This window comes from Sturnira hondurensis, unplaced genomic scaffold (assembly GCF_014824575.4).
Source record: "Sturnira hondurensis isolate 20B ecotype Veracruz unplaced genomic scaffold, ASM1482457v3 Scaffold0022566, whole genome shotgun sequence".
In the NCBI taxonomy this organism is placed as follows: Eukaryota; Metazoa; Chordata; class Mammalia; order Chiroptera; family Phyllostomidae; genus Sturnira; species Sturnira hondurensis.
Genome location: NW_028095197.1, coordinates 6253973 through 6358401, shown reverse-complemented (window position 1 = coordinate 6358401; position 104429 = coordinate 6253973). Strand labels below are relative to the sequence as shown.

The window sequence follows — 104429 nt, the reverse complement described above, 5'->3', positions numbered from 1 at the left end:
ATACTAGAAAGGAGGGGCTAGAAAGGAGTATTTGAAGTCTTGAAGAGCAAGGACCTACATCCAAGATTACTCTAGCCAGAAAAATATCATTTAGAATGGAAAGGCAGATAAAGTGCTTGCCAAATAAGTTCAAGTTAAAGGAGTTCATTATCACCAAACCCTTATTATATGAAATGCATTATATAAAGGGACTTACCTAAGAAACAGAAAAAGATCAAAAACTATGAACAGTAAAATGACAACAAACTCACAACTATCAACAACTGAGCCTAAAAAGCAAAACCAACTAGAACAGGAACGGAATCACAGAAATGGAGATCGCATGGAGGGTTATCAGTAGAGGGGGTGAGAATGAGGGAGAAAGGTACAGGGAATAAGAAGCATAATTGGTAGGTATAAAATAGACAGGGGGAGGTTAAGAATCGTATAGGAAAAGGAGAAGCCAAAGAACTTATATGTACAACCCATGGACATGAACTAAGGCAGAGGGCATGCTGGAGTGTGAGGAGCTGCAGGGTGGAGGGGGGATAAGAGGGAGAAAAAATTGGGACAACTCTGACAAGTGTAATCAATAAAATATACTTTAAAAAACATTACTGCTGTCATTTGCTTGGTCATTTATTCAGCAAATATTTACTGGTTTTCTACCCTGTGCCAGGCACCTAGGCTCCACGTGATGCAAAGGGATGCCCCTGTATGCATAAGTCAGGCATGGCCTCTGCTGTCCTGGAGCTCACATTTGGGGGGCAAAGTAAGACTACAACCATGGACCCACAATCACCTCACTTACCTGCTCAGTGGCCATGGTGAAAGAGAGACAAACTTGGGGGCGAGGGGTGACCAGCTTCGGCTGAACCGTGGCCTCAGGAGGAGTGGGTGCTACCCTGTAACTATCACCAATCAGCAGAAACAGGTTTGGGAAAATAGGGCTAACAAACTGTGAATGAAAAGGAAGCCAGGTAATAAACCTGGTAAGTTCATGTTTGGGGGCGGGGGTAGATGGCACATGGCAGTGACTGAAAGTAACTACACAGGATGGTCTGATCAGTAGTTCCTAACTGGACGGTTCATGGAGGGCAGTCATGTTCCAGACCTAAAAATAGCTAAAGGTCAATCAATCTTCACCTTATGTGAGCTCTGTCCATTGTCCTTATGTATCTAGGATAACAAACCTTCAAAATGTCAGGGTGATTTTCTTTTCTAAACCCCTCGAAAGCACAACCACAGGCGCTGGAGCACAAGACCAACAAACCCTTTATTGCTATCTTGTTCCCAGAATGCCATCTCTATGTCCTGCAAATGTTAATTATTAACTATTCTGTGCTCACCAATGTAAAAGAAGTATGTGTTTCTCCATTTTGCTTTTTATCCAGTCCTAGAGATTTCCCCACTCGCTTTCTCCTGTCTCCTTAGGCTACCACCAACGGAGTTAATTTAGCTCCCTTACATTTCCTCCCTGGATTCTAAACACACAAAAGGAACCGCAAAACTGCCATTCTCTGGAGCATGTCTCAATCCACTGAGCTCTTGCTTCCAGGCATGTCCTCAAAGTTTGGCTCAAATAAACTCTTATAAAACTTTTCTAAAGGTTTGGACAGTCTTGTTGACATAACCATATTTCTCTTTCTCTCTCTGTCTCTCACATGCACACACCGAAAGCACAAGGAGTGGGTGGAGTGAGAGGGCTGTAAGAACTCTGAAAACGTGGGAAAGACAGGACCCTCAATAGCTCTAGCCACCATCTTGTGGAATCAGGGATGTTTGCACACCCCCTTCCCCTCGCCAACATTTCCTTGGATCAAACCAATTGGCTAACATTAAAATAAAGTTCAAATTAATCCCTCCCCTGGCTCTTTAAAAGACATCTAAATATCGTGTCTGAACATCTTCCCCATTTACAGTGGGAAACAGAGGCCTCAAGTTCACCCAAAGGAAATAGAGGACAAGTGGCTGAGCTAGGATTTGAACTCAGATTTCCAGTCTCTTCCCATTGCTTTGAAATGCCTTTGAGACTTCAATGACATTCAAGAAAAACGTTGAACTAGAAGCTGGGAAGTAGCAGGGAGGCCCCTTCCCCCAAGCCAGACCAGGCCAAGCCAGGCGTTTTGCAGCACAGATGCAAAAACCAGCCCTGGCCAGGTAGCCCAGTTAGAGCATCATCCCAGTGCATCAAAGTTGCAGGTTCTTTTTTTTTTTTTAAAGATTTTATTTATTTATCTTAGAGAGGAAGGGAAGAAGAGGGAGAGAGAGAGAAATATCAATGTATGGTTGCCTCTCGTGCGTCCCCCACCAGGAACTGGGAACTGGCCTGCAACCCAGGCATGTGCCCTGACTGGGAATCGAACCGCGATCGTGTGGTTCGCAGGCCCGCGCTCAATCCACTGAACTACACCAGCCAGGGCCAAAGTTGCAGGTTCTATCCCCAGTCAGGGCACAAGAATCAGCCAATGAATGCATAAATGAGTGGAACAACAAACTGATCTCTCTCTCTCTCTCTCTCTCTCTCTGTCTCTCCCCTTCCCTCCCTGTCTCTAACCAGTTTTTTTTTTAAACTGGGTCATTGGTCATTTACCTAATCTCTGCCCTAGAGCTCTGTGACTGGAATCTGAAAAGGCCACCAGATAGGGGGCAGGGAGCTGGGAACTGAGAAATAGGGGCAGGGGTTCCCAGTTCGCTGGTGGCTCATGGTGAGGGGAGAAGAGAGGACAGAAGGTCTCTTTCCTACTCTCTCAGCTGTCTTTGTTGTTACAGTGGCTGGGTTTGGGAGGCAGCCCCATTTTCTCAAGAATACCAGTGCTTCAGTGTCATTCCCAGGATCAAGCCAACTAAATCCTGACCCCTCTACAAACATCTCTTCCAGACTGTCACCAAAACTCTCCTTCTCCTGTGTCTCCCCAAGATCACTTCCTGGGGGAAGAAGAGAATGGCTGAGACAGGGCCTACCCAGTCCTTTCCCTCAAAGATCCTAGAGGTGTGATTTCTTCTCTGATATCTAGGGAAGGTGTCTGTGACCCTGATACCTTAATCCCTGTCCTTAGACCCTCTTAAGGCTGTGGGGAGGAAGAAATTTTCCTCTGCCCTTTTAGGTTCTTCATGTTGATCTAATAAGCAAGTCAACAAGAGACAAATTAACAAGAGAAAATAACTGAATTTAATTACATGAGGACATATGACATGAGAGAGTCGGACAACCCCATACACAGAAGAGGTTCAGAAACCATTACAATGAAGTATATATGGCATTTTGAACTAAGGGTAAGGTAAGTTACCTTGGGACTTCAGAGGGGAGGAAGGCCATTTGCAGGATCAGGACAGATGTGCAGGAATTAGAAGCTTGCCCTGCCATATAGCTAGGTCATGAGAAGTTATTTCTGGTAATAAGTCTTATTATGGGCAAGGCCCTGAATTTAAATTCTTTCAGGAAGAGGTCAAAGTTTTTCGTGAGCCCGCACGGTCTCGATTACCTTCCGTTCAAAATAATTCATGGGCCAGAGTGGCATATCTTGGGAAGTCCTGTTCTGGACCCTTTCAAGGCCAAAGGACAATTTGGGTTTTGTTTGTTTTCAAATACTGTGTGCTGAAGAAACTTTTTAAAAGACCAAATAGGGGAGCTACAGGCCTATGTGGTCCCAGAGGGCTCTGCCTGGACCAGAGAGGCAGAGGCCAGATTTGGGGGCTATTTCCTGCTTTTCAGGGTTCTTAGAGAATGGTCAGCTCAGGGGTGTCACGAGAGCCAGAGACAAAAAAAAAAAGTCCCTCAATTCTGAATTCTCCTCTAGGTAATCCTTTCTTTGTTTCCCTGCATGGCCAAATTTTTCAAAAAATGGTCCAACTTCCCAGCCTCTACACTTACCTGCACAGTACACAGGAATATGACTTTTGCCCTGTGTTAGGGTAAATAATCTTAGTTGCTGTAACAACTCCCAAACTCAGTGGTTTAGCACCACAGACCACTGCGGGAGAGAGGGGGAGCTCTATCCCATGCAGCATTCAGAATTCTCCACTAACTACTTGTGACAATAGATCAGGGAAGAGAAAGTAGAAAATGTCACAGAAGATCTTAGGAGCCAAACGTGGAAGTGGTGTATATCATTTCTGCCTATACTTAGTTAGCCAGAACGTAATCACATGGCCTTATCCAACTACAGAGTAGACTGGAATGCAATCTGACTGCATGCCCCTACTGGGGAAGCTTAGTGACCAGTTCCCATCATTTTATTGGATGGACCACTCGATTATATTTGACTGTGTTGACCCTTTATTTCATTACTCTCACGTGTGAAGCCATGCTCTTCCAATTCTTTCTCCTTTGTGTTTTGTTTATGTAACTAACACGTATGACACCACAGGTCAGGTACTAATTGCTTTATAAACACTAACTCATTTAATCTTCAAGACAATGGAGATATGTACTATGAGGCAAGTACTTTTTATTCATCCCATTTTATGGATGGGAATACTGAGTCACAGAGATTTTTAAATAACTTGCCCAAGATCACACAACTGATAAGTGGCAGGAGCCAGACTTTTAATCCAGTCGGTCCAGCTCCACTGCAGTATGCCGCTTCTTTTCTCTCTTTTGTTTCTCTTCCTTTATCGGTCCCCTGCCACAACCCTCGTTTGGTTTACAGGGGCTTACTATCATATTTTGTGCTTCAGAAGGAAGAACGAATTGTAGGCCTACGCTGTCTCTCTCCTCGGTGGCTTTGCTCTTCGAGTAGGTCTCAAGGGTTGGAACGCCCTTCCCATCTCCCTAAAAGACACTGCTCAGATGTCACCGCCTCCAGAAAGCCTTCCCTAACACTCCCACTCTGAAGAACCCCCGCTTCCATCTTCTGTGCTGGCAAAGGCGGGCCTTAAGCATCACAAGTCCGGGAAGGCTCTGCTTCCGGGCTCGCCTGTTTCACTAGTCACAGAGCCCAGGGGAGCGTTCTTTCTGGGTCCCACCGCCACCATCCCCTAGCCCCAGGTGGGCTGGGGCTCGGAGAGACCCCACCTGGGGGTCCTAATCTGAGTAGCTGGGAAGGCTTGGACCCACCCCGTTTACCTCGTGCACACTGCGCCGCCTTACTCCCTTCCAGCTCCCTGCTTCCAGGAAGGAAATGGTACAACCCGGGGGGGCGGTGCCCGGACGCCCTGACACTTCCAATTGGCCTGGGAGAGCTGTACCACCGCGGTGGCGGGGTAACGGGTCCTGAACGGCGCCCTGCAGGCTAGGAGGCAGGGAGAAGCGTATCCTCGGGCCCCATCTCCTTTCAGAAGTGCGCGTTGTGCTAAGCTGCCCGCGGGGATGCAGTGGGCCGTGGGTCGGCGGTGGGTGTGGGCCACGCTGCTTCTGGCTGCTGCAGCTATACTGGCCCAGATGGTCTGGCTCTGGCTGGGCACGCAGAGCTTCGTCTTCCAGCACGAAGAGATCGCGCAGCTGGCGCGGCAGTACGCGGGTGAGCGAACGAACGGATGGAGGGCTGGGGAGACCCGGGCCGAGCTGGGGGATTCTGGGGCGCCACTCCCTCGTCCTGGACCGGTGCTGGCCCTAATACTCCTCTGCCCCTGCCAGGGCTGGACCACGAGCTTGCCTTCTCTCGGCTCATCGTGGAGCTACGGCGGCTGCACCCAGGCCACGTGCTGCCCGACGAGGAACTGCAGTGGGTGTTCGTGAACGCGGGCGGCTGGATGGGCGCCATGTGCCTTCTGCACGCCTCACTGTCTGAGTACGTGCTGCTCTTCGGCACCGCCCTCGGCTCTAGCGGCCACTCTGGTCAGTGCTGGCGGCGGGCCGGACTGGGAGGCTGGGGCTGTACAAGGGCTCATGCCGTCGTTTCTGTTTGGCCAGGCCATGTGATGACGCCGATACCCTGATATTCGGTGTCCATCTGATTGTCCCACAGGACGCTATTGGGCTGAGATCTCCGACACCATAATCTCTGGCACCTTCCACCAGTGGAGAGAGGGCACTACCAAAAGTGAGGTCTTCTACCCAGGTGGGTAGGGAGGTTCTGTCAGAGAAGTGAGTTCCTTCGTTTTGGGATGCCCATAGTTGGGGGAGAGAGCCGTGGCATGTGAACCAGGTGCGTGAGGGGCCCTCCCCCTGGTTCCCCTATTCCCGAGGTGAGCTACAGGTGGTTTTTTATTCATCCATATTCCAGCAATTTTGGGGGAGACAGTTGGGTAATCAGAAATGCTCTCATATTCTTAAAGGCAAGGCAGACCATTGTCTTCCTTTTAAAAATAGTGAAATATTTTACATAAAAAGTAGAGATTTGGACTTCAAACTAAGTTTGAGGTTGAGTGTCACAAGCAGGCAAGCATTATAACTGAATGGAAATCACTCAGAAAGCCTCAGAAGTCTTATCACTGCCCCTCTGTATCTAAGGGGATATGAGGCTTGACTCATAATTTAGCCAAATTTCGCCAAGTTTCTGCTTGACTGAGGCTTGGGAATGTAAATTTCCATGACTTCCGTACAGTTGCCCATGTTCAGGTGAGATGCTCCTCCTTGGCTTTCCCCCAGTAGAGGACATGAGCCAGGCGATCCCACAGAGGAAAATTTAGGAGTCGCCATCTTGGCCTCTTACCCCTCCAGACTGGCAACCTGGCCAGTGAGATCAGGCCTTTTCCTTTCCTTTACTCTCCACTCCCCACCACTAGGCAGCCCATGGGCCAGGGAGGTTGCAGCAGTGGAAGGGCAGGGCTAGGCTCCTCACATGGGTGCTTCCTGTCCCCCAGGAGAAACAGTGGTGCATGGGCCTGGTGAGGCAACAGCTGTGGAGTGGGGGCCAAACACATGGATGGTGGAGTACGGCCGAGGTGTCATCCCATCTACACTGGCCTTCACACTGGCTGACACAGTCTTCAGCACCCAGGACTTCCTCACCCTCTTCTACACTCTTCGCACCTATGCTAGGGCCCTTCGGCTTGAGCTCACTACCTACCTCTTCGGCCAGGACCCCTGACCCACCAGGCCTGGAGGAGGACCTATAGGTGGACAGGAGCGGGCAGGCCCGCATATATCCATTTTCTGGAGCCTATGTGAAAAGATGGACATACAACATGCAGATACTGAGTTCCTGCTATACAAGCAGGGATATACATGCTTATACCACCAAACACAGAGATGTATGGGAACATAGGGGGCACACATTCAGATACTGGATCCCATGTGTGTGACAACATCTTGCACTCACACCCGTCCAAAGAGGGAACCCCATGTGTATCAAGAGGTCCAGTCATGTTCAAACATATAACATAAGCTTGACTCATTAACTCAGGCCTTTCCAGAGCTTCCCTTCCCCCAGTTAGGGCTCTGGAGTTAGGGATGGGGGTGGGTATTACACTTTGCCTGGGCCTGACCCCCACCCCCCGACCCAGCAGCAATTGGGGAAGGGGTGAGGAAGAAGAGTTGCCTTTGGAGGCCCCCTTCACCTGCAGCTATGATGCCCTTTCTTTGTCCTCACCTTATGCCTTACCCCTGTTCTGTTCACTGCTATGCAAGTGCCCTCATGGCCTATACCCCACCCTCTCAGCGAGCCAGTCAACTGGGGAACCAGAAGAATGTGGAGAATGCTGAGTTCAGGGTCCCTCCTATCCTGAAACCCCCCCATTTTTCTCTCACGGATATGGAGGGGAGGCTGGCCTCAGCCTAGGATCCACCTCTGAGGAGGGGGCCTGCAGAGGTGGGCTTAGATTCAAGGGGCCATTCCTGGCCTAGAGAGAAGGCCATTGTGGTGCACACCCACCCATTATAGCTTTCAGACACTGCCTGCATTTTCTGTCCCTCTGTTTCTCTGTTAATAAAGACCTGTTGAACAGTTCCATTTATTTGCGTATCTGAGCAGTAGGAAAATGTGCTGACTCATGAGAGGCCCCAGGAAGCCTCTCTCCCTTGCTGTGTGATTTTTATAAGACTGGCTATACACTTTAGTGTGCCCAAGAATCACCTAGGAGATTCACTGACCATACAGATTACTGTGCCTAGTCCCCAGAGTTCAATTCTGGGTTGAGACCTTGAGATCAGTGTGTTTAATAAGGTCTTCACAAGTTTTTAATGTGTCCGTTTAAGAAATTCAGGGCTGGATGAGGTGCACATCTCTATCTTGCCTCTAGTGCTACTGTGCATCTGGAAATAGCCCTGGGAGTCCTACCATGGATGGCCACAAGATGGCAGTGCGCACTCACATTTGAACCGAAAGAGGACTAGTCAGTCTTCATCTGCATTTTTCTGGGTTTTAGGGTATGTTGCCCCCCTAGACCCAGACAGGAGTTTTTCTCCAGTCTGCCTTCTCCAGGACCCCATCCTTCTTTGGAGGCTCCCGGGGTGGGGAGCAGGCACACTATCTGGTGATGTCTGAGGTCGATGGGGCATGGGAGGTGGCTAAGGTGCACTCCAGGGACCCTGCACTTGCCCTCGGCAGTTTTGTGCTCTAGTCACATCACTATTCTCATCCTCCTCCTCCTAGCCCTGCTCTGATATTGAGGAAGGCCCAGGCCACCCTAAGGATTTTTGGTGTATTAAAGATGAACATCGTTATAAAAATTATATATTCTAAAAAGTTGACATTCTAATGAACAAAGATGCAGGAGACAACAGGTATAACCATTTGTAAGCAACATCAGAGGTTTGAATTTGTGCCTCGAGTGAATATGATGCCCAGGCAAGATGGCTGTCCTGACACCACCACCGCCATGTTGGCCATGACAGGTCCTGGCTGGCGCCTCCCCTCCTTGGATCTCAGGTTGCAAAATCAAGCCTCCAAGGATTTCTCACACCCTGTCATCCCTCCCTTCCACATAGGACTCAGTTCCCTGGGTCCTCCCCATCTCTGTTGCTAAGCCCAGAATTATTTCTTCTCCACTTTCATTTGATACAATCACTCTTTTTTAAAAAAAAAGACTTTATTTTTAGAGAAAGGGAGAAAAACATCAATGTGTGGTTGCCTCTCATACACCCCTAGAGGGGGACCCAGCCCCACAACCCAGGCATGTGCCTTGACTGGGAATTGAACCAGTGACCGTTTGGTTCAGAGGCCCACTGAGCCACATCAGCCAGGGTTGATAGTCACTCTTAAAACACTTGGTTTCCAGTGGACTACTTTGCCTCCCTTGCTAGATCTGACTTGTTAAACCTCGACTTGCCAGGACCTAATCCTCAAACTTTAGTCTACACCCCTCCCAGGTGATCTCAATCATTTCAAGACTTTAAATAACATCTAGTGTATATGTCTCCCCCTGCACCCAGTTTTATTCAGATATAATTGATAGATAACATCTTAGTTTAAGGTGTACAACAGTGATACGTGTGTATAATGAAGTGATAACCACAATAAAGTTAACATCTAGCACCTCACATAATTAAAAAATTTTATGGGAACTTTCAAGATCTACACTCCTACCAACTTTCAAATATGTAGTGTAGTATTGTTAGCTATAGTTACATTACATCCCCAGAACTTATTAGAACTTATTTTTCTTATACCTGGAAGTCTGTACTTTTTGACCACCTTTACCCATATCACCCACCTTGGGTCTCTGGCATCTACCAGTCTTCTGTTTCTAAGAGTGGATTTTTGATGCTCCACGTACAAGTGAGAACATAGAGTATTTGCTTTTCTGACTTGTTTTTTTAAGATCTTTTATTTATTTTTATTTTTAGAGAGGGGGGAAGGGAAGAATGGAGAGAAACATCAATGTGTGGTTGCCTTTTGTGCTCCCCCTACTGGGGGCCTGGCCTGCAACCCAGGCATGTGCCCTGACTGGAAATCGAACTGGTGACCCTTTAGTTCACAGGCCGGTGCTCAATCCACTGAGCTACACCAGCCAGGGTGCCTTTCTGACTTATTTCACTTAGCATAATGCCTTCAAGGCTGAATAAATATGACAGAATTTTATTCAGCCATAGAAAAGAAAAGCCTGCCATTTGCAACAATGTGGATGGATGTTAAGGGCCATCTACACATGCTGACTCCTAATTTCTTGTCGCAGCCGGGTACGAAGCTCTAGATATCAGCTTCATATATTTAACTGCCAACAGCTCCATCTGGTTGTCTAATTGGCATCTCAAACTTGAAATGTCCAACATAAACTGACTTCTCCCAATCCTGTATCCTGCAGTATTTTGCTGTCTCAGTTAAGGATACCTGCACTCACCCATGTGCCCAGACCAAGAGCTGTGGAGTCTCCTTGGATAGCTCTTATTCTCTCACATCCCATATGCAAAGCATCAGCAGAACCTATCAGTTTTATCTTTGAAACATATTCAGACTCTAATTACTTCTTGTCATTTCCACTGCTACCACACTGGTTCAAGTCATCATCATCTCTTGCCCAGATTACTTCAATGGCCTCTTAATTGGTCCTCATCCTTGCCCACAGTATGGAGGATTCAGCACACAACAGCCAGACTCAGCTTTTCACTCTCTGGGCATTTCTGTCAGCTTCCTATATCATTCGGTCTTTGCCTCCAGGAACCCACTCCAGGGCCCATGTTATCTCTGACCAAATATCCAGCCATTCACCTCAGCAACCCTGTTCTAGCCCAGTGGTTGCCCTGCTTTTCTTCTGACATGTCAAGCAAACTTCCACCTCAAGATATTTGTATCTGCTATCCTGCCCTTAATTTTCTCTAGGTATCTCCATGGCTCTCCCCCCGCTCCCCACCCACTTCAATTCCTGCTCAGAGTCCTTCCCTTAACATGTGTCTATTAGGAGCCCTTCTGCGGTGGTTTTAAAATATCTCCAAAAAGTTTTTGATATTTTAAGAAATGAAGCCTAATTCTTTTACCCCTGAATATGAGCTGGAGAATATATATACATATTGCTCACCCAAGGGCATGTCAATTGATTTTAGAGAGACAGAAACATCAATGTGAGAGAAACATTGACTGGTCACCTTCCGTAGGCACCCCACCTGGGGACGGAATCCAAAACCTAGGTATGTGCCCTGACTGGGAATCAAACCTGCAACCTTTTAGTGTAAGACACGACACTCCAACCAACTGAGCCACCTAGCCAGGGTTTAGTGATATATTTTTAACAAATAAATTATGGCAGAAGTGGCAGTGTGACTTCCAAGCCTAAACCATAAAAAGCATTGCTGCCTCTTTAGTGCAGTCACTCCCAGGCAAACCAGCTGCCGTGGTGGGAGGGCACTTGGGCATGAGGTCCACCCGAGGAGCACAGCCTCGTGCCAACAGCCATGTGAGTGAGCCGTCCTGGAGATGATCCTCCCATCCCAGTTGAGATGACTACGACCTTAGCTGAAGTTTTTACTACAACCTCATGAGAGACAGTGAGCCAGAACCATCTTGCTCAGCCACTCTCAGATTCCTGATCAACAGAATTGTGAGAAACTAAATATTGTTTTAAGCTGCTACTTTTTCATGTGATTTGTTACAAGTAACATCACTAATACGCACTTCCCTCTCTATTCTCCCAACCCAGATTTATGTCTGTTCGTTTCACTTACGGCCATCTGACAAAATTCGCCATTGAAATTATACCCTTATAACAGGGACTTTGTTTACTCCTGTGTCCAGCAGGGCCTAGCAGAAAGGACATCCTAGTTAATACGGAGGTGTGAGTCTGTCTGTCTCTCTGTCGTTGTCTCTGTGAGGTATGGGATCAGATGTGGGTTATGTGTGGGTGTGAGAGACAGCCTTGTCTCATTGCAGATGAACAGAGACAAACCAGATCCCAGTTAGGCTTATTCCTTCCCCTCAGCCCTTTCCAGTTGTACCACTTGTAGCTCAGGCCCCAAAAGGGTTTGCTGTTTGATGGGTTCTTTTTCCTTTGGAAGTAGCTGCCCAGTCCCTTGCCCCTCTCCTCCCCCTCAACCTCCTGCAAAGTGATCTTCAAACTCTCAGAACTGGAATTCCCCAAGCCAGTTTCCACCTTTCCAAGAGGAATCTTACCATCAGTCTCTCTGGATACCTGCTCTTCAAACAGCCAGGGGAAGCTGTGTGGGGAAAGAGAAGGAAGCTGGGTACAGGAGTTCCACAAATCTCCACCCCCTGCCCTGTAGTCCCCCAGGAGAACCCCCAGGGCATGTGTGTCTGCCTCTGCACATTTAACGATTCTCCCCTGTGTGGTCCCAGCCCTCTCTAAGGCTTACCACACAAAGCTATATATATGCTGTGCGGTAGGGGGCATCAGTACTGAAGGTGGTTGGATCAACAAGTGGGAAAGGAGTCTGGCGCCTAGGTCTGAAATGTGAGTGGGAGGGCACTGGAGTGAGCCAGAGGTGCGAGCAAGACTGAGCCTCAGTGTGGCCAAGGATGGGCCAGCGAGAACAAAGACTTAGTGCCCCAGTGGGAGCTGGGCTGGGGACAACGGTGGAGGCTAGAGACAAGGAGAGCAGGTAGGGGGATGTCATCCGGTGAGAAGAGCCTGGCTCAGGCCAGGGCAAGATGGGTCTGAGAGAAGGAGACTGTTGGGGTGGGGGTGGGGCGAGAGAAAGGAAGCAAAAGTCGCACCTGAATTTCTACCTCCTGGGGAAATGTTGTACCTGGGAGGAATCTTGCCTCACTGGGTGTAAGGTCAGGGGATGATTTCGGGCGCTGGATTGGGTTTGACACAGCAGTTCCACACCCATGCCAGGTGTTACCCCTACAGACACGTGTTCTCACCTTCAGGCAGTCCTCCTGCTTTGGCAGGTTGATTTCTCCGAATTCAGGAAGAAACTGGGGGATGTATGAGGGTGCCAGAGAGGAGGCGGGTCCAGGATATTCAGAACTGTGACCTGCCTTCAGGATCCCCAAATAAGGAACAGCATCCGGAGTATAACTGGGGGTAGGGTGGTTCCGAATCAGTTGACTGAAGCGGTGGAGATACAGACTGGGGAGTCATGCACACATGTGTGGAGGATGTGTGTGAAGACGGACAAAATGCTGATCACTGTTGAAATGCGTGGTGAGTACCAGAGATTCATTATATCTTCACTCTTTTTGTGCATATGTTTGAATATGTCCATAACAGAACGTCAAAAGAGCCTTTAAAAAAAAAAACGTGCAGGCCCTGGCTGGTGTGGCTCAGTGAATCCAATGCTAACCTGTGGACCAAAGGTCGCTGGTTGGATTCCCAGTCTAGGGCACAGAACTGGGTTGAGGGCCTGGTCCCCAGTAGGGGGCGCGCGAGAGGAAACCACACATTGACTTTTTTTCTCCCTCTCTCCCTTCCTTCTCTCTAAAAATAAACAAATAAAATCTTTTTTTAAACTGTGCCGTTGTGTATCTCCGTGTAGCACGTGTACCCTGCTGCAAGTGTGGAATCAGTGGAGAGACCTCTGTGTGTTCACAGGTGTGAGTCCACCACCACGTGCACTTAGTGTGCAAACTGCAGCGTGCATGCACTTGGGGACAACACCTGGATAGGGCATGGGGAGAAGTTTCAGTCTGTCCACACTCACCCCAGCACGTTACAGAGTGATTCACTTCATGATCGCAGGACATTGGTGCTGTCGTGGCCGTAAAACTCATCTGTGAAACAGGGCAGCTGTGTGCCTGAACTTGTGACAGGGTATGTTGGTGTGTGAACACAGCTGTTTGTATGTGAATGCGGGCACTCACGGAGTGTGGGTTTGGGACGCGCGACTTGTGAGGTTGGGCGGGGCCCTGGTGTGAGTCCAGTAGCCGGAGGTAGACTCCTCACGCCCTTTGCACGACTCCCCGCAGCTCTCCAGCGCCCCCTCCCCACGAATCTGGCTGTGTGGAAGGTGGGAAACACCTGTTGGGGGGCTGGGAGTGACCGAGCCCACCGGGGCCTTTCTCCCTGTGTCCCCGCCCGCCCTGCCCCTCTCGGGTCCCGCCCCCGCGGCCGCGGCTAGCAAAGGGGCGTGAGCGCACCGCTGCCAGAGGAGCGCACGGCGACAGGAGCGCACAGCGCGGAATCCCGCGCAGGGAACCAAGAGGAGGCTGGGGCCGCCCGAGAGGCGGGTGTTGCATAGGGAGAGCCGTGGAGATGCCGGGGGCAGAGGGCCGCGCCAGGCTGGTGAGTGAGGCCGCGGGGTGCCCGCAGCCAGAGAGTGGGCGTCGAGACCTCGCCGCCCCTGCCCACCTGGTTCGGCGCCCATCCTGGGCTCTGCTCCCGCTGCCTTCTATTCCTGCATATCCTTGGTTCTAGTTCTCTGCGTCCCTGTCGCGTCTCTCCGACTGTTTTCCCAGTGTCTCTGCCTCTCCCCACCATCTACTGTCTCACCCTGTCTCTTTCTAATCTCTCTCTTTCGTCTCCCGCCGCGTCGGTCTTTCTCCTTCTCTCACAGTCCCTGTCTCTCTGTGTCTCTCTTTGGACTGCCTGCCTGCCCCTCACGTTTTTGATGTTTATCTCTTGCTCCCCCCTCTCTCTTACCTTCCCTGCCTCTCTCCCCAGTATCTCTATCAGTCTCACCCTTCCCACCCCTGTCTCTCCATTCTCATCTCTGCCTGATGTCTCTGCCTCTCTCCACCTCCGTCCCTCTCAGTGTCTGTCTCTCCCCACCTCTATGTCTCCTTGTCTCTCTGTCCCATCAACATTTCTGTCTCCACAGTTCCTTGTCATACCCCCCTCCACGCGCCCCCCCCCAAGTCACATCGAGCTCTCACACTCTCCCCCTTCTCTGCTTCTTGGTCCTTGTCACCCTCTTTGATCTGCTTGGTCTCTACCTGTCCTCCGTCAATGCCCATTTCTGTCTCTTTGGCTCTCTCTTTACTACCTCTCTACCAATCTCTGGAAAAGCTATCTTTCTTTCTCCTTATGATCCCCGGCACTTCCCAGAATCCCTGACCACCTCCCCTTGCGTTGGGGGTTGTGAGAGCCGAGGGGCCCAACACCCATAATGCCCTCCCCCACAGACGGCCCTTTCCTCGGGGCCCCGCCTGGTGCCAGCCACCCCACCAGCGGGCGGACTGCGCCTGGAAGCTGTCATGGAAGCCCTGCAAAGGCAGCAGGCAGCCCGACTGGCCCAGGGGGTGGGCCCATTGGCCCCTCGCCCATCGCCACCACGGCCTCCCTTGCCTGGCCTCCGGATTCTGCAGGCCCCAGAGAGGGCCTTGGGGGAGGTTGGGGCTGAGGAAGAGGAGGATACTGAAGAGGATGAGGAGGGGGAGGAAGCCCGGGCGGAGGAAGAGGCAGCTGAGGAGAGTCATCCAGGAACTCAGGGCCCCAGCTCACCTTCCAGCCAGCCCCCCGGACCTCAGCCCCATGAGTGGACCTACGAGGAACAGTTCAAACAGGTAGGACCCCCTCAATGTCAGGCCCTCTGGTTTTCCTCATCTCTGGGCAAAAACAGAGCCTGGTGATTAGTAGCCAGCCCTCTACAAAATGGAAAGACAGACGCAGAGACCTAGAGAGAGAATGAAGGATAGATAGTCACGAGACACAAAAAGACATACGTAGGCAAACATTAAGAGGTGCTGGAGACACCCAGAAACATGGAGGCTGACAGATTGTGAGGCTGGAAGGGAAAGTGGGGAGGGTGTAGGAGCCTTTACGAATTCTTCTGAGGGAGGGGGATCTGACGACTACAATGGATGAGGATTACAATGCCAGCACCATTCTACCCCTACCTTCTCACACATCAAGTCACAAGGTCATATTTCAGCGACCAGTGGGGGTGTCTTGGGCTGCCTTCTTCTGTCTTTGGAAGCTGAATGGAGGTTGCCACCCCTTTGGCAAGCCAATATCCCCCTTGTTTCTTCCTGTCATGTTTCCGTCATTCACATCCTCTCCCTGGCCTGAGTTCTGTGGGTGACGGTTCCCAGCCTGTGATGGCCACTGCAGCCGCAGTGACTAACTAGCCCTGTGCAGCTGGAAAGGACGAGATCTTACCCATAGGGCCATATTTGAGTTCTTCCTCCCTGCAGAACCCATCTGGGCGTTATTCTAAAGCACTGCTCCAAGCCATCACTGTGAAAGTATTCTGCTGTGACTGTAGGGGTCACAGGGGTACCTGTGGGGTGTTGGTCTTGGGTGTTTTCCAGAACTGCTCACCTGCAGTTAGTACTCTATGGCGTTAGCATAAAAAGGAGTGTTACTCAGGACTGTAATACTCTGGAGAAATGGCTGTAGTGACTCTTTCTCCTAGGTATAAGTCTGGGAATTATTACTTGCAGAGTGTGTGTGTTATTCGTAGGCATCCATCTAAGACACAGGGCTCAGTTCTTGTGAGAGCATAGCTGTAGAGGTGAATCTCTGGGGTGTGTTATGAGGGTTGTTTGTTTGTTACTGAGAGTTCTTGTTGGGGGATGGAGTGTTACCTGTAGGTGTTACTCAGGGACTCTCACTCTTGAGTAAATGACTGTTACTCTAGGGATTGTCCCTCCTGGCGGGTATTTGGGAGATGATACTGGAGGCGGGGCTCCAGGTGACTGGGAATGTGTGGGATTACCCCCTGGGTCCTCCAAGTCCTGACCCCACAGGTCCTGGGTGATACAGGGCCATTGCCTCTGTGGCAGCTTCTATAGTGGGCAGGTCACTGTCCCTGGAAGGAGATCAGACCAGAAGGTGTGCTGAGGGGCCCCAGGTTTCAATCCAGAAGATTCTGGGCATATATCCTGTCTGAGGGATGGGTTAGAGTCATCATCCCCAGCCCTGACATGCAGAGATGCAAACGAACAGCCAGAAGCCTTTGCAGGAATGAACGAGAGTGAACTAGTGCCTCAGATAAGCCTGTCAGCCTCCTCAGTGTGGAAACAGCTCCAGCCTGGCTTCCTCCCTGCACTCCGTGTGCCTCCAAGGCTTCCTCTCTCCCCCACACCCGAGATGACTGTCCTACACAGGATACCACTAGCCAGTAGAGGGTCTCTGTGTGTACTAGAAAAAGTGCCCTTACCTACACCCGGGGGGAGAGAGTTTAATGTCTGGGAGTCCACATTTTAGACCCAAGCTACCCCTTCAGCTGGAGACCCTTATTCAGCGTACAACCTGAGTTGGGGTCCCCGGGGGTCAGGGGTGAGTGGAGCTAGAAAATGACCTCAGTCCTTCCCCAGCTGTACGAGCTCGATGCAGACCCCAAGAGGAAGGAATTTCTGGATGACCTGTTTAGCTTCATGCAGAAGAGGGGTGAGTGGGGTGATGAAGGGAAGGGCCCCCCACTTGCCAGGCTGGGTCTTCTCCGCAGAGGCCTGAGCTTGGCAGTACCTATCCTCTGGGCCCTCAATAATATCTTTAACCTCTGACCCTGCCCTTCTCCTCTACCCAGCAATTAATTAGTGGCCAGCCCACTGGCAGGTTAATGAGTGTGGGATCAATTGGGAGGGTAGGATGGGGAACTGGTAGGAGGCTGGCCTGGTGGGTGGGGGGGAGCTTCCCAAGAATAGAGGACTGGGAAGGCCTTGGTCCTTTTTCGCTGACCCTTCCTCCAGCCTTGTCATCCTCAGTTTCCCCTTGCACCAGGCAGGGGGCATCCAATGTGCTGTACAACAAGAAAGGTTAGACTGAAGGAAGGACTTCTCAAGGGGTAGGCTGGGGACCATGTGCGTTGGGGCTATGGAGGAAGAGAAAATCCTTCCCAGAAATCTTGGAACTAAAAGAGAATGCAAGAAGGGTCCAGCAGGGGATCAGGATGGGTGGCAGTCCATCACTTAGGCTTCTCCCCAGATTCATGTGTCCAAAGACTGACTCATTATCTCTCTCTACAAAGCTAATTAACTCACTCAGAGCTAGGCCTGATAAGCTGCTAATTAACTGGCTGCATTCTCCCCCCACCCTACCCCCTTCAGTGCAGAAGCTGGCCAAAGTCCCTCAGGCCCTTACCCCAGACCCAGCACCCCTTACAGGGCCATTCCTAAGCAGGGATCCTCAGTGGGGCCCCAGATCCCTTTGCTCCTTAGGGAGACCTAGTCATTCTGGTCCCACTGTACCTTCCCTGCCCTTTCCTTGAGGTCTCCCTTCCACTGGAGGTTGGCTAGGGAGGTCTGAGCAGGTCCTAGCACTTCCCCCACCAGGCCCAGAGCTCTGCCTCCCCTGAGTCTGCCTCCCTCAGCTCCCTCCGCAGGGGGAGGGGGTCTCGCGGGGCCGATAATTTTCCCCCATTAATCAGGCCGCAGCTAATTGTTCGGGTCCAAAGGCGGCAGCGGAAGGGGACGGGATCGGTAAGGAATTAACTGGGGCCCATCGCTCAGCGCAGACAGGCCCCTTTGTCAGGCTTGGCCGGCGGGGGCGGTGCGGGCTGTGGAGTTAGCGAGCCGAGGCAGGGGCTGCTACTTCTCCCATCCACCATCCTTGGGCTTCATGCAGCCACAGGGGTCGCTGCTTAGGGGAGTTGGGCTCTTCAGCACTGTCAGGAAGTCCTTCCTACTGTCTACCCCAGGGGTGGGCAAACCGAAGCTTGCAGACCAAATCTAGCCACCTGCGAGTTAAGAATGGTTATGTTTATTTTTAAATAATGTTTTTAAATAATGTAAAAAACTAAAAGACAAATAACATTCCAAACGTGTGAAATTCGAATTTCAGCGTCTGTAAATAAAGTTTTATTGGAACACAGCCGCACAGCTGTTTTCAGGCTACAGTAGCAGAGTGGAGTTCAGAAGGGACCCTTTGGGCTGTAAAGCCTAAAACATCTAACTTCTGGAGCTTTACAGAAGTTTGCCTACACCTAGTCTAGCCTCCTGTCCTTCCTCGGGCGCTGTGGGCTCTGCGGGCTCTGCCTGGCATACCACCACCTCCCCACCCCTCCCTCTTCCCCTCCTTTCCCCCGTCCCTCCCTATCTCCAGGTCTCGTCCAGGCAGCTGACTTCTTCAGTCGTCTGGGTCTTAGTCTTCCAGTCCTGACTTTCTGCCCAACCCCCACCAGGGACGCCAGTGAACCGCGTGCCCATTATGGCGAAGCAGGTGCTGGACCTGTACGCGCTGTTTCGCCTGGTGACAGCCAAAGGCGGCCTGGTGGAAGTCATCAACCGCAAGGTGTGGCGGGAGGTCACACGCGGCCTCAGTCTGCCCACCACCATCACGTCGGCCGCCTTCACTCTACGCACTCAGTGAGGCCAGGCGCGCGGCTAGGCGGTGGGAGCGCGGAGGAGAGGGAGGGATGGGCAGGGGCAAGGCTCGAGTGGTGGGGCCACGGGGCGAGGCGGGCCCCTAGGCGGGCGTTCGGGTGTGGGCCTTGATCAGCGGGGCCCAGCTTCCCCCTTGCACAGATCTCGTCCGCCTCTAGGTACATGAAGTACCTGTACCCATACGAGTGCGAGACGCGGGCGCTCAGCTCCCCCGGGGAGCTCCAGGCCGCTATCGACAGCAACCGGCGCGAGGGCCGTCGTCAGGCTTACACCGCCGCCCCGCTCTTCGGCTTGGGCCGCCCGCCCCCTCGGAGCACCCCCGGCCCCACCTCGGGTCCTGGCTCTGGCCTGCTCGCGCCCACTCCCGGTGCCCGCCCAGCCCAGGGCTCCGCCTCCGGTCTGCCGGCGCACGCCTGCGCGCAGCTGAGCCCGAGGCCTATTAAGAAAGGTGTGAAGGGGGAGGAGCTGAGGTTTGGGGGTCGCTGAGACTTAAGGGTACGCTGAGACACAGGGAACATTAAAATATGGGGACTGTGAAATGCGGGAGGCCTTGAGGTATGGGGCAGTAGGGACTGATGAAGCGCTGAGGTTTAATGCACCCTAAAGTTTAGGGCTCCCGAAGTTTGGGGTGAATGAAGCCTTGGAAGCTCCGGCGGTGTAAGCCACAGTAAGGGTTACTGTGGTCCGGGACTGAAGGTCCTTTATCCAAAAGCCATTCCATTCCACACCTGTCCACCCATGGTTCTTATCTGCTTGTGTGGTCTGTGCCTCCTGTGATCTGGTTTACTTAACAACGGAGAACAAGGAAATCCTCTAAATTGATTGGGACCACCCTAGACATATATATTGGTCTTTTGGGTTCTCCAGTTCAGAGGCTATAGGCTGAGACTTTGGATGGGAGTGGAGATTGAACTTGGTGCTTGAGCTTGGGTGACAGATCTCCTTTGGTCCCAGGCCTGGAGGGAAAACCAAATGCAAAGACTGAGTTGGTTGGGCCAGGGGAGCTGAATGACCTGTTCTTCCAGAGGAGAGTGGAATTCCAACCCCTCGACTGGCACTGCCTGTGAGCCTGGCCTTGGGACCTGCGCGGGAGAAATTGGCACCAGAGGAGCCTCCAGAGAAGAGGGCTGTGCTGATGGGGCCCATGGACCCAGCTCGACCTGGTGCCCACCACAGTTTCCTGCCCCATGGCAAGGTTCCCCTAAGGGGTGAGGAGAGGCTTGTTGCTGATAGGTCTTTGGGCCTGTGTACTGTGGGAGGACAGATCCATCACCTAATAAGTGGGGCAGTGGGGCAGTGGGGCAGTGGGGCAAATAGACCCCTCAACAGACAACCATGGGATTACCTATGTGGGGTGGAAGTAGAATGAGGTGGAGGATGTCTATAGAGATGGAGGGGGAGCTCGTGAGTCTGCAGTCCGATTTTCAAAAATGTGACGCCCCTGCCCCCTCCTGGACAGAAGATCGGCTGGATGGGCCTCTTAATCTGGCAGGCAGTGGTATCAGCAGCATCAACATGGCACTAGAGATCAACGGGGTGGTCTACACTGGTATGGGTACCACAGACTGTCTACATTGGCATGAGGACAGGGGTATTTACATTGGCATGGGGACTTTAGACTTTTTCTACTAGCATGAGATTCAGAGATATCCAAACTTGCATGGGTAATATGAGGTTCAGGGGATCACTCCACTGGGTTGGAGGGGCTGTCTTACATGGCATGGGGTCCAAGGCATGACCTCTCAAGCATGGGTACCTTGGGATGTCAACTTTGTCAATGGTCTGTGTATCAGTGTAAATACTTATTGTTTACCTGCCTGAGGGTATCTATATTGGCATAGGAGTCTAACTGACCAAAGGGTTTGGTCCTCATTGGTTTGTGGCAGAGGTATGTGTATGGTGTTATACCAATCAGGTCACTAACTTCTGTTTCCTTCTGTTTCCCTGCCCTATCCCCTCCTGCTTGTATTCACCCTTTATCATCTCCTCACCACTTTGCCAGGCATCCTCTTTGCCCGCCGTCAGCCTGTGCCAGCTTCCCAGTGCCCAACTAACCCTGCACCCCCAACCCCTACAGAACCCCCTTCCAGCACCTCACCCTGAGAGCTCTCACTTGGAATTAAGAGTCCCAGCCCATTGCTGGGGGGAGGGGCGGGAGACACCCCCTCCACCCCCTTCTTCCAGGGGGCCCACCCTAGGACCCAACCCTGGGAGTTGACCACTACACCCCTCACGTGGACTTGAAGCCAAAGAGTTTTCTTTTGATGTTACATCTACCTCATTGTAAAGGGAGGGCACTTCCTCTCTGACCAACTCCAGCATCTACCAAGGAGCCCTGCCTCCAGTGACCCCCTGTGTCAATGTCATCTCTAGGACCCTACCTCTGAAGTCAGACCTGCTTCTTCTCTTTTAGGAGCCAGATGAAGGGTTGGGTTGGGGTCTTGTGAAGGAGGTGTCCCTCAGGTCACATCTGGATAATAAAGCTGCATTTCCTCCCTCTCCAGTGCCTCTTTTACTTGTTTGGATCTGGGGGTTGGAAAGGAATGGTGGCATACACAGGCTGCATGTAGCCAGGAGTTCTCATAGGGAAGACGGAATAGAAAAGGTCCACGAGAGTAGAAGAGTTTGGTTTCATGAATCAGACTGCCCAAGTTCAAATTCTGATTCTGCCACTATAGTAGTGAGATTTCCTCGACAAGACACTCTCTTGAACTTATTAGACTCTGAAAAATTATGGTATTTCACAGGGCCTCCTATTGATCTGTGGGAATGGACCGATCTTGGATTAATGGGTGTATTTATATGCACAACTTCGGAGAATGAAGTGGGGAAACCTCTTTGGTATCCTAAAATTAGAAGAAGAAATGCAAAGGTTGTCTTGACAAATAGGAGCTGGGATAGGGTAGAGCCTGACAGGTAGCCGTTGCCTAGGTAACCAGACAGCTTCGGACTCCTCTCACAGGCCCAGCCGGTCGCTTCCGGCACTATTGGCCTTAGTCGTGGCGTCACTTCCTGTATTGAGGGCAGCTTGTGCACTTGGATTGGCCAGACTTCTTTATTTGGACGGACGTCCCGCCCCTGGCTATTCCCCAACTGAGGCGGGGCGGTAGCCATGGCGGCTGTGACCGATGTGCAGCGGCTACAGGCCCGGGTGGAGGAGCTGGAACGCTGGGTGTACGGACCGGGCGGGTCGCGCGGCTCGCGGAAGGTGAGCGAACCTGGGGTCCAGTGGTCTCTTTCTGGGGCAGAGCAAGGGCGGTCTACCGGCGTGAGCCTCGGGGTGGATGACTTTCCAGTCCCATCGTCCGCAGTCCGGCCTTTGAAATAACAATGGTCCGAGACCTTCGGAGCACATTGGACTCGGGATCCATACTCATGTAGAGTACTGCGGGTTATTAAGCCCGCTTGAAATGGGCTCAGTGTGAACTGTGACTAAGACTCCGTCCCTATCCTTTCCGGCCAGTTGGGGAGACTTCCCCAGAGGAGATCCTGGGGAAACTGATTAACGAGAGTTCCAATAAAAGCTGAAGTTCACAATGGAGGTCTGCCACGGAGCCCTATGTAATTAGTTGCTAAATGAATTGTGCAGAAAGAGGTCCAGTGGGACTTAGAGGAGGCAGAGCAGGGGTGCTTAAAGAAGTCCCTGGGTAATGAGAGGTAAGGTCTGAGAGGCCCAAGATTAGGATTCTGGGTGTTCCAATATGGACCAGCACTCCTTCACACCAGTTACTGAATTTTGACAACCCTGGTGATGATGTTACCGTTTTTGCTATGGGAGAACCTTTCACCGAAGGCGGAGTGTCAGGAATGCCTTGGAATTAAGTGCATCGGAGGTAATGATGTCTGTTTGTACACATACACGTTTGTGGAATTGGTTGTCACTAGCAGTTTGTGCCCCATTTGAAACTGACTTCTTAAGGCATTCTCTCCCTTTGACATATGTGACACTAACCCTCTGGTTTTCCTCCTACCTCTCTGGCGGCTGCTTCTCAGTCTTATTTGCCTTGCCAGATTTTTGACCCTTGAATTTTGGTATTTCTCACCCTCTATCCTAAAATCTGGGTGAGATCATTCACTTCTGTTGCTTCTCCATCTATTCAGCCCTTTGATGTTGGAATTCTTCATCCTCTCTCCTTAAAGCCTAGGTAGGTTCAGTCAGAAAGGTAGGAACCAGGAAATGTAGAGTATGTGGTAGAGCCCCATAAACTCTAAAATAGTTCATTACCTTCCCCAGACTTGAGACTCCCCAAGGAGAACATGATTATCTCCCTCTTCCCACTGAGGATTCGCAGAAGGTGGGGTTACATCTCCTTTAATACAAGAGAAAGCGACCAACCTAGATTTCTGGGGCAAAAGGGTTTGGGAACCGGAGGAATGAGGATTCTTTACCTCCTCAAATCCCTGAAGCAAGTGGTGAATCTTGGAAATAATGTTTACTCCCCTTGCAGGTGGCTGATGGCCTGCTCAAGGTGCAGTTAGCTTTGGGGAACATTGCCAGCAAGAGAGAGAGGGTAAAGATTCTCTACAAAAAGAGTAAGTGTTTGTATATGGTGCCTGTCTGTCTTCTTTTCAATGGCTGTGCTTCCTGAGACCTTCACCCACCAGGTCACTGGAGTTGCCTTTTGGGGATGTAGAATATGAAGATATTTCCCTACTGAAATGGTGAATTGGGGTGTGCGTTCTATTCTGTGGTTAGACTTCAAGCCCATGACAGTGAGCTTGTTATGGGATAAGAGCTCTGTCTGAAAGATCCCTTTGGTGAAGGAGGGAGAAGGGGTATGGGATTTCCACAGGCAAGATTCAGAGGCAGGAATTTAATTAGGCATTGAGAGCCCTGGCCTTGGCTCAGCCAGGCCTTTTTGATTGTATCAGAGCTAGCAACCTGCTTAGTAACTAGAAATCAGATAAAGCTCTGGATTTTCTTGGTGGCATTGAGGGGCACGGGGCCTTCCACCCTTGGTGAACATAGATCAGTGGGAATACTGAGGGCCCCAGGGTGGTGGGGGCAATTATGCTTCCAGCTCTAACGTTTGAGGTCAGCCAGCAGGTGAACAGAGGGGAGAGACAGGGAAGTGGGGAAAGGGGTCCTGGTAAAGGCCTGCTAATAGACACTGTGGCTCAAGGCTCTCCCCAAGGTGGACCATTCCCCCAATATTTTTCATAAAACAGATCCCTGTTATTCAACCCTATTCCATTTTCCATCTTCCTACTTTTCTAGTTGAAGACCTGATCAAATACCTGGATCCTGAGTACATTGACCGCATTGCTATACCTGATGCCTCTAAGCTGCAGTTCATCTTAGCAGGTATGCACATGCATCTGGGGATATGGATTATGGGGGAATTTGGGCAAAGAGATGGCCTTCCTGCCATTCCTAATGGATAAAGACCTAGAAACTGCTGTCTGGAATTCCGGCCTTCATCTGGGCTGAGGCCAGAGGTCATCCCATGGTTCTCTAGTAGGTATTGGTTGTGGTATACTTCTGAGCCAGCTGTAGTCCATGGTGCTAGCCACAGTGGGAGATGTTCCAATGTTCTATCAATGGCCTGCCTCTAGGATTTTCCTTTAGAACCTTCCTCACTTCTGCTGACTAGACCGAGGAGCTTCTAGGAAAGGGTGGGAGCAGACAGTGTTGCATTTAGGAGAGCAAAACATTGGCATGAGTTTCAACATCTTTTTTCCATGTGAGAAAGCTCTGGGATTTCAAAGGTCTAGGCGATGTCTGCTCATTAGTCAACTATTCCATGAGGTAGGGTTTGCCAAGCACCTGTGTTTGTTCATACATTGAAAAGATGTTTAATGATCCTTTACTGTAACCTGACTATCCTAGGTGTGAGGTATACCATGGTGAACCAGACTGTCCCTGAGCCATTGCTGTGGCTCAATCATCAAGTTCAGGTCTTCTCCAGGAATGACTCAAGTCCAGCCTCTCCATCCCTCCCTGTAGCTACTGCCTCAGTGTCCATCCCCTCGCACATGAACTGTTGCAGTCTCCTAAGCCCTCTTCTTGACCCTGGTCTTACTCATCTTGCATGTGGTCCAGTATCATCTCTCCAAAACACATTTTCAACATGCCACTTTGTCTACTTTGGCACTTCAGTGTATGCGTCTCTCTCTCCTTGCTAGGATAAAGTTCTAAATCCTTAGCCTGCCATTCAAAGCCTTCTGCAGTCTGCTGGATCTACCCTCCCACACAGCTCAGTTTTCTGTGCTCTCCCTGCTCCAGTTTGGCAAATTGAATTCTTTTTCCTCTACTAATTAACAAGTATTCTTGCCTCCAAATGCCTGGCATAACTGCCCTCCCTTCTTTAGTTCTCTTCCCTTTCTTTGCAACCATTGAAATCTCCTGTGCTGGGCCCGCTCTCCTTATTGGACTCTTCTCTTACTGTCCCAGTTCTCCAGAGCTGCTGAGTAGAACCTTCCTGGCAGTCTGCCTTGTCTCTTCTTTCAGACCTTCTTCCGTTCCCAGGAGCCCTTGGTTGTGGGCACCTAAGCCTGAATTTATTTGTCTCCTGTGGCCTAGGAGAGGCTCATTGAATTTGTTGCTAGGAGGCTAGAGGAAGAGGCCTTAGAGTTAAAATTTGGAGGAAGGTGGGATTTGGAGAAACTTAGAGGCTCCTTGGGCTCAAGATGGGTCTGACCAGAGGCATTCAGGAGAGGTAGGGGGCAGAAAAGGGGGAATGTGCCCTTAGAGAAGTGCCAGTGGGCAGAATAGCTGCCCCAAGCTCCAGGACGCAGCCATCTCCCCTACCAGGTTCTCAGCCTCTTGCATTGGAGTAGCAGTGTCTAGGCTCCCCTCCCTGAAACCACCCTGTCTGTTTCTACCTCAGAGGAGCAGTTTATCCTCTCCCAGATTGCACTCCTGGAGCAGGTGGAGGCTTTGGTGCCCTTGCTGGACAGCGCTCATATCAAAGGTACCTCTCCACTACTCTGCCTGAGAGGTGGGTGGATGGGCAGGACTTCCCTGTACCTCAGGTTCCCTGGGCTCATGCTGGTTCTGCTCCTTGTCTTTACCTCTACGCTGGGGGTACCTGCCCCCTGCCTTGGGACTAAAATTGCCAGGGCAGAGAGCTCAGTTTCAGAACCCCAGATAATTTGGGCCTAAGGACAGTAGTATAATCCCAGCAGCCCCACCTCTGGAGATTCCCTCTGCCTTTTACCCCATCTCTCAGCATCTGTCCTCAGGGTGCTGCAGAGCCCAGATCTTACTGTAAGAGTCTTTGTCAGGTATGTGAATATGTGTGAATTCTACCTGCCACACTGCTAAGAGCAGTCTCTGTGCTTGGGTTTTGACAAGCAGACAGTGACTTTAATTGAATTCAGATATCCATCTTGTCTGTCTTTGGAGGTATTTTTCCCAGCTCCCCCTCCCTACTCCTAATCAGCTACCTGCTAAGCATCTGACAGCCTTAAGCCTTGGGCCTAGCATGGTGACCAAGGCTTTAGGTGTTGGATTGCAGGTGGCCATCTTAGGGTCCTGGCATTTATCCTCAGCCTACCTGCAGGTAAATAAATAACAGCTCCCTGTTCCCTAGGACAGACTGACCTGGTCCTACTGGGCCAAGTGCAAAGGGACAGATCCTGTGATAGGCAAAGCTCTTTTTACCTTTTCCTACTTACAATATTGGAGTAGGGGTATGGGTCAACTCTGGGGACCCCAAGGTTTTGTCTTCTAGGGGCCTGTATCTTCCCCTCCTTTTTGGGTCCTAGAGGAAGACTGGGGTGAGCAGGGAGCCCCACCACCACCTCTAGCTGCAGCGGTCGATGAAGCCTGGCGTTTGTTTAGTTTCTCCACTCAATACTCTAATCCTGCCGAAGACCTAATAGACTATTGAGCAGTCCCGGGGGAGGGCACAAGCATCATTGGGCAGTGTGTGTTGTGTTTTACAGCCGTTCCTGAGCATGCTGCCTGCCTACAGCGCTTGGCCCAGGTCCACATCCAGCAGCAGGTATGGGAGGGGAGAGGACTGGAAGTGGAGGTAGTGAGGCTCCGGGCCCCCACCCCTGCTGCTTGGGGAAATAGCCTCAGGCTCCTCTGATAACAGCTCCAGGGGAAACTTGGGGGTTTATGCTTTACTGTCCATCTGCCTTAGAGAGGGAAGGGACTTACCTAGAGCCACATTCAGATCTCTTGCCTCCCAGAGTAGGGCTACTCTGAGACACCAAAGGGTGATGTTAGGAGGTATCCAAGAATTCCTGGTACTAGTGTGTCCTTGACTGTGGATGGAGGAGCTGTTTTGATTTTTTTTTTTTTTTACTATTCCCAGGGTCTACTGTAAATTCAAAAAGGGTTCAGAAATAGGGGACAGGAGAGGAGACATATAATAGCAGTAATGTTTCCTTAAACGTGTGGTCCACTACTCCTTCCATCAGCATTAAGACTGTTATTAGTGTGCCCATCTTGGAGCCTCAAAGTACCCTTTCAGAAATTTGTTCCTTTTGGCGCTGGGGTTAACAACACCTTAACTAGGCTTTGTGGGGAGTGAGGGCCCTGATGAGGCAGGAAGGTTAGTGGCAAGTGGGGGCTTTGTCTGACTTCTTTTACACCCCACAGGACCAGTGTGTGGAGATCACTGAGGAGTCCAAGGCCCTCCTGGAGGAATACAACAAAACTGTATCCTTTCTGCTCAGCCAGGCCCCTGAGAAGTGCTGTCTGAAACCCTGTGTTTTTGTTTTATCTGTAGTTCTGCAGTCTCATCCCATCCCAACCAGCCCGTTTCCCTGTTCCTCCGCCCTTTTGGCAGATGTAAAATATCTGCACTACCTTACTCAGACTCCTGTTTTCACCTTGACCTGCAACTAGACATTGCTTCTCTCCAAGCAATTTGTACAGTGGGATGAGCTACTTTGTCAGCTGGAAGCCGCCAAGCAAGTGAAACCAGCAGAGGAGTGATGGCTGCTCCTCATCCCAGGGTGAGCCAGAGCATCCAGGCTCTGGGGCCCTGTGCCAACCTGCCCTTGTAGCAGGGCAGAGGCAGATCTGTATTTATTGGATGCACAGCCTACCTGTCCGTACTCAGGTGGAGCCTTGAGGTCACAGGTCTGGCTATATGAGATTTCCTCTTTGCACTCATCAGTGTCCTACTCCAGTGACAATAAACTATAGAGATCACTGAAGGAGTGTGCCTGCTTCTTGGTCTAGGATGGGGAGGGACGTGAGGATAGAGGTGGTGGAGGGTAGAGTTGTCAGTCTTCCTAGTAATTGAACCAAGAGCTACACTCATCCTGGTCTGGCTGTCCAGGAGGTGTAGGGCTCTCAGGACAAATATTCTCATTTGGTCCATGTGAGTGGAACATTCACTTACGTTTCCCTCTTCATTCCATGGATTCCATGCCAGGTGGGGAGGACACAGGATCCACCTGATCCCTGCCCTGTACAGATTGCTGTGAGAGAATCAAAGAAACAGGCAGTCCCGCAGGTGGGCACAGGGACCTTTGGGACACAGAAGAAACGGGGTGAAGGAGGCAGCACTAGAGGGTAATACACAGGATTTTGAGAGCCCAAGGAGCAGCATTTGCAAAGGCAGAGAGGATCCTGGAAGTTTCTCAGTTGGTAGCCTTGTTAGTGCTATTAGCCGAGAAGGGAAGCCCAGAGAGGTTCAGATACAGGGGTTTGGCCAGGGTGGAGACGGTGGAAGCGATGCGGGGGCACCCGTTGGGGAATGAGAAGGAGGAAGCCTGACGAAAAGAGCGGACTTTAGATTGCCACCTCACGCCACCAAATGTTTGCTGCCCCCTTGTGGTCTCAGGGAGTGCTGGGTCTCCAGACCCCTTTTCAACTTCTGGCCCCATCACCCAACCCCCACGGTCTCACAGGCATCTAAAATTCCGTGAATTAAGCCTGAAATTGGGTGTCATCCTAGACTCTTCTCTCCTCTGTCCAAACAATCACCAGCTCCTCACCTCACCTACCTACTAATATCTCCTAAGTTAATCTATATTTCTCCATTCCCACTGCCATTTCTCTGGTTCATTCTTTCAACAAATCATTCAGTAAATATTTGGGTGCCTATTATACGCTGGGCACCTGATGGGTCTCCATGGCTACACCTCTGGGAACCAGCGGCTAGGAGTCACCAAAGATTGGGACCCGATTTCCCCATCCCACCCCCTCCGCTGCAGCCAGAGTGAGCGGTGCATATAAACTATTTTGACCCCTGATGAACCCGGTCCCTTGGCCCACCAGTGCCTACTGAATGAGGTCAAAGTTCAGAACTCGGTGACCAAGGTCCTCGCCCGTGCAGCAGCAGCCAACTCCAAATGCAACCTCTTGTCCATGTCCAAAGTGAAACCCGCAGCTTCACCTTTGCTATTGCAGTGTGCTCAACTAGTAATGCCGTTACTGCCATCTTCTAAGAGCCAAATCCTTCCCATCCTTCGGACGTGGGACTCCTCAGAAGGCCGCTTCTCCTCCTCCGCAGGATTCTCTCCACCCCAATAAGAGTGCCCCTCCCGGACGGAGGCACAGCACAGACCGAGCGTGCGTTTTCTCTTCATAGTCTCAGTTCTTCCGCGGAAGCCCTGTGGATCCGGCCCGCAGATCCCGCCCGCAGATCCCGCCCGCAGATCCCGCCCCAGGTCCCGCCCTCAGGCCCCGCCCCCGTGCCCGCCCCTCCCACCCGGCGTGCGCGCCGGAACCCGGGCGCGCTCCAGCTCTGCGCGCCATTTTGGCTCCGGCTGGAGCTTGAGGCGAGTGCACGCGCGGCGGTGAGAGTCGGAACCTTAGTGGAGTTGTGGGGCGTCTGGTGTGTGTTGGGGGGACGGGAGTAGGAGGGCGGAGGCCAGGAAAGGACAACTCCTTGGCCGTGCAGGGAGGGGCACTGGGGGTGGCCTGCGGCTGTGGAGGTGGCTGAGGCCGGCGGGCCCGACGTCAGGAGTAGCCCGAGCAACCCTCCTCATCAAGCCTGTGCTCTGAGTTTCTCAAGTGACCTGGGTTGTGGGGGATGACCCCGGGAATCTCTCAGAGTGAGGGGTGCTCGACCCTGTCCTGGGGATTTCGGAGCGAGGGAGGAGGGGTCAGCTCTGTTTGAGGAGCATTTCGATGAGGGCTCTTGTCTCATGCACTGGGGAGCTTAGGGCATAGAGGCTTAGCCCTGTCCTCTGGAAACACGGGGTGAGGGAGCCTTGTCCCTGTCATTGGTAAGCCCGGGGTGAGCACCCCTCAGTTTTGTTCTCAGGGAGTCGGGTGAGGGCCCAGGCCCTGTCCCAAGGAGCCCAAGATGAGGGTGGCTTGGTGCCAATCCTAGGGAGTTTAGGATTCCTCCCTGCGAGGGGGCTTGGGCCTATCTTAAAGGGCCCAGGGTTTGCGGAATTTGGTTCTGTCTCCGTCCTGGGTGGAGGGAAGGTTATAGCCCTGTCCAGGATAATGGGGGTTTATGGGTATAGACCTTCCCAAAGTGAGGCAGGCATAACTCCTGTTCTGAGAAGCTGGGAGTGATGGGTTATGGTCTTGTTCTTGGAAAATCTGGCCTGAGGAGCAGGGCTTTGTCCTGGAGAGCCAGAGTGGCAGGATGGCCTAGGGCACATTGCTGAGCATTCTTCTGACATTTCCTGCAGTGGGCAGCAAGATTCCTGGAACCAACAACTAGCAGGATGGAACACTACCGGAAAGCTGGCTCTGTGGAACTCCCAGCACCTTCCCCAATGCCCCAGCTACCTCCTGATACCCTGGAGATGCGGGTCCGAGATGGCAGCAAAATCCGCAACTTGCTGGGGCTGGCATTGGGTCGCCTGGAGGGCGGCAGTGCAAGACATGTGGTGTTCTCAGGTTCTGGCCGGGCTGCAGGGAAGGCTGTCAGCTGTGCTGAGATTGTCAAACGGCGGGTACCAGGCCTGCACCAGCTTACCAAGCTGCGCTTCCTACAGACTGAGGACAGCTGGGTACCAACCTCACCGGACACAGGCCTAGATCCCCTCACAGTGCGCAGACATGTGCCTGCAGTGTGGGTGCTGCTTAGCCGGGACCCCCTGGACCCCAATGAGTGTGGCTACCAGCCTCCAGGGGCACCCCCTGGCCTGGGACCCACACCTAGCTCAAGCTGTGGCCCCCGACCCCGAAGAAGGGCACGAGATACCCGGTCCTGAGGATCTGAGCAAGCTGTTAGCCACGACTGAATGTCTGAATGGCTGTGCCTTCTCTGAGAAGCCTCTATTACTGCGCAACATCCCCAACAAGACTTGAATCCACAGAAGTAGGCCTTCTTGTTCTGATTCCCCTTCCCTCTGGCATATTGAAAGAGGTCTCAGCCTGGTTCTGGATTGCTTAAGAAGGGCTTACTCTGCCTTCTATCTACAGTGCCTCTGATCTGCCTTCTGACAGAGGTCCAGGGAGTGGGTTAGGAAATAAAGGTTCTGCTGGTTTATCTGATGAGTCTCTCTCTGCTTGGCCTTCTGTGTGGAGGGGGCACTAAGAAGGTAGGAGTCTCTGTCCTTGTCCCCCAGGAACCCACAGGCTGGAGACAGGAATAGTAGGCTCAGGCTTGTGCTGGGAGGATCTAGAATCATGAATAAGCCTCAAGCCATAACCTGACTACATCTAGACCTTTGGGTGGTCTACCATGTGCTTTGGGCTGGTTTAGGGACTCTGCCAGGTCAGACATTTTCCTGTCTTTGGCAGATATTATAGTGTTTATGATTATAGTCTCAGACACCAGACTGTCTGGATTTGAATCAGTTCTGCCTCTAGCTTATTAGCAAGTCACTGCTTTGTGCGTTAGTGATCTCATCCATAAAACAGGATATAGTGCTTACCTCGTAGAGTTTTTAATGAGGATTGAAGGTAGAAATGCAGACACAACTCTTAGATACCACCTGGGCATATAGTTCTGTGTACATATTAATTGCCTAATTATTAATGACTTCAGCTTACAAACATGTTTTTCTTATCTTAAAAACATACCTCAGCCCTGGCTGGTCTGGCTCACTGGGTCGGCCTGGAAACCTAAAGGTTGCTGGCTCTATTCCTGGTTGGGGCACATATCTGGGGTGTTGGCCTGGTTCCTGGTTGGGGCACATCGATGCTTAAGATAACACATCAGTGTTTCCCTTCCAATCTTTAAAAAAAAACAAACCACCTCAATCCCGTATCTCATCCAGGTCTCAACCTTGCTTTTTTACCTTTTGGTGCTCTTTTCTGTCTCGCTATGGCCTTTGTCTCTTAAATTTGTCACAGCTGGGTCAGGCTCATAAGGAGAGAGGTAAAGATCTCAATGATAGCCAGGGAGCTGCAGGTACCAGAGCAGGACTGTAGGCAGTGGTAGACTGAAGACTTGAGCCAATTGAGGCTCCCACTTGGTTTTTCTTCAATTACAGTTAATGTTCAATACATTGTTTTAGGTGTACAGCACCGTGGGTGGACATTTATATATAACTTACGAAGTGATTCCCCTGATAAGTCTTCCCACTGAATTTTGAGGTCTTCTTCAATGTGTCTAGTAGCCTGGGTGTCTAGTCACCAGGAAAGCACAAAATTAGGGCTCTTCTAAGCTCACATTGTAGCAGGATGGGCTAAGCAATTTGAGTGTTGAGGTGATGTTTGGCTGAGAGGGCAGGAGGGGTTGAGATGTTGGGGACGATGGAGTTGGGACACTTCAGGCCTCAATAAGGTATTGAGTTAGAGCAGGGACAGGGATGAGGGGACCAGGACCAGCAGGCAGTGATCAAAACTCTGAACATTGCATCATCCTTGGCTGTCAAAGGTAGGTTGCCCAGAGTGATGTGGAAGACCCTGAGGGAGAGGCAGGTAATGGAGATTCAGGGGCTATTAGGAAAGACAAGAAACTGCAGCCATGTCTTTGAAATGCAGAGAGGGTCATGGAGCATCTAATATACCACAGAGGCTGTGATGATGACTCAGGTGTCTTGCTACCAGCAACTGCCTGACTTCTCCCCATTCTCTTTGTGGCTAATTTAGGGTTTTTCCTCCCTCCCAGTTCCTGCATATTGCCTTTTCTCTGAGCATCTCCACTGGTGTGTCTTCTACCATCAACAGTTCTTTGAGTGTCATTGGTCCCCAGAGCTTTGGGACCAGGCTACATGCAGACAATTGCTCTTTGGCTCAGCATCCCATCCTCATCCAGCCTACTGTGGCTAGGGTGGGATGATCGTGTGTAATAAGCATGGTGCCCCATGCTGAAGGAATGATTCAGTAAGGTGGCATCACAAGCTCTGAGAGTCCTAGGAGGGGCTCCCAAATGGGCAGCTTGTCATTAGGGCATCATCTGGGATCTCCAAGATGACAGGGGTTAGTGTGGAGGAAAACAGCTGGAGTCAAAATCCCTTGGGAAGAACAGTCTGCAAATCAGAAAATCAGGACATGAACCACAGGCTGAGGGCAGGGTAACATGGGATTCCTGGGCCTTTTCCCTCCTTGGCCTCTGTAGGGCCAAAATAGGGCCTACAGGAGAAAATGCAGGGAGGAAGCAGAGATAGGTGAGGTCTAGTGGTTGGAAAGCCTGACCAAACTAAGGGTGGGAGGGAGAGCATAAGAATTGTGTATCATTTCTGATTCAGTTTTTTCCTACTCTATTCTTAAGCCACTCCAGTATGGCTTTTGCCTCCATGTATTTGTTTGAAGAGATTATGTCATTTCTAAACAGCTCTTTCAAGAAGTTGGATTGTGAATTGGTGGAGAGGTGATAAAGAGCCAGACAGGAATGTAGACTACAGGTAGATTTATTTATTTATAAAGAGTTGGCAGAGACTTGAACATATTTGTGGGCTGTTAGAGGAAGCCAATAGGAAAAGAGATAAAAGATGCAGGGGATTGTGGGTAACCCAGAATGAAACTCCTGAATGGGTGAAAGGGAATGAGACTCAAAAGTCTGGAGGTAGGGACCTTCCAAAGGAAAGAGGAGAGATGATTTCTTATAACAGGAGGGAAGGAGTTAAGGGTGGATATGAATGCAGATAGTGTGGAGGTGGAGGTAGGGCATGAGTGATTTAATAATTCAGAAGGCTTCTATCTCTAGAAGCAGGAGTCCAACTCTGCTGCTGAGAGTGCTCTGTGCTGGTGGGAAGGAAGGGAGACAGTGTTGGAATTGGAAGCGATAACTAGGGCGTTACAGGAGGATGGCCGCACAGGGCTAAAAACCCTGTTTTGGCTGGTGACCATGAAAATGTAGCATCACCCAGACCAATTTGGCTCAGTTGGTTGGGCCTTGTTCTGTAAAGCCAAAGGTCTCTTGTTCAATTCCTGGTCAGGGTAAATGCCTGGGTTGCAGTTGCAGTCCTCCAGTCAAGGTGTGTATGAGAGGCAACCAATTGATGTTTCTCTCCCTCTCTTCCTCCCTCTCTCTCTAAAACATAAGTAAACAAAACCTTAAAAAAGAAAAAGAAAATGCAGTGTCATCAGTCTGGGTGTAGGAGCTCCAGGAACATTGCAGGATAGGCGAGGACTCAGAAAGCATCATTGCATTCTTCCAGACAGGCAGGAGTGATGGAAGAAGAGCGAGAAGACTAGCAAGAGAGTGTATGTAGTAAAGGACCAAGGAACCCAAATTCGGTCTGAAAAGAAGTGATGATAGAAAGGGACAGGAGTCAGTGGCCTGGAGGCCCCCATGCAAATGTCTGAAGTGAGATGGAACAGTTGAAAGAAGTAGAAGAGAGCATTGTAGCTGTATCAGTTTCTAGGCTGCCATAAACAAAGTACCACAAACTGTGTGGCTTAGAACAACAGAAATTCACTGTCTCGCAGTTTTGGAGACTAAAAATCTTGAAATCAAGGTGTCAGCAGGGCCATTTTTCTCCTGAAATCTTTGGGGGAATCCTTCCTTGATTCATCCTAGCTTTTGGTTTGCCAGCAGTCCTTGGCCTTCTTGACTTTTAGAAGTCATTACTCTAGCCCTGACAGGTGTGCCTCAGTAGGTTGGGTGTTGTCCCATAAACTAAAGGGTCACTGGTTTGATTCCTGGTCAGGCTACATGCCTGGGCTGTGGGCCAGGTCCCCAGTTGGGGGGTCTGGCAAGAGGCAGCCAGTGTTTTTCTCCCTCCCTTCCCCTCTCTCTAAAAGTAAATAAATAAAATCTTTAAAAAAAGAATCATTACTTCAGTCATCCGTCTTCACATCATGTCCCATTTATGTATATCTGATTCAATGTCCAAATTTCTCCTTTTTATAAGGATACAAATCATATTGGATTAGGGCCCACCCTAATGACTTCATTTTAACTTGATTACCTCTATAAAGATCCTGTTTACAAATAAAGTCACATTTGGGGGGGTAAATATTTTATTTATTTTAAGAGAGAGGAAGAGAAACCTCGAATGGTTGCCTCTCACATGCCCCCAGCTGGGGACCTAGCCTGCAATCCAGGTATGTGCCCTGACTGGGAATTGAACCAGCAACCTTTAGGTTTGCAAGCCAGTGCTCAATCCATTGAGCCACATCAGCCAGAATTAAAGTCACATTTTGAAGTACTAGAGGTTAGGTCTATGGCCCATAGACCCTGAATGCACCCAATCTCATCTGAAGTACTAGAGGTTAGGACTTGGATGGATCTTTTGGGGAGGAATACAATTCAACCCATAACAGTAGCTAAAGGGTGAGATGGAAGTACCAGTGGCTTTAGGAGTTCTAGGAGCTGACAGGACTTGGTTGTGAGAGTGGATAGCTGGGTGGCCTGGAGGAAAAGTCACTGAAGATGAGGCTGAGGAAATAGGGGGCCAAGGAAGGTGGTAGTGTGTGGGTTAGGGACATGGGGGAGCATCCAGGTGGGTGATGGAGTCATCCAGAATGGAACGTGCTGATCGTTTTTATTACCTGCCTTAGAGGTGGCATGTATAATGAGGACTTAAGAACACAATATAACTGGAGGAGTTACATACTTCCCGTACCTAAGCAAGCATTGAGTTCTGCTAGTTTTGCTTCCTTAGGTCTCTCTCCATTCCCACAACCTCTGTTGATTTGTGCCCTTCATCTTGCAACAGTCTCACTATGCATGTACTGGCCACCTCTGCTCTCCTCCAAACCAAGCTCAGCAGCTGTTCCTTTGTTGAGAATGCTCTTCTGCCAGATGCCATGGCTGTCTCCCTCCCTCCTTCAAGTCCTTGCTCAAATGTCACCTCAACGAGGACTATTCTGACCATTTTGTTTAAAATTGCAGTCAAGCATTTTTATCTTCCTTATTCTGTCTCTCCCTCTTTTTTGTTTGCCTTTTATGTACAGTTTACTACTTTAGTGTTTTTGTTTATTGTTGGTCTTCTTCTGATGAAAATGTAAGCACCAAATGGACAGGAATCTTTGTTTGGTTCACTGATGTAACCTAAGTTTCTTGAACATAATAGGTGCTTGCTGCATATTTTATGAATGAATGCATGCATGCATACTGAACCTCCAAGTGTGTGGACACACCCAGACCTATCATTCTGCTCCCTTAATCTCCCCATGCCCAGATTAGAGGACAAGATCCAAATTCATTCACTGCATGGCCTTAAAGGACCCCCTCTTGGTCACTTTCATGGCTCAGCCCATCTTTGATCTGGTCCCCATGGACCCTGGGCTCTGGCCACACTAATGCTTCACTCTTCCCATGGACCATGAGATTCCTCTGCCTCTGAGCCTTTGCTTTTGCCATTTTGTCTGCATGGAACTCATCAGGAATGTTCAAAGGATACCAGTGCTGGGATTTGAGTACTCCTCAGTACTACCTCGCCACTCCCCTCTGTTTGTCTGGACCACCAACCAACCTGAAGCTCCGGGATCAAGACTGGTTCCCAGGGCATCTCCAGCTCCCACTTTGGTGCTTGCATTGGAAAGGTGATTCTGGCTGCGCTTCTGAGTATGACCACTAGGTGGCAGCATTTGCAAAGGGATAATCCATCCCTTCCCTTTGCTACGTCCCCAGAGGTCCCCAGGAGACTCAAAACAGGAGCCTCAAGTCTAGGCTTGAAATTTGGCCTTCGGTGAGTTCAGTGACCTCTTGGTTATTAAAACAAAAAACAGTTGTGACAAGTATTGTCACTGGGCTTGGAATTTCCAGACCCATGAATACTATAACCACATGTATAGATAATTTCTCTATTGGTGTGATGAGCTCAGAGATTAGGGAAGTTCACTAGACTTCAAGAGTTCAGAACCCCTCATCCAGTCTTCAGAGACAGGCGAAGCTTCAAAGAAGAGGAGGTGATGCTTGTGTAGACTCTTGAAAAAGAAGTGGAAAGGTCATTCTGGATAAAGTATAGGCATGAACTAAGACATAGAGGTGAGAGGAACATAGAAATGACCACTGGAGCTTAAAGTTCAAGACAGGAGAATGAGGAATGAGGCTCAGAGGTGAGAGTGGGCCTGACTGGAAGGGCCTACGAGCCTGACCAGGGAGTTTGTATTTTTTCTTTAGGGTAATAGAAAGTCACTGAAGGCTTTAAGAAGGCAGTGATATGGAATATAAGATTGGTATTAGGTAGCTCTGGCTGCTACAGTGTTGGAAGGTGGATTGAGGGCACTGGGCAGAAGAGCAGTGAGGAGGTTGCCATAGGGATCCAGAGGGGATGGTGAAGCCAGAATTATGGCTGGATTGGGCCCTGGAGAAGCCCCTCCCAGCCCATGAGAGATTTCAAGGTCTGGCGCTTTGAAAGGGTTCTTGGCCCTAGCACCCGCTCCCCCGCCATTGAGCCACCTCAGTCCTTCTGTTCCCGAGGCTCTTTTTGTCTCTATTCTGGCTAGAAGCAAAGTCTGTCAGTTTCCATATGGAGGCCAGAGCGTCCTAGGTTCCTCTCTCTAGATCTGTCAGCCTTGAACTCAGCCTATACCTGTGATCCTTTCATGCACTCCCTTCTTTGACAGAAACACCAGATGGAAGTGTGACATAGGAGCTTCCTCTACCAGGGAGCCAAGGTGAGCACTGGTCATTCCTTGCATCAGAGTTCATGTGTACACATGTGTATATGTGTGTATGCATGCATGTGTATCATTGTCAGGACTGGTGGTGAAGGAAGGGCATCCCTGGCAGGCAGAAGGGCATCACCTGAGGAAAGAAAAGTCTGGAGGTGAGAAAGTACAAAGCATTGTCTGGGGAACAGGTGGCAATGTTGGCAGCAGGGTCTGACAGGGACAGGGCCTGTGAGGTGGGACCTGGAGCCACGACCTTGTACTGCCAGCAGGGGGCACCATAATCAGGTTTTGAGCAGGGATTGGGAGATCACCTTCACTCCCTGAATGGTCTGTCAATACTCCTCATGAATATTCACAGACCTGTTGAATTATGCAGAAAGGATGTAAATGTATATGCAAATTTTGTGCTGCCCTCCCTGTTGCTATGGAAATCAGAGAATAGCAAGGGGGCCAAACCCTAGTGAGACCAGGCTGGAGAGAAGGGAGAAAAGGAGATCCTCCTCTGTCATCCGCTTTCCCCATTCCTGCTGTTTTGGTCTCTTTCTTCGCCTCTCTGTCTTTGTCTCCCCTTGCCTTGCTCTCTCTCCATCTCTGCCTCTCTCCCTCTCTCTCTCTCTGTCTTCTTCATCTCTATATCTCTCTCCCGTTTTTTTGTCTCTCACTCTCTGAGTTTCTCTGTCTGTGTCTGTATATCATTGACTCCATGTCACCGTTGTCCTGTGACTCTGAGACACTGTTTCTCTCTGACTTCATGTGTCTCCCTATCTCTGGCTGTGTCTTTAATTCCACGGCTCCCCTCACGTCTCTGACTCATATCTTTCTTTCTCTGTATCTCTATTTTTGTGCCTGACTCTGTCTCTGACTGTGTCTATTTCTTGATCTCCCTCCTGGGTTCTCTTGCCTCTTTTTTGCTCTGATTCTCTCTCTCAACCTTTTATCCTAATGCTTGTCTCTGATGGGAAGGACAGGAAGCTGCCTATCTGTGCCTGCCTGATGGACTGCTCCACCCCTGGCCCAGCTGTCCACATGGTCAAGGATTCCTAGGTACTCTCCACACACAAAATTCTGCTTTGCATCTGGCCCCTGTCACAGTGTTGTCACAGGACTCCTGTGACAGGCCTAGGATGGATACCAGGACACTAGGGCTCCTGTCCCAGCTCTGCCTGCTGTGACTCTGCCTAGTGTTTCTCTCTTTCTGGATCTGTACCCCCAGCTCTCTCTCCTTAAAGCTGGAGAGCACCTTGAGGCAATGATGTGTTGGGAACAGGGAACTGAGAGGTGAGTCTTAATGGTTCACACATCTGGCCCTTTGCCCAAGGGCTGACGTGAGGGGTCTGGCTGGGGCCCAGGTATGGGGGTGTCTGGGGCTAGTCAAGACCAATCCTGGCCCCCAGAGAAGACTCCTTGCTGAGCCACAGAGTCATATAGAAGCTTTTCCACAGTTTATCTGTGCTCCTGCCTGCTACAGTCAGCCATCCAATCCTCTGTTCGGGTCCTTTGTTTGCCCCGCCTTCATCTGCTTTACAGTCCAGAGCGGCTATTCTACACCATTGTCTGCACTCACAGATCCGCAGTGACATGGGAATGGCATCTGGACCTTTTGTGTGTTCCCCCTCCTCCACAAAAAGGGGCTCTTTGGTCCAGGTGAAGAACACAAGATCCTTTAACCCCATAGTTTCCTAGTCCTGACAGCCTCAGTTTAGGGCTGTAAAGCATATTTGGCTGCCAATGTCATGGATCAAAGTTAAGAGAGATAGAGACAGAGAAGCGGGATCTGTGGAGGCAGCATGGCTCCACACGGGGTTCAGGATGGGGTAGGGGAAGCTCAGAGCAGGACTTGGGTAAGGGTGGGCTGGAGTATTTTGAGGCAGGTAAGCAGCCTTATGTAGAGGTGGAGGGCTTCCCTTTTGGTCCTGGACTCTGGGCAGGTTGCCTTACCTCCAGGCAGGCATTAGACATGGGGGGTCTGGCTTGGGCCCAAGTGTGGGGGCGGTTAGTGCAGTCAGGGCAGGTCCCCTTTCTCCAGGAGGCTGCCAGGCTGAACCTCCAGCTTTCCTTTCCCACCACAAAGGACACAGATACCATCTCTCTTCCCATCAACTGTGATTCGCTCATATTCAGGCCCAGGCGTGATCTTGCTTTTAGGAATCCCATGTTTGGATTAAAAACCTCCCCAGACATCCCACCCCACCCCACTCAGGCCAATCGTGCCAACAGGGGTTGGAGCATGGTCAGACTGGGCTTTTGGGGTGTGGGGGTTCAGGCAGACCCGCACTTAGGGAGAAAAAGAACCAGGAAAAATAGAGACAAAGATAGAGAGGATAATGGAGGTAGAGAAGATGGGGAGAAAGACGGATGGAGAGAACAAATAGAGAGACTTCAGTGGGGAGAAAGCCTGCAGGTGAAAAGGCCTTTAGTGCCCATCAGGCTGGTGCTAGATACTAGACTGGATTATCTCATTTAACTTAATCTTTGCAAGGGTCTTAGGAAATAGCCACTGTTAGGATCCCATTTTACTCCTGAGGCACAGAGACGTTAAGTCGCTTGCCTGAGGCCACAAAGTCAGTAATTGGAGTTAGCTATTTGAATCCTTTGATCTCACTGAAGAGCCAGGGAGAGAGACAGACAGAGAGGGAGAAGTTGGGAGGGAGTCTCACACCAGCATTCATGGGGAATCCGGGAGTCCTGGGGTCATCCTCAAGCAGCTGTGCAGGGGGAGGGCCTTCCCGTCAGGCAACAAACGTGAAGCTTCCGGTCCTTTCTGTGAGCACGGGGGGGGGGGGGGGGGGGCGGGGAGAGAGAGAGAGAGAGAAGGGGAACTCTAGGCCACAGAATCCCTTCCTCCTTCTTGCCACCCTGGTGTGCAACCTGTCCCGCCTGTGCTTCAGATGCGGCCCAGCCAGCACCTTGTTCTGGTGGGTCCCAGGCTTTGAGACCAATTCTTTCTTCCCACATTTATTGAGCACCTGCTAGTTTAGAGGTACACCTGCTCTACATCTACCTCTCTCTTTTCTCATTCATTAGTGAGTAATCCTTCTCATTGTCTAACTTCAACCACCCCTCCTAGGTTCTGCAGTAAAAAAAATAAGATTAGAATTTGGGGACAACTTCAGTGTGGGAGTGGTTAGCCTAATATACACGGAAGTAGTCTGAGCACAGAGAAAAGGTCCCTGAGGGCTGGCTTGGGGTGCCTTCTGGTTTAGAGGCCCCTTCTATTTGGTTTGGAGAGAAGGGTCTTTGGCCCAGCTGGTGGGGGCCTGGAGAGCTGAGCTGTCAGCAGCAGGGAGGACTGGGGTGAGAAGAAAGCCAGGAGCTTTCCTGGGGGAGCTGGGGAGTCCACGTTATGGTTTCTAATGTCTTAGTCCTGGTTTCAATTACCCCCAAAGCTCCCAGGGTTTCTTGACCACTGCAGGCTTCCAGGCTAGAGGAAAGCTTGGGACCCTCCTGGGAAGGCAGGAAACCAAGGGCTCAGGGGTGGAGGTTTGGGGGCAGGGCAGCTTTTTCATCCTCTTCTTCCCATGCCTGGCTGAGAGAGGACCCCAGACGAAGCAGGGCTCTGGGCACAGCAGGGAGGCTGGGGAAGGGGGGCCTACACTATGCTCATAGGCACCTGGTGGAGAGTATACATCAGCCAGCTTCCTAGCACCAGCTTGGCTCCATGGGCCCCACCCTACTCCTGGCTGCTAAAGCCCAGGGCTCTTTCTGGCCTTACTGAAACTGGAAAAGTCCATGTTAAAACTGGAAAAGTCCTGGCTGCCTGTCACTGCCAGAACCAACAAGGATTGAATCTTTGTGGGCCTTTTATTCAGATGCCAGCAGTCTGAAAAGACAGCAGGTTATGTAGCCTCAAAAACCACCTTAACATCTCATCTTATAGGGAGAAGAGAGGGTAGGTGAGGGGTTTGGAAAAAAAGGTTAATCAATAAGAGTTGCAGTCCATCAACTGCAAACCTCTCAAGCACGAAGGTTGGGCTGCGTGCTGACCTTCTGGAGTCACGTAGGTCATGTTCCTGGGATAACAGCTTTCACACAAATTAGTTACTTAAGCCTATCAACTATAACTACAGCTAAAATCTTTAAATCTTGAGTTCCCATGGCATTGCCAGGCTTCTTTTTGGTCTTGTGACAGTCTCAACTCCTGGCTCTCCTTGCACCTCTCTCTCTTTTCATCACGATTTTCAGGATTTCAGGTACAATCCTTTCCTCCCCTTCCTCCCCCTGCTCCCTGATCTCATCATCCCCCAGCAACCTCACAGTGCGCAGGTCAGTCTATGGCTCTGATGAATGCCCATGCACCCGCCACCAGTGCAGAGCGTACTAAGGGCACCGGGAGCTGTGGGACAGGGACAGCACACCTCCAGCCAACCAGCCAGACCCGTCTCAGCACCGCTATTCTCCCCATCCTTGTCCCTACTGGCCATCATCACACAGAGCCTTCACCTGGGTATGTCAAGCCCCGATTCTCTCTCCACCTCAGTGAGTGGCGCCATCATCTCCCAGCCACTCATGCCAAAAACTCTGGAGTCATCTATGGTTTTGTACACAATGTTCCCTCTCTGCCTGGCACACAGTAGGTGCTAATAAATGTCTATGAAATGAAATTTAATTCTCTTTTGTCTCTTGATCTACTCTTTTGTTTCTTTTTCCCTGGGCCTGGGTATCTGTGACATGGTCTTCAAATCTCTAATTGTTCTCTGTCTTCTAAAAGGCAGCAGTTGAATTTTGGGGGTGGGGGCACAGACTGAGGGTCTCTTTTCTTCCCTCCCTCCTGCCCCACTAGAGTGCAGGCTGGCTGGGAGTGGAGCTGTGGGAGATGGAGGGAGGGAGCCAATCTTGGGGCCACATGGCCATCTGTCCATCTGCCCTGTTTGGAAATCAGGCCTTGTTATCAGGAAGACAGCTCTACAGCAACATGGGTCAAGGTCAGACTCTGGGCTGGCACTGGAAGGGGACAATCCTTTGGAGACGTGGGCTTCCTCCACGAAGAATGGGAGGTGAGGGAGATCAGGGCCATTGGGCTGAGAAGGGAGGAAAAGAAGGAGGGAGGGACAGAGGGACAGAGGGAGGGACTTTGTGCTTCTGAGCAGGGAATTAGTTTCATGCCAATTTTTCCAACACAAAATGAAAAACTACATTTGTGATTTTGTACATCCATGCCCCTTTTCCTGCCTTCAAATATGTATATTCGGCTACCAGAGGTGTCTAACCTTTTAGCATCTCTGGGCCACACTGGAAGAAGAAGCATTGTCTTGGACCACACATTAAATACATTGCAACACATAATCACAAAAAAAATCTCATAATGTTTTAAGAAAACTTACGATTTGCAGCCATCCTGGGCTGCAAGTTGGACACCCCTGCTAACCCCTAGTTTTCCTGTCCTCTCTCGTTTCTCTCCCCACCTGGATTCTCTACCCACTCCCTGACTATTTGCTTCTCTTTCCAAACTTACCTACACCCCAGGATCACCCCGGGGAGGGTTCTTGGGAGAGCAGCCACTGAACTGTGTCCAGGGGTCCTGTTCCCTGTGTAGAGTGGCGTGAGGGTTCCTTCAGGGGTCATGGGAGCAAACGGAGAAGATGATTATGAGTGACTCTCCCCAAACCCTCTCCTCTGTCTTCAGCCCCATGGCCCTGCCCCAGGTGAGGCTGGACATGTCTCTCCTGTGGGTCGCAGCAAACACCTCCTCCCTGGCAGCCCTACTTCCAGACTTAGCCTTTCTCACACACACCCCCACCCGGCAACCTCAATGATCTCTCTAAAACAAAAATCGGGTTCTATTCCTCACCTGCTTGACGCCTTTCTAGGCCTACGTGGCCTTGGCACCCAAGGTATTTCAGATGTGGTCTCTGAGCCACTCAGCCTGCTTTCTGGGTCTCTGTTTAATCCTTTACTGGATACCAAACCCTCTTTCCCTAAGCTTGCAAACTATTCAGATGGGCTTCCTCCCTTGTGCCCCGGGGCTTTACGCCCCCCCCCCCCCCCGTCAATGTTGTCCTGCTCATTTGCTTGTATCAGTCATTCATTCAACCCTATTTCGATGCTTAGGAGCACCTGCTCTACGTCAGACCCCGTGCAAGGTTCCTGAAGATGGAGTCCACAGGTCTGACCTCACGGAGCTCACAGGCACTACACGGGAATTAGGTAGCTAAGGGACACACTAACCGCCCTAAGGAAAAAGAGTACAGCACTGTGGGAGAGGACACAGGGCCTTCATTTATGCTTCTCTTAGATGGCATTTAGGCTGTCACCTCTGGCCTGAGGGAGCTATGAAGCCAGACAGTGCACTCTCACACGGACAAATTATATACTCACATATTTTGGTTAGTATACATCTTCCCTGACTAGAATGCAAGTCCCGTGAGAGCAGGGGATTAAAAAAAATTTTTTAGACTGAAAGTAAACAGTAAAGTGCACAAACCTTAAGTGCACAGCTCAAGTTTTGACGTACCTGTGTGCACTCTTGGACCCCGCCCCCAGCAAAGGTAACTGCAGTTCTAACTTCTATCACCACAACGAGTTTCTCTGTTTCGACCTTAGTTCTAACTTCTATCACCTTAACGAGTTTCTCCTTAAACTAAAGGACATCACTCAACATGTATTCTTTTAGGTCTGGTTCTTTTTTGGTCTTTGCTCAACATTTTGTCTGTGAGCTTTACCTATTTTTGCTGTGTGTAGCTACGGTTGATTCTCCTCCATTGTTGTCACTGCATCACAATTTATTCATTCATTTGGGTTGTTTCCAGTTCTAGACTATCATGAATAAAACGGCTATGAATGTTCTTGGTGAACTCTACAATAATTTCTTTTTTAAAAAATATTTATTTTATTTTCAGAGAGAGAGAAACATCTGTCAGTTGCCTCTCGCACACCCCTAACTGGAGACCTGGCCCACAACGCAGGCATGTGCCCTGACCAGGAATTGAACCAGTGACCTTTCCAGTTTGCAGGCCAGTGCTCAATCCACTGAGTCACACCAGCCAGGGCTACATTAATTTCTCTTGGGTGTATATCTAGGAGTGGAATTGCTGGTCATAGGGCAATACATACGTTCATCTTATTAGATCCTTTTTTAAAGGTTTTATTTATTTCTTTATTTTTAGAAAGAGGGGGAAGGAGGGAGAAAGAGTAAGAGAAACACTGATGTGAGAAACATCGATTGGTTGTCTCTCATATGTGCCTCAGCTGGGTACCGAACCTGCAACCCAGGCATGGGCCATAACAGAATTGAACCAGCGACCTCTCACTTTGTGAGATAATGCCCAACCCACTAAGCCACACCGGCCAGGGCTTCATGGAGAGAGAGGAAAGGAGGGATGGATAGAGAGAGACACAGAGAGAGACAGAGAGGGGAACACTGATTGGTTGCCTTCTCATCTGCAACTCAACCTGGAATCAAACCCACAACCTGGGTATGTGCCCTGACTGGGAATTGAACCTGTGACCTTTCTTTCAGTCTGCAGAAGGATGCTCCAACCAACTGGGCCATACCAGCCAGGGCTCAGCTTAGTAGATCTTGCCAAACAGTGTTCCAAAGTGGTTGTATGAATTTACACACGTGTGAAGTTCTAGATGGTCTGCATCCTCGAAAGGGCAGGCATTTTTGTCTGGTTCAGTGCTGTATCAAATCACTTAGATCTATGCCAGGCACATGGTAGGTCCTCAATACGTATTTATTTTATTAATTTTTTAAAAGATTTTATTTTTAGACAGAGGGAAAGGGAGGAAGAAGGGGAGGGAATCATCAATATGTGGCTGCCTCTCACACCCCGCCTACTGGGGACCTGGCCCAGTACCCAGGCATGTGCCCTGACTGGGAACCGAACCAGTGACCCTTTGGTTCATAGGCCAGTGCTCAATCCACTGAGCCACACCAACCAGGGCTCGATACATATTTATTGACTGCTTTATGAATGGGGGAGCCATCAGCCTTACTGGGGTCCTTCTCTCACTAATCTGCTGTGTGTCTCTGGGTAAGTGACTCTCCCTCTCTGAGCTATTTCTGTAGCATAAGGTGACTGACACAAGGGGGCTTTGCCTTACATTGCCAGCTGGGTGCTGTGAAAGCTGGATACCTGTTCATTCATTCACTCCATGTGTGTTTATTAAGGTCCTACTATGTACCTGGATGGTGAGGATAGAATCTGTGGCATGCCACTTATAGCGTCTTTCAGGTCAGCCAAAACCAGGGTTGACTGCCCATCTTGTCCCCAACTCATCTTCCTAGAGCCTGCCCCACCCTCCTCTGTCCAGCTCTGACCCAAGGGGGAGGGGGTCTGGACCAAGCCTAAGGATGGAAAATGTTATTAATAATCAAGAAAACATCCAAGAGGAAGAGACCAGGAAAACAACTTGGGGAAGGCTCCTCGCCCAGGGGAGGGGGGCCTTGCCCTGGGCCTCGGGACAGCTCCGGCCGTCCTCCTGCCGCCCTTTCTGGGAAGTTGCCAAAGGAGTGGAATTTTAGCCAAAAATGGGAAAAAAGGCACCCTAATTATTTATGAAAAAATATGCCCCCCATGTAAATTCTGCTTCCCCTGGGGGCTGCCCCCCACTCTGTTACTTTCCTCCTAGTGATCCCCCTGCTTGGTCAGGCTGAGGGGCCCTGGAGACACTGGGCTGGGGGCAGCGGAGGAATTTCAACATGAAATGTTTTGTTCATTAGCAGAGAACATAGGGGGAAATTCCCTTTTTGCCTGGGCCTCGGCAGCCCAGGCAGATACTCAAAAGCTATTATAAAAAATAGAGTCTGGGCTGCAGAGTGAGGTGGGGGGGGGGTTCAGTTGGGGGGTGGGCATGGCCATTCTCTCCCCTTCTCTTAGATTCCTGGCTTTCGGGGGTTTCCTGAACCTTAATCCTTCCTCCATTTGGGGATTTCATTTTCAATGTCTCAGGTTGCCCTCAAACTTCCTTCTTGGCAAAACAGGAGGAACTGGAGTTAGACTAGAGTTAGAACTTCCCAATAAGAAGGAGGGAAGGATGTCAAAGAGAGGAGGGAAGGCCTTGGATCTTTCAAATACTTTAGAATTCTGAGAGAATATTTTGGGATCAGTTGGCAGCAGATCTGAGGGAGGTCTGGAGCAGAGAAATCACCTCTTTCTATCCCGATGGTTTTAGGAGGAGCAAAGAGGAGGCACTTCCAGAGAATTAGGGGCAATTTCAGGCTGAATACTTTCATTCTCCCAGCATGGCTTCAAGCCTCTCCCACTCTCTACCTTTAGGGAATCTTTGCTGTTTTCTGGTGCCAGAGGTTGGAAGGTCAGGGCACACTTAGGCGGAGATCCAGATGGGAATCTGCAGGATGGGGGCGGGGGGTGCTGTGAGTGGGCCTTAGGTGCTGTCCCAGGATGGTGCTGGGAGCTGCTTCAGGATGGAAAGTGAGTACTAGGGTGGCGTGGCTGGACTATTAGTGTGTGTGTGTGTGTGGGGGGGTGCTCTGGGCCCCCCTCCCTTGCTCAGCCTAGGGCTGTGTCAGGATCGGGTTTCTCGGCGCCTGGAGCCTCCGCGAGGCCGAGCTGTTCCCGGGCCTCCGCCAAGCCGCCCGGGGCGCTGGCACTGCGTGAGGAAGCAGGGGGGTTGAGGGGGAGTGAGGGGGGACTGCAAGGGCTTTTACGTAACTGCCTCCCGGAGCCCGCCCTGCCCCGCCAAATCCCAGTGTGGGACTCTGTGTGATTGAGAGAGTGTGTGACTCTGAGTGTGCCTGTGGAACATGCGGTGTGACTGAGTCTAGGTGTGGGTATTGTGTATAAGTGTGACGGGGAGTTCCGCCCTTCTGGGACCTCTAGTTCCCAGTTCTGAGCAGGGGGCTCTGACTCCCCACTGGGCCACATCGAGATTAAATATAGGCGTTCGACTCTGAGACTGGGGGTGTGACTTTACATGATGATGTGTTTGACATTTGTAGGAAAAACACAGCCCGTGTGTGTATGTGTCCAATGGCGGGACTTTTCTGATGGTATAGCAGATTAGAAATAAGCACTGCTTCAAAAGGAGCAATGGAAAAAGTAGACCGCAGGAGGCGCAGTATGCGGCAGAGGTTCGCACATCAGTAGGAACAGGGAAGGGTCCTAGCTACGCAAAGGCTCGGGATGGCACAGTTGACTCCTGAGAGTTGGAGATTAGAGATGATCCAGATTTAGGTTACCTGCCAGTGTGAAGGAGGGTGGGGCCAAAAGTCCTGCCTTCCACAAAGTCCCTCTTTTATGGTAGGTATAAAATTCCAGGAACACAAAGTCAAGAACTTCCCCCAATTTCCCAAGACCTTTTAGGGTTGTCAAATCTGGGATCCTCATTACTTGCAGGACACCAGAGCTCCCAACTGGGGGCGTTATTTCTTGCTTCCTCTTATGGGAGAGGCATGGTGAAGATGGGATGGGAATGGCGGGAGGGTGTCAGGGAACTGGTTTCGTTTAAGGATAAGTGCGTCGTGAGAGAAGGGGACTGTCGCAAAGCTGGGGAGACCAGGGATAGGGACGCCTAATAAAGCTAGAGAGGAGACAGGATCCTGCAAGGGCTTTTAAGCCCCGTCTAAGAAGCCTGGCTTTGTATTCGCGGCAGTAAGGTCTGGGAGTGTTAAACACCAAGGCTTAGGAAGCTCAGAAGCTAGTGTGTAGATAAGGCGTTGGAGGCGGCAGGAGCCGAAACCCAGGAGTAATCTGTTGCCTAGTTCAGGTGGGAGAATCGGTTCTGGGCCAGACTCTGGCGACGGCAGGGAGAGAGGGCCGCACCCTGGATGTTTTGGAGGTGGGCGCTGCCTTGGTGCAGCAGCCGCAGCCAGAAGAGGACCGCGCGTCCCGCACTGCCCGCCAGGTGTCGCTGCGGCCCCGGGGAAGCGGGCGCCGTTGCAGCCGCCGGGTGCTGCGCCGGGAGGAACTGCCGCTGGATAGACGCCGGGATTCCGTCCGACGTGCGCCTCTTGTCCTCGCGAATTCTCTGACACATCTATGTGTCGGGCTCCCACTCCCTAGTTGCTCCGCGCGGGCCCTGCCCCGGCACCCGCGGATTTAGGCACTGTGGACGGCAGCCCCCGCGTCCCCAGGCGGAGACAGAACGCGCCACTACAAAGAGGCTTTGCCTGGGACGCTGGAGGATACCCAGGTCAAGTCAGTGAAACAGTGACCACCGGATAGAGACGCCTGCTCTCTCTGCCGAAGAGGAGCAGCCCTCTGAGCACACAATCACGCCCCACGCCCAGTTTCGGTGCAGGGGGAGGGACAATTTCTGACCCCCAAAGCTATCTTTGCTACCGACCCTGGTCCTTCCTGGTACTTACCATGTGGTCCTGGTCTGCAGCCTAGGGACCTGGAGGATGGGAACCCAGAGAAGCCGGCTCGGGGACACTTACTGTGGGTGCCGGTGGGCTGCTCTCAGCTGGGCGCCACTATTTCGCTGTGTCCTTAAACCCCAGCCAGCCCTCTCTGAGCCTCGGCCCCGCTGATCCTTTCTGGTTGCACAGAGGGGATTCTGCGGCCAAGGAAGTCAAAGTGAAAAAAAAAAAAAAAAAAAAGCCCAGACTTGGTGGAAAGGGTTTTCCTCTGCCACGGGCTTCCCTGAGGTGTTTGTTGGGAAAGGGCCTGGCGCTCTGGGGAGCCTACTGGGGAAGGGTGGGAGGAAGCTGCGAGATATTTCCTTCCCCTCTCCCACCCCCAGCCCTGAAGCAGCTCCCTGGAGGTGCTAGGCGCAGAGATTATGGGTCAGAGGTCAGGTGAAAAAATCCGTGGGGTGGAGATGGGAGTGGGCCACTAGTACTCCACCCCTGGCATTCACCCCTTCTGTTGACTTCTCGCGGGACCTCAGAGGTTGGTTGGGTTGTCTAACCTTAATATCCCCAATGTTGTAACCAGAGGGCGGGTTGGGGCGGAGGAGCCTGAGCCAGAGAAGTGAGCCTACCCTAGGAGGCCCAAGCTGGGAAAGGAAAGCTGTAGGGGTGAACCTCCTGCTTCGAACTCTCCTGTGGGTCCAGGCATAGGGGGTGCTTCCTCCCTTCCCCCTTAATCCCAGTGGATTTTTCTCCAGGCCAGGTGTCTAGGGAGTGAGGAAGGAGAGGGGAGTTGTGAAACCAGAAAAGTCGGTGTTCCTGCTGCCTGTCACTAACAGAACCAGTAAGTAGAGACAAGGATTGAATTTCCATGGCTGTTTTATTCAGATGACCAGCAATCTGAGAAGATGGTGGGTTATGTACCCTAGAAGACCATCTTACATTTCATCTCAAGCTGACCTTCTTTTTATGAGAAGAAGTGTAGGTAAGAGGTTTGGAATTCAGAGAAAAGGTTAACCTCCAAGGCTAAGCAGGGCTGGGCCTGGTTAGTACTTGGATGGGAGATAAAGGATGCAGTTCCCCAACATTCCCAGCATCACTGCACCGGTTGACCCGTGATTCTTTTTATCTGTGTCCTGGGCAAAGGGCATCTCTCCCTGGAGCACAATGGCTCGGATACCAATTTCATTGCTTGTCCTCCTGGGGCATAAAGGTCAAATTGCCTGTGGGTGCTCTGGAGTCAGGGTGGGTCATACCTTCAGTTCCTGGAACAATAGATTTTTACAGGCAATAATTAGCTTAACTATTAATTAAGCTTAACTATAACGTAAAACTAAAAAATTTTCCAACTCCTGAGTTTCTCCATCAGTAGTATTGGTGTCACCAAGGATTTGGTGGGAGGCAACGACCTGGGGTCCCAGCCTCCTCCATTTGGGAGCGGGGGAGCAGAAAGCCCCCTTGGGCAGGGAATGTGTGGTATTCCTAGGGGCGGTAGGGCTAAGGGAGGGGCCAGAGGGCTGACCTTCTCTGAGGAAAGTGGGGCCTGGGCGCTCTGGCTTGCGCTCCTCTTACGGAGATGCCGGCAGTCCTAGAGTTGGCCCGGGTGTGCCAGGGTGTTTCAGGGTGTTTGTACAGGCAGTTCGGGCCTGAACGAACGGCAGTGTGTGCAGCAGAGACCTAGCCAAGGCTGAGTGAGAGAGCGAGTGTGAATGAGCGACCCCGGGGGATGGGTGCGCGCCCAGCGGCCCTAGGGGATCTGGCGGAGTGGGTGTGGGTGTGTGTGCGCGCGCGTCTTTGAGACCCGCGGTCGGGGCTGCGCGTGAAGCGCCGGGATCACAGCCGTCTGGAGGGCGTTCCGGAGAAAGGGCGAATGTGAGGGGGCCACGCGTGCCAGTGCGGGCAAGTGTGTCAGTGGCGGGGGTGGGGTGGGCGTGTGCCAGCTCGAGGCTACTGGAAGAGGGGCTCACAGGCCTGTGGAGGGTGAGTGTGCCCGAGCGAGCGGGCTGCGCGTGCCAGGCGCGGGAGCGGGCCAAGGCGGGGGTGCGCGGGGGCCGTGGCCAGGAGGGGGTCGTGACGCGCGGCCGCGAAGGCTCCGGGAGACAAGGCGCGAGGGGGAGGGGAGCGAGGGCGCGCGCGGCCGAGCGGGCGCCCGCGGTCACATGGGCGAGGGAAGGAGGGAGGGAGCGCGCGAGGGAGGGAGGAGGATGGGGGGGTTAAAGCCGCCCAGCGCCGAGGAGCCGGTGCAGAGCGGGCGGCGGCGGCAGCTCCAGCCGGCGCGGCGCAGGGCTCGGCGGCAGGATCTGGGCAGCGGTGCTAGCTTCGCGCTCCTTGCCTCGCTCCGTGCCCCGGGCTATAGGAGGACGAGGCGCGGATCCCCGGCGGTCCGAGGGCGCGGTGAGTACCTCGCAGCGGATCTTGCGCGGCCGGACCCTCAAACCCTCGGGCTGACCCACAGACCCGCGGCCCTCGTGCGCGTGTGGGCCCGCAAACGGGTGGGGGACAGGAAAGTTCACAGGAAACTTTGCCCGCAAACTCGGGAGCCGGGGCGCAGGAGAAGCAGCCCCCCCACGTCTATGCAAGCCGGGGGGTTGGGCGTGGTGGTAGTGGGGGCGGACAATGGGCTTGGGGAGGTGGCCAGGGTAGATTGTCCTAGCATCCCTGTTCTCCCTCACCCCTCGGCAGTGCGCTCGGGGTATGGGAAAATTCCGGAGCTGGGGGTCGCAGTGACCCCCGCGCGCCCGGAGGCGGCTTCCTTCTCCCGCAGAAATTTGTACTTAAAAGCGCCCAGGGGTGTGAACGGATGCGTTTGCCAGTGTCTCTGTGTCCATGTGAATCCCGTGTGTGTGTGTGTGTGTGTGTGTGTGTGCATGTCTTAGCATGAGCCTGTCTGTGATTTCCTAGCGTGAGTGTGCCTGATATCTGTCCACACAGTGGGGCTCCTCCAGTGTCTCTTTGTAAGTCCCCACTGTCCGTGTGGGTACGCTTGTGGTGTATTCCCGTCTCTTTGTGAGTCCGCCCGTGTGAGTCTCCTTCAGGGCGGCTCTGTGAGAGCCGGCTTGGGTGTCCCTGTGTTGTTCTGAGTAGTGTATCTCCCGTGCGTGGGGGCTGGGCCGCGGGGAGGTCACCAGACGGACAGCTCTCCTCCGGCTCCTCTCCTCTCCAGAGCCTCTCTTGCGTCTAGCTCTCTCACTGCTCGCTCCTTGGCCCCCTCCCCCCTTCAGTAGCTTCAGGCGGGCAGGACTATTTCACGCCTTGTTGAAAATTCAGGATTTTCTTTCTCTTTCCGTCTAGTCTCTCTTTGAGAAGCGTCTGTGTGTGTCTTGTGTGGCTGGCAGCTTGTCTGCAACACTGGGTGTGTGTGTCTGCACGCCTCTATAGGAGTGTGTCTGTAACATTAGTTGTTTTGCCTGTGGTGTGTGCTATGATTGTGTTTGTGTCATTGGGGCTGTTCGTGTGGCTGTAATCAGTGAGGTGGTGGGAGTCCGAAATGCTGGATGTGTTCATGCATCTGTAATTGCTGTACGTCCGGGGGCTCTGAAACGCAGAATGCATTTCCGTGTGTCTAATTCTGGGTGTGATGGTGTACCACTGCGTGTGTGGGGTGGGGGCTCCAACAGTTGGGTGGTCCTATGGCTGTAGATAGGGCTAGCCTGGGCTGGGAGGTGGGGTGAGGGGCCTGTGTGTCTCAAAAAATTATGCCCCATGTCTCCACTGTCAAAACTCACACAAAGCCTCTGGACTGGTTCTTGGCGCTCCTGGCAGGATTGGTGACGTAAAACAAAGGTTCGCACTCCATCAGGGCCAATACTCCACCTGGGACCCTAGCTTTACACAGACTAGGAGTTTAAAGTTCACATTCAAGACTTCTTGGGGTTCTGGAATTCATACTCAGCTTCACACTGGGACACTTACATTCGCAGGGACTCACACTCAGAATTACACCAGGACAATGGGACTCACTCAGATTCATACTTACGTTCTGGGTTCATATCCGGCTATACATTTCGGTCCTCCAGTTTATATTCAGACTGGGACCCTAGGCTCACACTTAGATTGGCATTTCTGTCTGGACTTAGCTCATAGACTTACACTGAGAACTGGAGCCTGTGCTTGGAATCTCACTGGGATTCACAAGTTGAACTCACACTAAGACCCTGGGGTTTACTCCATTCACATCTACATTTTGGGGCTCACACTGAGAGTTACATGAAGACTAGGGACTCAGATGCAGACTCCTGGGGAGCCCAGGGCTCACGTTTGAACTTGAGGACTCACATAGGACATGGGTTCACAGGCTCAGGCTTCCATCTTGGAGCTCACACTGAAACTCCATCCAGAACTCTAGTGATCACACGAAGGATTCTCACTTCCACCCTGGGATCACTCAGAGACCCCGTGCTCACACTCAGACTTACAGAGGAACCCCAGTGCTCATGTTCAGAATGCCTTTAAGATTAGCGGCTGACGCTTACTCTTGCTGTAGAACTCATAATGCTAATGTGTGCTGACCTGCATGGGAATCATGGAGCCCTACTTTAGTCCTGGGGCTCAGAGTCGGATGCACACTGGGGCCTGGGTTCACACTCAAACCTCTACTTCCATCTTCAAGTTCATACTCAGACTGACGTCCCCGGTGATGACATTAAACTTGCCCTTCCATCTTGGGGCTGATGATACTCAGACCTGCGCTAGGTTCCTAGTGCTCACACTCATAGTCATTGCTTCCACGTTGAGGCTTTCATACTCACATGGGGGCCTTGGGGTTCACCCAAGTTACTCTCTTAACTGGGGCTCAGACATTCAAATGCACACTAGGACTGTGGTGTTCACACTGTGAGTGGAATTTAGAACTCATATTCAGATACACCCAGGCTTGCTTTGGGTTTATGCTGTATATCAGGACATTCGGGTGAGGAACAGAGACTGCTACAAAACCTGTCCCTTCCAAAAGCAGGGCGGGGTGGGGAGGGGAGGGGGTACATGTGTGGTCACATCCTCACTTGGGCAGTGGGCTGATGCAGAGGGTGATGGTAAAACACAGCCAGTTAAACTTTTCTGCCTTTGCTTCCCCAAGGAGACTAGGCTCTTGGTGGGAAGGTCTGAGTAGCTTTATGTTACAGGGGTAATATGTGCCCCGAGAGTCTCCCATGTGCCTTGTTTATGCACATTCCCCTGAAACAGTTTTGGTCTATTCCTTCTGTGGTAGAGAGGGTCAGGTGTGGTGAAATAAGACTCATGTCCACCCAAGACATCACCCCCACCCCAGTGATCCTTCCAGTGGGAGGGTGTGGAGCTGATCTGGTGAGGGGTAGACCTCTGGCTCCTTTGAGCATTCAGGATGTTGAATCTCTGATTCTCAGGGGGGGTTGTCGCTCCCGAGAAGGTAGCTGGAGGAAGAAACTGGATAGGAACCCAGCCTCTCTTTTCTGCCCTGGTTAGAGAGGGATAGAGGCTAAGTTTTGTTATCGATCACAGTCTCCTGGAATGCCTGTTGAGCTTTTATCCCATCTCCAGGGGATGCTCTAGGTTCCCCTCTGCTCCTCAGAAGAACAGTAGTCTGGGGGCTGGGAGGGGTGGGGCCATGTTGGGTGACGTTGCCACCAACCCTAGGACTCCACCTCCTTTGGAGTCACTGTCTGGGCTTTAGATGCCCTCCTACTGTGGGACCAGTGGGTGGGGTGCGTGAGGCACACTATCAGCCCTTGGGACCCCAGGAAGTCAGGACCTGACCCTCAGGCTCTGGTGACTGAGCTGTAACTGCTTCCAGTCCCTGAAGGGGACACATGCTCTCCAGCCCCCCCTATGGGGGTGGGGGGAACTTCGAGGCAAGATGCCCTGCTCTCTGCCTTTGGGGAGTTGAAGTGTAAATGAATCTGAGACATATGGAGTGGATTTTCTTTGAAATGCAGATGGGTTAGGGGGGACCATGTGTGCCTGGTTTGGGGGGGTCTCAGAGAGCAAGAAGGCTGAGAAGAGAGAGCTGACCCCTTCTCCATACGGACTATGGGACTTCAGCTGTGTAAACTCCTGTGGCCCTGAATGACCACACCCACCAGGGCTCCTGGCTTCCTGTGGGGAGGAGCTGAGAAGGCGAGTGTTCCCTCTGGGCCAGGAGCTCTGAGGTTGTCACCCCCTTGCCTCTGCAGAGGGCAGAGAGCCCCCAGAGAGCAGAGCCATGCTGGTTTGGGGGTCGAAGAGCCAGGAGCTGGGAGGGGGGAAGGGGTGGAAGGAGGAGCTGGGACAGATGTGAGGACAGTTAGACCCTGCCTCATGGGGAAGCAGCTCCTAGAAGCTGGGGCCAGAACTGTTGCAGAAGAAACTGAATTAGACTGTGGCAGTGATACTGGCCAGCACAGGGGCTGATCCTGCGGTTTAGGAATGGACTGAAGAGTCCTCAATCCTGCAGGAGGATTGGTTCTTCCAGACGGGGGCAGTCTGTTTGCCCACCATACACTGTACTTTCCCCTTATAACACTAAGCAAGTTTGTGTAGTAATTGCCCATGAACTCTGTGGGAGACCCAGGGACTGGGTCTGCTTTGCTCCCCACGGTGCACTGCCCCTGGCACAGACCTGATACACAGTAGGAGGGCGGTGTTGATTAAACAGTACATCTTTTTTTCCTCCCATCAGACTGAGTGCTCCTCATGGGCAGAACCATAACCCCAGCTCCCAGCATAGTGCCTGGGAGGAGTCAGGTGCTCAATATATGTTAAGGAATGAATCACTGAGTGGGGACTTCCTGGAGTCTGTGGCTTGAGACTCAACATTTGTACACCCCTGTTTGGCTTGAAGGATCCCTGCGTAGTTTGCAGGCTAGACTAAAGGAAGGACTTCCCTGTACTTAGGGATGGAGAGCAGAGGGTAGGCAGCTTCTTCTTGGTAAAGTTCTGGACTAGGGGACACTGGGATAGGGCAATGACCTTGATTCTGTGGCAGAGGTCAGAGGTCACCCCTGTCCTTTCTCCAGCTTCAGGATTTTTCAAAACATGGTTAAGTCTTCTCCCCGTGCTGTTGTGAGAGTGTCTTTTTGTCTAGGTCTGGGTTTCCTGGGCCATAGCTGAGACAATAGACCCCATCTCTGGGCCTCTGAGGCTGGGCTCTGAGATTGTGAAGCTGTTGTGGGTACCACGGACTGTCTGTATTGGTTATTAACAGAGGCTGTCTCAGAACACAAGATTCGGATCCTAAAAATACCCTGTTCAGCCAGAGCCTAGGAGTTGCCAATGTTGGCTGGTGTTGCAGTGGCTGCATATTGATCAGAGAGACGCAGAGCCAGGAGGGACTGGAACAGTCTGGGGAAACTGAGGCAGCATGGGCAGGAGATGCACAGAAGACAGGACCTTTGTTTTCTGTGGAACAAAAATTTATAAAATTAGTAGTGTCCATTCGTCAAATTATAGTATGGCAACATGTAGGGTAATCTGTTACCTTACACTGCAGAGAACTTCCTTCTGAGATGTATCAGGAGATAAGTCTGATATCAGACGTAAAAATTAACTAGTCAATAATAACTATTTCAAGTCCAGCTTCAGGACGTTCCAAAATAAGTGCGTGGTGCTAGACTTTTCTGAGCCACTGCCCACACCCCTTCTTCCCAGAGCCCTTCCTTGGAGTCCGGGTCCCAAGGAGGGTCTTGTACACCCACCTGACCTCTCACCCCCAGGCCTCTGTGTGGCCCCTCTCCCTAGGAGAAGGGAACTGCACAGTGGTCTCCCAAAGGTAGAAAGAGCCCTGCCTCTGAAGTCAGATGCCCTGTGACCTTGGCCTGTGAGCTGACCTACCTGAGCCCCTCTGTGAAATCACGGGATGGGGGCTGCCGGGCCCTGGCCCAGGCCGGAGAAAAGGCGGTTTTGGAACCCATCCAGGCCCCTGACGTCAATGACTCTCCAAATAATGGAATCAATATTGGGTGGGGTGGGGGGGCGAGCGTGAACCAGGCCCCAGCGATTAGAAACAGATCAGCACAAACCCGCAGCTGATTCTGATAGAGCTGCCTTGGAGAGCTAGGGTGGGAGGCCTGGAAGGAGGTGGATCTTCATGGGAGCAGAGGCTCAGGAATGGGAGGCTCAGCCCCCGAGTGTCCCCCAAGTGTCCAGAGTATGAGGGTACGCAAGTGGGCAGAGACTCTGGGGCTGCCTGGGTCAGAATGGTAGGGTAGGGACCTCTGTCCTGGTCCCTTTCTCCTCTGAGCCTGTGGGGTTCCAAGGCTAGGGGAGACTTCATCCGGTCTTTGGGTGATAAAGAGTGGGCAAGGGCAATTCAGAGTCCATCTCTCTGCGTCCCAGACGCAGGTCCCTAGGCTGAGTTGTACTAAGGGTCACAGGTTGCACCCAGGGGAGAGAGAGAGTTGTGAGTAACCTAAGGGAAATGACCTTTTGCTTGGAGTCAGAAGGCATTAATCTAAGATTGGGAGGTAGATATTCCCCCTCAGGTTGGGAGTTTGGCCTCTGCTATCAGCTCATGTACTTTCAGCCCCCTAGAAGGCAGCAGGTGAGGATAGAGGGGGCCATGGGGTCCGTAGGGGGCTGGCCTGGCGGCAGCTGACAAAAAACAGGAAGAAGGGCTGGGGGAGAGGCTGTAATTACGGGGCATTTATTATTAATCAGATGAAATTGCTGGAAGCAGCTGGTGTAATCTGCATGGCGATACAGACTGCACGCCCCCCCCCCCAACATGCACACACCACACACACAGCCTGTGCCTTGTTTGCTCTCACAGGTTTTTTTCTTGCGAAGGTCAGATGGCTTCATTTGTGTCTCTGTGTTTGTGTGTGTTGGTGTGGCTCTGTCTGTGTTTTTCATGTCCACCTGTCCCCCGCTGTCCCTCCGTTGTCTTTTCTGCCAACTCTGTCATTCTTTGGCCTGATGTGTGTCCTTGTCTCTGTCTTCCTCTCTGCCTCCCTCTCTTTGGGTTCGTCCCTTGGTGTGTCTGTATCCATTACCACCGTCCAGCTTGTCTCTAACGCCCTGTTGTAGTTTCCAGCCACCTCTCCCTAGTTGCTGGTTTCCCTGCATCGCTGGGCGGAGTTGGGTGACATGGAGTTCCTTTCTCGTGGGTATGTGTTTAGGCCCCTGATCATACCTTTGGGACCAGTTTTTGGGAAAGAGGGACATATGGACCCCAAGGTCTCCTGGGGTCTTATAGAAGGTGAGGGTTCTGTTAAGTAACTGGAGCTCTTAGAAGACTTGGGGACTTTCACGACAGTCCTGAGTATGACACCAGCTCCCTTAACAACTGAGTTGTGTGACTTTGGGCAAGGTGATTTTGTTTTCTGAGCCTCGGTTTCCTCCTTTGGGAAGTGTAAACAGGATTACCTCTGAAGGTTGTTCTGATGATTCGGTGCAAAAATGTATGTTAAGTAATTATCATGGTGTCTGGCTCAGCAAGGGTCCCGCAAAGGTATTAGCTGTTACTATATTATTTTTGGAAAAGGCGCCGTGCAGGTAAGAAAGAAATCTGCAGAGACAAACTGGTATAGCCGAAGGCTTTAGAACTAAGACTCAAATCTGTGTTCTGGAACTAATCAGCCTGTGTGGTTTTGCACAAGTTACTCAACCTTCCTGAATATCAGTTTTTTTTTCCACTTTTCCATTTTTTTTCCATTTTTTTTCCAATGTGAGTAGTACTAGAACCTACCTTGTGGAGAACTCAAGAGAATGAAATGGGATGGTGCGTATAAAGTGCCTACCACAGTCCCTGGCACATAACAGGTGCTCAGTAAATCAGAGTGGCGGTGAGGCGGAGGAAAGGGATGGTCATGTGGTATGTCTCTGTGTGAGTATGCATGTGAAAATATGTGTGATGTGGAGGTAATTGTGTTCACAACCGTGAACTGGTCATGTGGAGATTTTGGGTTGTCTGTGGTGAGTATGCAAGTGTGTCCTTTGTGGTGTCAGCCACTGGCTTCTGGCATCCCTTTGTCCCTGTGGTTCAGAACCTGACGTCGGTCAGGAAGGGGTGCCAGACAGAATTTGGATTATCCTAACTTCTCTGCTTCAAGATGCTTCTCTGCTGCCTGCCCCCGTCTCTCCTTCTTACAGTGGGGTTGTGAGTGTGGGACCAGCTCTGAGTTGGACTAAGGCCTGTGGCTCCTCTGTGACCTCTGGTTCATGCCCTTTGCCCTTCTAGAATTCAGCCTTGACACATCATCCGCCCCCTTGGTTTTGGAAGTCTCAGGAAGAGTTTGGTCTGGAGGAGGAGGACATTGATGTGCTCAGTGTGCAGCCAGTGGTGAAGAGGTATGTGCTGGGGACCCAGGCAAGGCAGGTCTGTCTCAGGGCATCAGGCAGATGTGGCGAGTGAAAGAGGGCCTCGGATGCCTTTCTTCTCCTCCCATCTTCTTCTTCTGGAGGCTTTTCATGCTCCCATAGCAGGCCCATAAAGGGGAAGAGACTCACCCATAGTCACACAGGCAAGGGTGAAGTCCAGTCAGAAAACTGGGTTCCGCATGAAGGGACTGAATCCTGGATGTGGGAGTATGTTTCTTTCTCATTGTCTGGCTCCCTCTCTGCCCCCAAAGCATTTCTCTGGCTTGACTGGGGAAGCAGCTGGGTTTGGAGGAGGTGGAATTGGGGGTCAGAAAGTCCAAAATCTTCTGGGGCCAGCCCTAGGGCTGGACCTGACTCTCCCCGCCTTTCATTCAGTCCAGGCAAGGCCCCTGGATTGGCAGCCCGGGGGTGGGGTTGTCCAAGGAATTGAGGCGCTGGAGCGGAACGGAAGGGCTTATTGTCCAAAACCCGCCAGAGGCCCACAAAGGCCAGCCGGGCTTTTCATCTCAGCTCCCAAACAGACTGGCCATTTTCCCGGCCCGGGAGTGGTGGGGAATGACCCTTCAGAACTAGGAGTGGGGTGTTGTTCAGGGTAGGGTGGGGTATCCCGGGCTGACACATGGCCATTAAAGAGACTTAACATGGAGCTGGGGTTCTGAAGGGGAGGAAGGGAGGCTGCAGAGGGCTGTAGAGAGTTAAGCTTCCTTCTTCACTGTTCCCAGAGGACCAAAGGACATGGAGTGGGGTGTCTGGTGGAAGTTCAGATTTACACAATAATAGATAATAAATATTTATAGGGGGCACACCTGAGAGGGGTCTGAGGGCTTGCTGGGAAAGTGAGCTACTGAGCTATGAGGGCACATAATCCTCTCCCCTCCAAATTTTGAACACCTTAGGGAGCTGGAACAGAAGCTGGAGAAATGCAGGCTAGTGGTCAGACAAGAGAATGGGCCCCCTGCAACAGGAGGGACCGAGGCCAGACAGCAGGAAGGACTTCCTGCCAATGAACAGTAGCTCAGATGCCCTGACCCTGTCCCCAGGGATCCCAGAGGATAGCAAAGAGCAGGGGAGCTGGAGAACGCCCCCAGGGGGCTAAGGCTGAGGCAGCTTCTGTGAAGGCTGAGGAGGCTGGAAGGAGGACTTGGCAGTTCTGTCCACCCTCTCCCAGCAGCACCTCCAGCTCCACTTTAAAAACAGCTTTTTAATTTAACAAAGTGGATGAAAAACTGTTTTTGGAAATAAAAGATATCTGCTGTCTCCCAGGCTAGCACTCAGCCCTTGCAGAGAGCCTCTCCCCGGGTTTCTCCCACTGCCAGTGGGTCCTTTCCTCTCTCCGGGTCTCTGTCTCTGTTTTTTGCCATTTCTGCTCCTTGGCCCCTGGCTTTCCTCTGGCCTCCCTTCATCACACCCCCCCCAATTCACCCTCTGTGGGAGTCTCATCCCCACTCTCTTATCGCCATGTCTCTGCATTTCCTTCTGTCTTTCTCCCAGTCTTTCTATCCTGGAGCTTCTCTCTCTCTCTCTTTCTCTCTCCCCCTCTCCCCCGATTCGTCTCTGTCTCCCAGCCTGTCTCAATCTCTGTCTCCCTTCCTCCCCTTCCTTTCTCCCCCAACCCCTGCTCTAAATGGGTCTATTTAAAACACCCGACGCTGCCAAGTTAGAAAAGCGTCTCCTGATAAAGCGCATTAGGCAGAGGGAGGGAGGAGGGGGGAGGAGGGAGCAGCGGTGGAGGGATTGATCCAAGCCCGTAACCCCATTAATCAGGCATTGTGGATCCCCCTCCCTCCCCCAGCTTCAGCCCCTTCAGAGCTAAAAGCCCCTGAAATATTTATCACCCCTCCCCCATGGGGGCGAGGGGAGGGATGTGTGGCCCTTGGTGTGAGCATCCCCAGCTGCTTGTTGCTCCCCCCACCGTGTGTATGTGCACACATGTGCACGTGCTCGTGTCTGTGTGCCTGGGTGTGCACACCTGACGTGCCCAGGGGCCAGCTGCCATCTGGCTTTTCTCCCACCCCCCAACCCCCACCACAGGAGCAGCTTGGTTCCCCCCGCAGCTCCTGGACCCTAAGAGTCTGGCTGGGATCTTGCCCTTCCTGAAAGGTTGGGCATGCAGAATAGGGAGGCTGTGGGGTCAGGTAGGGGTCTTCATGCCCCCCAAGATTACAGTAGCTGGAGGACTGGGCGAAAATGAGGGCAAGAAGGTGAGTTGGGGTTCAATGTCCAAATTTCCCGTGGGAGAGATACCCTGGGGAATACAGCCGGGGACTCCAGGCTCCTAAATGCAGGAAGGTGGCTTGGAAGGCTGATTGGAGTTCCCCCTTTATCCTCAAAGGGCAGAAATATGAGCTACGGTGGTTTGGGGGCCTCCCATTACTCTCAGAAATCCAGGGAGGTGAACTGGGCCTGGGAGGGGGTCTCCATGACCCCCCACCCAGGGTAGGAAAAACACCACTCTCGGGGGTGGTGTGAGGCTGAGTCCCACTTCTCAGGGCTTACTGATTCCCCCTGGCAGCAGAGGTCAGTCCTGAGACAAGAAGGGGTCTGTCGGAGTGGCCCTCAGGCAACTTCGACCTGGGCGGGGTCCCGTAGGCCCTGGCCGCCCCTGGGTTTGACGAGGGGCCCGGGTCCGGAGCCTAGAGGGTCCCTTCCCCCTCCCCTCTCCTTGCATCAAGTGCCACATCTCCTCCTGACTCAGACAATTAGATTCAAAGGATGACCTCACTGCCTGCCGTCCCTCACTCGCTCTCTCCGCTCGCTGGGCTCGCTGGCTCGCTCGTTCGCTCTCGGCGCGCTCCTTTCTCCCCTCCTCCCAGCCCGCTCGCCGCCTTGCTCGCTCGCTCCCAGCTCGGGGAGGCCCCTCACCCGCCCACCGGCCGGGACTCTCGGGTGGGGGGGTCCTCTGCCTCCCGGGCCGCTCGGGTCCCAGCCCCGAGCTCCGGGGGCCCGATGCCCGCGGGAGGCCGGGCCGACCCACGGAGCGCCAAAGACACCGACGGGGCGCCTGCGTGGGGACACAGGTCAGTGGCCGCGCGGCCGCAGCCGCACAACTTGTCACCTCCGCTGCCGCGGCCGAGACGCCCCCGCCCGCGCCCGCCAGCCAGCCCGCCTCAGTGCTTCCCGCTCCTTTCTCGGCCCCCGCCCCCTGCGGCTGCTCCGAGCTCCCCCTGCCAAGCTGTCTCTCTTCTTTTCTCTTTCTCCCCCCCAAAGTCCCCCCTACCTCTGCAGCCGGTGGGAGGGACTGGGACTTACTGAGGTCTCAGGGATGGGGCAGGGGGCTCATTGACTGCAGCCGGACCAGGCCTGTGACAGAGGAGGGGGCTCTGACAGTGTCCTTTGGCCTGGGGGAGGGGACCACCACCTGGGTGGGAAGGGGGCTACTGGGAGAGAGGCCCAGGGTGTGGGGGTGACATCTAGACAGTGGGATGAGCTCCTGACAGCTTCCTTTTCTCACATCCTGTGGGCCTCTTGCCTGGCTTCACTTGTCCCCGTGTCCTAGCCAACTTTAGTCCCCACTGCCTGGTTTCATTTGGTGCACAGAGCCTGTATTCTTTTGGGCTCTGTCACCTGGTTTGCCTAAACCCTGCTGCCTGATCTCTTGTTCCCACTGCCTGCTTATCACCAGGCTTTATGGGATTGCTCTACCTATTTTCCGTGGGTCCTGCTGCCCGGGGTTTGCTCCCCTGCCTTACTTCCATGGAGCCCTACCCGGTTCCCTTTAGGATGGGGCATCAGTGTCCAAGCTACACCTGGAGTGGCAAGTGGTGAGGGTGTCAACAGCATTGCCAGTTGTTCCCTGCCAGGGGCCTGGCCAGCACAGCCTGGATTCCATTCTGCCTGGACAGCAACTTGGTGTCCTTTCTTGTGATTGGGGGGGCAGGGTGCAGAGCCCCAGGGTCCAAGGACACTTAAGGATTCTTGTCCTCAGTGTTACTCAGGGGAGTGCCAGCTTGGCAGTGCTGTCCCCACCTCTCTTTGGGCCTGACAGTGACGACAGTGCTTTGGCTGGGGGTTGAGGTTGAGGCCCCGTCTCTTCCCCCTTCCTTCCCCTCCTGCAGCCAGGCCTGACATTCGGTGCCCTCTCGTCAGTGGTGAGCACGGAGGTTCAAAGAGGCCTGAACTCACACAGCAGATAGCTGGGCTGAGGGCTGCTGCTGGTCCTCCCCGCAGAGAAGAGGGGGTGCGAAGGGCCGCAGTAGGAGCCTGGGGAGCGAGCTGGTTTCTGCGGTTTTCTGGCCCCTGCTCCTACCAGTGCCGCCATCATCTCTTCACCCAGGGGCTTCTTCACCCCTCCTGTCTGGCCTGGAGCTCTCCTCATTCTCAGATGCTGGTGTAGTGGGCATGAGGGGAGGAAGAAGCTACCTAGGGAAGTGGTTTTCAACCGGTGTGCCGCAAGAATTTGTAAAATGTGCAGTGCCTGAGTGCTTAGTCAGGGACACTAACCTCTTTTCCTTTACATTGTCAAATAAAAAAATAATAACAGCCAACACAACAATACCCGTCTGGTGTGAATGAATCAAAATTACACCTATTTTTTTTGGTCAGGTCAGCAAAAATACATATTTTTCGTTGTGCCACAGAATTTTAGTCTTTAGTTTGTGTGTGCCATGAGATGAAAAAGGTTGAAAATCACTAGGCTAGGGAATAATTGTCTGTTTCCTCATTTCTAGGGACTGTGGAAGTTCCTCCTTCCCCTTTCCTTCCTGCCTTAGGCTACTCTGAGCTTTATCTCCCTCCCCCCCAGCACTTCCTGGGCAACCCAAGGTCCCAGCACTGAGTCACGATTCTGAGTGTGTGTCTGTATTTCCCACTGCCGGGTTAAGGGTGTGAGAGGTTGAGGGTGACGGGGCGGCCCTCAGTTTCTGGAGGTATGATGGTGTCTATGTGGAAGGAGGACCGCCTGTTCTGAATGTGTGATGGTATCCATATGTGAGACCATCGCTGTTCTGAATGAGCACGTGTGAGAGAGTTTGTGTGTGACCGTAGTGCGTGTGTACACACACACCAGTGTGTGTGAGGCTGTGGTGCAGGTGTCCATGTGGGAGGCCGTGGTGTGTGGCCATGACGGTGGACTCTGAGTGTCAGCGGCGGAGTCTGCACAGGGCTTTGGGGTGTGTCTTTAAAGCTCCGGCTGTGTGTTTGTAGAGGGCTTTGGGGAGCTCTGCCGGGTGGTTGTAAGAGCCCCAGTGTGTGCTGGGACTCAGGGTGGAGTGAGCACTGGGTGTTGTGTGACTCCGAATCGCTGGTGTGTGTGTGAGCATGTGTGCATGCATACTCATGCCTGTGTTTACCCATCAGGAACAGATTGCTCTGGCTTCCCCACTGTGAGAGGGGAGGAAGGGGGAGGAAGGATGGCTTGCTTTTGCCCAGCAGACCAGAAGCTTCCTCAGAGTGTGTGCAGTGTACGTGCATGTTAGGGGAGTGGGGGGAACAGGACACTTACATGAAGACAGTTGAAGTTTCTGTCCTCCCCCTGCCCCCACCCCACGTCAACTCTGTTCTGTTAGGGAGACCATCTTCAGTTCTTTTTGTCACAAAGCAATGCTTTGCACACACCGCCTCCCAGCCTCCCTGGTGTGTGTGTGTGTGTGTGTGTGCACAAGCTTAGAAGCATTGGCTTCTGTGTGTGTACTTGAGGGTGTCTCTGCACCACAGCAGTAATGGGGCCAAGGGTGGGGTACAGTGGAAGATGCTCAGGCAAATAGGTCTTTGTCCCAGGCCCCAAATCTGGAAAACTGTTCTGTCCATTCTTCTGTCTCCATGGAAGGCCCTACAACCTCCATCCTGCCCCTGCCTCATGGGTGGTGAGCCCTGGAGCCCTCGCTCCCATCAGCTAAGAGAAGTCTCATTCCAACCCATTGCCCCGCCCATCCCCCACCTTTCCTGGAGTCCTTCCAGCTCTCTAACCTCCTGTTGCAGCGTTTGGTCCCTACAAGAGGAGTAGTCCCTTCTGTGACAGGATTAACCTGACTGGTGTGTGGACCTTTTCTACGTAGAGGGATCCTTCTCATTCTTCTGGAAGCCAGAAGGGACTCTGGACTGGGGTTAGGGGATGGGGGATTTGGGGCTTGTGCCTCAGGCTCTGTGAAGCTGTCCAGAGCCCATGTGCCCAGAGGAAGGACAGGAACTTCTCTGTCCCTTCCTGCTCCCCAGTGGAGAAGCAGGGAGCTGGACCAGTTGACTTTGGAGGGAGAAAGCCCAGACCGTTTGCACCTGGAGGGCTGCTCAAGCACAGACCTACATATACATAGCCAACCAAGCCCAGGTCACCAGGCAGCTCCCGTCTGGAGTGGGGCTCCACACGTGGGCACGGGCTGGTGGGATGCAGATTCCCGCATTCTCAGGACAGCTCCAAGTTGCCATCCAGGCTCATCATAGAAGGACCCCGTGTTCCCCCCCACAGCACACCCACACACACGTGTAGCAGGGCACGCACACGCTGATCTCAGGGTCTCCGTGCTGCAAGAGGCTGGGGTGGGGGGTTTGAGCGCTCAGAATCTAGGCTGCTGCCAAAATCCATCGGAATCTTGTCTTCTCCCCTCCTCTTGTCACCCCCCCACCCCCATCTCCGGCTGGGCTGCCGAGGTCACAGCAGCAGGTGCAGATACCCCCCCAACTCACTCACATCGGGCTGCCTCCTATTCCACAACCTCAGCCAAAGGCTGGAGCTGGGGGACCAATCCCCCTGCCTCCCTCCTGCCCCCCCCCCAGTGGTGCTCAGCTTCTCCTGCCCCCTTCTGTGTGAGGGAGAAGGGAGCCTATGTTTGGGTGGGGTCCTTTTCTTTGAGCGCTGGAGTTTGCCTCTGGAGTGTGTGGGATTGGGATAGCCCAGGGAAGAGATAAGGCTTGAATCCTGAACCCAAGCATGGCGTCTGAGTCCTGTCCCCTTGAGGCAGGGCCACTGAGAGCTAAGAACAGGGCCAGGTCTGGAGTCAGAAAGGAGAAGGAGCCAGAGACAAGAGACTCAGACAGGAGGGAGAGACGCCACAGGGAGTGGGAGCCTACCCCATGGCCAGCCGCCTCAGCCCAGGAGCTGGCCCCTGACCCGGTCCCACCCCCTCCCTGGTGGGGGGCCTGCAGGCCAGCTGCCAGGGGCTAGACCTCCCTCCTCAGCCTTCCCCCCACCCCCAGCCTCTGGACAGCTCGGGCCTCTGCCCCCGCCCCCACCGCCCACGCTGTCCAGGCTGCCTAGGCCTGGTGGGATCTGGGGGCCTCCTGGCCTCAGCCCCTCCTCCCCGTCCTGTAGCTTCCCGCCAGCCAGGACTGTCTCTCCCAGGCTCCCCCTGGGCCAGTACTGTTCCTCCCTGCCCACCACGTCCTTGTCCCTTTCTCTGCCCCTGCTCTGTCTCATTTTCCCTCCATCTCCCAGTGTAGGTGTCTCTCTCACTCTGCTCTAATCCCTCTGCAGGTCTGGGGCCTCTAGGTTCCTCTGGTCTTCCAATCAGTTAGTTCACACTGTGTCCTATCTGGAGTTCTTGCCTTGTTCCCAGGATAGACCCTCAAGGGCTGCTGTGAGGGGCGGGGAGGGGATGAGACCCCAGGAGAGAGTGCCTGTTCCTTCACACAGAAGGATTTGGAGTCTGGGGGTGCCAAGGGGGACTGGAAGCTGTGGAGATGTCACCTTGGCTCTGCCGTGGGCCGTTTGCTGTCCGTCAGGTGAATGTTTCTGGCTTCACCCATCCCGGGCCGTGGGGGAAGTCCAGGCCAGTGAGCTTCGTTGGATCTCAGTTTCTCGGAGGCACCACAGGGGCCTCCTCGCTCATTCACTGTCCGGGCCAAGCCAAGCCTATCTGATCACCAGCACACCCATGCCCACGCCACCCTGCAGCTCCGAACATGCGCTTCTGGCACATCAGCACCTACACAGTCAGAGCTGGGCCGAGGTCGGGTGCACAGAGCCTCCCATGCGGGGCTTGTGTGAGCTAACTGCCTGCTTCTGCGTCCACACAGGAGCAGCCCTCCCACCTCACACTCGTCTTCCCTCAGGTTCTGCCTTCAGCTGGGCAGGGGCTGAGGGTGGGGCACGGGGCAACTACAGCCTTGCTGGGACAAGAGGGATGTGAGGGGGCCCTGGATCCCAAGCCAGACTCAGAACCTGGGTAACTGGGGTTCCTAATCTGGAGCCTGTCACTTGTATCTGTCATTGTCACCGCTGGTGACTGTCAGCCTCCATGTTGCCAGTATTACTGTAGACTGTTACTGTGTCTTATTAAGATCCCTGTGGTGCTGGGGACATCACTGTCAGTGTTCCTCTCTGTGCCTGTCAGTCTTGCTGCATTTTTTGTCTCGAGGTTATCGTCACTGTGACTGTCAATGTCAACAGGTAGCACTGCCCTGTTGGTGTCACTGTGTGTGGCTGTCACTGCATTATTGTTGGTGTAGTGACCGTCAACATCCGCGTGTCGTTGTGAGCTGGACAACTGTGTTGTTCCTACTTGGTGTTGCTATCAATGTGTAGAGCTGTCTTTGTGTCACAGTGCGGCATTGACAGTAAGCTGGGGGCTCGGGATTTGTCTCTTGATGTGTCACCTGTGTGTGTATAACTATGACATTCAGGTTCTCTCTCAGGTAGAGTGCTGGGTTCCTTGTGCTGACAGGAGTTTGGGCTGCCAGGCACTGGGCTCCTTTCTTGCTACTGCGGTGCCCTCCATTCCCTCCTCATTCTGGGCTGGGGCTGGAGGCCAGGCTAGCCCCTAGAGGGGTCCGCAGGAGCCTGGGCCAGTTTGAGTGGACCTTATCTGGGACTTGGTGGGATTTATCCTCCAGATCCATCCCAGAGCCATGGGGTGTGGATTTGGAAAATTCCTGGGAAAGATGTTCTTTGCCCCAGGATAGGCAGACTGAATGCCTCTGGCCGCAGCTTCCCTACGTGAAATTGGGCCCAGTTGGGACTCTGAGGGGAAGGGGAAGTGAAATTGGCCCGGGGCTTTCTGGATTTTGGGGACAGAGACAGGGTGGGGTTTTAATGTGCCCTTATCTCTTGAGGACTGGGCTCCTGCATCCCCAAAGGGAAGTCCTAGAGTCCCCAGGAAGGCCCTGTACTCCTTGTCACACATTGGCTGTACTGCTGCCCTGACACCGTCCCTCACACCGGGGGAGCCGTGCCGGCTCAGCAAGGTGCTCTAGGGTTGGCACAGAGGCCCCGCCAGTGTCTCAGTCATTCATTCTCTCTCGGTCTGTCTCTCCTGCCCTAGAGTCTCTGCCCACCTCCTGTGCTCCCCATCTCTCTCCTGCATCTCTTCTTCCATTTCTCTCTGTTTTGGTCCCTTCTCGTCTCTCTCGGTTTCCACTCTTGGCTTCCTTCTCTCCCTGTCTCAGTGTTCCCCCTTCCCTGGGTCCCTCCCTTTTCTGGGTGTCCCCAACCATGCAGTATCTGTCTTGGCACCCCATCCCCCACTCGCTGCAGTGCTCTCTCAGCAGCGCCCGTCTCCCATGGCTGCAGCCCCGTTGGCCCAGGGCCCGGCCCTTACAGTAACTCATCGGGCTGATGGAGGCGACTTTGATGAAGAAGCCATCCCCCACTGCGGGGGCCCAAATGTGTGTGTGTTTGCTCAAATGCATGAACACCCATGTCAGGCTGTCTCCTCGCCCCTGCCCTCCCCACCAAACTCGGACCAGGAAGCAGCTGGGAGCAGAGGGCCGCCCCCTGCCCCACCCCATCCCTCTCCTCCCATTCTGTGATCTAATCTCCATCCACTCCGCCTGCCCAGCTGCCTCCCAGTGCCAAGGTTCCTGCTCCCATGTGGTGGGCAGTGGGTGGCACTGAGGTGGAATATCTTCCTGGCCACGAGGAGAAAGACAAGCAGATGGCCAAGATGGTGGGGGAGGGTCTGAGGGCCACCTGCAAGGGTAGAGGAGGGAAACCAGCTCTTGTTTCTCTCTCTCTAGCACCAGCTCTAAATCCAAACAGTCCTGAGTTCATTTCCTGGCCCCACTACTTGCTGACTGTGACTTTGGTCACTGTCTTAACCTCCTGGACCTGAGGAGTAGCTGAAGGTGGGGGAGTGGCTGAGGGTCAGGAGCCAGGCCAAGTGGTAGCTGAGGCTCCAGGAACCACTGCCATGAGGGGGGGAGTCAAGGCCACGTGGGGCCTAGAAAGATGAGCCGTGCCAGGGAGGGGCAGTCAGAGCACCTGCAGCTGTGGCTGGAGGAAAACCAGGGTGGAAGGGGCACTTGCCTGGTGAGGGGCGAGCGTAGCCACAGACGGAAGGGGCCTGCTCCCATTAAGGAGCCTCAGAAGTGAAAGTCCCTCCAACGCCCCCACCCACTGGTACAGGCTGACACCCACATTTGTCTGCTCCTGCTCTAGCTGTCTGCAGTGTCTCTGGCTGTTTCCCTGGCAGTGTTTCTGACAGTGGCTCTGGCTGTATCTGGCAGTCTGTCTGACTGTGTGTCTGAGTGTCTCTGGCAGTGTTTCTAGTGGTGTGGATACTTCCTGACTGAGCATCTGGCTCTGTCTCTGGTTCTCTCTCTAGCTGTTTTTCTGGGTGTATTCCTATTTGTGTCTGTCAGTTTCTCTGGCGTTTCTCTGCTTGTGTGTCAGGCAGTTCCTCTGGCATGGTTTCTAACAGTGTCTCTGGCTCTCTGGCTGTGTCGCTGATGGTTTCTCTGCCTGTGCTTCTTGCTCTTTCTCTGGTGCCGTGTCGGCTTGTCTGGTGGAGTCTTTTATACTGTTTCCGGCGGGTCCTTTGGTTGTGTATCAACTGTTTTCTGGCTTTGCCTGACTGTACCTCATAGTCCCCCAGCCTAACTCCCACTGTGCGGAGCTGTTTCTGTGGGACATTTAGCTGTTTCGGGCAGTGTCTCTGCTCAGTGTCTGGCCACACCTTTGACAGTGTCTGGTTGGGAATCTGGCAGTGTTCTTCTCTGGGTCTCTCCTTCTGTCTGGTTGAAGTCCCCTTTCCTCAGACCGGGCTGGGAAAGTCATATTTGGAGCCTTTTCTGAAGGTAATAGTTATTTCCCTGCTCTCAGGAATAAGCGTGCGCTGGTGTGGGGTTGGGAGGGGACAGCTGGGCCTATTCCAGGTCAGTAAGTAGGGGGGTGGTTGGATCCATCCTGGGTTCTGGGGACATGTCCTGAGTGTGCTCTGTGTACCCACGTGGGCCTGCATAGACACTGAGGCACACTGCCGGGCTCTGGGTTACAGGCTCCTGGGCATGTGGCTAGGGTGAGGGTGGGCTGGGGTCCCTGACAAGGACCTGTATGTGAAACCCCTCATTCTTCTCTCGATCACTGGCGCACACTAAAGCAAAAACCACATCTGACCTCAGTCACCACGGACCCCTGCGCTGGCACCCTGCTTCTCTGCACTCCCCAGAGCCCACTGGCAAGGCTCACTGAGGGGCAGATCTGGGGAGCTCCTGAGCATCCAGGTTTTGGGCTCTCTCCCCAGGGGCGCAGCAAGGGACCTTCCATTCAAAGCAATTTGGAGACGTATAGACTTCCAACTAAGTTAAAACATTACCCTTTCATTCTGTGGTGTTTATAGCTAGTGAGCCAACCTCACCAGTAAAGTTTTGTGTTTTTTTAGAAGAACAGCCCTAACATTACCCGTGTTCTGTAACTCATCCATGGTTGACTGCTTCCTGCAGCCCGCAGCCCGCAGCCTCATGGAGCAACAGACCACTGTAGGTTGCCTCCTACCATCTCAGCAAACCTTTGCCTACTGATGCCAATGATGTTGTTTTCTATGGCCTGAAAGAGGATCCTGAGCCCCATTAAGAATGGCACGTGGGGCCAAGGTGCCTGGGCCTCAGGGCTGGGATTTCCCAGTCTCGCCTGAGAAGAGGGTGCTCCTTAGGAGGCTCCCACCTGGGCTGGTGCTGCCCCTTCACCCCCCGCACTCTCCCTGTCTCTCCCAACAGATGGCTGTTCCTGTCCCATGGGCCTGCTGTGCTGTGCTTGCTGCCGCTACTGCCATTGTCTACGCCCAGAGACACAGTCCGCAGGGTGAGTGCTGGGGGGCGGGGGGGCGCTGTCCCTGCCAACCCCTCCCAGAGTTGAGCATGGACCTTCCTTGGTATAGCTGTGTCCACTCACCCGAGAGCCCACATTGACACGTACCAGCATCACCACCATGAACACCCAGGAGGACGTGCGTCACAGGACACTGATGTACGGGCTGACTTGTGATGTCATCTCATAGGCATTGTCCTCCAGTACCTCCTGGGTGGTGTCATGCTGATGGCATCTCTGTCTTGGGATGATCTGTCCCTCTTCCCACTAGGATGGATAAAGGGTAGAGACAGGTAGGGTGGGAGTTAGGGGTGGCTAGGGCTAGAGCCCCTGTACAGCATCTGATGAAATGGGGTCCCCTAGGGCTTTGGGGTGTGCTGTGGGAAGCACTGAGAGAGGCAGTGGACAACAATGCTTCCGCCTATTCTAGAGGAAATATGGGGACAGAGATGGTAGACTGAGAGCAAGACAGGAACAGGCAGAGTGACAAGTAGGAGAGGGTTGGCACACTAAAGAGGGGGCTGGTCACCCAGTCAGCTGGAGCGGAGTGGCTGGAGGAGGCGGGGACTTTTCCGGCAATGCCATTGGCAGCCTCCTGCCCTCCCCCTACCAGTGTCCAGAGGGGGCTCCCCACACAGCCCTTTCCTCAGTGCACAGAGTTGCATCCCTGCTGGGAAACAGGTACCTTCTTAACCTGACCACCAGTCCTTCACTGCATTGAGGCAGCACGTCTCACAACCGCGTCAGTACAAGGGCTAACCTCAAAACTCCTCCAACGAGACTCCAAGTGTAGGGAGCTCCCCTTTGGGGTGTGTTCTGCCCCCCCCAACTGCAGCTGTCTGGGATAGAACTGGAGAATGGGGGGTATCTCTGAGTTTCAGACATAGAGCAGACCCTGATGGCTGAGCTCTGCCACCCTCAAGGCTGTGGGTTCAAGGATGATGGTGGGTCAAAGCTCCTTTAGCCTCTTCTTGTGAGTCCAACACTGAGACACGGAGAGCCAGGCCAGCCCATCGACCTCCCGCCTCAGTCAGCCTGCCCTGGGCTCCTGTGCCAGCCTGACTTGTCTAGGCCTGCGTGAGTCTCTACCGTTGGCCTGGCCCCTGCCCTGTGTATAAAGCAGAGCCACATGGGACCAAAGCCACCTCACTGCAAGTGCGTGAGACTCTTCTGGTGCATTAGGCTGTGTTCTTGTGTGGGTGAGACCACGTCCCTGTCGGAGTGTGCTTCTGTGGTTGCATCCTTATGGGCTCTGCCCGGGTGTGACATTGTCTGTCTCGGTGTGACCGTGCCCTTCGTGGGACTGTGTCCTTGTGGTTGAGACTGTACCCCACGTGTCACAGTTTCTCTCTCTTTCTGCCTGTGTGTTTGCATCCCTGTTAAACTGTCTCCTCATGTGTGAGGCTGTGTCCCCGTATGTAACTGTGTTCTGGGTGACGGTGCCCTTCCTATGCATGTATGTGACCTTGTATCAGGTGTTACCATCCCTCAGGTGGGGCACTGTCCCTAGCATCCCTGTGTGTCTGTGACCCTGTGGATGGTTGTCCTGTGCGTGCTTGTTCTTTGCGGTGATTGTCCTTGTCCTACATGTGTGGCGATGTGAAGCTGCTGAGGACACCGGGGGACTGTTTCCGGCATGCGGTCCCCATGTGAGCCTGTGTGTGCAGGTGTGAGGGAGCCGTCAGCTCTGTCCCTCTGTGCTCTCCGTGTCCATGACCTCATCCTGTCTCTGTCTCTCATCCTGGCTTCTAACAACCTTTTCACAGCTGATTCCTTTGGAGCATTTGTCACCGCGTCAGGGCCAAGAACCCCATCCTCCCCCTGCTGCTTGATTTAATTTCTGAAATGGACAGCACATCAGTAGGGGCACCCATGGGGTGAGGGGAGAGCTGTCCAGAAACAAAGGATTAGGTCGTTGCCATCTTTGGAGCTGTTGCACGGCTGCGTGTATTGCCATTGTTGTGTTGCTGTAACGGTGTGACACTGTGTGATTGTCACATCACGTTGCCCCCTCTGCCTCTGCCTTGTGGCCTGTAGTTGTCTTTTGTCATTGTGTTGTCATTTTTTCACCCCTGCCCTGCCCTTACATTGTTGGTTTGTCATTGTCATGGGGCTGTGCTTCCATGTTGTCTGTGAGGTGGGCAGTGGACAGCGGGGAAGCCTTATCGGATTGCCATTCTGTTGGTTGTGCTGTTGGGTCACTGTTTCCTCACCGTGTGCTCGGACCGGACCCCACGATGAAAGGACCATCCTGGGTCTGCGCTAGTTCTGAGCTGCTGTTGGTCAGCATTGACGTGTTACTGCTGGGACCATAATGGCCACACCCCCTCCCCAACGGTCAGTTTTCAGCCTCCTCCTCAGGCAGCTGGACGCAGAGTCTCTGCTGGGGGGTGGGGTGCAGAGAGAGGGGCTTGGCATGTTTCCTGGAAGCTCCAGGTTTTTGGAAAGGAGGCTGGAAGGGGGCTCAATGGCTAGGGCTGGTGGATTGGGGGGGCTCTATGGCTTGAGCTGTGGACACTGGGCCTCTGGTCAGGGGGAGGCCCCCACTCAGTCTCTGGTCCAGCCTCACAGCTGTGGCCTCCAAGGCCCCCAGCCACCGCCCTTCCGCCCCGTTCATCCTCTGTTCGGCTGGTCCCAGGCCCCACAGACGAATGGTCAGGGCTGGCTGGGTTTCCTGCTTCCCTCTCCTCTGACAGGGACAGGGAGGCTCAGAGAGGGGCAAGACAGAGACACGCAGTGGGGGAGAGACATGGAGAGACCCCAGCACGGGGAGACCGGCGGAGGCAACAAACAGGGACAGATGTTCCAGCACAGAGAAAAGCAGTGCTGGGGAGGGGGCTGCGACGGAGGCGGGCGGGTGGCTGGTGACATGGGGGGGGGGGATCCCTACCCCCTGCTGTCCTGATGGTGTTAACAAGTCTAATTAAGGGGCCACTGGCCCAACTTAATTGGCTCGTTAACAGGAACTGCCTCTGAAAATTCCCCAACTCAGTGGGGTAGCTCTCTGAGGGGAGACTTGAGCGAGTGTTAACGAGGGATCCCACAGCCCCCCCCACTAACCCCCCTCCCTCTCATTCTTCCCCTTCCATCCTCACTCCACAGATCTGGCTGCGACCAGGGAAGCATCTGTCCTTCCAGCTTGGGGGGCAGGATGCGGAGATTAGATTTGCATCTCTCCGCTCTCATGCCTGTTTCTCTACCGGTGTCTGTAGATAGGGGTCTGGGACTTTCTCTGTCCCACAGGCCTCCCCCACCTAGCGCAGCCTCTCGACAGGTGCTCCCTCCCGCCCTTCCACTCCAGTCTCCTGGGCTCCGTCCATCACGCCTGGGTTGCCGAGGCCAAGGCTGGGGTTTGCTTTTGGCTCTGACAGGCCCCTCCTGGGGGCAGGAGAGGAGAAAGCTCTCTCAGCCCCAGCACTCCCCCACCCCCGGCCAACGCAGTTCCTGCCTTTCGAAGTTGACAGCTGCCAGGAGTTCCCGAGGGCTCCAGTCTTCCACAGGGCCCTTTCTCCCTTCTCCTGCTGCTGCCCGAGCTCTGGATGGCTGGTGGGGGTGGGGGGCGCTTGTCAGGGGGGCCAGAGTGGGAGAGAGGGAGAGAAAGGCAGGACAGAAAGAGATAAGGATGAAGAAGAGAAACAGATGGGGAAAGACAGAGAAAAGAGTCCAGGAATGGGGCCCCTCACTCCAGCTTGCCTGGGTAGCAGATGTCAGTGACTGAGGCTGGGCCTGTTGGTGGTAAGAGGTAAGGGTCATGGGGTTCAGGAAAACTTTTTAAAGGACCTTGGGACTGGAGGCGAACTGGGTTTCCCTGAGTTCTAAAATACCTCCCAGCCCTCTAGCTCTGGCCAGGTAGCTGAGTTGGCTAGAGTGCCATCCCGATTCACAAGGTGGTGGGTTCAGTTCCCGGTCAGGCCATGTACAAGAAACAACCAATGAATCCATAAATAAAGGGGAACAACAAAATGGATGCTTGAAAAAAAATACCTCTTAGTACTCTATACAATCAATCAATCAATCTTTCTCCTCCCTCCCTCCATCTCTCTCTTTCACACACACACACATGATAGCCCATTCACACACAGTTTTGGAGACACATACCCATACACTTGCACAGCCACGGGGACATTTTGCACACTCATCTCCCCAAGACACTCACACTGTCAGACACAGAGCCTCTTGGCCAGGCTTCTCCACTCATGCGCATTCACCTGTGGTTGCAGGACATGGCCGTGACCTGTGACTTTTGCTCTGTGCCCTCTCCACCCCCACAGAGGTACCTCACGTGCAGTACGAGCGCCTGGGCTCAGACGTGACTCTGCCATGTGGGACAGCCAACTGGGATGCAGCTGTGACGTGGCGGGTAAACGGGACAGACCTGGCCCCTGACCTACTCAATGGCTCTCAGCTCGTGCTTCGTGGCCTGGAACTGGGCCACAGCGGCCTCTACGCCTGCTTCCACCGTGACTCCTGGCACCCGCGCCACCAAGTCCTCCTACACGTGGGCTGTAAGTGCTGCCCCCAACCCCTCCTTTAATCTCCTACTGCACTCAGAGAGGTTGTCAGTGAGGCCCAGACCCTTAGCCCAGAACCAGGTCCCCTCCTGTCAGTGGAGGGAGGAGGGCTGCAGTCGCTGGACCCTTGCCCTCTGATTCTGTCCCAGTCTGCTCTTCTGACCTCGGAGCCAAGCCCAGGCCACCAAGTCCAGAGCCCTGGGCATTCTGTACATGTCTCTCTCCTCCAGCCCTCGTGGTCTTTGAGACCCTGAGATCCTCCTGTTCCTAGGACAAGATGGGTAGAGGATGGCTGGCAGGTCATGGCCCATCTCCATGGTGACACATGGAGCCTGGTGTGGAGTAACCCTGGGGCGACAGCTTGGGGTGGGAGCAGCCACAGTCTGCTGTGTGCTCTCATAGGGGCAGGCCATGGGGGCCTCACAGAGCGGAAATGGATCCGTGGTTGTGTAGGTGTGGGTGTGGGCACTCAGGAAGGCCCAGGGGAGAAGGACGGCTTCCTCGAGTGAGAGGTGTGTGGAGACTGAGAGGGTTTGGAAGGTACCTTGAAAAAGTTATTTCTGGCAGAGAACCGCCTGTAACTATAGGTCTCAGAGGCTGGGAGGGCATGAAATGGGGGGAGGTAGGGACAGGGAGATCGGGATCCTGGAAGATGGGAAGTGACAAGATCAGGTTATGTTCCTAAAAGATTCCTTTCATTATAGCGAAGAGAGCAGATTGGATAGGGCGAAGCCAGGCTGGAAGGAGGCTGTTGTTGGGATGCTGCGGAGAGGGTGAGGGCCTGGGACCAGGGCACAGAGCTGGGGGAGTTGGGAGGGGATGGTTGGAGCTCCAGGAGTTGGTGATGGACGCCAATCAGCGTGACAGAGACACGGCAGGAGGGTCCTTTGGAGGAGAAGACAGAATGTTCCTTTTGGACAGTGTCTTTGGGGTTTTTCTAGAATCAGGTCCCAAGATGAGTATTCATATGGAAGTAGTTTGTTTGGCAGGTGACAGAAACACCATAGGGGAATGGAGAAGTGATAGGAAAAGGAAGTTAAGTTCGTTAGTAAACAGTTACCAGCTGTTAAGTCTGAGCTATTGGAGCCTAACCCACGGGGGCACTCTGGGGGCCCAGGCAGAGTGGGGAGGGAGCTTGGGTGCTTATATACCAACGCCCCCCATCCTAGGTTGGGAGATTCTCAGGGTGGGGGCAGGTTGTTGTAACTCTCCGGCACTTTTGGCCTGATGCCGCTGCAGGCAGTGCAGCTTCGGTGGCCAAAGAAAGCTCTTAGGGAAATAACTGCAGAAGCAGCAGCGGGTACGGGCGAGGGATCTGTGGCGCCACCCATATATCTGCTGCAGACACGTTTGTTGGGGTCCTCGGGCAACAACAGGGAATAGGTGGCTGGTAGTCAGTGAGTCTGAGACTTCGGGGTTCAGCGGAGAGGTCTGTGCTGGAGATGGGAATCTGGGGACTTGGCAGCATCAAAGCCATGGGATGGGGCAGGGGGGTGGGGGGAAGGGGGCAGGGGGCTGGCTAAGGGAGAGACTGTGGGGTGAAGAGAGAAGATGACTCAGAATGAGCCTTGAAAACCATCACTGTGTAAGGGGTTGATGGAGAGGAAAGAAGAAGCCAGCAGGAAGGTAGAAGCAAGCCCAGGTGAGTGGGATTTGGAAGAGGGGTTTGGACAAGTCGGAAGCCTGAGGGGATCAGTGTTGCTGAGGGCCAGCTCCCAGATCCCAGCCAGAGGTTCCCACTGACAGAAAAAGTCCTCGGAAGACAGTTTTATTTATTTTCTCCTTGAGCCTAAAGAGTCAAGCTTCTCTGGCCTCAGGCCAGTTGGGTGATGCACTCCCACAGTCTAAAGACGGTTTCTTTACTCTCCCTGGGAGCTACCAAGGGGAGGAGATACTGGAGGGGCCTGGGAGCGGGCCCTTGCCCCACTGCCAGGAGATTGGTGGACAGCCGTGGGAAATGTTAGGTTGAAGGTTTGCTCAGGGTCCTCCACGAAAACATCGACCCACCAGCAGGGCTGGAGGTGGGGTGGAAATGTGAGTCAGTGGGGTGTTCCTTCCCCATAGAAGAGCCTTTGACACATTGGAACTCCAGAGATAGCATTCCCAGCCAAACTACTTAGTTGCCAGTCAGGGTGGCGTGACCCCTGTTGGCCAGGTCTAGAAATGCAGGGCCAGCCTGAAGTCCAAGACACACCAAGCAGAGCACTTAGCCTTTCCCGGGGAGCCCTTCCTGGGGGTGGGGGCTGGGGGGGTCATATACCGAGTGCCATGGGAGAAGGATGAGGCCGACTTGAGGCTGTTGCTTACACTCCCGACTTCTCAGGTTGATTCCCAGAAGTCTTCAGGATAAACAAGGATGGTAGTAACGGCTGGGCCTTGGTGACCCTTGGCCCCCATTGGATCTAGAAGGAATGGCTATAGTCCGTACCCACAGGACATGCCTGCAGTGGCCCCGTAGTGACCACTCCCCAGGCCCCACCTTTCAGAGGAGAGCGGCCCAGGAATTGGCTGCAGCATTATCTTACTACCTTCTAAAGAGCTGGTCAGAGGAACAGGGCACATTAATCATGATTGTCTCAGTCACTTTATATTAGTAAGGAGAGACCGGGTTGGCAACACTCGATATCAGATTATCCTTTTTGCCAGCACTCAGAGAATAGGACATAGTTACCCCTGATTTGTGAATCGTTCATACCAAAAATCATTTAGTGTTTATTCTAGACATACATGATTTTTATGTCTCTTATTTCCCCGGGAGCCAGATCATAAAAATATTCTGTTGAAAGTCCTCTGAATCAGACTAGTCTCCGAATGCTTTCTCATGACCCACCTTCCCCTGAGGGGGACGCTCACAGCAGCTCTGAGGTTCCCCTGCCCAGGATGATGAATGAACCCCCACATTAGACAGTAGGATCACAGGGTTCCCTTTAATAGTCTTGTTTACGAGACACAGCTCATGCAGTATCGTTCTGATTTTAAGCTAAAACAAATCAGGCTAATCGACTACATTTAAATTGAACAGTTCCTTGTCTAGGATTGGTCAGGATGGGAACTTGGGGCCCCCTGGTTCAGCATCAATTTGCTGTCATCCTTGTTTGGCTGGGAAGGGGAGAGCAGCCAGTGGGAGCCCGTGGGGGAGCATTCGGGAGTCCAGAGGTTGGGGTATATCGAGGGATGCCACAAGATGGGACCGGGACAGGCCATGGCCCTTAAGTGCCAGGCAGCAGTAGGTGTGTGAGCAGTGCCTGGGTAGGGCTGGAGCTGGAAGGGTCCTGCCCCGCCCTGCCTGATCTGGCCTGGCCAGGGGTGTGGACAGCCTGCCCCTCCTTCTCTGTGGGCCTGCCGGCAGGCCTCATGCATGCCGGGGGCTCGGGCCCAGGCGGGCTGGCGAGATGAGAGGAAAAACATGCGGTTTGGTGGGCTGGACATGGAAAAACAAGCCAATTAGGAGGAAAACAAACAAACCCTGGGCCAGCAAGGGCACATGCACACACAGCCTCGCATGGGACCCAGGGACACTCTGCCCCTGGCTGACAGCACCATTCAAACTTCTCAGGAGTCCCTGCAAGAGGCAACTCAGGATGCCTGGGCATTCAGGAACACACCCATATGCCCAGAGTGTGATATGACATGTGTGTGCATGTGAGCTTTTTCTGACATGCTCTCACACAGCGTTCAGTTCATACGTGTGAGCACACTTGGAATTCCAGGCACCTTCCCAGACCCAGTTTGAAAAATACATCCAGGCTTAAAATCCACCTTGTATACACTGTCTCCAGTGCGTGGTCTTGTTGTCGCCGTGTCCCAGACACAGTGGCACTTTTACGTGTGCTCCCACAGAGCACCGCGGTGCGTGTAGACGATCTCGAACACGGAGGCCTCTCCCCGAGGACACACAGCCAGTCACACGGCTACACAGCTGCCCGGAGTCTCCGGCACACACACAGCCTCACGATCGTGCTGCCTGGAAAAGCTGCTGCAGCGCACTGTCCCACAGCCTCACACTTGGTCTCCCCCAGCACCCCCACCTCCACCCACCCGGCCCCTCAGCTGGGCTCCAGCTGCAGCAAGTCACTCCTTTTCTTCCTTTTCTTTGTTTTTCTTTCCTCCTTTTCCCTCTGAGAAACCTGGTCCCTGTCAGGAAACCCAAGCCCTTTCCTACTCAGGGCCCAGGGCCAGGCAGGAGTAGCCAGATGACAGACAAAGCCCTGCCTGGCCCCCCAGCCCTCCATGACCTGCCCAGCTAGGGAGATTGGTTTGAGGGGGAGGCTGGTTTGAGGGGGGAGGACAGTAAGAGGAATGAAGAGGCCGGTCAGTGGGGTGGCTGGCCATGGGAGGGGGCCTGTGAGTCCAGTGCTGTGGCCTGCTCTGCCCTCCCAAGAGTCTCAGGCAGCAGGGAGCTGACTCTGCAGGCTTCAGTCCCCCACCCCCACCCCCCAGCGCCCTTCTCCTTTGAAGCTGAGGGTAAGGCGGGGTGGTGGCAGAAGGGAGGAGTGGAAGCTTTTCGGCCGACCTCGGAATGTCCTTTCCTCCTGGGGTGGCTGCCAACTCTGGCCTGGCCCACAGGCCCCCACAAGGCACTTCCTGTGTCCTTGGCCGCCCCCCACCCCACCCCCATGCCTCTGTGCCCCTGGGCAGATAGAGAAGGGATACGAGAGGCACACAGTATGAACATGGAGCAGACACAAGATGGACACGGGGCCAGGAAGGCTTCCCAGGGGAGGCAGGCAGGGAGCAGTGGGCAGAATGCAGGTTGCCCCTTGTGGGGGCTCAGCCGGTCTCTGGCCCTCCCTTGCAGGCCTGGGGCGCGCAGCTGCCTCTGCCCACAGCCTTGCCCACTCCACATCTACACCCGAGCTCCTCTGATGCTTCTCAGAGCCCCTCATCTCTTCTGCTGCAGAGCCAGATGGGGGCCTGGGGTTCAGCCCAAATGCATGCATACTTCACACGTACTGGACATGTACACACAATCACACAGAGCCACTCACAGTCACGTGCACACCGTAGACGAAAGCCCACAGTTCTCCATGTGTCACCATGGCCACTCAGCAAGCACAGACATGCACTCCCCTTCACTGTCCCTGGCTTATTGAACTGCCCCCCTCCTATTTCCTGTCCACCTGTCAGGCAGGGGGCGGGGAGGGAGGGGGGGCACAGGAGGGAGGTGTCAGTGTCCCTGGAGCCACCACAGACATTCCTTGCCTGGGTCAGATCACAGAAGCTGCCTCCTTCCAGGAACCTGAGCCGGCTGTCCTCACGCCTTACCCAGTGCCTGAGGGTGGGAACAGCTGGACCAAGTGTTCATGGCAGCCAGAGCGTGGTCAGAGAGCAGAAAACACTTCCCAAGTGTGTTTGTGTGGTCATGTAGGTGACATCCCCATCCTTGGGTGTAGTCCCAGCTTTGACTTGCTATGTGACCCCGGACAGGTACCTGTCCCTCTCTGGGTATCCCCATTCTGAAGTGAAGGCAGCTGCTGGCCATGTCAAGGGCTTCTTGAAGTGTCTGTGATGGAGTGGAGAAGCCAGGGCTGGGGCAGGGGCGGGGTACACACCGAGGGAAGAACAGCTTCCTCTCAGTCCGAATGTGAGCCACTTGCAATCCTATGTGGACTCTGAGAGCCATGTACACAGATGCTCCTACACATATACCTACATCCCACCATGGGTCACTTGTTCATGCCACACACAGACACATATAACATACACGTCCACACATGCAGACATGTACAGATACAAACATGAGCTGCCACCGAGTGCTGTTGTTCTCGTGGAGTCACCAGGCCTGTCCTCGTGTTTCTCATCCTCTGCTGAGGGGAAGCCTGGGGCGTCTCTTCCCCAGGGAGTGCACCCTGGTCATCCCAGCGACCAGACTCCCCTCGGCCTCTATTGCATGGTTTGCGGATGGACACGATGTGGCAGGAGATGTGGGGCTGGGCTGGTTCCCCCAGACATCACCTCCATCCTGTGATTGATGAGCTGAGGCCTGCAGCCCCCTGCTCCCCACAGTTCCCGCCTCCATTGAGCAGGTGGGGGGGGCTCCCTCTCCTTACAGCCCTTGTTTTTCTTTAATTAAACATCTGGCTCTCTGTGGCCTGGGAAGCCTCAGACCCTCGCTGACAGTCCCCCCCCCCACCTCTGGCATTGCTGATGGGTTGGAGGAGGAGAGCTGGGGTTCTGGGGCCCACCTGTCCCCATACTAGCGCAGGGGACTGGGGGCTCCGAGGACGCCCTGACTGTGCAGTTTTCTCCTCGCAGTGCCACCACGGGAGCCCGTGCTCAGCTGCCGCTCCAACACGTACCCCAAGGGCTTCTACTGCAGCTGGCATCTGCCCGCCCCCACCTACATCCCCAACACCTTCAATGTGACTGCGCTGTGAGTAGACCCGCCTGCCGCCCGTCCAATCCTGACCCCTGACCTCTCTCCTGCCCCCTGCCCCCCGCCCCCGCCCCATCCCAAGCCCACAGTCCAGACCCTAGCCCAGCCTTTGGCTTGACCTTCCCCCAACCTCTGCCCTGCCTGACCCTTGGTATTGGTAACAGTGCCTTGGGCCTCACCCTCACCCCTCCCCAGGCATGGCTCCAAAGTTATGGTCTGTGAGAAGGACCCAGCCCTCAAGAACCGCTGCCACATCCGTTACATACACCTGTTCTCCACCATCAAGTACAAGGTCTCGATAAGTGTCAGCAATGCTCTGGGCCACAACGCCACAGCTATCACCTTCGATGAGTTCACCATTGGTACGTGGGAAGGGGGTCCCTGCTGCCTACTTCAGTGGGAGTGTGTAAGTGGGTGTGTGCCAGAGGTGTTTATGAGTAATGGTGGGATGTTCACACGTGTGCACAGGTATGTGTGGTGTGTGTGTATGTGCATACATACATGCATGGCATGTATATACCTGTGAATATTTGAGCGAATGTCTACCTGCAGAGGCCGAGAGACCTCTCCAGCAGCTCTCTGGCTCCCACAGCATACAGGAGGGGGAGGGGGCAGGCTGGGCCAGACCCTTGTGCAGCTGCAGCCTCCACCCCCCGACACTAATAGCTTCCTTACGGCCTGTGATGAATGAGGTGTCAGAACAGGAGACAGGACTGGGACAGATACTGCGCTCCCCCCAATCCCCATCCCAGCCAGACCCTCTGCCTGCCCCTGCTCCGTCCCAGCCAGACCCACACTTGCCCGCCCCGTCCTATGCTGGGTCCCCAGGCAGACTCTTTCTGCATACACGGGGCCCTTACATGCTCCCGTCACAGCTCAGCCTACTTTAACCCAGGTGTCTGCAACACCTGTGGACTATCTCTTAACCTTGACCCATAGAGCAGCTTCAAACCCAACTCTTCCTAGGGAGTCCACGTCTCAGTTTGGAAATGGAAACGTTGAGGTGAACAATCAGCCTGGGGGAGTGTATGGTGCTGGTGCCCGAGGGGACGACCCAGGTGACCACGGGGTGATGGCAGAGGCATCACATAGGCTTGTGATGGGGATACTGCTCGTCACGGGGGTGGGGTTGTGATGGTGGAGTGAAATTTGGGATGTTGATCTCATGAGCTAGTGGCAGTGGCTGTAATGGCAGTCACTGGCAGTGACAGGAATGTGAGAGGTAAGAGTAATGAGATGGTTGTTAATGGTCGTCACCAGACGCGACAGCAGAGAAGAGGGATGGCGACCTCGGTGATGGTGACAGTTGGTGAGGCGAGATGGCAGACATGGTGACAAAGTGCCCTCCCCAGAGCTCAGTGTGGTAATGAAGCTGTGTCTCCCAAACAGTGAAGCCAGATCCTCCAGAAAACGTGGTGGCCCGGCCGGTGTCCAGCAATCCTCGCCGGCTAGAGGTGACGTGGCAGACCCCCTCCTCCTGGCCCGACCCCGAGTCCTTTCCTCTCAAGTTCTTTCTGCGCTACCGACCCCTCATCCTGGACCAGTGGCAGCATGTGAGTGGCCGACCCTGTCCCACCTGGACCCCAAGTGCCTGCAGCCCTGCCGCAGGGCCCCGGGGGAAACCTGTGTCCCCACTGCTGGCTGTTCTGGTGTGAAGCCTGCCGGCAGTCAGAGAGCCTTTCGGAGGGGAGTAGGCACCAGGCAGGCCTGGGAGGGTGGAGCTGAGGGGGGTGTCCTGATCTAAGGCCCTTGGGTGTTTGCAGTCACTCCCCTTTGATGGGAACACATCTGTCTTTGTGGCTCCCCAGGGTCTAGAGAGAAATGCTGGAAGGGAAGTGGCAGGCAGGGCAGCCTCACTTCTGTTTTCTTACGTCCGGCCCTCAGCCCGATCAGGCATCTCCCTCTTACACGTGGGCCCAGCCTCTACGCCTGTGCTAGACCCAAGGGCCAGAAGGGTCCCTGTCCTTAAGGACTCACAGATGGGCTGAAGGGGTTAGAATTAGGCAATGGAGTCGAGTCTGGTTCAGGGTGTAAGTGCAGGGCTCCAAAGTCAATTCTAGATTAGGGGTCAGCCTAAAGTTATATGTCAGAAGGTGGCCCAGGCTGGGAACTAAGCAGTGGACAGGGGGCAGTGGGGGGGTCAAGCTGTGGTCTGGGATGTTAATCAAGCTATGATAGCTCTGGGGAGCAGACAGGGGTTTGGGGCAAACTTGAGGTTCTCTGTCCTTGAGAGCCCTGGATCCATAGGGTTGTGGGTGCTCTGTGTGGCCCATGATGTCTGGGCTAGGACTGGAGCTGAGAGGGTGCTTCAAGAGGCAACCCAGGGTGGCACCTGGGGGGGTCAACCTGTCCTCTGACGGCATCTGTCAGGCTCCAGCTCCATCTCTTCATACCCCCCAACCCCAGCTAGCCTCTCAAGTGCATAATTCGATTCTAGGGCGCCTGTCCGGTTTGCAGGCCTGTCCCCCACAAAGGCTGCTCACACGCTCACATGTTCCCTGACAGAGTCCGGAGTCCCTCCCACCTGGCCAGCTGCCGGCGCCTAATGCATCGCTAATAACCAGGGTCTAGTTTCACAAGCCCCCCTCCCCCGCTAACGAGCTACAGGCAGCAGCCCTGCGCGCGTCGCGGCGCACACGCCTTGCAGTGGACCTGGCACACTGCCCACCACACACACAGGAACATGCACACACACACATGGTTCCCAGGAGGAACCATGCTCCATACATGCATGTGACTAACATGGCAAAGCCATGCACTGGCCTCTACCATGGGCAGAGCTGACCACCACCCTGAGGCGGGCAGAGCAAAGTATGTGGGGCTCTGCAGCAAGAATGTGCGTGGCCTGTGGCACGTGCTAGCCCTGTTCCATGTCTCATTGGCATTGCAATCGACCAGATTTATGGCTCTTTTGAACTTGAGTTTTGCTCTGAACAGATCTGCTCTCCCTGACTCTTCATCGTAAAGAAAGGCAGGTGTATAATTGGGGGCAAGGGGTGGGCTGTGGAGGGGAGAGCACAGAAAAATATCATTTGGATTTTCAGGAGGAAATGAGAGGAACAGGCCAGGAATGACATAAGAAGGGGCACCATGAGGCCTGGCAGGAGCTGTCTGCCCATGGACAAGGGGGAGGCGAATACTGGGACCCAGCTTGGGTTCTCCTTCGCAGTGTCTTTAGCTCTGGCACTAACTCAGCAGGGAGGCCTGGAGAGTGGCTGGAGGACTCAGAGGTGAGGCCTAAGCCAGAGACTAGGGAATTCCTGCCAGTTGAGGAGCCTTTCTCTCACGGTGGTGGATTAAGGTGTCCTGTCAAGGAAGGAGGACCCCAGGCCTAGAAGATGGGACTGCCAGAGTCCTGGGCTTCTGGTACATACTCCTAAATGTAGGGTGCCCTCCAGAAGCCCACCAAGGATGTGGTTGTTTTGATCTGCTCCTGTGGCTCTCTCCCTTTGGGGACAGACAGATGCGGATGTCTGGGAGACAATCAAAGTGGGGAATCTGGTGGTCAAATCCTGTTAAGAGGGAGAAGGAGCTGAAGGAGTTTGGGCTACTCAGCCAGAGGGAGCTTCAGGGAGTAAAAGGGGGCCGGGAATCAGAGGTGGAACTGGAGCTCAGCTCCAGGAGACAGGGCGGTCTATGGGCGGCCAATCTTCCAGACCTGAGAGTAGGACTTACTGAACCCAGGTCTGGGCCCAAAGTGGCTCTCACCCTGACCCTGACCTTTACCAGTGCTTTCGCCTCAGGGCCATAGACTCAGGAGGAATTGGAGGGGCTTCCCTCCCCAGGCAGACCCAGTCACGTGCACACAAATGCACACGCATACACATGCGTATATTCATAGCCTGTCAGGTCAGGTAGCCCAGTCCTCCGTTTTCTGGGGTGGGTTAAAGGGGATCAGAACAGGGACCAAAAAAGCCCTGAGGCCAGACGTGGCCCAGAGAAGCCCCCTCCTCCGCCACCCCCACTGGCTGCCCCTGTTTATGAGGCGGCTTAATGAGGCAGCGGGTGCTGCTGAGATGAACCAGAGCCCCGCCTGGGCCTGGGAGGGGCGCCGGACAGGCAGGCCAGCCTGGAGTTTGGGGGGAGACCAGCAGGGTAAGGCCTGCGGGGGTGGGGTGGCGATGCCTTCAGGAGGAAATTGAGCAGCTGTTCTGCTGTCCTGCCCCCCATCCCAGAAGCTGCCCCCCACCCCTTTCTGCCTCAGCAGAGCTATAACCACACAGGCCTTCTTGCAGAGAAGGCCCATTGGGGGCCAGGCTTGGAGGGGTGGGCACTGCGTACCTGGGAACCCAGGCTCTGAGCTGGGACTCCTGATAATAATTGAAGTCTGTTCAGTGCTTACCACATGCCTGAGTCCTCATCACACTCCCTTGAGATAGGTCATTAACACCACAGGACAGGTGAGGGCCTCAAGGGTTGTGGAAGTGTGATGGTCACTTAGCTAGTAGTGAGTGGAGCCTAGCTCCGGATCTGCGTTTGTAATGTTCCCTCTGAACTGCTTGTGGGTGGCCGAGGGCAGCACAATGCCATCCTCTCTCACTCTCTTACTCTTGTCACCTGCAGGCTGGGACCGAGGTCAGGTCTCAGGCTGGGGGTTTTGACAGAGCTGGGGTGGCAGCAGAGTCCAAACACTGAGCAAAGTTCTCCTCTTCTCCCCTAGGGGTGCTTCCCATTACCCTAAAGAGTTTCTTACTCTCCTTCAGGACCATCTCCCCTCCCTGGGGGATCTCTTCCCTAAGATGTCTTGACCTTCCTGCAGGAATGTTCTCAGAATTCCCTCACCCCCTGGGAAGTCCTCATTCCCCCCAGGAGTGTCTTCACTCTTCTCTCCCCAGAAGTGTTCTCACTTCCTCTGGGGATGCCTCACTCTCCTGACTCCCGGGGACCCCCCACCCCCGTGGTCTGGCTGTAGGTGGAGCTGTCTGATGGCACGACGCACACCATCACGGATGCCTACCCTGGCAAGGAGTACATCATCCAGGTGGCGGCCAAGGACAATGATATCGGGACATGGAGTGACTGGAGTGTAGCTGCCCACGCCACCCCCTGGACTGAGGAGCCAAGACACCTCACCACCGAGGCCCAGGCTCCAGGTGAGCCTGTTCCGCCCGCTGTGCTTTTGGTCAGCCCGCATTGTTGTCTGGCTTTGTCCTGCTCCCTGCAGCTCCTCTGGGGCCTTGGACCTTCTGCCCCAGGGGTCTCCTCACTCCGTGGCTACCGCTCTCCTATTTGTCTGGCCCCTCCTGTTCCTGGTCCTTGCTGTCTGGACATGCTTGGTAGAGGCCATTGGGTAGAGGGGTCATCTCTGAGCCTTGGGGGGACAGGATCTGCCGGATGGGGGTGGAGGCAGCGCTGGTCTAAAACCGGGAGCAGGAGCAGTGCTCCTCGTGAACCCCCAGGTCACAGGGGGACCCCAGCCCCGGCCCTGCCCTGAGTTCCCCCATGTTCCCCAGAGACCACGACCAGCACTACCAGCTCACTGGTCCCCCCGTCCACCACGAAGATCTGTGACCCCATGGAGCTGAGCAGCGGCGGTGGACCCTCAGCACCCTTCTCAGTCCGAGTCCCTGTCACTCTGGCCCTGGCCGCCGCTGCTGCCACTGCCAGCGGCTTCCTGATCTGGTGAGTCAAGTGAGGGTGGGCAGTGGGGGGGCCTGCGGGCACCCCCACCCCACCCTCATCCCTCACCCAGCACCCTGCCCTGTCTCCCCAGAGCCCGGCATCCTGCGAGGACGTGCCAGCGCACCTGCAGAGGAGCAGGAGGCCGGAGCCGAGCCCACAGACCCCGGTTTCTATTTTGCACACGGGCAGGAGGACCTTCTGCATTCTCTTCAGACACAATTTGTAGAGACCCCGGCAGGCCCGGGCCTGCCACCCCCTAGTTCTGCCACACCACACCGGCCCTCCACCCTCCCTAAGGAGAGGAGGACCATGCAGCTAACCCACCCACCAAAGACCACCCCATCCCCACCTGCCCCCTTGGGCTGGACCCTCCAATGCCAGCGACTCCCAGGAGCCCTTGGGGGGGCCTGAGGGGAGCCCCTCACATCCACAATTTTTCCTCCTGTCCCAGCCTCCTGTCTGTCCCAGGGTCTCTGTTGCCACCATCAGATTATAAGCTCCTGACACTGGGGGGACCCCAGCCATGCCCCTCCCCCCAGCACCCGTACTTTTCAGTCCTCACCTCTGCTCCTGTTTTGTATGACCCCCCCTTTCCCTGCTCCTACACCACAGTATTTAATGCCCTGTCAGTCCTTTCTAGTCTGACTCAATGGTAACTTGCTGTATTTGAAATTTTTATAGATGTATATACAGGTGTGGGGAGTGGGGGGGGTTCTCATTAAACGTCACCATTTCATGAGTCCTTGGAACAGACCTGCTTTGGGAGGGTGTCTCTCTTCCAAGGATCCCTCCTCTTTCAGGCCTGGAGGGGAAAGAAGTTACAATTGGAGAGAGACAACTCTCCATACAGGTCCGGGAGGTGGTTCAATGCTCAGGCTGCTGTGTCTGGGGGTGGGCTTCCTGCTTCTTGGGCAGGTAGGGCTCCCTGGAGGTCAGAGGCAGACCTGGGGGAATGAGGGGTCCAGTGAGGCAGGTACCACTTGGGGGTATCCAGTTAGTCCTGGAGGCTTCTGGACTCTGGCAGGACGGAAGCCTGTCTAGGGTTGTCTCTTGAGCCGCCTCCAGGAGTGCCCAGGTCTGGACTTGACCCACCTGGGCAGAGATGCAAGGAGGCAAGGAGGCCAGGCTTCATCCTGGGGCAAGGGGTGTGGCTGTCATCCCTGCCATCCAGGAGACAGTCCAGAGATTCTAGCAGATCAGGCTTGGAGCTCAGCCAGGCCACAGGGCTCAGAGCGCAGGGTATCCTGGGCCTGGTCAGGCAGGAGGCTGCCTGAAGGAGGCCACTTGGAATGTGACTAGGGATCGGGCCTGTGCTTCAGAACTGGAAATGTGGAGTCCAAGGTTTGGCCAAGGGTTAGGTTACAGTGAGGACTCTGTGAGCCAGGACGATGCAGCTTTGATGCTGCAGGATGCGCAGTCCCTCTCCTCACCCTTCCCCTCCCACACGGGAACTCCAGGGTCCCTTCGAGGTTCCCCTCAGAGGAGGGACCCCTGGCTGCCACGTGCCTGCTCAGGTCTAGTCCACCTTGTAGAAGCCACCTCACGGTGCACCCTTAGCTGAGAGTGCCTGAGGCTGGGACCAAGCTGATGGGTACCTCTGGCTGACCGTGGGGGAAAGTGTTAGATTGGGCCTTGCTTTGCGTGGCTGGAACAAGAAGAGAAGTAAAGTCAGGGCCATGGGCACACTGAGCTGGGCGCATACTCCCCACAGCAGGTACTGACACCACTCCACAAAGCCACTCATCCCATGTCCTTTTCCACAGGGTCCAAAAACCAACATCCCTTCCTGGTCTCACCAGGCTGGCCTGGGACCATGCTCTGGGGGGAGGACTGCCACCCTCAGCACTGGTGAGCTGGCCTGGGCAGGACTTGGGGCTGGCTCTCCTGTAGGTCAGGACTAGAGGAGAAGGGTGTTCCAGTGGGGAGACCCCACGGGGAGCAAAGGTCTGATATAGGGGCAGAAAGGCCTGTGGCTTTTCAAGCTGTGCAGCCCCAGCTATGGGAGCACATGGCTCCCTGTTCACAGGAAGAAGCTTCCGAGGTGGACATCCAATGAGTGGCCATGGACCGGCCTCTGTACCCTGGACTCCCGTTTCTGCCTGTCTGCTCCCTGCCAGTTGTGGCTCGGGCCTGAACAGGGACTACCAACTCTTGCCAAGGGCACTTGGCATTCCTGGAATGGGTCTGAGCCTCCCCCTTCCCTGTCCTTGAGGTAGAGGGGCTGAAGTTAGGGGGTCTCTGGCCCATGCTGCCTTCCTGCCTTGGTCAACCCTGACCCACCAGCCGCCCACCCAGGGCTTGGGCATCAGCAATCTGGCCTCCATTAGCAACATGGGAAAGCAATTATGTGGGGCCTGGGGAGGGGGAGGGGTGGGGGCCTGCTGGAGCCTTGGAAGCTGATGGAAAGGAAGACTGGGGCACCTCCCTGCCCCCAACCCCGAGAGAGAGACCCAGCCCCTTCCCAAGCCCCGAGGTGGCTGGAAGGACAGTGTCATGCCTCTAACCAGACTGGGTCTGGGCCCGAGTCTTTCTGCCTTGGGGGTCCTGGTCCTTGACCTCACAGAGGCTGCTCTGCTCGCTTTGGGGGGCATGACTGCTTTCTGCTGCTGCTTCTGAGTGCTGCCCCTCCACATCCATTATTTCCCATGATGGTTCTGGGGAGTTGGGGATAAGTATAGACATCATTTTTTGGAGCTAAGTCAGAATGGGGAGAATTAAAACACAGCTGAGGGGACTGCTAGGGGAGGGTTGGATCCCAGGCCCAACGCACACAGCAGCTTTGCCTCAGCTCACTAGTGTTCTTTGGTGCTCGGGGGATGGGGACCCCCTCTGTGCCCCATTCCCATAGCGCTACTTGTCTCTGCCCCTGCCCTCTTCTCACTGAATCCACCCCATCTCTGCCTCTGTCTCCCATTCCTCTCTGAATATGTCAGGGTCCATCCCTGTTTTTATGTTTCTCTCATGTCTCTGTCTCATCTCTCTCTGTCTTCAGCTCCTCTCTCTGCTGCCCTCGTTGTCTCTCCAGCCATCTCTGTATCTCCATCCCCGTCTGCCTCTGTCTCTTCTCTCCCTCTCTCAGTCTTCCCTTATTCTCCCTGTCCCGCTGTGTCCATCCCCATCTCAGAGTCTCTTCTCTCGGTGTATCTCCATCTCCATGCCTCTTCCCTGACTCTGTCATCTCTCCCTCCCTTTGCCTCCCTCCTTGCTGGTCCAGAACCCAGCCTGTGGCCGCTGCGCCTCGCTGACCTGAGCCAAGGGCTACCCTGGCTTCTGCTGCCCCCTCTCGGCCACCTGCCTGCCCTTCATTCCTGCCACTGGGCAGGCGGTTAGCTCCACGCACATTCCACATCTGCCTTCCAGCAGCCAGCCAGGAGAGAGGGAGGTGGCCGGGAAACACTAGGCAGGAATCCTTCCTGAGCAGCCTCCGGCCCTGAGAACACCCCGGAGCTAGTGAGCTCACTCACTCCCTGGGCTGGGACTCTGAGGAAGTTCATTCTCACATGGAGAGAGCAGAACGTTTGGCTCCAGTCCACAACTCTGCACCCTGCACCTGTGTGTCTTTATGTTTTGAAGCCCACATGTTCACTATGCCCACAGCCCCGAGCTACTGAACCTGACCCTCGGATAGTAGCACCTGTCTGGGGGTGCAGGGTTAAAGCTCTGGGGGCAAAAAGGGCTGGGGTGTAATCTTTACACCCTTCGCTCTCTGGAGAAGGGCAGAGTGGGGAAGGAGCTCTGATGAGGAGAATCTGATAGAGACAGTCAGAGGAGAGAGGCTGGAGGGGACCACATCCGACAGGGCCACTCTGTTGCGGAAGATGAATGTGAAGGTGAGTGGGCCTGAGAGGGCCTGTGTGCTGTTTACTCTGAAGGGAGGCCGGTCTGGGACATGCTGCTGAAGGGGTCGTGTTTGGGAGGGCCTGTCTGAGGGGTGGGCCAATCCAGAGGGGTCCGAAGGGTCCAGGCTGAGGAGAGACTACTCTGAAGGCACATGGTTTGACAAGAGAATCACCAACTAGTCCCAGCTTGCCTGGGTCTCTCTCAGTTTTAGCATTGAACACCTGGAGTCTTCAGAGACCCCTCAGCCCCAAGCAAACTGGGACAGTTGGTCATCCTACTGGAGAAGGCCTGGCCCAACAGCACCAGCCTGATGGGGGAGGCCACTCTGTGAGCAGAGCCAAGGGGGCCTGGTCTGACAATGCAAGTCTGAGGGAAGAGGCTGTGCAGGGGTAGAGGCTTCTTTGGGCAGGAATCGGGCCCAGAAGGGGGTGGATAGCTAGGGTCCTTCCAGAAGGGCAGGGGCTTAGGAAGTGGCCACCAGGGGGCAGGGCAAGCCCTTGGGAGAACCAGAGGCAAGGGCCCCAGAGGAGGAGCCAGACTGGTGCAACGTGTGCCTGCAGTAGTGTGTCGCACTGTGCTGGTTTGTGGTGGTGGTATGCAACTGTGTAAGTATGTTTTTGAGTGGCTAGGTGACCAGGGGCAGGTCTGTGATGGAGAGTATAACCTAATGAGGTCATGCCTGAGGTCACAAGTCATTACCTGTGGCTATATGGAAGAGAGCAGGAGCACCTTAGGGCACCAGGACAGGAGGGCAGTGCCACTGAGCTGTCAGAGAAGGTTCCCTGGGAAGGGCTGAGGTGGAGAGGTGAGACAGGATCCAGGGTTTCCTACCTGTGCCTGCCTCCAGACACAAGAGCTAAGTGCTTGGCTCATCCCAGGGACAGCCCCCAGGCCAGCCCACATCCCCAGGCCCTGCCTTCCCTCCTTCCCAGCTCCTCTCCTGCTCCCTTTAGCTGGCACTCCTACAGCCAAACACCACCCCTCCCTCCACTCTACCTCCATCCCCTATCATCGTTCCCCTACCTTCGTTCCCCTCTCTTCTACCTCCACACCTTGGTTCCCGCTGTGCCCCGCCCTGATGCTCTCCTGTGAATCATCTGAGGTCCCTCTGACGTCACCTTCATGAAACATTCCCTCCTTACTATGCACTGAACACCCACCATGTCCTGAGGCCTCATCTTGTGGGCCACTCTCACCCCTGGGACGTGAAAGGGCTGGGGACTGGGGGCTGCTAAGGTCTTACCTAGAGGAGGGTCTGAGGGAGAGGCATGGACCAGGCGAGGCCAGGGATCCTTGGGTGAGGGTAGCAAAGCGAAGCCAGCACAGAATCACGCCACCACCCCATTCTACCCCCCAACCCACTCACAAAATGAACAGAAGCCAAACAAAACAAAACAAAACAAAACAAAACAAAAATGCTGCTACAAACTCAAGTCACCCAAACAAGGAAATTCTTTTTCATAAACCTTAAAAATGTGACAGCCAAGGAAAGTAACAGAAGCTTCTGGTGCAGTGAGGGAGTGGTACATTTCCTCACCTCGTGCCCAAAAGTAGCGCCGAGAGAAGATGAGTCAACAAAACACCAAAAATTATCACTCTCATGTGAGGGGAATGGACTGTGTGGTGAATAAGTAGACTTAGGAAAAGTCTGGAAAAAAACTATTGTAAGTAGAAACCACTGTGTTCCTTCCTGAGACCCCGGGAGGGACAAGAAGACCTGACATGGCTTGGCATCTTTTAGCACATGGAGCTGGGCCGGGGGGGTGGGGGCTGGACAAGCCAAGCCTGCAGGGTGGGATGTGCCCCTCACCCCAGCTGGGGCAAGACAGCCAACAGGGCCCCAGAAAAGACACAGAACTCAGTTCCCCGCAAGCCACCCTCAGGCCACAGAAATGGTGGTGGGGATGTTGAAAGCAATAGCCAGCTTTCAAACCACAGCTCCTAGGGAAAGATAAACTGGGCCAGAGGATATGGGAAGGAGCTCAAGGACCTACATGTCAGAGCAAGAAGAGGTTTGCCAAAGTGAGCCATGTTAGACAGCGGTAAGAGGAGAGGAAAGGCCATGGCCTTTAGCCATACAAACCGCAGCCACAGTATGGGTGAGAAAGAGGAAAAGAGGGAAAGCGTGAAGGGAAGGAAGGAAGGAGGGGGAAAGAATTGGAGGGAGGGAGTGGGGAGAGAGGGAGGGTGGAAAAAGGAACAAGGAAGACTGAATGAAAGAAAAATAGATCTCCCTGGCTGGTGTGGCTCAGTGGACTGAGTGCTGGCTTGGGAACCACAAGGTCGCTGGCTTGATTCCAGTCAGGGCACATGCCTGGGTTGCAGGCCAGGTCCCCAGCAACCAATTCAGGTAACTCTCACACACTGATGTTTCTCTCCCTCTCTATCTCCCTCCCTTCTCCTCTCTCTAAAAATAAATAAAATATTTCTTTTAAAAACCAAAAAAAAAAAAAAAAGATGAAAAACCCAGTCTAGAAGAAAACTCACCAAAGGAATAAAAACAGATTCTTGGAAACTTCTTCCTGTTATAAAGGGCTTTAATGATACTATGAAATCAATAGAATAAGAATTCAAAGACAAGATGATAAAAGAGGATGAGATAAAAAGAGAGATTATAGAACCGTGGAAAAATAATAAAGGACAAAAACAATACCATTACAGATGTAATAAAGTAGAAAGAGCCAAAACACAGGTATGGCTGAACATCGAGGTAACGAATGTGGTGCAGGAAAGGTCTGTGGCACTGAAGGTAAATGTGATTAGCAGGATAACAGCATTAAAGCAACCAGAGTGAAGTTAATAGGACAAAGACAAGCCACCATAAGCATAATTACTGGCAACCCTAAAGTGGAGATTCCAAAAATGGAACGGAAAAAGGTATTAAGGTATGAAATACAGAAAAGCTTTCCCTGAAATGAAGAACTGAATAATCAGGTTGAAAGTGCATTCCACATACTAAAAAAAATTAATGCAGCGTAATTGGCATTAAGACAAACTGATTTAGTTAGCAGACTTTGAGGATAAAATAGGAATACTTTAAGAACCTAGGCATAAGAAGCAAGTCACATACCGGGGCAAATTCAGTCTGAGCTCAGATTTTCCCAAGGTAACATTCCACAAAGACAATGAAGAATATCTTTCTATGTATTTATTCATCTATTTCTTTTGGTTTAAGGCAAATCACTTTACCTCCTGAGCCTCAGATTTCTAATCTTCATTCTGGGGATAACGAGATGTACATTTAGAGGACATTTTTCAGATGGTGAAGTAATATGCTATCCCCTGTTGTGGTAGGCTAAATAATGGCCCCCAAATATGTCAACATCTTAATTCCCAGAACCTGTGAGTGTTAATTTAAAATGGCAAAGGGATCTTGCAGCTTGATTCAGTTAAGGGTCTCGACATGGGAAGATTAGCCTGAATTATCAGGCGATCCCAATGTAATCAGTCATCCTAATAGAAACGAAGCAGGAGGAGGTGATGGGTTGATGGAAGCAGGGACTGGAAGGTGGAGGAAGGGGTCAGCAAGCCAAGGCATACAGGCAGCTGCTAGAAGCCGAACAGGCAAGGAAATTGACTCTCAGCGCCGAGCCCCCAGGAGAAACCAGCCTTGCCTGCACTTGACTCTTGAGCCCAATGAAACTGATTTCAGATCTCTGACGTTCAGACTGTAAGAGGAGAAATCTGTCGTGTCTGAAGCCATTAAATGTAGGGTAACGTGTTAGAACAGCAATAGGAAACTAATATCACACCTCCCTATGCACTGTTGCTATTCCCTTGGCCCAAGGGGACCTCCCCATCCAGCTCTTTCATCCCAACTCCTACTTGTTCAATATCTGTTTCAAGTTTCCCTGGCATCACCTGCCTTCCACGGCCGCCCAGAGGCAGCGCATCCCCATCACAGCGCTCACCACTCTGTGTTACAGCTGCTTATGGGTAGGTCTCCTTCTGCCTGCCTACCCAGCCCAGCAGAGGACCCAGCTTGTTGACTAGTAAACGAGTAGATGAACAAGTGAGGGCCCAGTGAGCAGTTGAAATAACCATCACTCTCTTTCCTTGTTGTCAGGCTCTCTCCCTTCCCTATTCCTACCTGGCGCTCTCTCTCTCTCTCTCTCTCTCTCTCCCTCTCTCCAGCCTGTCCTCCTCATGTACACACTCCCCCAATCTCAGAAAACTGACCTGTGTCTTTACCTCTGACTTCTCTTTTCAGTCATCGGGCCAAAGCATCCGCTGCTGTGTGAGTCTGTCAGCAGGTTTACGTGTGTGTGTGTTACGGAGACCTGTGAATTTTGTGTGTGCATTTTCCTGGATTATGTAGTGAGTCTGAGACACGTGTATCTCTGTTTGGGTGTGTTTTCATGTGCATGCCTGTGTCTGTGGGTAGGCTTGTTGTTCGGGTGTACATGTGTCTTTGTATATATGCGTGTCTCTGCTTTGTGGCATATGTGTCTGTGTGGTTGTTTGTGTCTCTCTATATAGGGAATGATACATTTTGATTTCTGCCCCCAAGGGATCTGACTGCCTGAGGCAGGAGTTGGTGTGCTGGGATAACTTCCTGCCACGGCGTTCCCTTTCCTGTCTCGGGCAGGGGGCTGGGCCATTTTTCCTCCCTGTCCCTTGGGATGAGGCTCTCAGGCCCAAGGCAGAGTCAACCACAGACATATTCCTGACTCGGCCTCATAGAAGCCTAAGCTTTTTGAGGTGATTATGCTAAGGTGAGAGGACCCCCAAATGAAGAAAGGGTCTGTGTTTGCACGGACAGGTGAGACAGACAGACGCTCCCTACCCATGCCCTAGGAGTGGGAGCAGCGTGGGCTTGGGAAGGAAGGATCCTGGACACTGAACTCCCAATCTGGGCGTCTCGGCAGAGACCATGTGAATCACAGCCTAAAACACCCAGGACCTCTGCACGGCTGGGGAGGGTGGGGAGCCCGCAAAATGACCTTCCTACTGGCTGCAGGAGTTGGGACCTGGGAGAGGAATTACTCTTAGTTTTGTTTTGCTTTCCCAAGTTAACCATTTTTAAGTGTACAGTTCTACAGTATTAAATATATTCAATTGCTGTACAATATATACTTACTTAGCATCTATGTTTAGTTTTTATAAAATAGGGAAACATTACCAGTTTTGCTCACCTCGGCACACCCACCGCTGGGCTCAGTGTCACAGGAAAAACACTAGGGGTTGAGGGGACCACTGTGGAGAGGCAGAAGACACCTGCTGCCCCTGGGGGCCGAGCAGCGGAGGGATGGGAGGGAAAAGCAGGATGGTGAGGACTTTCCTCTGCTCTGTCCGTAGAGGGGCTGCAGAGGAGGTGGGGCCAGGCAGTCTGGGCTTTGAAAGCCAGAGGCTTCTTCCAAGCGTCGGGGGCCCCTGGTTGCTGGGGCCTCAGGGTCAGGTTTATGTTTGGGAACTTTTCTGGGGGCCATGAAGAGGAGGGTAAGGAGAGAAGAGAATGTGGAGCTCTTGTTGGCTGACTGCATGAGCAGGCCTGAGTGAGGTGCTCTGAATGAATGGCGTGGGAGGCCTGAGAGCAGTAGGAGAACTAGGGCCGGAGCAGGGAAAATGGTATTTTTCAAGCACCAAGTCACCAAGTCTTAATGAACATGGGGTGGGAAGGGGAGGGAGAGAGAAGAGACTTGTACAAGCCCTGTTGATTGAGAGATGGTAGGACCGTTTATTGATCTGGTTAGCACAGGAGATGGACAGGCTTTGACAATAACCATGGCTCAGACATCCAATCACTTGCCTACAGTCACAGAGCAAGTGAGGGGCGGACGATCTCAGAGGTAGACATATCAAAGGCAAGGCTTGTGGGACCTCTTGGTGGAAGGCATCTGGTCAGTAGTTAAAAGAATGGACACTGAGGCCAGACAAACCTGGGCTCCTGTTGACCTTGGACAAGTTGATTAATCTTGTTAGGTTTAGTTTCCTTAAGTGAAAACTGGGTAGACAGTCCCTAACTCATGGGGTTGTTGTAAGGATTTAATGAAATGTGTACATAAAGAAATTAGCACAGTGCCTGCCATGTTGTAGACACACCATAAATCTTAGGTCTTCTAATAACCATAGCAGTAGCAGGAGCAGCAGCAAAAACGAATACCAGTCTGGGACTTGGGAGGGAGGTCCGGGTTGGTGTTACAGAACTCTCAGCACAGAAGTGGGCACTGCAGCCCCAGTGCAGAGGAGATCACTTAAGGAGCAGAGAGAAGAGAATGGGTGCAGAGAGCATAGTCACCGAAGAAGCTGAGGAGGGACCAGAGAGGTGAGGGAGACAGACAGCGCGCTTCAGTTAGGGGCGATGCAGCAAATCTGGGCTTAAACCCAGACTGTATCATGGCTGCTATGGGCACGGTGGAAAAATGCCTTGATCGCCTCGAGCTCAGACTCCTTCATCTGTTCCATGGAGCTTTCTTACATGCAAGTGAGGGATATCTACAATGACGCAAAGCTCTGACAGAGCCTAGGCAGTTCATAAACAATAGTTGTTTTAGAAGGAGAAATAATGTTCCCAGAGAGGGTGAAAAACAAGGGAAGATAGAGTTTTACATATACTCACAAGATCAACAGCTTCAATGCTGCTAAGAAGTCAACAAATAAGGACTAACAAGTATTTATTGGATGTGACTACGGGGTGGAAGTGACCTTGTTGACCCAGCTGCAGGGACTGTGAGAGCAGAAGGTGGGGACAGTGGCTGAGGAGCAAAGAAAGCGAGGAATCTGAGCTGTGAAAGGAGGTGACTGTAAAAAAAGTCAAAAATAAAAAAAATTTAAATTTTTTTAAAAGATTAAAACAGCGGAATAAAAAGAAAGGAGGTGACCGCTTGGCAGGGCTGACGAGGAGTAAGTGAGTGGGTCCCAGTCAGGGACAGGCACAGCTTTGAGACAGGGAAATTGAAGCGCACGGCAAGTTTGCTTGTGCCAGATGTAGCTGCTTTGTGTCCACCTGCCCCCACCTGCCGAAGCCTGGCCGCAGCCCTGGGGCTCTTTGTTCTCCACACAAGGCCTTTCTGTCTAGGTAGATACCACGATGCAGCCCTAGAGCCCTGGGTCACCCAGGCACCTTTTCTCTCTGCCCTACTTTCCAGTGTGGCCTGGGCAAAGCTGAAATGGTTCATACCTCCTGCCAGGGCCTTAGTTTTCATCCCTGTCCCTTGCCTGCCTACATCTACACAGACCAGGGGAGATGGACAGTAGTAATAAAAAGAACTATCAATTATATCCTTTCTCCTGGTTCCTTCCCACCAGTATTTAAATTCCTCACCCACATGTAAAACAGGCCCAGAATTGATGGGTTCCTTCCCACTAGTACTTATACATGCCCACATGAGAAACATAAGAAATTTTTAGAAATGAAAAACTTCCTGACTCCACATCCTTGTGATCCTTCCACGTCTATTCTCTTTCCTCCTAATTTTTATAGTCGATCGTCTTGAAAGAATTATTTATACTGCATCTACTTCTTACTCTTGAAACCACTAAAATCTTGCATCTACCACATACCCATCTCCACTGCCCGCTGGAACTACTTCCCAAGATAATCAACAACCTCTGTTCTTAAGTCCAGTGGTCTCTTTTATAGAAACTACTGGAACTCTCTTCAACATGTTGGGTTGCTGACCCCTCCCTCCTTGAACCTCCATCCTTTGGCTGTCCTGAAATTATGTTCCCTCCTGGTTTTCCTTCGACCTCTGACAGCTCCTTCCTTATTTTCTTTGCAGGTTTATCTTTTTCCCCTGCACCCATGTTTTGTTTGAATTGCCCTCCCTTCTGGTAGGAACTACTCCTCATTCACATGGTTATCACGGGAGCCACCAGCTTATGAGCCTTCCTCCCAACACGAATCATCGGTGCAGGGAATGCCATCTGACCAGCGTCAGGCGGATGAGCACAAGTCCCTAGGAATTTTTGGAACTAGAACTGAGGATAAGACAGAACTAGAACTGAAAGAGGTGAGCCAACGACTTTTGGGGTACTTGGATTTCAGCTGTAGTTCAGAATTGTCAGAAACTGGGTTTATTAATTGATGGACTGGAGAAGCATAGGAAGCTTGTCTGGAGAGGAAAAAAAAAGGAGAGAAAGGAGGCAGGGTAGGGACAACAAGCAGAGCTTCCCAATTCCTCTGACTCTTCCAGCTTATCTTCATCCTTATTGCTTGAGCGCCTCAGCTTTCTAATCGGGACAGCAACTTTAGAGAACGGCCAATAATATATTCAGCTTCTGCAATTCAGCAAGGCATCTAGCAGTCTGAGGTCAAAACTGAAACACATTTCCTTACCCAAGTTAAATACTTACTCTATTGTCCCCTAACTGCTTGCAGTCCACCCATTTGGATGTCCCTACCCTGCCAGGCAAATGTGATGGTGCCTCCCTTCATAAAGTGAGTCGACTGGAACGCGAGGGAGGCAAGGTCATCATCATTCTGAGGCAGGCTGAAGAAAAGCTTCCAGCCCTGTTACTCCAGTCAGTGAGTCCCCCTGAAGCCAGAAGGCATAGTCAGAGAGATTGAACGAACCCCTAGACATAGTGCTAAAAAGAGAAATCATTTCTCCACAACCTTGGGCAGGCCCTGTATCTTCTTGGCACACCTGGAGATTCAGAGAGCAAGGTTCTACAAAATTCTAGTACTGATTATGGTAGTAGAGATATGTTGTATTCATGGATGTCCTTCATCTTCTCATTTTAAAATCCAGCCTCTTCAGTACAGAAGTCAAAACTAAAATTCCCAGCATCCCTTGCAGCTTGTTTGCTGGCATGCTCCTTTCCCCATGTGAAACTTGGATGTGTAAGTGAGGAATATGAGTGAGGTCAGTATCACCAAAGTTCACCAGTGTTTCTGGTTCTTCTGTCCTTCTGAGCACCAGGAGAACTACACTTCCTTGTCCCTTCATGTTAGGTGTGGCCACGAGATTTTTGATCAATGCAATGTAAGCAGAAGCCAGTTTTTCCTCCCTCTCTTCTGCCCCAGCAAACTCTGAGGGTTTATAGTAAGGAGATGGGATCATCATTAAGATGGTGGAGTCTCCAACAGCCAAGATCCCTGAGTGACCACAGTGAGCAAGACTCCTCTTCCCCACTTCATTCTGCTGAAACTATAGCATGAGCGAGAAATACGTCTTTGTTGTTTTAAATCAGTAAGATCTGTGACTGCTGTGTTACCTAGCTAATCCTGACTGATACAGGGTGGAAGCAGGTTCGACACAGGGCTTTGATTTCTGCTCTTGCTGGTAAGTACCACAAGTGCCCAGCTGTTGGGTATGGTAATTAGTGGTAACAGCGGTGGACTCCCAGTGGTTGCAATATTGAGTTCCTACCACACAAGTGCCATAGAGCTTGTAAAGTTGGCAGTCAAATTGAAATCCTGGTGCTTAGTATTTGGAATGGCAGTGGTGTGGTTTCCTCATCAGGTTGTGTGGTGTGGTTTGGGTATTGTTCCTAGGAACTGCCTCAAGTCCATTTCCCCAGCCCTTCTAATAATTCTGAACTAAATACTATCTTTTAAGCAAATTCCTTCTAGGCTTCAACTATCTAAAGTGGATTCTATTATTTGTGGAAAAGGACTCTGACGGACAAAATTACTACATTAATAAATCTAATGTTCCATCAGTTATAAGAGGCAAGTTATTTTATGAAGTACTAAGAAAAAACAGGCTGAAAAACTACTACATGTCATTAACTGAAAGACATTCTGATTTCAGAGTTGTTTAAACTAGAAAAACATGTGCTTTAGGATCAATGAGATACGTTTTTAGCAAAAGGAATTCTCCCCCAGATGAAACTGACAGACAGCTGATTGCGGTTGTAAAAAGAACTGTATCATCTGGGAGGAAAAATAAAACCGCGCCCAACCCTCATAAATGCAGCAATCTGTGTTTGCTCAGTCCCAGAACAGCCCCTAGGACACCACCAGGAAGTGTAGTACTAATCAGTATGGTGCCCCACAGAGAAATACTTCATAGTGGAGCTCTCAGAACACTGGATAAGGATCTCATCCTGGTGGGCAAGACCTTGGGGCAGCCTATCAGGAATCCCGTAGCCAGCTGACAAAGAAGTATGTCAGCAAACAGATGCTGTGAAATTTCCTAGTCCCATCATTTTCATTGTTACTTATGGCCAAAAATATATAGATGATGTTTAGGTTATGGCCAAAGATATATAGATGATGTTTACTGACCACCGTACAGTGCTTTCTTTTTACTTCATTTTATTCTCTATTTTTTCCATCTCTAAGTATTAGGAGGTTTGGGGCTTCTGCAGGGGGTGTTAAAGATAGTTCAAAGGCTGTTTAAGCAAAGGTAATAGGATTATTAGAAAACAAGTTTGCATCTTGGAGAGACCTGCTGACTAAAGCACAAAGGTACATTACCCAGAGAACCTATATTTGAAGAACAGTGGTCCTATAAGATAAACTCCAGAAACAATAGCTAAATGTCTGTCACTGAGCTTCCCTCCTTCTGAAATGAGGTGAACCTACTGGCACATGCATGTGGGATGGTTGGGTTATGTAGGTGAGAGCGTTTTTGGAATCATATATAGGAAAACAATATGTGTTGGGCAAAGGCTGAACTACAGTGAACACCTGCCATTCTGCTTTTTCAGGATCTCTCTTCTCCTGGGAACCCCACCCCCATCCCAATGTCCATGGGTTATCTTGTGGACCATGTTGGACAATTTGACCCTCATTCATTCCTTGACCACAGTTGATTGGTCCCAAGTTAAGCATCTTATTAAGCTGAGCCAATCAGAGTACTTTCTGAGAATTTGCAAACTGCAGCCATGAAAAGCCAGTGTCTGGTTGGCTACCCCAACAAGAAGATTTTAAGCATTGGGATCATCTGAAGTCAGGATTTCCAGCATGTGGACCAGAAGAGCCCTGGAAGCCAGGGTGGGGGCAGGGAAACAGGGCCTGGGGTTGGGAAAGGGAGGGAAATGAAAGAGACAGAAAATAATAGAGATGGCAAGTGGAGAGAAAACCTAATGTCTTTCGAGTCTATTAGTTTCAGTCGTTCCGGAGGCATCCCTGCCTTTAGGTTTCATTATCTGATTATAAATGTATCTTTTTTGCTTAAACCAGTTCTTGCTTTTCCTGGGTGAGCTCATCCACTTCTTTGGTTTGACTACTGTTTGATGTGAACTCACAAAATGTTATCTTCAGTCTGGACCTCCCTCCTAACCTTCAGACCTGTTTATTCAACTGTCTATTGGATATCCCAACTTGGGTGCCCACGGTACATCAAATTCATCATATCCAAAACTGAATTCATCTTCCCCCCAATTCCGGCCCCCTGATGAAACTCACCCCTTCTCACGTGTTACCTATCTCAGTAAAAGGCATCACAGTACTCCTAGTCATCAATCTGGGAGTTATCCAAAATTTTCTCTTCCTCTTACTCCCATATCTGGTAGGTTTAGCTCTCTAAGTCCTGCCAATTGTAACTCCCCAATGTCTTCAGTGCTCTCCTGTTCCCTCCACTCCTGCTCCCCTACATCAGTTCAGTCCCTGTCATTACTCTTTGTATGCCATTACTCTTCAGTCAAATGCTTTCAATCCCTCCTTCCCCACAGCAGCTCAAATCATTCTTCTAATTTTTAGATACTATCACATTATTCCTCTGCTAAAAATTCTTCAGTGGCTCCCCACTGTTTCCAGGATAAAATCTGAGCTCCTGCAACTAGGTCGCAAACTCACTCACAGTGCACTCAGATGTATGTACAGTGATACCAATCTCCTCTGTTTCCTAGAACTGATTTGATCTTGCTCACAATGGCTCCACCCTGCTGGGTAACAGGGGCAGAGGAACTAAAATTAATCCACCCTGGTGAACTCGGTAGGGTCCAAAAGTTTTTTTTAGACAGTCTCTAACTCAGAAGGTTTGGATGACTCTGTTTTTTTTTTTTTTAAATTTTACCCTTCCCTTTCTCATTTTCCAGACAGCATTTGGATTTAGAGTGATCTCATGCAAATTTCATGGCATTGAGGGGAAGGGGTCCCTTAGCCATGTAGTCCTTGGGGTTGTGTCAGATGGCATTTACTGAAATGTGGTTGGTCTGGTGTAAGTGAATTAGTGAATTACAACCCTGAGAGGTAGCTGTTAGTATAACCATTTTACAGATCAGGAAGCTAGAAGAGATTAATAACTTGCCCAAAGTCACAAAGTTAGGTAAGTGGCAGAACCAGGAATCAAAGCCACTCTGGATCTGGTAGGCACTTGGATCTTAGCTTAGAATTCCAAAGATAAGTTAAGGCTGGGTCCTGGCTGGTGTGGCTCTGGAGGGTTGCTGGTTCCTGTCAGCGCTCAAGCCTGGGTTTCCAGGTGGGCGCATTCGAGAGGCAACCAATCCTTGTTTCCCTTGCACATCGACGTGTCTCTCCTTTTTCCTCCCTCTCTTCCTCTCTCTCTAAATATAAATAAGATCTTTAAATATAAAGGTAAGGCTGGATTTTGGAGCATTGTCTTCATGGTACAGCTTCAGGGATGTGCGCGTCCATGGAGAACATGTAGAATGTGATGAGAAGAGGGTCCAGTTGGAAACACTTAGGAATATGAGGTAGGTTGGGTAGGAAGGCCTACCTGATGGCCCCCGCTCAGGGGCCATCTTCCCCTTGGGAGATCTTCCCCTTGGGAGAGCCTCTAGGATGGAGTCATGCCTATTCTAGCCAGGGCTACGCCATCCTTCAGGGTACCCTATTCCTCTTTGTCCCAGGCTCCCCCATGGCAGCATAAAGCACAAACCTCGACCAATAAACACTGGGTGAGAATTCAGTAAATGTGTCCAAAGAACTTGTGTTGGCAGAGCTGCTCAAACCTCCTG

The 104429-nt window shown here is 52.8% G+C and overlaps 5 protein-coding genes across 11 annotated transcripts; all 5 read left to right on the top strand.

The window, feature by feature from the left end:
• Window positions 1-5134: 5134 nt before the first annotated feature.
• SIGMAR1 (sigma non-opioid intracellular receptor 1) lies at window positions 5135-7814 on the top strand. 2 transcript variants are annotated; one of them, XM_037035931.1, is made up of 4 exons: window positions 5135-5441; window positions 5558-5758; window positions 5889-5982; window positions 7616-7814. In XM_037035931.1, the coding sequence occupies exons 1-4, from the start codon at window positions 5291-5293 to the stop codon at window positions 7641-7643; spliced, it is 474 nt and encodes a 157-aa protein (XP_036891826.1). In that variant the 5' UTR covers window positions 5135-5290; the 3' UTR covers window positions 7644-7814. The 2 variants fall into 2 exon arrangements, with proteins under 2 accessions (XP_036891826.1, XP_036891825.1); XM_037035930.1 differs by having other exon boundaries at window positions 5140-5441; window positions 5889-5981; window positions 6727-7814.
• Window positions 7815-14891: 7077 nt separating this feature from the next.
• Window positions 14892-21465, top strand: ARID3C (AT-rich interaction domain 3C). Of its 2 annotated transcripts, XM_037035928.1 has the most exons (7): window positions 14892-15200; window positions 16956-17028; window positions 18761-18944; window positions 19121-19410; window positions 19988-20170; window positions 20422-20511; window positions 20965-21465. In XM_037035928.1, exons 1-7 carry the CDS (start codon window positions 14892-14894, stop codon window positions 21063-21065), a joined length of 1230 nt encoding a protein of 409 aa, XP_036891823.1. In that variant the 3' UTR covers window positions 21066-21465. The 2 variants fall into 2 exon arrangements, with proteins under 2 accessions (XP_036891823.1, XP_036891824.1); XM_037035929.1 differs by lacking the exon at window positions 19988-20170.
• A 572-nt stretch (window positions 21466-22037) lies between these two features.
• Window positions 22038-28079, top strand: DCTN3 (dynactin subunit 3). Its single transcript, XM_037035952.1, has 7 exons — window positions 22038-22170; window positions 23411-23495; window positions 24181-24267; window positions 25793-25876; window positions 26853-26911; window positions 27517-27576; window positions 27766-28079. The coding sequence occupies exons 1-7, from the start codon at window positions 22075-22077 to the stop codon at window positions 27853-27855; spliced, it is 561 nt and encodes a 186-aa protein (XP_036891847.1). The 5' UTR covers window positions 22038-22074; the 3' UTR covers window positions 27856-28079.
• Window positions 28080-29575: 1496 nt separating this feature from the next.
• On the top strand, window positions 29576-31329 carry RPP25L (ribonuclease P/MRP subunit p25 like). Of its 2 annotated transcripts, none has more exons than XM_037036008.1 (2): window positions 29576-29669; window positions 30519-31329. In XM_037036008.1, exon 2 carries the CDS (start codon window positions 30555-30557, stop codon window positions 31044-31046), a length of 492 nt encoding a protein of 163 aa, XP_036891903.1. In that variant the 5' UTR covers window positions 29576-29669; window positions 30519-30554; the 3' UTR covers window positions 31047-31329. The 2 variants fall into 2 exon arrangements, with proteins under 2 accessions (XP_036891903.1, XP_036891904.1); XM_037036009.1 differs by having other exon boundaries at window positions 29578-29707.
• Window positions 31330-51270: 19941 nt separating this feature from the next.
• CNTFR (ciliary neurotrophic factor receptor) lies at window positions 51271-88516 on the top strand. 4 transcript variants are annotated; one of them, XM_037035920.1, is made up of 10 exons: window positions 51271-51439; window positions 59175-59284; window positions 71177-71261; window positions 75539-75772; window positions 82034-82151; window positions 82350-82516; window positions 83544-83707; window positions 87067-87247; window positions 87608-87776; window positions 87868-88516. In XM_037035920.1, coding segments are annotated over exons 3-10 (1119 nt in total). In that variant the 5' UTR covers window positions 51271-51439; window positions 59175-59284; the 3' UTR covers window positions 87869-88516. The 4 variants fall into 4 exon arrangements, with proteins under 4 accessions (XP_036891815.1, XP_036891817.1, XP_036891818.1 ...); XM_037035922.1 differs by lacking the exon at window positions 59175-59284; XM_037035923.1 differs by lacking the exon at window positions 87868-88516 and having other exon boundaries at window positions 87610-87768.
• The last annotated feature ends 15913 nt before the right edge of the window (window positions 88517-104429 follow it).

Coding starts and splice junctions, on each gene's coding strand:
- ARID3C (XM_037035928.1), top strand. CDS start 14,892: ATGGAAGCCCTGCAAAGGCAGCAGGCAGCCCGACTGGCCCAGGGGGTG. Junction 17,029..18,760: donor TAGCTTCATGCAGAAGAGGG/GTGAGTGGGGTG, acceptor AACCCCCACCAG/GGACGCCAGTGAACCGCGTG. Junction 19,411..19,987: donor CCCGAGGCCTATTAAGAAAG/GTGTGAAGGGGG, acceptor CTGTTCTTCCAG/AGGAGAGTGGAATTCCAACC.
- CNTFR (XM_037035922.1), top strand. CDS start 71,177: ATGGCTGTTCCTGTCCCATGGGCCTGCTGTGCTGTGCTTGCTGCCGCT. Junction 71,262..75,538: donor CCAGAGACACAGTCCGCAGG/GTGAGTGCTGGG, acceptor CCACCCCCACAG/AGGTACCTCACGTGCAGTAC. Junction 75,773..82,033: donor AGTCCTCCTACACGTGGGCT/GTAAGTGCTGCC, acceptor TTCTCCTCGCAG/TGCCACCACGGGAGCCCGTG.
- RPP25L (XM_037036008.1), top strand. CDS start 30,555: ATGGAACACTACCGGAAAGCTGGCTCTGTGGAACTCCCAGCACCTTCC.
- DCTN3 (XM_037035952.1), top strand. CDS start 22,075: ATGGCGGCTGTGACCGATGTGCAGCGGCTACAGGCCCGGGTGGAGGAG. Junction 22,171..23,410: donor GGTCGCGCGGCTCGCGGAAG/GTGAGCGAACCT, acceptor CTCCCCTTGCAG/GTGGCTGATGGCCTGCTCAA. Junction 27,577..27,765: donor TGGAGGAATACAACAAAACT/GTATCCTTTCTG, acceptor ACCTGCAACTAG/ACATTGCTTCTCTCCAAGCA.
- SIGMAR1 (XM_037035930.1), top strand. CDS start 5,291: ATGCAGTGGGCCGTGGGTCGGCGGTGGGTGTGGGCCACGCTGCTTCTG. Junction 5,759..5,888: donor CGGCTCTAGCGGCCACTCTG/GTCAGTGCTGGC, acceptor ATTGTCCCACAG/GACGCTATTGGGCTGAGATC. Junction 5,982..6,726: donor AAGTGAGGTCTTCTACCCAG/GTGGGTAGGGAG, acceptor CCTGTCCCCCAG/GAGAAACAGTGGTGCATGGG.